General features: G+C 41.0%; 3 protein-coding genes across 4 annotated transcripts in view; 2 read left to right on the top strand and 1 right to left on the bottom strand.

Moving 5' to 3' along the window:
- MGAT4C (MGAT4 family member C) overlaps positions 1-12,228 on the top strand; it is a 19,023-nt gene extending 6,795 nt beyond the window's left edge. The window contains exons 3-4 of the mRNA XM_054027558.1: positions 2,413-2,560; positions 4,785-12,228. Of these exons, the coding sequence (XP_053883533.1) occupies positions 2,413-2,560; positions 4,785-5,941 (1,305 nt within the window). The 3' untranslated portion in view covers positions 5,942-12,228. The remainder of the gene's footprint in view (positions 1-2,412; positions 2,561-4,784) is intronic.
- Positions 12,229-48,113: 35,885 nt separating this feature from the next.
- Positions 48,114-65,798, bottom strand: NTS (neurotensin). The gene is made up of 4 exons (XM_054016204.1): positions 65,579-65,798; positions 61,488-61,549; positions 51,133-51,357; positions 48,114-49,123 (listed from the first exon to the last, which is right to left on the bottom strand). The coding sequence occupies exons 1-4, from the start codon at positions 65,646-65,648 to the stop codon at positions 48,983-48,985; spliced, it is 498 nt and encodes a 165-aa protein (XP_053872179.1). The 5' UTR covers positions 65,649-65,798; the 3' UTR covers positions 48,114-48,982.
- Positions 65,799-77,449: 11,651 nt separating this feature from the next.
- RASSF9 (Ras association domain family member 9) lies at positions 77,450-112,128 on the top strand. 2 transcript variants are annotated; one of them, XM_054027524.1, is made up of 3 exons: positions 77,450-78,036; positions 78,553-78,740; positions 106,726-112,128. In XM_054027524.1, exon 3 carries the CDS (start codon positions 106,742-106,744, stop codon positions 107,999-108,001), a length of 1,260 nt encoding a protein of 419 aa, XP_053883499.1. In that variant the 5' UTR covers positions 77,450-78,036; positions 78,553-78,740; positions 106,726-106,741; the 3' UTR covers positions 108,002-112,128. The 2 variants fall into 2 exon arrangements, with proteins under 2 accessions (XP_053883499.1, XP_053883491.1); XM_054027516.1 differs by lacking the exon at positions 78,553-78,740.
- The last annotated feature ends 32,051 nt before the right edge of the window (positions 112,129-144,179 follow it).

The raw sequence follows: 144,179 nt of genomic DNA, 5'->3' as shown, positions 1-144,179 counted from the left end.
TTAACCCCCTCAGCTCTCAGGAAAGTTAGGGGAATCTCACAAGGTCAGTCAAATGTAGTACAAAGTGTATATGGTGCTGACTGCCTGCTTCTTCCCCTGCACTTACTTCCCTCTCTGGGTGCACACTGTTTTCCTGATTAATGGCTGAAAACTAGGATCACCACAGAAAAATCAGGAGACTGAGTAGCCAGCAGGTCTAGTAGATCAGCTGTATGAACATCTGTTTGGTAACCCTCTGAGGTCAGGGTATGGACTCTAGCTAGTCCATTGACTTACATTCTAATCTGGAAAGTGATAAACATAAAGCTTTGTTTCATAACTTATCAGTAAAAGCAAGGTAGCTTAGCAGCACTAGGAAGAAATTACCCAGGGAGACCTTGCAGAATGAGAGATCATAACAGTTCAGGTAGGTGCATCTGGATGTTAGCCAAGAGAACCTGACTCAACTCATAAATGGATTATTTATTTCTTCTATAAAAGAAAAATACTGAACTTAACATGAACCTAAGATAGGTTACTGGAAGTGTTTTTTACATCGCTGATTGTGAACCTGAATAACATTGAAATAAATATTGTTTATTTTTTTGTCCTTTCTGCTTGTGTTGGCAATATTATTGTTTATTGCATAGTGCTCTCTTTTAATCAAAGCTCAAGTCACTTGTCTTTTATTAATGTATTATAGCACACGTGTGAAACTGCCATATACTTTTCTTACTCTTCTCAGGGCCAAAATCATCCAATGTGAACTATAAAAGCATTCCTAATGCTACGTCAACTCCATGGCACCACAGCTCCAATGGAAAATTTTCTTCTTTGCATAAGCATTAAGAGACAGATGGTGTGGGTGCGACACAGTGTATGCCATAGTGCAGGGCTGGGCACACTTTTTGGCCTGAGGGCCGCACTGGGTTTTGGAAATTGTATGGAGGGCCGGTTAGGGGAGGGGGGCTTGGCCCGGCCCCCACCCCCTATCCCGCTTCTGGCCCCCTGACGGCCCCCCCGGACTCCTGGCCCATCCAACCCACCCTGTTCGCTGATGGCCCCCCTGGGACCTCTTCCTCATCCACCCCCCTGCTCCCTGTCCCCTGACACCCCTCCCCCCTGGAATTCTCACCCCTGACTGCCCTGCAGCGCCCCATCCAACCCCTCCTCTCCTTCCTGACTGCCCCCCCGGACTCCTGCCCCATCCAACCACCCCTTCTCCCTGACCGCCTCTGGAACTCCTGCCCCTGACTGCCCTCAGCTGCCCCATCCAACCCCCCTTCCTTCCTGACTGCCCCCCCCCCGGGACCCCTGCCCCCATTTAACCCTGTTCCCTGCCCTCTGACCACCCCTACCCCTATCCACACACCTGACCACCACCCCGAACTCCCCTGCCCTCTATCCAATACCCCCTGTCCCCCACTCCCTGCCCTTTACAGTGCAGCTTGGAGTACCGGTGGCTCGTGGCGCTGCAGCCGCGCCACCCAGCTGGATCCAGCCATGCACCGTGCAGCACAGAGCACTGGGTCAGGCCAGGCTCTGCAGCTGCGCTGCCCCAAGAGCTCGCCGCCCCACTGCCCAGAGCATTGCGCCAGTGGTGCAGTGAGCTGAGGCTGCGGGGGAGGGGGAAGAGCGGGGGAGGTGCCAGGGGCTAGCCTCCTGGGCCAGGAGTTCAGGGGCCAGGCAGGAGGGTCCTGCAGGCCGGATGTGGCCCGCAGGCTGTCGTTTGTCCACCTCTGCCGTAGTGGTATGGAGAGCCTCAACTCAAAGAGAAATGGGCGAGATGGGAAGGAGGCAGGGCCATAACCCTATCCTTTCTCTGCACCAGCCTATTTTGGTGGTAGGGCACGCAGTGGGTGCAGGCACCAGCATCCTTCAGCATAGTACAGTTTGTGCAGTTCCCCTGCACATCAAGGATCTGGGGAAGGAATGGTCTGTACTCAGGAAAGTGCCAAAGTGGTACAGTCTTGCCTTAGGTCTGAGAATATTATTTCATGTTTCATCTGCAACAGTTTCTAATATCACAAAAAACAAAAGTTAAACACTTCCCCACTGTACTGTCGAGGGAGATTATGTCCTACTTTGAATATAGCAGCACTTTTCTGGCAATACTGTAGTGCTCTTAATTCTTCTAGAAAACTAGATCTTCAATGTTTCTGTGCCAAAGGGCTTTTTTCTCTTTCCCAATTACTCTTAATCTGAAACTATATGATAGATTTATTGTAACCAAAAATATATAATATTCAGATAACAGATTTTTAAAACGAGGTGAGATTTAAATGTTTTCCAGAAAACTAACTTTGAAAAAGTTTATTATTTGAAATTTGTCTGCCCCCCTTGTCTGTTTGGCCGGCATTCACAAATATATTTCTCTTTGTGTATTCCCCCTCCATGGACTCTCTCTCATTCTTTCTCTTTTCATCTTACTAGGAAGGGGACAAGCAATTAATCAGAGAAACAGCCACACACCAGCTTAATTCAGAGCGCTATGTTCACACTTTTAAAGATTTGTCAAATTTCTCAGGATCTATAAATGTTTCCTATCGCTATCTAGCTGGCACACCTTTGCCAAGGAAAAGTAAGTAACCAGAATCTGATTTTCATTAAATGAAGATGTTACCTCAGATGTTTTTTTTACATAAATTAATTATTTCATTTTAGAACTGTGTGAAAACTTTTTGACCTACAGTGACATTCACAATGCTGCCTGTTCCATAGATTTCCCATGGTACTTCTGCACAGGGATGATACAGGGGAACAATGCAGGTGCACTTCTGGGTCTCCATGGATTGAGATGGGTAGAACCACTGAATCTTCACTCATGTGGTTCCTATAGCTGGGAACAACCATATATAGGGCATGAAGGTCATTCCATAAACTGGGACCATAGACGGACTCAGCCACAGCACTATAGCCTGCAGGGCGGGGTAGATTTTAAAAATCTACCCCTGGGGGCGGGGTAGATTTTCCTGCACTCAGGCCCCAGGTAGGACAGTTCCAAATAGTCTGGTTATTCTGACTTTATGCAGTTGGTCTAATAAAAGATATTGTCTCACCCATCTCATTTCTCTAATATTCTCACTTTAGGCAGGAGTCAAGACTTTCATCCGTGCAGTGAAACATGCCAATATTTGGCTTTCGACAGGTCACCTGGGGGCACCAAATCAATAATTTCACACACAAACAAAGGAAATGAGGGTCAGAATGGAGAAGTCCAAGCATATGTCCAATGCATAAGTCCAAGCACCGAGAGAAAAATAAGACATCTGTGAGTTGTTGGTCTTCCTAGGACAGGGTTGCAATGTACATTTTAGTTGAAATAAGGTTTGAGAAGTTTGGGGTTGTGTAGGCAGTGCTGATGACTGATGGCATTTGAGTAGACAATTTAGAGGAAGGCCACAGGACACCTCATTGGAACATGATTGCAATATTTCACTCATGCTCACATTATCTGCAAAATTTTGCAAATCAAAATATTTACATAGAGTTTTGGTCAGCTGCATTGGAAATGAAGCATACTAGTTTTAACATGAACCTATTTTTACAGAAAATTTGGGGATGAACTGATTTTCTTAAAAGTGTAGTTGCTCACAATTCCAACAGAGATTGCATTCCATCCAAACAGCTAGATTCTAATAATAGATTTGGAGCACATGTTAACAAATATCTGAAAGAATTAAGCTAGTGCTGTATGCACATGTGCAAGAAGAGATATTTCAAAATACCGCAGAAGGCAAAATCTCACCCAAAAGATTTTAAATGCACTAAAAACTACTTATAGAACTACTTATAAAATATAGTAGTGTGTGTGTATATATATATATAAATATACTACTATATTTTATAAGTATATATATATATATATATATATATATATATATATATATTTTATAAGTAGTTCTATAAGTAGTTTTTAGTGCATTTAAAATCTTTTGGGTGAGATTTTGCCTTCTGCGGTATTTTGAAATATCTCTTCTTGCACATGTGCATACAGCACTAGCTTAATTCTTTCAGATATTTGTTAACATGTGCTCCAAATCTATTATTAGAATCTAGCTGTTTGGATGGAATGCAATCTCTGTTGGATATATATATAATATTCAGTAGTAAATTGTATTGTACTTTTAAGTAAAATCTGATTTACTTGTCTCAAATTCAATACCCTGGTCTATTTCTTACTGAAAATATAAAGGAAGTTTGTAATAGGAATTCTAACAAGGAAAAATTAGAGAATTGGGAAATATTTTAAAACTGAAAATGCTAGAAGAAATCATCCATGAAAAGTTTAGAAATCCTCAAAACTATGTATAAATGTAATCAAGCTTGTTATGGTACCATAAAATGGTAAAAGCAAGGCCATTATTCTTTAACTCATACTTTTGTGCTATTTTTCATAATGGCTTGACTTAAGAACAATTTGTGAGCCATAACTTTTCAATCCCATTTCTTTATAGCTTTAACATTGTCTATATGTATTTCTTTTTTTCTAATAGGCATATATGCACACATCACTTTGGCTTTAGTCCATTTCACAACACTTCTTGCAGTTAAGAAACTAATGTTTAATTCAATAGTCTCCATATGTCAAATTGCTTACAACATAATTCGTCTTTCATGAAAAAACATAGAACAGTCTTTGTAGCATACCCTTAATACGTTTACATATTAAACATCCCAGACTTCATCATTCAGAAGGTTTATTTAATACACTACAGGCCTGGAGGTTAGCTTTGTTGTTATATGATTTTCAAAGCCTGATTCACGTTCAGTTAATCTTTCTGTCTGAATTTTCTTTTGCACAGGGTATCTTACAATTGGACTATCCTCAGTCAAACGGAAAAAGGGGAATTATTTGCTCGAGACGATCAAGTCCATATTTGAGCAGTCAAGTTATGAGGAACTGAAGGAAATTACGGTGGTGGTTCACCTAGCAGATTTTGACTCATCCTGGTGTGAAGGGATGGTCCAGGACATTTCACAGAAATTTGCCCATCACATCATTGCTGGCAGGTTAATGGTTATCCATGCCCCTGAGGAGTACTATCCAGTACTGGATGGCCTTAAGAGAAATTACAATGACCCAGAAGACCGTGTGAAGTTCCGATCCAAACAAAATGTAGATTATGCTTTCCTGCTTAACTTTTGTGCTAATCTTTCTGATTATTATGTCATGCTAGAAGATGACGTTCGATGCTCTAAAAACTTCTTGACTGCTGTTAAGAAAGTAATTACCTCGCGAGAAGGTTCCTATTGGGTGACTCTGGAGTTTTCCAAACTGGGCTATATTGGAAAGCTATACCACTCCCATGACCTCCCGCGCCTGGCTCATTTTTTGCTGATGTTTTACCAGGAAATGCCTTGTGATTGGCTGCTAATCCATTTCCGTGGGTTGTTAGCTCAAAAGGATGTCATCCGCTTTAAGCCATCTCTGTTCCAGCACATGGGATATTATTCATCCTACAAAGGAGCTGAGAACAAGCTAAAGGATGACGACTTTGAAGAGGATTCATTTGACATCCCTGACAACCCGCCCGCAAATCTTCACACCAACATGAATGTATTTGAAAACTACGAGGCAAGCAAGGCTTACAGCAGCATTGATGAGTACTTCTGGGGAAAAGCTCCTTCTACTGGAGATCTCTATGTGATTGTCTTTGAAAAGCCTATTAAAATCAGTAAAATTAAAGTTATCACTGGAACAGAAGACCGGCAAAATGACATCTTGCATTATGGAGCCCTGGAAGTTGGGGAAAAAATTGTAGGGAGCAAAAAAGGGAGGCAATGTACTACTTACTTGAGACTAGGGGAATTCAAAAATGGAAATTTTGAAATGACAGATGTGGAGCACAAAGTTCTGTTTGATATTAACTGCATGAGAATACTTGTTACCAAAAGTCAAAAGGAATGGCTGATCATTAGGAGCATTAGTATTTGGACTTCTCAGCCACCAAATCAATAAGGCAAAATTACTGAAGCTGGTCCTCCTCCTTTTGTGGTGGAGTGAATGCCATCGGTTGGGTCCCAACTGGTGTAATTCCCCAAGGAGACTGACTGACTTCCAATTATTTACTTCTGACACTGGAAATCTGGGGAAATCATAAAACAAGCAAAAGCAATTTATTTTGTACTAGTCCGCCAGGCAATATACAAACACTAGTTTGTTGGAATGTTTGAATTTTATAGGAAATGCAAACAAGTTCTCATCCATCACTTAAGATTCAGAAATCCTTCTCTTTTATTTTAATTTCTCCTTTGGGAAGAACTGCTGTACTAAACAAAGCCAATGCTTTTCCATTATTCAGAAGTTTTGTAGGCTTTGACCAGTATGTTGTCAGATGAAATTTGACTCCATCATAGCTACATATAAATTAATAATCAGATGGTAGTACATGTTTGTACAATAGTTGGTGGTGTATTTGTTTGAAAGACAGTTGTGATAATGAAAGTCCATTAATGGAGCTTCCAATTTCATTTGAGCACTGTAAGAAAACAGTGTGGTTAAACATTGTAACTTATTTTAAATGAAAATACATGTACAGTTATAGATCAGACATGACAATACTGTAAAAATAGTTAATTGCATTCACTATCCTGTCTCAACAAATACGCTTTGTTCTTCTCCCAGGGTCCTGGCATTGAAATAGGTCACCAGTTGTATTTTCTGTCACATGGGGCCCAACCCTGCAATCCTTATTCAAGCAGTCACACGGTCAATGGGAGTTTGCTTGAATAAGGACTGCAGGGTCATTCCCTGAGCTTTAAGGACAAAATTATCCTTTTGGATTTTCATGGCAGTAGTTTTCATCTTTAATATTCTCTCTTCCAGCACATTCAGAGCTCCCAGTGATGTCAGTGGGAGAACTGCACAAAGCTGAACACTGCCGTATGATCCAAGAGAAGAGTTTTGCACTCAGTGTTTAGATCAGTGGTGGGCAACCTGGGGCCCATCAGGGTAATCTGATTGCGGGCTGCAAGACATTTTGCTGACATTGAACGTCCGCGGGCATGGCCCCCGCAGCTCCCAGTGGCTGCAGTTCACCATTCCCAGCCAATGGGAGCTGCGGGAAGCAATCAGATTATCCTGATGGGCCACATGCGGCCTCCAGGTCTCAGGTTGCCCATCACTGGTTTAGATGTCCATCTCTCATCCAATGCAAATGAAAGATATATAAGGTTCAGCAGTAGAGGCTGAAGGTGATCACTGATCTTCCCTGGTTGATGTCTCTGCAATAGCGCTGTGTGAAACATCTCCCACTATTTGCAAAAGCAAGAATCCTGGTTTTGCTGGATATGTGAGAAGTAAATACTTTGCCAAGTTAGTTTTGAATGTTTTCAGATTTTTCAATGCTGAATAAATTGTCTTAGGAGCTCAGATGATGTCCCCAGATGTCAGATGTCTCCAGATGTCCCCAGATGATGTTTTGGTCTATATATTTATATACTACCTAGACCTGTTCCTTTGAGGTTCTGAGCACCTACTGACTGGGGCTGATTGTCCTCCATTCCTATTGACTTCAGTGGGAGTTGTGAACTTTAATACTTCACAGAATCAGACCCCATATGTATACAGTACATATGATATATAAACACATCTGCATTACCATAGACTCATAGACTTTAAGGTCAGAAAGGACCATTATGATCTTCTAGTCTGACCTGCTGCACAACACAGGCCACAGAATCTCACTCACCCACTCCTGTAACAAACCTCTGACCTATGTCTGAGCTATTGAAGTCCTCAACTTGTGGTTTAAAGACTTCAAGGTGCAGAGAATCCGCCAGCAAGTGACCCGTGCCCCACTCTGCAGAGGAAGGCAAAAAAACCCCAGGACCTCTGCCAATCTGTCCTGGAGGAAAATTCCTTCCCGACCCCAAATATGGCAATCAGCTAAACCCTGAACATGTGGGCAAGACTCACCAGCCAGACACCCAGGAAAGAATTCTCTGTAGTAACTCAGATCCCACCCTATCTAGTGCCCAGCACAGGCCATAGGAGATCTTATTCTTCTTTAAGGCATTCCAAAAACTTTCTTTAAAGATACTGGGAGCTACACAAATATATCAGTAGCAGCACAGATGAACACTATATTACTAGTCTCATGAATATTGTCGTAATCATCAAATTGCATGTGCTGGTTTCAGTTGAATCTAGGAGGTAAGGATTAAATTGCAAGAATTCCTGTACTGACCAAAAACTCCAAGTGGAAGTGAACTAAATATTGTACTCTGCATACTAGCAAGCCTGACATGGCTATTTCATAAGGGCAGATTATTCACAGGTCTACAAGAAGCAGCAATCTAATTGCTTTTCCTGATTCATAAATCCTACTAAATTCAGATGCAGGTTTGGCAAATCCCTACTTACAGCAGCAATGTACTTTAAAATAGATGGTCTAGTAAATACCTTTACAAAGTACACAAAAGTGTCCCCTTCCCAAAGAGAAGAGTCTTTGTTTCTCTTGTTTCTTAATACCTACCCAGAACTCTAATCTCTGTGAAAACACGATATTTTAAATACAGTTTGGCAGTTCAACTTCAGACACCACTGCAGTTTAGCTAAATTAAAAATACCCACTAAGCTTAAACCAATACTTATCTAAATATACATGAAAGACTTGCTATTTATATTTTAAATTATTTTCCATGGTAACCAGCTAATTTTATGGTCGATCCTAATACTCCTTTAAACACACAATAAATTCTTTTTTGCTTCATTTACCATTAGTGACAAAGAAATCTCAATAAGGAGCACTGAATACCTGAAAACTGGTGTAGAAACTAGCTACCTGGTTATATATAAATGTGCTGTTTCCAAAACAAATACATTTTGAATTAGCACAGATAGTAAACACAATCCCAAGGCTTTAGATGCCCATGCAATCAAAGCCATATTCAATATTAATGTTTTAGAATAAATTAAATGTTCTCTGCACAAACCTGAAGTAATTTAATAGCTATTGTAAACCATAAATAGTAAATATTTTTAAAATCATTTATTGAGCTGTGCTTCCCCCTCCGTACCTTCCCCCCTCCCCCCAAAAAATCTTACCTTTAATGAAGCTGGGAAAAAAGCACATGTTGCTGTGTTTACTGAAAAACAAACTATTTTGTAGTTATGACAACAATTTTGGGGGGTGAAATTCACCCCAGTGCGGAGGAATGGCACAAGGTCCCTCCCATCAGTTAAATCCCATTTAAAGCCTATTTTCATAGCTTATGTGGGACTAATGCTGTCCCTATGCATCAGGATAAATTTCACCCTTGTGAACGTGACTGGCAAATTTTATACATGATTTTTTTTTCCTGTGAAAATGATGATTTTCCCCCCTGGAATAAATTTACAAGAAGAAGAGTTTTTCAAAAGTTAGCATTTTGCTATGCATCCTGCAAAAAAGCTATTTCTTAGCAAAAGGGACACTATTTAATCATATTTGTGAATTCTCACCAACATTCCCCAAACTACTGGATTTTCTTTTTTTTTACTAGTGACTACTGATGAAGCAAATAATTGGTAGTTTCACACAGTTCTATTCACTGGTGAGTACAGGTGTTCCTATGTTTTTGTTATTGTGTATTTCTTGTGTTCATTCGTGGATCAAATGTCCAGTTCCCTTGTACTAAAATGGAAATGTAGAACCATTTTTTTAAATATGATACTGTAGCCTGCATACTAATGGATCCATTCTTCATTGGGCATATATGTATCATTCCACTGACATTACTTGGAATTGCATATGTGCATCAAAGGGAAAATAGACTTTTTAAAATGTAATGCCCGTGGGCTTTTTTTTTTCTTTACTAAGTCAGTTTTTTCCATCCTTATTCATAGTGGGTAGTCCCTTTGACTGGGACCAGTTGAGGAGTAAACTACTACTTAATATGGGTAAGGAGGAAGAATCTAGCCTTAATTTGCTGCAGTTTACTCTACAAACCCAAGTGAAAGTAGTTGTCTGGTACACCATATCATTGTTTATTCCCTGTACTGTATATTCTCTAATGAAGAGACTTCACTAAGGTGCTATATGAATGTATTGTTTTTACATCAGTCTGATCTAATATGATCTGTTTTAGCATTCACCCAGTATTCTGTTGTGTTAGGCACAGTTAATGTTTTGTTTTTTTTAAGAAAGCAAATGAAGATCCTTTTCTTTATTGGATTAAAAATAAAATCAAAATTAAAGTGCTTCACCTTGGAAAACTGTAAAAGGGAACATGGTTAGACATCTTATCTGCAAATACAACCGGCCTTCATTTTGAAATGTTATACCAGTCTTGGTGGAATTGATACCACTGAATAATCACATCTGACGTCTGCATTTGTGATCCCTGCATGTTTGAATGAGTTAGAAGTTAACAGCAGTGACACATTATGTATAATGAGATGATGTAAAATAACACATTCTCATATGGCACAGTGCTTTGCAACAAACAGGTGGGATATACAAGTGGATTCCAATGAAAACAACTAATATGATTCCTTTCTCTGTCAGATTCTAAATAAGGTAAATAACTTGAATCACAACTACTGTGTCAGTTTTCTCATATGCTCTCACTGAAGTCAATTGCAAAATTTCATCTGGCTTCAATGGGAGCAGGATTAGTGCTATGTAATATTCACACTTGGAGGTGTGGATTTAAAGGTTCATGAAGTAACTATTTATGCAGAACTAAAACCAAAAATCTATGGTCCTTATGTTTCCATATTTCTTCTCAGCACTAAAGATGGTCTGAAATGGAAGTAGCCTCCTTGCTGGTTGCTCTTTGTATCATAACTCTACTGCAGTGCGACATCATTCTCACTTAGCCTCCAGAGGCTCTTCTAGGAGTTTTGAAACAGTGAATCTATTCCAGTGTTACCTAATCTACAGTATTATTTCTCAAGTGGCAGTTGTGGATAGTACTTCTGAAAACAATATTGTATAGAGACAGGATCGATACCGCCATAAATGATGATCGAGAAGAGAAAGTATCCGCCATATTAGTGTGTCACTACTATAAAACTTAGAGAAATCCAAAACAGAGTGGACCAGCTTTTATTCATTATTGGATATTTGCTAGTTATGAAACTGCCTACTAAGGGCCCAGAGTGAAATTCACCCCTGTATAGAGAGACAACAAATGGCTTATAAGTCATTTATATCCCAATTAAGCCTTGAAAATAATTAAGTGGGATTTAAATGGTTAATCAAGCCTTGTGCTGGCCCTATGCACAAGGGGGTGTGTATGAATTTTGCCTTCAACTAATGAGTCTGAACATAAAAAGCAACTTTTATTTCCTCTGTTCACCTCGTTAGATACAGCTGTGTCTTACTTCTGTCCTTCCAATTGCTCTTTATTCAGTCATATTTTCTTTTTTCTTCCTAGCACTTTAGAAAATCAGGACTCCTGAGACAGCAGTGTTCTTAGGTTAAAAGTCTGAATTCTGGTTGGCTTTGAATTGCTGTATTTCCCCAATCTCTGTATGAAATGATCCAGTTTCTCACTATGCTTGGCAAGTAAGCCTCACAAGCATGAAGTTCAATTTTGTTGGCTGTTTCCCATCACACAGACTGTTATTAGGACAAGTTTGTCTGGATAACTATATTAAGCAAAGCTTTTGATTTTGATTTTGTTTGTTTTTTGTGAAGTTTTTGTTTTAAATTAAGTTTATTTCCCAAGGGTAAACAGATACCTTATAAAAAGTGTTGGTGTTTAATTTTTAAAACAAGGATCCAAACTTTCTTTGTGGTTATACCGTATCTTTTGCGAGCAGTTTGAAAAGATGACATTTACACACAATGCCATGGTAATAAGAAAAAACTGAATACAAGAATTAAATATATTTAGTAGAGGAAGAAACCATGTGTTGCTGGACAACTGGATCAAACGGGTATATTTCTTTTGTGGAATTGCACTTAAGCCGTTAAACTTCTTGTTTAAGGGCAGAGGAATAGCATACTCCTTCCTTTCCGCATATTGCATTAACCCTTTTACAGAGAGACATCCACATGGCCCTAGCTTTGTCCTGCTCTTGCTGCTTCAATGAAAATAATGTGTTCAACTTTAAAAAGGATTGACCTAGGCATGCTCAGAGATGTGGCCCAGAAACGATTGTATTAGCAATCTATTCAGGTCAGTGTGGTTCGGCAATGGAATAATCTTGTCTACGTACATGAATAGAGTTGTGGCAGACATGGGGAAATAGTTATTTATCCTTGCTATAGTACCTGTAATTTATTTTAAAATAAATGAAATGACATGAAAAGACTTTTTGTGCTAACATATTTCAGGTAGTGGTTATAGAGTGTTCTTTTTAACTGTGCATACCACATTTTAGTTTATATAACTACAGCCAAAAATGCATCTTTTCAGCAATGAAAGGCATAATTTTGTAGAAAATTGGACAAATGGGGTATCTTGCAGTTCAAGACTTGTATCTGCATTGTTCTGATAGCCCAATGTTAGATGAATTACCACAGAAGTTGAAGAAGGTGAACAATTGTAAAACCTTGAGGCTACTTTCCTCAGTGCAACCTGCACTGATGACAACTGCGGTTGCTAGGGCTTATTTCAGGGCCTCGCATCTCCTCTTGCTCCTGCTTAGTAGCTACTGTGCGTCACTGGCTTTTTATATGAAGGCAATATTCAATTGCTTTCTGATTAAGGCAACATATATTGCCACTTGTGAGATATCAGATCCTGTGTAACGTCTAAATCTGTACTTCCATAGTACACTTCCCAACGTTATATAAATGTGTGTGTGTGTGTGTCCTCCCTTCCTCTCTATCTCTCTCATTTATTTCAGTACTGAGCAAATCAGAATCATGGAAAAGGTGAGGTAAGGTGACAATTCCCCCTTATCTTGATTTAATAAATCAAGTCTACTGTTACCATTGATTTTTCAGCATTAATCTTTTCATTTGGCCATTGCTCATTATTTTGAAATAGCATATCCACTGGGAAGACAATAAACATGCCAGTAATTCAATTTTAAAATGTGCACAACCCTCCCCCCCCCCCGCATTAATAATGATGAAGCAGTTTTCACTTGTCAAAATATGTGCTACTCTATACCCATGCACATCCAGCAAGGCAAATTGCTTTGTTTACCAGTCCTGCAAAGATTCTTGGTGTCAGTTTGCTTTGGCTTTTGAGAGCTGAGCCAGTTTTCTGTCCTCCATGGAACTGAATAGCCTCTTTCAAAAATAAATAAATAAATAAATCAGTTCATCTCTCTGGTGAATGTCTAGTTGGCTTTCAAAGATGGAGTTTCTTGTTTTTTTTTCCATAAAAAACTGTCTAAGAGCCAGCCTGCAGTCTTGCCTCAGCCTGCTGCCCCCACCCACACACTTATTTTCTTCTGGAATCAGGAAGTTTTTGTTTACCCATGGAGTCTTCAACTTCGTGAGCAGCTGACAAGGTTCAGCATATATCTTCCTTTAAAGATTTTTTTATTTAGGAGGATTTGAAGTAGAACTCAGAATATATTCCCCAAAGGAGATAAAATGTTTGCTTGAACATCCCAAATGTCTAAAATTCCTGAGAGAGTTTGAGGGGGGAAAAGGCAGTAGAAGCGGTAAATAGAATTATATATATAAAAAAAATGCAACAAAAAAACCAAAGTTACAGATTCCTCCTTTTCTAAAGACTCTGAGTTCCAGACACTCTGGTTAAAGAGAGAGACCCTTTTTTAATCAAACCAATGCATCAAAAATAATTTGTGCATTGGTTTTTCCACAGTGAATAGTTCTTTCTTTTGACATTTAGTCACATTTCAAAGAACATAGCCTCCTGGGTAATACCTCTTGCCAAGATGTGGCATGTCTTTTGTAAACAGAGATCCTTTCTTCTGAATATCAGTTTCATCATAATTAGTATATTTAGCTAAACTGTAAATAAGAGTTAACTTATTCCTGACTTGCAATACTTGCAAAACTTTCTAGATATTTTTATTGGGGGATTAAATTAATACCATATAATAGCTTTAGGACAAGCACATGATTTAGAAGACACAACTCTGTTCTAATTTCAAGGTAGATTCTCCTAAAAAATGATATTAAGAGGACAGATTTTAATCCATAACAACTATATTTAAACTTTCCACTCTGCTAAAAAAAGTTATCATCCTTGCTCCAGGGCTATGTGAAAATTTTTGCAAGTAAAGCTAAATTGCTGGAAAAAATGTCTTTCCCCCGGATATTTTCATTAGTTTTTGCCTTCAGCATAACCGCACATCCCTCCAACTTTGCTTAGAGAAACTAAGTTTCCTTGTATCACATATTTCCTTCTACTCAGCTATATTGGACCAAATCCTGAGCAAGTATAAATCATCACAATTCTGTTTAACTCAATAGAGTAACCCCAATTTACACCTTCTGAAGACCTAATCCATTATCTTCCTCAATGAACTAAAGGGTTGTGTTTGTTTACAACTAATTGGCTTGCAGTCAAATCTTTCTGGCAATGCTTTTTTGAATGTTCAGAGAATTGTATAACATTTTGCAAAATTTTGAAAGATTACTTACCAGGATCCTAAAGCTAAAGTTGTAGTAAAATCCCACAGATGTCAGAACATAGTCAGAATTCTCAAAAAAGAAAGTTTGGATGTAGCTCTCACTTCCCTATCTTTCTCCTACTTTATTTTAGGACTATAATAATAATAATTATTAATGGAGATATCCCATCTCCTAGAACTGGAAGGGACCTTGAAAGGTCAGCGAGTCCAGCCCCCTGCCTTCACTAGCAGGACCAAGTACTGATTTTGCCCCAGATCCCCAAGTGGCCCCCTCAAGGGCTGAACTCACAACCCTGGGTTTAGCAGGCCAACGCTCAAACCACTGAGCTATCCCTCCCCCTCTGATACCCATCCTTACTATAAACAATACCTTACACCATGAGAAGTCCCACCATAATGGAGCTATTGGTGGAATAAGGTGCAACTCAATATGAGTAATGTTATCAGAATCTGGCCCTTAGTTATTTCCCTTGTTACTGTAGCAATGAAAAGTGCACCCTATTGATTGTTGCAATACAAAGACAACTAAGCCACATTGCCAGTGATGGCTCCCGTCAATGGAATATTTCTTCCCTTTCCCGCTCCTCACTCTGAGGTCGATCCAAAGCCTGTTGGAGTCAATGGGACTCTTCCTATTAACTGCAGCGTGCTTTGGATCCAGCCCATCTTTATTTGGATGACAAGTTTCTGTCTGAGGTGTTTCACTCACAAAGCTGTATAATGTCACAGAACATTAACCCCAAAGGAAAACACCATTTTGGAGAAGATAAGTCCTGGGTCAAGTTCAGAGGAGAATCTTAGAGAGTCTAGATAGGGGCCAGAGTTTAAAGGTACTTAGGTGCCTAAAGATGTGGATGGGCACCTGATGTGTTTTTTTCAAAAGCGTCTAGGTACCTAACTCCCATTGACTTCAATTGATTTCATATGCCTAAAAAATCTGGCCCTAAGTCCCTGACCTGGCACACACTTATGTGCATGCATAATGTTAAACGGTCCCATTGAAATCAGGAGTTGGGGCTGAAGTTGGTGTAACTTACATCTTCTCCCAGCCTCATTGTGGTGCATGTTACATCAGTTTAAACTCTTCTACACTTTTTTTTAACTTCCTTTTTTTTCTTGGTTTTCCTCTGCACATCCCCACACCTCCCAAAAAGCACCCCTCTTGCCCTTATTTCTGGAATTACCCCCTTCAGAGCAGTGCTTTCTGGAATGACAGAGGGGCATGGCAGGAATATGCTTTGAGGGTTACCTGTAAGAAAAATATGTCTTGGTGTTAAAACACCTGAAAGTAGAATTGCTAATAACTCAGTTCCAGTAGTGAATCATGGCCTATAGCTGAGCCATTTTCTGCTTGTTATGAGTTCAAGTTCTCTCTCTCTCTTTATTATTAATTATTATTATTATTTATTTGATTAGTTTACATATGAAGTACAAAGAAATGAAAAATTCTACTTTTAATCTTCTGGTTTATATAGATTTAGAACTTTTTCAGAATTTGTCCACATGGAAACCTTTACCATCTGGTGAGCATGCTTTGGTTGGTCTCCCAGCCGAAGCTGCCCAGCATGTCTTGGAAAAGTTCCTAGCTCTTATTAACAAAGAACAAAATCCCTCTTTGTTGTTAGTTTATGGGCCAGATTCTACTCTCTGTTACACTGATACAAATCTGCAACTCCAGTAACATTTAAGAGCAAGCCCTGAGCCTGGATCTTTTATGACATGCAATATTTGTTATATAGAAGTATTTTATAAGGAAATAAATTGGTCTGATTACATCTTATAATGGAAATAGCAACACATGCTTAATTCAACACTAGCAAAAAAATGGAGCCACGATTTTACTCCTAGTTCATACCTTTACCATAGCCCTCAAGGGGCCATGCCCCATGCTTTGAGAATTGCTCTTTTACAGTAAGAATACAGAAGCTTCCAAAACATCCTCTCATATGGTTAACTCTTGTTCCCTTTATTCCTGTGATTTTGGCCCTGAAGGTACATCTTCACGGCAGTAAAAGTCCCACTCTACAGCCATGGCTGGCTGGGGTCAGTTGACTTGGGCCTGCTGGGCTCCGTCTGCAAGGCTATAAAATTGTGGTGTAGACATTCAGTTCTGGCTTCACCCTGGGCTCTGAGACTCTGCAAGGAGGGGTTGGTTTCAGATCCCAGTCTCAAGCTCAAACCTAAATGTCTACCCTGCAGTTTTTAGCCCTTCAGCCCAAGCCCAATGAGTCCAAATCAGCTAACCTGGGCTCTGAAACTTGGTGCTGTGGGTTTTTTCTTGCAGTGTAAACATACCTTTAGTGATGTAATGCAAGCAGTGTATAAAACTCAGGACAAAGAAATTATTCTCTACTGTGTGTATGTCTAATGTTTTAGTAAACTGGGTCAAAAGAATTCTCACACACAGACACACAAATAATCAATTAGTAAAAGTGTTTGTAGCCTTCAGGAGACCTGTACACATTTTATCTATTTTGCTGGAAAACAGTTCTGTTCTCTCATACGGCATTTCAGAACAGAGCTCTGGCATAGATTGTTATTTGCAACAGCTTCCTAAGTGCTAATTGACCATGTTTTCTTTTAGTTTTGTTTGTTTGTTTTCCCAATCCTTTTTTTAGTACTTTATTATGTCACAAGCAATCACTGTCTTTTACAGTTCCATTTCTTATTTAGCTGTGCGAGGGCAAATAAGGGGAACACCTGGTACTTCTCATCAGTCTTCTTAGCAGAGCTCGACCTATTTATAACAAGCAGTTCATATGATGAATGTAACTTATTTTTCTATCTGTTTACTATCTCAATTGTTCAAAACCACTTTGGGCCAAATTGTGGCAGTTACTAACTGCCCCATGTAGAAAAGAGGGTGGTGCTGAATTGTCCCAATAAGGCTATCAGGTGGCATTGTTCTTTCAGTTCCTTGGTGAGCTCCTCCTTCCCCCCACCCTTGGTCACCATTTATTCTGGTGCAATATGCATCCCCCTCCACATCCAGCCAGGGTAGAGAGAGGAATTATGATTGTTCCACCTATTCCCTGTATCTTCTCTGTCAAGGGGATGCTGGTAAACAGCAGCCCTTGTGCTCAAGAGAGCACAGCAACAACAGTTGCACTGCTGCTAAGAGAAATCAGCTTTCAGAGGAACAGGGGCAGTGACACAAAGGGTATGTCTACACTTTACACTAAGCCTGGGTCTGTGGAACCTGGGCCTATGGACTCAGTAGTATGTCAACACTGCAATTACACACCCATGTCTGGCCCGTGTTGCTAATTCAGGCTCATGGGCTAAGGAGCTATTTAATTGTGGTGTAGATGCTTGGGCTCAGACTGGAGCCCAAGCCCTGGGACCTTCTGGGCTCCAGCCCAAGCCTGAACGTTGACACCACAGTTAAACAGCCCCTAAGCCAGAGCTTTGTAAGTGCTAGTCAGCTGGCATGGACCAACCATGGGTGTTTAATTGCAGTGTAGACATACTCAGTGTCTCCAACCCATGCTTAAGCATCCACAATGCATTGTAAGCCTAGGTTTACAATTGCTGGACCTGGGGCTCACAGCTGTGCTAACATGTCCATTCTACACTACGTAGACCTTCTGACTCAGGTCTGCAGCATGACCTGCTTCCACATTGCGAAATGACAAGGCTTGGACCAGAATTCCAGCACGATTTGGGCTCTGACCCAGCACCCTACCAGGGTGCTAGGACCCGGGTCCTGAATGCTTGCTGACCTGAGACAAGCTGTTTTGTATGTGGAATTGGATGGAAGAGGGGCTTGGGCTCATACCAGAGTCAGAGCCCAGGTTTAGTGTGCAGTGTAGACATACCCACAGAAGAGGATGACACTGCTGCTCCCAGAGAGTTCTGTAATATCACATATCATGGGCCTGATCCAAAGACCATTGAAGTCAATGGGAGTCTAGTCATTCACTTCAGTAGGCTTTGGATCAGGTCCTAATTTACCAGTTTTGTTTAATCATAAACCTGAGTTCAGCTATCAGGTGAGCTTTCTGAGAGCAGGTATGAGAACAAAACGTTGCTCACTCAAATATGCTTGAACAAGCAAATAATATAAATTAGACTATGAACATGCTCAAGTGAAATTCTATTCAAAACTGTTGAAAGCTCCATAAAAAACTAACCCACTATTTGAACCCTGTTTAGAAAAGAGGTTCTTTTTCTCTGGAATCTCATGTGAGTGACATCTGTTCAAAAATGGGTCTAGGGAACTCTTACTCATAAGGATTATACTATTATAATGTCTGCCCAGGTAAATATCACAAACGCACAGTTCAGTAGTGCTAGAGTCTATGAAACTAACATGTTGCACTGTAATAAGGTTGGCACCTGACTCTCACAAGCACCCAATCTGGCTAGGTGTGTCTGTGGTCTTTAAACCAATCCAGCCCTGATATGGGGATATATCCCCAGGGCTTACTCCCTGTAGACATTATCTTCCTGCAGCCCTCCCCAGGCTCAGTCCCTACACAGTATCTGCAGTCAGCCAGGAGCTCTTTCATTGCTCCCTGGTCCCTGTTAGCAAATTGTCTTTGGCTCAGTCTTAGCAGCCAGCCTCTCATTCCCCTGGTCAGGGAAAGTGTGGGACCCTTACTGAATGGGGGAGGCAACCAAGTGACAGATGATGTGGAAAAAGCTGAAGTACTCAATGCTTTTTTTGCCTCTGTATTCACAGACAAGGTCAGCTCTGACTGCTGCACTGGGCAGCACAGTATGGGGAGGAGGTGAGCAGCACTCAATGGTGAAAGAGCAGGTTAAGAACTATTTAGAAAAGCTGGACATGCACAAGTCCATGGGGCCGGATGCACTGCATCCAAGAATGCTGAAGTAGTTGGCTGGTGTGATTGCAGAGCCAGTGGTCATTATCTTTGAAAACTTGTGGTGACTGCGGGAGGTCCCGGATGATTGGAAAAAGGCAAATATAGTGCCCATCTTTAAAAAGGGGAAGAAGGAGAATCCGGGGAACTACAGACTGGTCAGCCTCACCTCAGTCCCTGGAAAAATCATGGAGCAGGTCCTCAAGGAATCCATTTTGAAGCACTTGGAGGAGAGGAAGGTGATGAGGAACAGTCAACATGGATTCACCAAGGGCAAGTCATGCCTGACTAACCTGATTGCCTTCTATGATGAGATAACTGGCTCTGTGGATATGGGGAAAGCAGTGGGCATGATATACCTTGACTTTAGCAAAGCTTTTGATACGATCTCCCACAGTATTTTTGCCAGCAACCAAAAGAAGTATGGATTGGATGAATGGACTATAAGGTGAATAGAAAGCTGGCTAGATATTTGGGCTCAATGGGTAGTGATCAACAGCTTGATGTCTAGTTGGCAGCCAATATCAAGTGGAGTGCCCCATGGGTCGGTCCTGGGGCTGGTTTTGTTCAACATCTTCATTAATGATCTGGATGATGGGATGGATTGCATCCTCGGCAAGTTCACGGATGACACTAAACTGGTAGATACACTGGAGGGTAAGGGATAGGGTCAGAGTGGCCTAGACAAATTGGAGGGTTGGGCCAAAAGAAATCTGATGAGGTTCAACAAGGCCAAGTGCAGAGTCCTGCACTTAGGACAGAAGAATCCCATGCACCGCTACAGGTTGGGGACCACTGTCTAAGCAGCAATTCTACAGAAAAGGACCTGCAGAAAAGGGGATGACAGTGGACAAGAAGCTGAATATGAGTCAACAGTGTGCCCTTGTTGCCAAGAAGGCTAACGGCATATTGGGCTGCATTAGTAGGCGTATTGCCAGCAGATCAAGGGCAGTGATTATTCTCCTCTATTCGGCACTGGTGAGGCCACATCTGGAGTATTGCATCCAGTTTTGCCTCCCCCCTCCCCACTACAGAAAGGATGTGGAAAAATTGGAGAGAGTACAGTGTAGGGCAATGAAAAGGATTAGGGGGCTGGGGCACATGACTTATGAGGAGAGGCTGAGAGAACTGGGCTTATTTAGTCTGCAGAAGAGAAGAGTGAGGGGGGATTTGATAGCAGCCTTCAGCTGCCTGACTGGGGGTTCCAAAGAGGATGGAGCTTGGCTGTTCTCAGTGGTGGCAGATGACAGAACAAGGAGCAATGGTCTCAAGTTGCAGTGGGGGAGGTCTAGGTTGGATATTAAGAAATACTATTTCACTAGGAGGGTGGTGAAGCGCTGGAATGGATTACCTAGGGAGGTGGTGGAATCTCCTTCCTTAGAGGTTTTTAAGGCCTGGCTACACAAAGCCCTGGCTGGGATGATTTAGTTAGTGTTATTATTCTTTAACCGTGCAATTCATCGCTATTAATTTTTTTTAATTGCTTGACAACCCTAATTTTAATTTACAGTGATATCTCCAAGTTTCTTAACATTGCCATGAGGTGAAATTTACTTACATTCTGTGTGTATTTTGGGGCAGATGCACAATTGGTGTAATTAGTCACAATGAGGCGCTACGACAATTTGCACCAGCTGAGGTTCTACCTCTTTATTTTAGCAACACATATTCCAAAGTAATCCTGCAGAAAACTCCTCTTTGATTCCATTAACAGCACTTCCTGTATTCTTACCAACTACTGCAATAATCTGGAAAACAGCTTTCGCAGCTGAAAATTAATGAGATGCATTCAAGCATCTCGCTTAGAAAGGCATAAATTAAGATTTGCTAGAACCAAACAAGAAATAATATGGAGTTGTTCCACACATCAAAAAAGAGTGTTTTTCTTTAATGGAATGAGTCAAAACCTTCGACAAGTGCAAAAGAAAATGCTATAGTGATCAAGCCTTCAGGCCTATGAGAAAAACAACAACAATTAGGGCTCAAAATAGCTTCCTATGAGGTTTGTTATTAGTGTATTAACAGGTTTTCAAAAGCCTTACATAGGTTCATATTTAAATACACCAAACAGACTTAAGGAGTAAATGGCTGCCCCTGCAGGCATGCAAAGCCTACCGAGATTCAGCGTAACAGGTATGGTTTCGCTGCATGGATGTCGCAGGATAGAGGATGCTAAAAGTAGAGTTTGTTTAAAAGTATATAAAACAAACAAGGACAGAGTATCCTAATCTACACTCATCTGAATGTAAAGATAACATTTTGAGGTCTACTTGGGTTGAAAGTTGGGCCATTTCCTATTTTTTTCAGATCCAATTGGGTTGATTCTTCGGCTATTTCCTATTTTTTTCAGGACTGATTCACCCATCCATTTGATATATTCAAGACTAAAGGGGAAATCTGAACTGTGTACAGTGGTCAATTTTGGAAAGGAGCTTCACTTTACTGTTTGCTATATATGATGAATAAGTCCTTTCAGGCTTTAAAAATATGTGGCTGGAGGCCTCTGTTGCAAGGCTGGAGGGAAGCAGGAAGGTTGGAGAGGATAATGTTGCAGCAATCATTTCAGCTTCAGAAAGGCCTAGACAAAAAACTTATAACCTTTAGTAAAGCAATTTAAAAAAATAAAAAAAGGCATGGGAGGGATGCTTCAAGTGTAGCCTGGCCCACTGGGAGGCAGAGAGAGATTGGGAGATGTCAGAGAGCCATGACATAGATCAGTGTCTGATAGACTTATGAAGACACCAGAGAGAACAGAGAAAATTGGGATGAAGAATAAAGACTAATAGAATTGTTCCCACTTACATGCACACCTGCACTATTTTCTGAGATAAGGGCTTAACTATAACTTGGCCAAGGCAATACTTCAGACAAAAAAGGTGTCAAGGCTGATTCCCCACTCTGGTACTTCAAGTGGAAAAGGTGGGAGCCCGCAAGGATTCTAAAAATTAATACAGGCCACTCCAAGCTTGTATTAAACTCCCAAGAGTACAGTTTTTCCTCTGACCTTGGAAGGGTAGATGCTGCCACCACCCAAATGCAAAAAAACCCCTTGAAACCAGAAAGGCACACTTGGGAATTCCTTCTTGTGGGTATCCTCAAGCCGTTTCACCACCTCCGTCCCCTCTGGGGAAGAGTTGAGAAAGAAAAACAAAGGAAATCAGCTGTTGCTACCAGCTAATTTAACAACATGCACAAACCTCTTCGGACACCAAAAATCCAGTCCTGTTCTTAAAAAGGTAAATTTTATTAAAAACAAAAAGAAAGAAAATACACCTGGAACTTAGGCTTTTGCTAGATTTAAAAAACCCACTTACAAAATTTAAATATCAAGAATAACCTTCTTGAGGTCCATCTTAAAGGTTACAAGCAAAACAAAAAGCATTTGAGGTTAACACAGAGGAGTCTACAAGCCTTACAAAATAAAAGAAATAAACCTAATCACATCTTTTTAGGCATTTCTGATCTGCTTACACATCTGGGTTTCCAAATAAGCAATCTCTAGGTATGATCTGATGATTTTTCATAACTGGCTTAAGTGTCTCACAGCGTAACTGCTCCTGGTTCCCCTCTTTCCCAGAGAACCACAACACACAGACAAAGGGAAGTCTTTTTCCCAATTTTAAAAAGTTCTAGCCTTCCCGTTGGCTCTCTTGGTCAGGTGCCCACTCCCTTTCCTTTACTTGGGAACTTTTTTAACCCTTTACAGATTAAGCAAATAGAGAATAGATACTAAGAGGAATTTTATAGCTAACTGGCTGGCTGGGTGTCCATAAAAGGGAGCTACCCCCTCCCTTTTATTTATCACAATAGGAAGAATAGGAAGTGTTATATGAGGAGCTGCGGGGAAGAGCAGGGGATCCAGCCACATGAATTTCATTGTAGGATTGGGGCCTTCATGATAAATGAACCTGGAAAGGGTGGACGTTGGGTTTTGTTCAAATGCTAATTTTAAAAATAACCAGCTTATCTAAATGTCATGAGTCTACTAAATTTAGTTGGAGACTGGTCTTGTTTAAATGTTCTGTACTTCCTTGCTTCCTGTGAGCCTGGAAATACGAGAAGGGCTGCCCTCATGGTATTTTGACACTTCCAATCCTGCTTTAAAAAAAAGAGGGCAAAAGGTAGCAGAAACTGAAACATGGGGAGGGGGGAGAAGAACCTTCAAAGAAATTTGGTTTGGAATCCATCTGTTCTACAAATGGAAAAAGATTCAGAATAGGATGGGCATTTATTTTTTCTCAGTCACCTCACCTATCCCTGTACAACTACATATCCTCATGAATGTTAATTTTAGATACTCATGTTTATATTTTTTCAAGTAAGAGAGCACTACTTGCTGTAGCATGAAGTTTGTCATTCTACTGATCTCAATGTCTTTTATATGATGTGAAACCTGGTGATCCCTTCAGAAGGTTGCTCTGTTCTGTAGGAACATAGTGGTCTTGTATTTTGTGTAAAAGTCTAGTGAAGTGTAAGGCAATCTTTCTGATGATTTGCTATGAGCATTCATAAATTGTTTATCTTCAAGAACCAGTACATTGACTTGGTACTGTGCAATGTTGTTAAGTCTCAAAGTTTGGGACACAGCTTATCAGAAGCCTTCCTGAAGAAGGAAAGACCTGCCATGCCTATGGGAAAGTTTGTTTGTGTTCATTTCTTTGTCTGTCGCCAGCTCTGGAAAAGGTGGGCTCTCCGGGGTTCAGCCTCTGACCATGGGACTGGTGTGACAGAACACCTGGAGGCACAAACTAACAGCTGGGTGAATGCAAAGGCCCTGCCCTGGCCCTTAGGGGGTGCTCTAGAGAAGAAAGCTGGTGACAGTATCTCTCAAATCTATTGTCTTTGTCATTTTAAATAATAATAAAAAATCTTCTATTAAGTTGAGCACATCTAACAGTAATATAACTTCTGGTCCATATTCTACACCCTTATCTTATAATACTCCCCCTAGGTGAAATCCTGATGCCACTGAAGTCAATGAGAGTATAGCCTTGGAGATGAAGTCCCACTGAAAACACTGAGACAAGTGCTTTCAATATCAATTACAGTATTGGCAACTGACCCACCGACATTTCAGAATTCAAGTAAAATTGGTTTTGTGCACAACCCTTATCACCCTCACACTCTTGTAGTTAGCTTAGTGCTGGAGCCTACAAACTTATGGAGTAAATAATACTAGACAGAAAAAAATAAAAATTAATAGGAAAATGTACATGATTTTAATTTTATTTGCCATCTTTTATTTTTATTCATGCACTTGATATTTGGAATCAGAGCACCACCTAGTGGCCACTAGTGGATTTGCTTATAACATGAATAACCTAGACAATTCTTCTTTTGTCTTTTTTAACCCCTTTTCTCCCGCCTCTATTTATGGAAACTACCTACATTCATACCTTTCTGCAGCCAACAGTTTTGATGTTTGTGTATTGGAATATTTATGAAATGTTACATATAAATATCTATAAAGGCCAAAGAGTTTCAAATTTCTACCCACATGGGACCAAATCTTGATACACCTCTACCCCGATATAACACGAATTTGGATATAACGCGGTAAAGCAGCGCTCCGGGCGGGGGGGGGGGGGGGGAGAGGGCTGTGCACTCCGGTGGATCAAAGCAAGTTCGATATAACACGGTTTCAGCTATAACACAGTAAGATTTTTTGGCTCCCGAGGACAGCGTTATATCGAGGTAGAGGTCTATACTTATTGAAGCAAATAGTCTTATTTAAAGGAATGGAAATACATTTTTGAATGATTGCTGGATTTGTCCTAGGGAACACAAATATAGGAGCCAGTCCTGCACAGATGGGCTGTGGAAACCCCACTAAGCCCTCTTGAAGTCAATGGAGCTCTGCATAGGCCCAGCACTCTGCCTGAATGAGATGCAATGCATGCTTGGCGGTATATGTGTTCACCTACACAGAGGGGAAGGGAAACAGGTATAGGGCCTGATCTAAAGCCTATTGAAATCAATAGAAAGCACAAATGGGCTTTGGAATGGATCTATATAACAAAAACTTTACACATATCTCATCTCTTTTTTTAAATAAGGTATCAAATAATTGCAAACCAGATACAAACACTGATAATCACCTTTCTGCAGGGTAATGAATTATTATAAGGGTAACAATACAAGATGCAGTATTACTGCATTTAAGTATATAATGGGGACTGAGATGAAGAGAGAGGAGGCAAAATATGCCCATAACACAAAAATATTTAGGTTATTCAAGACAAGAGAAGACTGGGGGAACTCCAGAAGGATCTAACAAAACTAAATGAATAGGCAGCAGGATGATGACAGCTGAAATTCAGTGTTGACAAGCGTAAGGTAATGCACATTGGAAAGAATACCCACTGCTGTGTTTTAATGTAACTGGGAGATTACTTTACCTTTGTATCTGGCATTGTTGAGAGTGAACTACTATATCCATTTCTGGAGTCCAGCTTTTAAAAAAGTTGTTGAAAAATTGGAGAGGGTGCAGAAAAGAGCCACAAAAATGACTTCAGAGCTGGAAAAATGCCTTACAATGTGAGACTTCAGGAGCTCAATCTATTTAGCTTATCAAAAAAGACCCAGAGGCATCTTGATCATGGTTTAGAAGAACTTTCATGGGGAGAAAATACCAGGTACTAAAGGGTTCTTTAAGCTAGAAAAGAAAGGCATAGCAAGAACCAGTGGCTGTCAAATTCAGATTACAAGTAAAGCACATTATTTTTTTAACAGTGAGGGTGATTAACAATTGGAACAAACTACCAAGAGAATGGTGGATTGTCCATCTCTTGAAGTCTTCAAATCAAGACTGGGTGCCTTTCTCAGCGGTATGCTTTAGTCATGCTAAAATTCTATGGACTGTGATATACAGGAAGTCAGAACTGATGAGCTAAAGTCCTTCTGCCCTTAAAATCTCTGAATCTCTGAACTGTAACAACTAAATAAATCCGTAGGACTCACTCATTTGAAATACTGTGGGCTGTTCTGGTCACCATATTCAGAGATGGACAATGAAAATAATATGAGGCTTGAAAAGACGTTCGTATAAACAGAGATTGAAGCAACTGGCTGTTTAGTTCAGAGAGGAAATGAATGTGGTGTCACAGTAGCTACTGAAATCAGTGACATTTTGTAACTCTGACCCAAGTTATGTGAATGGGAGCAGAAAATAAAGAGCAGTCTCTTACTAGCCCTCCTGGTAAGATGGAGGGTGGCAAGATGTATCCCACTTTTATTACATGGTGCCAGAAGAAAACTGAATCTATGGTAAAAACAGATGAAATAAAACCACCTTCTTCACAGTCTGGTTAAAAATTTTCCAACTGAACAGCTTCATTAGAAACTGCTGATTTGTCAAACCTGAAAGTTCTTGTGAAAGTGACTTGTGTTCAGTGACCTTGCATTGAATCACAGGCAGGGTTCCATCAAAAACCAGTTCATCTGGCAGGTTAATGGGGCGCCCAGGCTTCTAGGGACCACGGCTCTGGGGCAGCCCTGTCAGGCTAGGCATCTAAGGTTTCCAGGCTTCCTGCCACGGACCTGGGACCTGGCAGTCCTGGAAGCCTTGGGACTCAGATCCTGGTTCTTTAGCAGGTAGCCTGGAAATGCTGAGAATCCCAGCTGCAGCCAGGGTAGGACAGACTCCCAGGTCTGTGGCTGCAGGTCACTCGCTCCATGTGGACTGCCTGTGCTGGGGACCCCAGAGCTTCCACACTTCTGGGCCAGCTGGATCCTCTGGGATGCCCATTCATTGGAATGAAACCAAAGTTCAAAATATCCCACTTTCTCACAAATCAGAAATTCCAATTTTCACCAGCTGTAGAATAATCTGGCAGAGAACAGGAGCAATTGATTGTAGCACTTACAAATTTTCCTTATAGTAATTTGTATTGCAATAGCATCTGAGTGTGTAAAATTGTTCCCAATGCTCCATGTGGCCCAGAAGCTTTGGAGATTTACAATATATTCCAGTGGCATCATGTAGGGGATGGACCAAGACCATTCAAAAGTTTTAAGAATACTGTGAATCATGGAAGAATGTCACTTGGGAAAGAATTATTTTCTTTACAAGAAGCCAGCTGTCAGCTGGGGACAGCTGAGCATTAGTTTACAGAACTATGTAATATTGTGAAGTCATGTTAATTTGAAGCGTTAACAGAGGGACTAATTAGAGAACAAATTATTTGTGATATAACTGGTAAAAGTGTTGCTATTTACCTCTTATAAGAGAAAAAAGGGTGACAATGATATTGAAAAACAACAAATTTCAAACTGAGAAAAGTTAACATTTATTACATAGCACATAATTAACCTGTGGAACTCATTGCCACATGATAGAACTGAGACAAAGAGCTGTCCACGAAGCTAACTCTGGGATTAAAAATAGTACTGAGCCATCCTGCATGTTTATCCTGACAGTTATAAGCATGATAGTTAATGGCAAGAAATCCACCTATTTATAGTCCATGTTCAAATACTACAATGTGCTTAGCAATTTCTGCTGAACTTTCCACATCGTGTAGCCTGTGATGCAATGTCCAACCCAGACAAAACAGAGCAGGTTAAGTGAGGGTTAAGCCGATAGGCTGCACCTGGGGATGAATCAGGGATTGAAAGGTTGATTGAAGATAGAACCCAGCTGAGAAGAAATAGGCTGGGCTGGTGTAAAGCCAGGAAATTAGCAGCTGAAAGGTGCTGCAAGGGAAGTAGTCTGAAGTCACTCCCTGAGAGAATGGAGGTGGATTTGGGGATACAGCATTAGTTAGTCTGCCATCATGCCTTGGGAGGAGGGAGATTGAGACGGTAAACCCAGAGAGGAGGAAGGCCAGAGGATAAGAGCAGAGAAGGAGGAAGGAGCCCAGGGGAAACAGCAACAGGGTCTGAGTGCAAACAGACCATAGTTGCTGGACATAGGGTCCCTGTAGTGGAACTTGGAGCAGTGGGAGGGCCCTGGTTCCCCTACCAGCCACTGGGAAGTGGCACAGACTGGGCAATGGAACAAAAGACTGCTTGAGACAGCTGATTCAGTGGGACTGTGCTACACTGGAAGGGGAGGACCGTACAGTGAGGTGCCAGAGGGCTGAGCCATGAAGAGGGAGCATCCTGAGTCCCAGAGAGAGATATAGGGGCCCCAGTGTGAGGAAGGGGATATGAGACCTGAGTGGAGCTAATCGCCAGATCCGGCCACAAGGAGAAGCCCCAGCGGTGAGTGTACCCTGTGACATGGCCTCACAATTTCAATCCTATGTTCCTTGTGTGCACACAAATGAAAGTTTGAGTTAACAGAGCATGAAGGATTTGGACCAGTATGAGAGCATAGCCTGTTTTATTTATACACTTACAATATCCTAACTCTCTACAGTAAACATTAAATTTAAGTAACAAATTTTAAAAAATATTTCTTTGGGCTTTCCGGATTTAGAGACTGAGACTCTAACACAGAGATGGGTCTGACTTAAAAACCTAGCTTGGTACTGCTAAACTTTGGGGGCCTAGAAGGGGTAGTTCAGGATCTGAATCAGGATCCAGAACCAAATTTCCCAATTTTGTATTTCTATAATGAGCAGAATCCAGATCCAAGCATGCATACATTCTGCGTCCAGGTCTGAATTTTATATCGAAAACACATTCCTAGTTAAAAACAGGAGGAGAAAAAGTGTGTGTGACTAGTATTTACCCTGTATATGAGTGGGAAATTTCTCCCGGAATTCAAGCATGGGCCATAAGTCCCTGTTTCTGTATCAGGACAGCCTAGGGGATGCTCTAACTTGTTCAACTCTGGTAAGCTCCCTAAGGCAGCAACATAGCATAATGGAGCCGTGCCATGCTCTCACCATACTACTCCCACCACTACCAAAGCCCTTCTGTGATGCTAGCAGACCAGGTGCCAGCTGTTGCCAAGGCCCCAGGGTTCACTAAATACTTACAAATGCATAACTGGAAACCAGTCTGGCTTGCCTGTATGTTAGTATTTTAGAGTTGTAAGAATGTGTTTGGTGTTTAGATCTTATGAATTGCCTGTAGGATGCTGCATGTATTAGTCTGTCTTATCTGTACCCCATGTAAAGCAATAGAAAATGTTTGTGATGTAAACCTCATCAAACAGAAGAGAAGTCTTCTCTAATGCAAATGATGGCTTCCTACAGATGATGATAGGTCCTGCCCAACCAGAAGGCCTTTGAAACCATTTGAACCATTGTGAAACATCAAAAGAACAAAGACTTTGCTAATTGTATGCCTCATTCCCTCCAGGAAGTGACAACCTGTGCATGAATTCATCCCATCAGCTTGGACTTTGGGGAGAAGAGGATAAAAATCCTTAACAAGGAGAAGCTAGGGTTCTTTTTTACTGCCTGGATTCTAAAGGGTAAGAATCACCAAGCATAAGCAAAAAAAACCCCTGGCTGTTTTGCCTGAGTTAGCCCTAAAGGATATATGGAGTTTGCTTATTATAGAAGTTACTATTATCTTTTGGAATCTAAAACTGTAACTCAATTGGGCGTGTTTGTTTAGTTGTTTTAAGCTTGTAAATAACTCATTTTCTTTTCCTAGTTAATAAATCTTTAGTTAGTTTATTACAGTGTTGGCTACAAGCATTGTGTTTTGAGAGATCTAGGGCATAAGTGACCAGGGGGTAGAGGATTGGGGGAGAGATAGCTCAGTGGTTTGAGCATTGGTCTCCTAAACCCAGGGTTATGAGTTCAATCCTTGAGAGGGCCACTTAGGGAGCTGGGGCAAAAATCTGTCTGGGGATTGGTCCTGCTTTGAGCAGGGGGTTGGACTAGATGACCTCCTGAGGTCCCTTCCAACCCTGATATTCTATGATGTTTCTTTGGGAGTAACCTGAATATTGTTGGTATGAGGGACTGTCTATCACAGGAGGAGGCTTGCCTGGATGGCAAGATAGACCAAAATTCCCAAGTGGACTGTCTGTGACTCCATGGAAAGGCTGTTATAGTGTTTGTGGCATTCACACTTGCTACTGGGTTGATGAAATCTAATTATAGAACATACAAGCAATTTGGGGTTTATGCCCTATTTCCTGACAGTCTGCCTTGAGTTGGCACCCATGTTTGTAAGCCACTCCAGACAGCGTGACACCTTCCTTCCCCAGTATGCTATCTACACTGGTGGGGAGGGGGAGGGGGAACACAGAAATTTGATCTGCTGGATTTATGTCAGTGGGGAGTTTCCATCTGTCAGAGAAATTCTCCAGGGACCAGCTAAGGCTAGAGCTACCCCTTTGCATTGCCTCGGCAGCACAAAAGGAACCAAATATAATAGAGAATCTAATTCTCTGTTGAATTCTTATAATTATAGAACTGTATCGCTCCATATTTACAATTAGAGCTGGTGAAACATTTTCCAACACAACCATTTATTTGGTTCAATTGAATTGAAACATTCTACAGAAACAAGACCACTCCATTGTAACTTACAGCAGAAACTAGGCAGGCAGGCAGACATGCTGCCTGATGTCTCTGCAGCCCACCTGGTGGACAGTCTGGCTCCCCAGCAGCCCATCAGGAGTGTTCCCCAGCTCCGTGGTATCCCCAGTCAGCCCGCTCCCTGTTCTGTCAGGCTTCCTGTTAGTCATCTCCCCATTGCCAAATTGCTGGGTAGGCTGTTAGGTGGCCTGTCTAGCCAGGGAGCCAAGGCCGCCAAGGCCGCCAAGGCCGCCCCGGCCTAGGAGCTGGGCAGCCCAGCAGGCAAGCAGCTGGGGATCCAGGGATGCTGGGGAGTACATTTTGTTTTGAAAAGAGAATGTCTTAGTGTTTCCAAAATGAAACATTGTGGAATTTCCATTCCATGAAAATTTTTGTTTCTAACTTTTTGCCCCAATTTTTGAGGGGGGAAAAATGTTTATGAAACCTCAATTTTTTCATCCAAAAGAAACTGTTTCTCAGTCAGCTCTACTTATAGTATCTTGGACAAACATTTTTGACCAAAAGATAGAAAATATATACAGATTATATGGTGTTTTTATAGATTAATCCTGTATATCTGCATATTTGGGTACTATAAATGGGTACGTTTTCAGTATGGTACCTACGTGGACTTGTCTCCTCAATCTCTTGGAAAATTATAGCAGAGTTATATGTAATACTTTTTACCAGTTTACTATGATTATGGGAATATCAATCTGGCACTACAGAAACACAGATGCAGTCTTGCAGCCATGCCACTGTAGCAATATAGTATAGACACTACAGCAACATAAAGGTTTTTTTTTATTGTTATATTGCATGCACCCCCTTGAGAGGCAAAAGCTAGGTTGACATACAAATTCTTCCCTTGACCTTGCTGCATCTACAGTGGAGTGAGGTCAGCCTAGCTAGGTCAGGATGTGAAATTTTTCACATCCCGGAGTGATGTAGCTAGGTTAACCTAAGTTTTAGGTGTGGACCAGGCCTAATACTTTCAGAGAGAATGCATAATTTGATTTCTATCACACATAAAAGACTAATATCATGTATAGAGGTGTGTGTGTTTGGTTTATAAGCAAAATCTTCGAAAAAAACCACACTCATCACCAGGTGACAAATTCTCTAACAGCATCAGCACCAGTTATTGCCAGTGCCTAAGCTCCTACTTAACTTTAAACACCTCTTTAAGCCCCATTGAATTTGATTGCTTGAAGTGACTGGATGAATAGCACTGGCATAAGTACATTGTTAAACTTACTGATGTGCTTAAGTGCTTTGCTGAAATGGAGACTTAAAGCCTATATAACATGATCAATGCAAGTAGAGTTGAACCTTCTTACATCAGCAGTACGTTTCTCTTGATTTTTGAGAGGCAGCAAACTGTTTCCTTGGGAACTTCATTTGTTGTTTCCTTTATTTCCACAAGATGATGCTATAACTCAAAAAATCATATAGATGCAGAATGATTACAGTCTTTCCTTTTCCCTGCAAGGGAAGATCTTAGAATATGGTGACTGCAGTTTTAAGTGTGATACAGCTGTTAGTTACAACGTACAGGTCTGTCGCATCTTAGGCGCATTTAACATGCGTGATTTCAGCTTTACGCGGTCGTCAAAACAAAAAAAAGAAGAGAAAAATAACAATTTAAATACTGTTTCCGTAGTGCTGGCAATTCTGCCCACCATTACACTCAATGTAATTTTGACTATACGCGATTTTCGCTTTAGGCGCCGACTGAGGAACGTAACACCAGCGTAAGATGAGACAGACCTGTACTGCATATAAGAAATATACACATCCTTTTGAACTTATACATAGAAACATTCCAAAATCATTAATGTATATTGACCACCGTTTTCAATCCTAGATGCCTAAAGTTAGGCACTTACATCCATATTTAGGTACTGGGGCTTGATCTTGAAAGTTGCTGAGCACTCAGGCTTTAGTCCAGGAAAATGTTTAGTCATGTGCTTAACTTTGAACAAATGCAGAGTCCAACTGACTTCAGTGGGACTACTTGTGCTGAAATGTAAGCATGTGCATAAATGCTTATGTGCTGCATTACACGGAGGCACACCCAAAATAACTAACCATTTTTTATCATTGAAGCCAAGAGCCATTTGCAAGATGTGGATTTGGATCTGAATTCAGAATCTCAGGGTGGGGGAGCATTGTTCATCTCTGGAATTTTGATTCAGGCCTCTCTCGAGCTGCAAATAAAGCAGTTTCATCAGGTTCCAGGAGTGGGTTGAGGGAGTACAGAATGTGGGAGCATGCTGGTGTGATTGCATTCTTATTGTCTGGCCAATACCTCAACCCAGACTGCATGAACCTCATCCTCTCCTTAGATATGTCATTTTGCAACAAGTACAGTCTGCCATGGTATGTGCAATCTAAATAAAACTAAGAAATAGAGCAGAACACATTTGTTAGTAGATTTAGTCGGTAGCATTAAAAAGGCAAGGCTAGAAAGCCTTGAACTGTATTCTATTATTAGTGATTTACAATACATTGTAGCAGAGCTTTGTCACTATATCGATATGCTATGTGTCTCCCATTTTTGTTTGAGCAGTAAAACTCAAGTCAAGTTCCTCCTGGTGAATCTTTGGATCAACTCACTGGCCTACACACAGTTATATCCTCTCCCGCCCTTTCCTTCCAGACAGTAGTATGCTGCAGGCGTTTATGCTGCAAATGAGCACATAACCGGAAAGACTAATGCTTCAAAGCATCACATGTGCCAGTTTTTCCCCCTTTCAGAATATATTAGTAAAACTTACATATGCTGCATTTGAATTTGTCCAAGCCACTTAGTATCTTTCTAGACATGAGTCTTCATTATTTAATTCACATCTGGCAGAAACGCTAAACAACGCAAGAGAAAAAAATTAAAAATGTAGGTCAGATGCTGTGCAAAGATAATTTCCTGTAGTTGCCTCAAAGGCGTCATTCCTCTTATGACTGAGTATTTTCCTCTTCAGGTCAATAAAAAAGACAGGTGCTGCATAATTACTATGGAAAAAATCCACTTAGCTGAAATGAATCTAGCGTAAATAATGGAATGTGTCCACATCAGATCACCTGCAAACGATCTATTTCAGATTTGTGGGAATGTCATCTAGTGGTTAGAGCATGGGACTAAATCAGGATTCCTAGTATTTTTTTGAGGCTTGAGTCTGCCAAAACTGCGTGTATATGATGTTGGGCAACTTACTTAACTTCTCCATTGTCCAATAGGGGATATAGATCTCTCTGCTGGAGGGTGTGAGGATTGATTAAATAATGCCAGTAAAACACTTTCAGATTATTGGATGAAATAAATGATTCAGTAATATATGGCCCTTATATTACAAATAAAAATGATGTTCTGCATAGGGCTGGTTTAATTGTTTTTTGCAGAAAACGTGTTTCTGTAGAAAAATATTGTTAAGATGACAACACAATTTGGGGGGGTAATTCATTTTCACATTTTTTTTTGTTTGGTTCAATGAAATTTCAAAATTATGGGACCTCCTTCCCCACCCCACCCCACCCCAATCCATTGGACAACACTTTGGGATGAGTTAAAGTATGTAAAGTTATGCATGTGCATAAATCTTTGTAGGATTGGGGACTGTATATTGAATTCTGAGGAGTATTCTAATGCATAGTTTTTAGTTTCACTGCTAGAGTATACTTTCAGTCTTTCCTCTTATTTTTTCAGGAACAAAAGTTTCCAGTCCGACACGTATAAATTCACTTGTCCTTAATCTCTCTGTGGCAATGCTATTTTCACAGAACACAGTTCCTTTAGCATAAGCACCGTCTATAATCTTTTCTCCACTCCCTCCAAAATATTTTTTCCATCGTTCTTGTAAATAATCATTGCAGCTTTGTCTAGTTACAAGGTCACAACAGGCATATAGTGTCTGAGATTTAGGATTCTTTTCTTCTGAACTCAAATAACTTTGAATGCACTGTTAATATTACTGCTGAGTTTACTCCATAAATCAGAACTTCCTTTTTGATTTTCAGAAATGTTTTCTATGCCTTCAGTAATTTTCCCAACCAGGTGTTAGGAAAGAATTCCCCCGTGGCAACTAGGAAATGTTCTGTACAGGACCAGCCCTGGACATGAAAGAAAGGCAAATACAACTTTAAACTTCCTCCATTCTTTGGTATTTTGGCTTCACAGAGCAGGTATTCCCTTCTGGTGCACTCTGCCAAGTTGCTGACTGCTAGCAATGCTGGCTCAATGAGCTTCTCTGTAGGTGCCTCTGGTTAACCTGACTTTTTCACCAGTTCTAGCTCAGTACAGAGATTCTCTTCTGTTCAGTGGGGTGTAAAGACCTGTAATCTAGGGTGGGCCAGGTTTCCAGGATACAGCAGCAGCAGGGAGAAGAGGATGCATGGGAAACCCACGCTCATAGGCACTGGAACTAGGGGAGCTGGGGGTGCTGCTCCACCCCCTGGATTGAAGTGGTTTCCATCATATACAGGGTTTACAGTTTGGGTCAATGGTTCTCAGCACCCCTGCCCACGCTCTCAGCAACCCACTGAATGCTTCCAGGCCATTCTCAAAAGGTTGAGATTAGGCCCTGACTGGCTCACTTTCCCTTTCTATTGTGTGAATGGGGACTTCTTCAGTTGGAAGCCTAGGATATGAACCCTGAGCAATGGATGGGGAAACATTCAGCATTATTGGTGGAGGTACAGGTGTCAACCTGACATCTGTACCACCAGGAAGGCAGGAGGGACAAGTAAGAACCTGGCATTTACTGTGCTGGGGTATGTATATGTAAGGGAGAGGGCAGATGACAGCTTGTCACCCTCACTGTCAGAGCGGCTTTCCAGCCATTAGGCCGATAAACTCATTGTAAGGAAGATGGAAAGCTTGCTTTCTGCCAAATCTGAACCTGTTAGGTGGGGACACATACATTCAATATACAACACCATACTCTGCCTTCTGGTCCTTTCTGTCTTTATCAACTATTTGTAACCCAATCCATTAGATTAATTATATCCTCCTCTCACTGTCTCCCACCCATACGCCCCCTCACCCCATTGCTGCCCTCTGTCCTTCACTTCCAACTCCCCATGCCATCCCTCTGTTGTTGCCTGTCCTCTCCTCCTCAACCTCTCTTTGCAATAGCTAGCTCTGCTCTTATGCCTACCACTCAGACTTTGCAGGCAGGACATGACCTGCAAGGCTAAAATGAAAGCTGTCAAATACTTTGCTACCCAGTGCTTTGAATTCAGTTCAGATCCAAGTGTCAATACATTTTAAAATTGAGCTCTCCTCCCCTGAATTTTGGAACGTGACAATTAAACCTGAGTACTATCCAAACCAGGTCAAATTTGCAGCTAAGGTTCCATCAAGCCAAAATTACATGAGGGCTAGACCTGTTTGGTCAGTTCTGCCAATACACCAGTGTACAAAGGGCAGAGGCTCATCGCTAGTGAATTGATCAGCATACTTTGATAATAATCAGTCATAAGCACTGACGTTTTTACCAGTAAATTGAGATCTTCATCGGAGATGATCTTGTGGTAGGATTACCATAGATACAACAAAAACAACGAGGAGTCCAGTGACACCTTAAAGACGAACAGATTTATTTGGGCATAAGCTTTCGTGGGTAAAAAACCCACTTCTTCAGATGCATGCATATATCTTCAGATACATGCATATATCTTCAGATACATGCATCTGAAGAAGTGGGGTTTTACCCACGAAAGCTTATGCCCAAATAAATCTGTTCGTCTTTAAGGTGCCACCGGACTCCTCATTGTTTTTTGTGGATACAGACTAACATGGCTACCCCTCTGATAATAGATACAACAGAGTATTTTACCTGTAGCATTTTTTCTTTTTTTTTAATAGTAGCCAGAATAGCACACCTTATTTGTATGCCTTTTTTCCTATTTCCCAGAACATTTTCCAGTGTGTTGCACAAAACTGTACTGCTTCATCAGGTTTTACTTCTTCACATTAGCAATTCCAGTGAGCAACCTGTAATGCTTTGCTCAAACAGAGTTCTCATCCACTGCAGTTGAAAACAGCTTTTCCTTGATAAAAGTTTAACTAAAGTAGATGAATCAGAGCAGCTTTTTGTATCCAATAAGTGGCAGATGGATATCTACCAGAGAAGCACTGAACTGCTTAAGTGAACAGGAATCAGTTTTACAAGAACTGCGCTGTGGATATTTTAATACTCAATATATCTAAATAAAGCCCTTACCTTCCAAAGTAAATGTCAGATCCCTCTCTTACATTAAGATATGCCTTTGTTAGTGATGCATTATGTTTCTTTGCACACTATTGAAAACTGCTAATAACAAGAGGCATCAGAAATGTTTGGGTGTTTTGCCTTTACCATCTTGAGTGCTCTTAAGAAATCTTGTTTATAATTTACATCCATAGAGGTCACAAAAACAGGTATTCTTTGACTTGTGAGGTTTTAAAGTAGCTTATACTTACACTGAATTTGAATTTTCCAGAGATTCAAACTTTCTCCACAAAGAATTTTTAAAACAAAAGTATGGGCTTGGGAAGTAGAGCTGCATACAGCTTTTCATACACAAGCTAATACCAGCAACTCTGAGGCTATTTTAATTTGGGTGTAAAAATTAATGGTGTTTCAACATACATGTTCAGTTATTTTTTGTAATAATATAAAAATAATCAAGGGCACCATGGTGCAGCATGCCTGGGATGCTGAAATTATCCAGGCTTGTATTGTCATTGGCCTGTTTTTATGCCAGGCTACAGATACTTTTTTCCAACCAGGCAAAAATACAACCCATTTTGCTCCCTCAAAGAAAGTGTGCTCCTGCTGGGAGCAGAGAAGCAAGTTGGATGCCTTATAGCGGCAGGTGGTATCATTTCAGAAAAGTTTGGGCCAGGTAAGGGAGGACAAAATTGTCATCTTATAAAACATCTTACTGTGGTCACTGTTATATCCTGTGAAGTCTGGGGGAGGGCACAAAAAGTGGAAGACAAATTGGAACATATAGACTCAGGGAAAGCCTTCAAGGAGCAAACCAAAGTCTGGTGTGCTATGATGGGAATGGCAACTGCTCCCCTTGCCCATTACACCCTTGCTAGGAGGGGACAGTATTGAATTAGCTGGGATTCAAACTAGGATTTTCTAGTAAGTGTGCTGAGTTTTCCCAAGATGGAAATGTAATGTCACAAATGTATTCATTTTAGATGAAATTTACTCCAATGCAGAGAGCTAGTACAAGGTCTATGAACCATATGGGCCTAATTTTTATTATTTATTATATGTTTTTTGGCAATGCCTACAGGCAAAGGCCTCATTGTGCTTGGTACTGTATGAGCTCTTAACACAGTCCTGAAGAGAGAAAGATGGAAGCGTATGTCTGCACTGCAATCATGGAGTGTGATTGTAACTTGTGTAGACATAGGTGAGCTAAATAGCTCAATCTCTGTGACTGCAGTATAGACTTTAAGGCCAGAATGGACTGTCATGATCATATAGTCTGACCTCCTGCATATTGCAGGCTGCAGAACCTCACCCACCCACTCCTGTAACAGACCCCTAATCTCTGAGTTAATGAAGACTTCAAATAATCATTTAAAGAGTTCAAGTTATAGAAATCCCACCATTTAAACTAGTTTAACCTGCAAGTCTCCCAAAGTCTCTGCCAATCTTTCCCTGGGGAAAAATTTTTCTTGACCCCCAAATATGGAGGTCAGTTAGACCCTGAGCATGTGGGCAAGACCCAGCTGCCAGACATCTGGGAAAGAATGCTCTCTAGTAACTCAGAGCCATCCCCATCTAGTATCCCATCACTGGCCATTGGAGATATTTGCTCCATCCTGTTGTAGGCAGTCTCCTCATACCATCCCCTGCATAAACTTATCAAGCACAGTCTTGAAGCCAGTTAGGTTTTTTGCCCCCCATCACTCCCTTTGAAGGCTGTTCCAGAACTTCACACCTCTGATGTGAAACATTCATCTAATTTCAAGCCTAAACTTATTGATGACCACTTTATATCCATTTATTCTTGTTTCAATATTGGCACTTAACTTATATAACTCCTCCCCCTCCCTGGTATTTATCCCTCTAATGTATTTATAAAGAACAATCATATCTCACCTCAGCCTTCTTTTGGTTAGGGTAAACAAACTGAGCTCTTCGAATCTCCTCTCATAAGGTAGGTTTTCCATTCCTTGGACCATCCTAGTAGCCCTTCTCTGCACCTGTTCCAGTTTTAATTCATCTTTATTAAACATGGGAGACCAGAACTACACCTGGTATTCCAGATGAGGTGTCACCAGTGCCTTCTATAATGGTACTACCACTCCCCTGTCTCTAATCAAAATACCTTGCCTGATGCATCCTAGGACTGCATTAGCCTTTTTTACAGCCACATCACATTGGCCATTAATACTCATCCTGAGATCAACCAATACACCCAGGTTTTTCTCCTCCTCTGTCTCTTCAAACTAATAAGTCACCAGCTTATAGCATCAAATTTTGTTAGGTCCTAAGTGCATGACTTTGCACTATTAAATTTCCTAACATTTCTATTACTCATTTTCAAGGTCATCCAGATCTCTTTGTATAATATTCCAGTCCTCTTCCATATTGGCAATACCTCCCAACTTTGTCATCTGCAAATTTTATTAGCACACTCCCACTTTTTGTACCAAGGTCATGTGGAAGCAGAAAAAGAACTGACATGAAAATGAGATTGCTCCCAAGACCGATTCCTGAGAAATTTCACTAGTGACCTCCCGTCATCCTGACAGTTCATCTTTCAGTATGACATGTTAACTCTTTAACCAGTTCCTTAACCACCTTTCAATTCTCATATTAATCCCCACTTCTCCAATTTAACTAATTTCCCAAGTGGAACTGTATCAAATGCCTTATCGAAATCCAGGTATATTAGATCTACTGCATTTACTTTGTTCCAACAATCAGTTATTTTCTCAAAGAAAGATCAGGTTAGTCTGGCATGATCTACCTTTTATAAAACCATGTTGCAGTTTATCCCAATTACTGTTTACCTTTATGTCCTTAACTACTTTCTCTTCCAAAATTTGTTCAGAAACCTTACATATAACTGAGGTCAAATTAATGGGCCTGGTTTCCTGGGTCACTTTTTCCCATTTCTTAAAAAATAGGTACTCTGTTAGCAATTCTTCAGTTTCAGGGTACAACCCTTGAGTTTGTTTTGGTTTTGTTTATTTAAAGATATGGTCTAGTTAAAAAAAAAAAAAAAAGGTGTGTGTGTGGGGGGGGGGAAGGTCTATGGTCAGACTAGGTCTATGCCTAACTAGGCTAGGAGGTCATACCAAATCATCCCAATGATCTCTTCTGGCCTTGGAATCTATGAATTTTTGTATCTATTAAACCTTAATTTTGGCATTTGCTAACTTTTGAGCTCTTGACTTTGCAACCTTTATAATGTTATTTGCATATAATATACACAAAGAATAAAATATGAATTCTGTCATTGAACCTCTATGGCTATTAACAGTGCTGAACAAATTATGCTGAATTCACGTTCTGCCTATCACTGTGGTTTGTTGCCCAACAATCTGTAACATAGGAAGAAGCAGATAATGCACACATTACAGTTCCCAATAGGTGATAAGGTGAGAGAAAGACATATCTTATTATTTTTTAAAATAAGTTATTTTAAAAGCTTTTGAAGCTGCTCTTAATCTCTCTTCAGAGCTTTTTGAAGGACAAAAGTGGTTTTTGGTGATTCTACTTTTAGATGAGGTACAAGGTTCTTATAATAAAGTGTAGAGTCACTTGTTTTTTTCTCGCTCTCTTTTTTTTTTTTTTTTTTTTGAGGGAAGAAAGATCAGCGCTAATCTGTCAGTTTGCATAATAACTGGTCAGTGACAATTTAAATATGCTTGCTGTGTGAATCATAAAACATAATGTTTCGCAACCTGCCTGGCCATACACAAATCAATTATTCAGATGATTCTATAGCTGTGGGTCTTTTCTTAGTGGTCTGCAGAATGCAACATTTTCAAAACCAGAAGTTGTAAAACTGGGTGGTCGAGTGTGGGTGTGTGAAACTTTTTGATGATGTGGTCTACAGGGTGATAAAGATTAAGAACCACTGAATTAAATAAATTAACAGATCACAGCAAAATAAAATCATTTTATGAATTTGAGTAAGAACTGTGTAGATTTGAAATGTTTTTAACAGTTACCAGGGCTATGATTATTCAGAATGTCATGGTTATGGACAAGCTTTGTTTCAGACCTTTCTTTTGGTGGAACAGCCTGGTCCAACCATTTTTAGTCAGGATATCTGGGCTATAGCCCCTCTGTTCTTACCAACCGTGGTAGCCCAGCAGCCCCAACCGTGTTCAGCATCTGCAAGCCCTTTTCCTCCAGGAGCTGTGATAGTGCATTAAAGAGACTCATAAACAGCTCAATCAACATTAAGCATTATTTATTAACTCCCCCAAAGGTACATAGCAATCAGAGACAAGGCTTAAAACAAAGGCCTTTAGGGCCTCACTTAATCTTTCCTTGCAAGATTTCACTGACGCTCTGTGAGCTGCTCCTCCCAACCCATTCATTGCCCTTCCTTTCTAGGCCTGGGTCCTTTAATGGTTTAGTATCCCCTTTGATCCTAGGCTCAGCCCTGGGAAAAGTAAACCTGGTTGGAGCCAAGCAAGGGCATTTCCCAATTAAAAGCTTCCCCATTGTTCCCTTAAGGAGACTTATATCTGTCATTGTTTCATTTCCTGTTTGCTTCACCGCCTAACAGCTTCCTTTGATTTAATTCTATGCTGTCAGGCAGGATAATAAGAAACAGGTAAACTGAGGGCATGTGATATTTATAAAAATAATACACATAACTCCCTCATTCTCCACAGCTTTTAACTTTTGGGCAATTGTATTCCATCATTTTGAGGTATTTCCTGCAGTGATGAGGAGACTTTTGAGAAGAATGGCAATTCACCAGGGAGTTGAATTTGGTGGAAAAACCTCTCCAAGATTGTTAGGTAAATGCTTTCTTGAATATTAAAGGCAGAATCCCTAGAAACCTGACATCAGTGACAATTTCTGTGACAAGGAAAGAGAAAATAATGGTGTTTTATTCATCGTACTATTCTGTATATTTAGATTGCACACTTCCATAAATAATTGTTGGCTGCAGAATTCTGAAGAATTTCAATACATCTTCCCATTTGTGTGTGGTACACATGCATGTATTTAATCACCCCTCTATCATCTATTACGTCTCTCTGAACAGAAAAGAAGGCATGTCCCGATGAGTTCTCTATGAAAAAAAGAACAAACAAGGATTGTCTTCAAAGGGTGGCACAACAGCAGCAATATACTGGTTATCACACAAGTGTGTTGTCACTGTGACATATAGGTTATACATGTAACTACCATATTTCAGAATGTTTCTTTTAAGTGTTTGATTATAAAAATAATAACATACAGGTGAGAGATGTAGAAACACAAAGTGATATCCACCAAAGTTCCTCCACCCCATAGGCAAACTATTCAAATAAATTAGATTTATCCAGAAATCCTTCTCTTAACCACCTTCATCAAAATGCCTATGATGTTTCATGAACCTGTGTCATCCTGCCAAAAACTTCATATTTCATAGTCCTTATTCTTGCTGTATCATTGATTACCCAGTGACAAGTCAGCCTCTTGCTCCATTACCATGTGCTAACCCGCAATATAAAAATATTTCTTTTGTACATTTTAAAAAATAATAGCGGATATTTTGTGTCAATGATGGGAAAATTGCTAATTTTACCATGGTTTGCGTATAGCACTTTTCATATATAGAGGCCAGTTGGTTTGGGAGGCCCTGGAGTATAACTTGTGAAAAATAACAAATATTCTGTTTAATTCTGTACCAAAAGGATCTGAGAATCATAGACACCTGCCCCAGGGCCATCACAAAAGTTTGAGTATAGATGTATATAATGACTAAAACATCACCTGATAAACATAAAAATATTCAAAAAATGTTTCTTTTTGAGAGAGACCAGGTGGGTGAGGTGGTCTTTTAGAAGGCCAACTTCTGTTGGTGAAACATACGCTTTAAAGCTCCACGGAGCTGTTCTTCAGGACCTGATAAAGAAAAACTTCAGTGGATCATGGAAGCATGTCTCTTTCACTGACATAAACTGGTCCACTTAGAAATATTACCTCACCCACCTTGTCTTTCTCCTCTCCACCCTGGCTACAACATCATTGCAAACAATCTTTTATTTTGACATTTTGAAATGAAACATTTTGATTTTTCACTTCAAAATTGCTTTTGTTTTGAAAATTCCTTTAATTTTATTTTTAAAACTTTTTAAAAGATAAATAGTGCTCAAAATCATAATGCGCGTACAACCTGAAACAAATTTTTAAAAAATGTTTTGAGTGGCAAAACAATTTAAAGAATTTCATTTTCAGCTCAACCTGAAACTGTTTGTTTGTTTTGGTTTTTTTTTTAACTTTTGGAATAACCATCAAACTGAAAAATGTGTTATTCATACAGCTCTAAGCTACAGTGACAGATAGCCAAATCTCTCAGTAATTGCTTTATTAAATACAAATAGCTCGTCATCAAAAAACATTTCTAAAGGGCCAAGTCAACAGTCTGTACTAATGGCCTTCAAAATAATACTTAAGAGTTAAGCTTATTTTATGAGTATGAAAGAGAAAAAAATGTCTGAATTAACAAAACTTTAAAATGCCTTGATTATTATTTTTACGACTTACAAATATCTTAGTTAATTTTAATCATGTTGACTGAAAATTTTACAAACCAATTTTCTTTCCAGACTGAATTTTCATAATGAAATTCTGAACTCTAGAAAGCTTGGCTTATAATATCAATTGAACTTTCATATGGGTGAATAACATGATTGTAATATATTTCTTGAATTTAGTTTCCTTTCCATTCATGTTTGGCATTTAGTTTTAAAGTGCCAACAACATTTGCCTCCATGTCTTTACTGAGAGCAAGAAAATAAGTCTAATTTTCCAAAATTATGGATATTGTTTCTATGGCTAGGCCAGGATTTTTCACACTCTGTCCTCCAAATCCCTGCCAGATCTGTAAGAATTGTTATGTTTTTTTCTCTTTTATTGAAGGTGTGTGAGGGTAATGACTGTCTTGGTCTCAGATGTTTTTTTCCTTGTTCTCTAGTGATTAAGAGAGCAGAATTCTCCAGTCGTGAACTCTCAAGAAAATCTATTCTGCTTTGTTATTTCAGGTCAACAGGGAAACCATTTGGAATTACTAATGCTATATTTTAGATCTACAGAACTTGCACATTTGGATGAGAGTGTGTTCCCTCCCACCTGTTTCCACACCTTAATAAAAAAGAGCATCCTGACTAGGGTTACCATCTGTCCAGGTTTCCCTGGACATGTCCGGCTTTTTCAGTGTTAAATGGCCGTCCGGGGGGGATTTCTAATCAAGTAGAAATGTCCAGGATTTCCCCCTTCCCCTTCTGTGGCGTGGCTGATTGGACGCCTGGCCTGATTGAAAGCCGCTCGCAGTCACTAGGGCCTCTAGCAGCCAGAGTCCCTCCCCCTCCCCCGCTCCCTCCTCCGCCACAGAGCAGCGGGGCTGTGTTTAATTCCACGTGGAGCCTGCATTTCTCCGTCTGCCGGGTGAGCAGGGGGGAGCAGGGCAGGCGGCAGGGTGTGTGTGTGTAGAGGCTGCAGGGGCAGGGGGGTGCAGAGGCTGCAGGGCGAGTGGGGAGCAGGGGGCACAGAGGCTGCAGGGGCGGGGGGATGCAGAGGCTGCAGGGCGAGTGGAGAGCAGGGGGCACAGAGGCTGCAGGGGCGGGGGGTGCAGAGGCTGCAGGGTGAGTGGGGAGCAGGGGGCACAGAGGCTACAGGGGCGGGGGGTGCAGAGGCTGCAGGGCAAGTGGGGAGCAGGGGGCACAGAGGCTGCAGGGGCGGGGGGGTGCAGAGGCTGCAGGGTGAGTGGGGAGCAGGGGGCACAGAGGCTGCAGGGGCGGGGGGGTGCAGAGGCTGCAGGGTGAGTGGGGAGCAGGGGGTACAAAGGCTGCAGGGGCGGGGGGGTGCAGAGGCTGCAGGGTGAGGAGGAGCAGGGCAGGCAAGGGCATAGGGGCTGCGGGGCGAGTGGGGAGCAGGGAAGCACTTAGCAACCCCCAACCAAGATCAGAGCGGGAGGGAGGAGGGGGAATGCAGGGTGTTCAGAGGAGGGGGCAGAGTTGGGGCAGGGACTTTGGGGAAGGGGTTGGAATGGGGGCGGAGAAGGGGTGGGGCTGGGGCGGGGGTGGGGGAGGGGCGGAGTTGGGGTGGAGCTGGGGGCGGGACCGGGGCCCCGTGGAGTGTCCTCTTTTTTAAATGTTTGAATATGGTAACCCTAATCCTGACTCTCCTTTCATATACACTCCCAAACTTACAATAATATGTATTTTCTTTTTTTTAAAATGATATGGATTTTGTCCCAAATATTTATCAGCACTGGCCTAAAAAAAACAGATACTAAAACTGTTTCAAATTCTAAGTGGATGTTCTGTAGTTTATTAGGCCCTTTCACAAAGAGGCTGGCTTCTTAAGGGGATATGGGCTCAATCTCACTGGTGATAGGATCAACTCATCTCCCCAGATAGGAAAACCATTGGGTCATTTGACTAACTCAGGCCAAGCCTTGAGAAATAAGGAAGAGGCCTGGGAATGAAGGGAAAGGAAGCTGTGCCAGAGGCTGCAGTGAGCAGGAGACCATTAACCAGGGGAAAGGTTTGTGCGTGGAGGGCCACTTGGACACTGAGCCTGTGGAAGACTCTAGGCAAGAAGTCTGAAGTGTCACTGCTGGGAGAGAAGGCAGACAGACCAGCATGGGAGTGGTGCAGAAAAGTGCATGAATTGTGTGTGACAACCTGTACCTCATGTTCACCATTTATAAGGTTGTAATATATTTTGTACAAAATACTCCTTGTGAGGAATCATTTGAAAAGTCATAATCTGCTGAACATTATTGTCCTGATAAAATGTGTGGCAACATTTTATTTATAGTTGCAAGACTCTACTGTATGACTTTGGTATAACAGTTAAGAAGAGCAACCCAAACCAGTTTTTCAGAGACAAAAACACACTGGCACTCCAGCCAGGTGCTAAAGGCTATCACCAGTTTAAGCAGCCATTCTCCAGCAGGTAGGAAGGGGTAAACAAGAAATTTGCATTCCATCACAGGGACAGTTCAAACCTCATGTCCACAAGAGAATGTTTTTGTCACCATGAATCAGGAAGGATGTTTCTAGTACAAGAAACATAATTATAAAGAGGGGAGGAAAACACTGGACTTCACTCCTCTTCTTCCTATCTCTGCTCATGCTATCAAGGACACTGAACTCAGGTGGAGTGGATCTGGGCTAAATAGAGACCCCGCCTGTGAAATGTGGTGTGCAGTGAGAGAAATGCTTTTGCTTTGAATTCTGTAAGTTTATTAAGTAAGACTTCAGTTTGTGTTTTATCTTTTTTCTTTTGTAACCAATCCTGACTTTTATGCTTCATTACTTGTAATCACTTAAAATCTATCTTTTCTTTCTGTAGTTAATAATACACTTGTTTTACTGTTTTATCTTAACCAGTGTTTAGTCCTAATGAGGATTAAAGTGTGTGGGGAAATTCCATTTGGACAACAAGGCCGGTGCATGTCATTTTCCCATGACGAAATGACAGACTTTATCTGAGCTTGCGTTATTCAGCAGTATGTTGGGCAGTACAAGACACATTTCTGGGGGAAAGTATGGGACTAGGGAGAGTACTGGTACTGATCTGCAGTTTAATTAATGAGTGGCTAGCTAGTAGCAGTCAATACCATGTGACTGGAACCAAGTTACATTGCTGGAGACTGTGTGTTAACTGGTTAGGAGTGACTGTTCTCACACCAAAGCAATGTAAGAGGCACCCTAGGTTGGAGAACTGGGAGAGAGGGGGGAAACAAGGCTGTTCAACAGTTCAGACTGTACCGTGGATAATGTCACACTGTGGAAGACAAACCCACAGAGAGGAGTGGGTCGACCCAGCCTGAGACTGAGGTGACGACTTGTTTGTTTTTTGTTTTGAGTTCTATTTGATTTATGCCATCTTGTTGGCAGGACTAAATAAATTGGACTCTTGAAGAGGAAACTTGTTTTAAATATGGTTGGACTGGGGTGTGAAGTATGCAAGGTGCCCTTCAGAGAGGGAAACTGAGGCAGGACTGCTGCAATCATCTATTCATGAGAGGGCACTGCGGAGGCTGTGACCCAATGTCAGGCCTCAGCTTAGCAAAGCACATGCTTAACTTTAAGTCACTAGGACTTAATATTAAGCATGTGCTTTATTGCTTTGCTGTATTGGAATTATGATTATTTTTGAAATTAGTGCATAAATCCTTGTAAATTCACACATCACATGCCAAGATGCAAAGTTTATATGGCTATTTAAAAACAAACAGATAAATACAATCTGTGGGTGACAATGGGAAGTGTGATTATCCTCAATATAATCAAAGTAAAATGTACAGTATAATGTCCTCACTGTAAAAATGTTATTTTGGTCATGATTAAGGATATGATTCTGTTGTGAATGTCACGGATTCCATGATTTTTAATGGACTTCTGTGACTTTTTTGGCTTCAGGCCACCACAGTGGCAGGGCTGCAGCAGTTATCAGCCCCCGCCCAGGAGCAGTAGCAGGACTGGAGCAGCAGCCGCAGTCAGCTCTGGGGCTTGAGCAGTAGCCAGGCCCACAGCAGTGCCCGGAGCTGGGTCAGCCTCCACTGTAAGAGCAGGCTGCGGGGCTAGAGCAGCGGCGGTACTGGAGCAGCGGCTGGCAGTCAGCCCCTGATGGGGCTCACATTGTTAAGCCCACCCTCTCACCTCCATTTACTTTTTAGTAAAACTCACAGACAGGTCATGCGCTTCCGTGCATTTTGTTTATTGCCCACAACCTGTCTGACTTTTACTAAAAATACCCATGACAAAAGCTTAATCTTAGGATATGTCTACAGTAACTGCCGGATCAGCAACCAGCGATCAATCCAGCAGGGGTTGATTTATTGTGTCTAGTCTAGACATGATGAATCGATCCCCAAGCACTCTCCCGTCGACTCCTGTACTCCACCGTCATGAGAGGCGCAGGCAGAGTCGACAGGGGAGCGGCAGCAGTCGACTCACCACGGTGAAGACACCACAGTAAGTCGATCTAAGTACATCGACTTCAGCTACATTACACATAGCTGAAGTTTCGTAATTTAGATCAATTTCCCTCTCCCCCCTCCAGTGTAGACCAGGCCTTAGTCATGATACACTGTGCTGGAACTTTTTAATACCAAAGCTAATCCTGCATAATCCACAGCTCTGATGGATATGTTGAGTTGTGGTTCACCTGCAATCAGAACCATGACCATGATTTAGGACATTTTTATTGACTTCATTGGACTTTAGATCATCCCTTAAAGAGTAAAACTAAGTACTTCCATTCAGCATGCATAAAGTATGGAGAGAACATAAGTTGTTTAATTGATTGCATAAATGAAATAAATGTTGCTTTCTTGCCTCAGTCATAATATGAATTTCTCTGAAGTAGATACTACCTTCTGGCTTTGTTCAACTAGCAGACATCAGTGAAAATATTTTCTCTCTAATAGTAGTAATATAATTTATTATTATTATTATTATTATTATTTATTACATCATGGTCCTTCACTGGTCCATGAAGAATCAACAAGTTAAATCCACCAAAATAAGGAAGATCACTTAAAAAATATTTGAATTTGCAACTTAATAACCAATGCACAATGTTTCCTTGCTTATTTAGACTTAAATCCCGATAATTGCCACTGGTCAGAAAACATTGTGGCAATTCTGATCACCATATTACACATCAGTTTGCCAGCATAGATTGGTTTTGAGGTGTTTGAGACATTTTATGATATTTACTGGTGTTTATGGACTATTGATTTACTTTTTGGGGTAGGAAGGTTTGTTTTATAACACAAAAAACCCTCTTATATTGTAGCAAATATGTTGAAATCTCAGATGTGTACAATACATCATGCTTAGAAACTAGATTTATTTGTAAATGTATTGGTCCAATTAATCTCAAGTAGGAAAAATCACGTTCAAGAAACAACAATTGCAAAAAAGACACAGTTATGTTATAATCTTGATGATTTCTCATAGTATATTTTTCACACAAATATGATTTTAGATTTAAATAAGAACCATAAAGCACAGTTACTCAAACTAAATATACATTGCTGTCTTTGCTGCATCAGTAATATGAACTTCTCTTGAGTATGTACGGTCTTCTGGCTTTGTTAACGTGTAGTTGCCGTTTCAGGATATAAGGAGTTTTTCTCTTCATTATATCTTGGTTTGAATCCTCTTGATTGAAAACATCCTGCTGAAGTATCTGTAAGACATGAGAAGAGACACTGTGGAATCTCTGTATTTCTTTGTATTAAAGATAAAGAAAAATATTAATCTCTCAATATTTTTGTAAATCTATATTCTCTTAATATACCCACGAGAAAAAAAAAAGAGAATGGACTTTAGTAGTTTCAAAGAATTAATTATAAAGCAATACCTATCTAATCTCTAATCAGAGATGATGAGTAAATTTCAAAATTTTGTGGGTGAAATCCTGGTTCCATTGAAGTAAAGGACACTGTTGACATTTACTCGAGTGAGGCTAAGATTTCACCCTGGGAGCTTTCATTTAATATGGATGAAGTTTCAGAAGTTAAGGTTCTTATATTAACTTCTTTGGTCTAAAATTTAGGCTGGAAATCTCATGAGATTTCCACTACTTGCTAGTTTTATCCTTCCTAGCAATATTAGTAGACAAAATGAGAAATGTATAAAATTTTAAAAACCAGAAATGTATGAATATCAACAAAATGGCAGTTGTAAATGTCAGAATGTTCAAAAACAATTGTGCTTTGAGTTTTGCATGAAGGGTCAGGTCATTTCTTAGTTATCTGAAATGATTTAATCCATTCTTATTACTCCACCTTTTAATGATCACACACAATCCAACTGGCTGACAGAGGGTTATTCAATTAAAACCTTTGTAGCACTCCAAACTTAATTGTTTGGGGTAGGGCTTCAATTCTCAGAGTATTTCCTGGAGCCCTGGGGCTTGGGACTTCATTCCTGTGGGAGGCATCAGGGTTGGGGCTTCACATGTTGGGACTCCCGTGGGATTGAAAATATTTACTGGAGCTCCACTCCAGATGGCTATGGCTGAATTTAAGCCCTGCTTTGGGGCACTAAAATCTATTGATTATTTAGTAAATGGGTCCTGATCTAAAATCCATTGGAATCAATGGAAAGACTCCAAGTGATTTCAATGGGCTTTGGAACAGAGCTTGGATGAATAGGATCACAGGAAGGTGTGTCATGGTCAGCAGTGGAGCCTTTTCTCAAGTTTCCTCAATCCCTTCTTCCCTCATTTTCCTCCCCTTCTCTCTTAAACTTGTCTGATATTTCTTTGCACTCCTTTACCTCACATCTAAGCTGCACAGAGCCATAATTTCTCTATCTATGGCTTCTTTGAGGCTGGGAAACCCCAGTTTCTGCTACATTTACCTGCATCTCCAGGGTAAGAGACACCTCAGTATCATGGTGAAGCATGCCAGTTCTACTGCAGCTACTCTTCAGTGCTAAACGTACTGCTGTTACAGTTTGGTGTAAGTGCTACTGCAGCTCATGCACAGGCTTGAAAATGCACTGGGCTGAATCCCCTCAGCTGTGCTGAGCATGAACTTGGCGCAGCTGAGAAGAGAGTGCATACTGGAGAGAGAGAGCAAAATGGCTCTAAACTACCTTTTCTGCCTCCTGGACCTCTGGGCAATGCTCATGGGGAAGCACGCTGTTTCATGGTATTCCCCAGGGCAACCATGGTAGCTTTGCATTCACGCTGTACTGACATAGGTAGTGCAAATGGCCAACTACAAAGTGGGCCCAATGATCCTCTGCACATACATAAGACCATCTCCTGCTTTCAATCACACCTCTGTAAATCCAGACTAACTCTACTGCTGTTGAACAGAGTTTAATTTTCTGTTCTGTCAAGAAGCTCATCTTCATATCTCTGCTTAGTTTTTTGGGGAATGGCTACAAAGTGTGGAGAAATGATATAGTTAATATTTCACATTGATATAGTCCAAAGCACCCTGCAACTCTTCAGAAATGATATATGTACTGCTTAAGGAAATCACTTAGAGATGGAGAGCACCATCGAGATGGATAACCAGTGCCCAACAATTCAAGAAGGGGATATTTTGGCCAAATATACTGAGGCTTTGAAGGATCCATATAGAGAAGGCAGGACCTAGGTTTTTAAGTCTCTCTTGAAATATAAATACAACATCAAAGCAAAGTCCTTTGAGTGACATGCATTACTTATGTGTTGCTTACCTCCCAGTGCTGAAAGGCTCTGCTGTGGCAGACTTTTTGGAGCTGGTATATTGTCAGCATCGCTTCCAAGCTGGAGCCATCTAGAGCAGCAGGAAACTGTCCTCTCAGAAGGATGTCATCTTCCTCAGACTCCGCTGTTTCCTCTGCTTGGTTGTTTATGTTGTTTATAAGACTGCACACATTGAGCAGGGTCATCTTCCAGTAAGGAAGTTTCGCTCTGTTAAGCTGAAGGATACAAAACACATGCTATGTGAAATGCTGTCTTCTCTTTAGCAAAAGCTGTGTGATACTGTAAAACATTTCAATGGGGACAGTATATTTTGTTTAGTGTGTTTTGGGATTTTGTTTGTTTTTGTCTAACCAAACATGCAGGGTCTGATCCTCCTCGTGTAGTTGTGCAATGTCAAAGGAAATTGCCATCAGCTCAGAATGGTAGTATTTCACACCACTCTGCGCAGGTATAAATGATTTTACGTGGTTCCAGGGAGTGAAGAATCGGGCTTGTTGGTTGAAGTCCTGGTGCAGGGAGCTCAGCCTAACTAATAAGCCTGTCGATGAGGATGGATTCTGAGTCACAAGAGGATCCTCCTCCCTAAACTGTAGGCCAATAAGGGGTACTTCTCTGCTCCATGGCTACTCTTGCAGGGAATGTGATGCAGCGGACACCTGCAGTTCATGAACCCTAAGGCCTTGCTTGCTGTGGCCCCTTTAAAAATCTTGTGTAGGGAGCTATCATGGAGTACCAATCTGCAGAGCATAGTGGATTACAGAGTACCAAAATGAAATTACAGATTAAGCTGATGTATGAATACAAAAAATATTATTAAGCAAATAAAGATGAGCCACTCAATATCTGGTTCTTTATGGGAAGTGGTGTGAGTTTATAAAAAAAAATGAAGGGAAATAATGAAGAAATGGAGGATTGAAAGTATTCTTGCAATAGGCTGTGTGTTATTTGCCTATACACCTGACACCCATGCAGCTAGCAGGTGTTGATCCTATTCAGAAAGGGTTGAGTGGGTTCTGCTGACTCACTGAGGCAGATGACTTAAGTGATCTTTATATACAGGAAGGTTAGAGTGACTCTCATGTGAGTGAGGATCTAGAGTGTGGGTTGAATAGTCCCAGACAGAATCCTAAAACCTACCAGGCCTAAGGAGCAGATTTGAGCTGACTTTTATATCTTCTTATTGATAAATTCCAACCACAGTAGGGAGGCCATTTCGAACTTTATATAGTGTATGGAATTTATTTGTAGGGACTTTATATAGTGTATGGAATTTATTTGGAAAAGGTGACTGCCCACTTTATTCTGCAGTCCGAACGTATTACCATACAACCCAATTACATTACAAAACTGGGACATAAAAGATTAATGCTATTGGGCCATCTGTACATATCCATGCCTCCTATTACCATTATTAAAAGATAGACATGAATACCAATGGCAGTGTAGATCCCTTATGAAGAGGGAAAATGCTAAATTCTGTGGTACATATATTCAGAGATAATTATCCAAAGTCAGCAGAGAGACAAGTCATGTGGGAGCAGATATCCAACAGGGGCTGGTGGTAGGGGAAAGTACTGGCAGGCAAACAGAGGTGAGTAGCAGTGGGGAGGCAGGTATGTGGGGTAGAAAGGAGGGATCCAGCAGATAGTTCAAGATGACTGGATTTGTGGAGAGTGTTGGAGATCAGGAAATTTAGAAGGAAGTGGAGTCTGTAGAAGTAGAAAGAAGAATCCACACTGGGGGAAAGAATGGGGGCTTATCATGGGAAAGGGAGATATGCGGATCTGAAGGTATCTATGGTATTATATGTTTATCTTCAGTTTCTCAGTGCAATTTGTTGAATAAATTAGGGTTACTAATAGATATTGGAGCATTTTGCTGTAAGACTGGATGAACTGCAACAAGAGTTCAGTGATGTAAGAGCCATCAGGCCCTAAAAGAATTTACTGATATGGGAAGATTTCCTCCTGGTCAAGCTGAATCTGCAGTCAGTAGATAATCTGTTGCACTTAAGTGCCCTGGGTGCTCCATTAACTTAAACTATTTATTTCCAGTCAACACCTTCCCTCTGTTTTCCTATTAGCTAGAGCTGGGTGGAGGAAGGTAAGTCTGGTTTCATGAAGGATTTTGATATCTGATTTAATTCCAATTCAGAACAAACCCCCAACATTTCAAAATTATCTGTGAAAAGGAGCTTTGACTTTTGGAGGCAGTCTTTTTTTTTGGGGGGGGGGGAGAGATGTGCCCCTGAAGCCCTTAGATCCCTTGGCTGCTGAGGAGTGGTGAGCTTGGGAGCCAGGACCTATGAGGTTTCTAGGCTCAGAGCTCTCCATCTGCCTACCAGGTGGGCTGCCAAGGATCATGAGCTTGGAATGCCAGGCTGATGAGGAGCCTCACGCCTAAGGCCAGGGTTTCCATGGCTTCCAAGCTCTCAGCTCCTTGCAAGCCTGCCAGCTGAGACTTCTGTTAGAACTTTACCAACAGCTGCCTGTCCCTATGAAATGTTTCAATTTCAACGAAATGCCGAAGTGTATTGTCGGAATTTTTCTACCAGCTTTTAATTTTGATTTGGAAAAACTCAAGTGAGGATGCCACCTCGCCTTGGCTTCACTCACTACTTCCCTTCTCCATCATATTTTCCACTCTCTGCCTTCCCCGTCTATTTTTCCCTTCTTTAACATTTTGATTTTTCTCCAGCATAGAAAGTAGTTTCCTTTAAACAGAAACTAGGCACATGAAAATTCCAGGCACAAGGAAAGCATAGGCTGAGCAGTACCTTCTTGCTCACTGAGCTCATAGTTCCCAAATGATCCATGTTGTGCATCAAATCATAGAAAGATAGGCTGGAAGGGACCTCTGGAGGTCATCTAGTTAAACCCTCCTGTGCTGAGGAAGGTATAAGGATACCTCGACCATCCTCGACCATCACTGTCTAATCTGTTCTTTAAAACCTCCAATGATGGGGATACCACAACCTTACTTGATAAATTATTTCAGTACTTAACTATCCTTATGGTTAGTTTTTTTTTTCCTAATATCTAACCTAAATCTTCCTTGTTGCAAATTATATCAGGCTTATTTTTTTTAGTGAATTAAAGTGTCTTTGTATGTTTCCAGGAACAAATATTAATGTAGCAAAATAATATAGCTGTTTCAACAATACAGACATTCATTTTATTTAGTGATAGCATGGTTGGGATGGCGGAAGGGTATGTACTCCATGTAATTTTCAGTCCACTAGAGAATCCCATAACCTTGTGGTTCTTTGAGTAATCTTTTTAATAGAGATGAATATTCTATGTTGAATTTGTGTGGTATTCATTGTTAGCCATATTTGTGTGTGTGTGTGTGTGTTTGTGTTGTTTGTTATGGGGAGAGAGGGAGAGAAATGTCCTAAAGACAGGCCAAGGGAGCTTCAGAAATTTGAATCAATGTCAACATTTTTTAAAGAAATTCCCTTTGGACCATAATCTTCCCTCAGATACAGGTGTGTTATTAAGTGGGCATAATTTAGCCATTTGTTAGACAAGCCTTGCTTTCTCAGCAGCGTTGGGTTCACTGTTCAGAAATGTGTATATTGGTTTATGGGCGAAATGGAAACACATCCTAAATCCTGCTCAGCAGCTTGAAATGTTGTGTTTTATTTTGTTTACTTAGTGCTCATCTGGTCTTCCACTCAGGTGATCTAATTAGAGTTTTGAAATATTTTGAAGGATGCGACAGGTTCAAAACAAAATTAACCTCTTCATGGAATTAATTAGCAGGAGGTGGATTTAAAAAGTAAATAAAATGCCCATTTCAATTCCAAATCTCTCTTTGGTTTACTTTAAATTATTTGTGGCATAAAAAAAAATTTCACACAAAAGATGAAGCTTTCCATGTATGCTTTCCCGCATGTTCCATGCCTTTACACAAAGAATGATGTTTTCAGTATGTGGATGAAAATGCTGTGGCTTCCTGCGTAGAGCTTCAGTATCCTTTGGGTCTAACGTTGTTACTCTATCCCAGCTTTAGACATTCCAGAGAACATTTTTTGAAGACATGGATAGCATATCCAAGTAGCAACCCCCAACTGAGTCAAGTTTAGTACAGTTCTTACTAGCTAGCCAGGAGAAAAGTCCCCTTTGGCTCCACAGTTATTAGTTTTTGCAGCTTTGTTTGTGAGACACACCTAAGATAGATTGATACAATGGACCTGATTCCCATTTATGCCACACTGAGGCTAGGTCAACACTGTGTGTGGGGGGGGTCGATTTAAGATATGCAAATTCATCTACACGAATAGCGTAGCTGAATTCGACGTATCCGATACAACTTGCCCCGCTGTGAGGACGGTGGAAAATTGACACCGCGGCTCCCCCATAGACGGCGCTTATTCCTACCTGGGCTGGTGTAGTACGTGCATCGATTCGGGATCAATTGTCGCGTCCCGACGAGACGCGATAATTCGATCCCTGAGAGATCGATTTCTACCTGCCGATCCAGGCGGGTAGTGAAGACAAGCCCTTACATCAATGTAGCTCCTTTAACTTCAGTGTAATTACTTCTGATTTGCACCAGTGTCAGATCAGAATGAGGCCTTATGTCTTTAAGAACGACTGACTACGTTAATTGTCGGGCAAGACTGAATATATGAGGGCTATTTATAGATTGTGGGAGGGAGTATGGTCTCCTGGTTACAGCACCAGACTGGGATTTAGTGGACCTGGGTTCTATTCTTGATTCTGCCACTGGCTTGCTGGGTGATCTTGGGCAACTCACATCACCTCCTCCTGCCACAGTTTCCCATCTGTTAAAAAATGGGGACAATGGTACTGTTTTCTTTTGTTAAGTGCTTTGAGATCTACTGCTGAAAAGCACTAGGTAAGAGCTAGGTATTGTTATTATATAACTTTCTGCTGCATAGAAAGCTCTCCCAATTAAGAAAATAGAACAGGATTGTTACTCCAATGCAAGAGCAGGTACCGAATGACTATATCTTGATTTATACATTGTGTGAACTCTCTAGTAATATGGTAAAGCATAGCCTTACACTCATGGAGCCCAAGAGTCCTGGTTCACTCATGCCTGAGTGGCATGTTTTCCGCACAGTTCTAGACTGTCAGTCACATTGGTGACTACAAATGCTCAAGCTATGGTTTGGAAAACAGCCATGAAGGAGATCAAAGCACCAAAGTCTCAAAGGGTAGAGCGAATATACTGAAGGTTAGTTCAAAAAAGAATCTGGTAGTAATTTGATAAAACAATGGAGGTTGTTTGTAGTATGAATCTGGCTTTGAGATTTATTGATGCTGAAGAATTCATGCAGGGAATTTGATATATGTTTTTGCATTGCTGAAGCTTCTTATGAAATGGAATATTGAAAGTTGTTGGGCTCAGAAATATAATGGGCCTTTTTTCTTTCCTTTGATGTATTTCTGAAAATTTGGGTCCCAGTTGTTAATAGAGCTGGCCCACACTGGCAGTTTGTGGTTCATGATAAATTTTGGATATTTTGAAAAAAAAATTCAGATCCAAAATGAAACCAGATTTTTAGAAACTTCCCACAAACCAGAAAATCAAAAATAAAATCATATTAATATTTAATTTACATGGTGTTTCCGAAATGAAATGTGCTCCCTGGGACCTTGGCAGTGACTAATTGAAATGGACATTCTTGTTAGTTTCACAGCTACTATTCAGGTGGCAGCCATGAAACAGTTAAGGATGTCCATTTTAGTTAGCAACTGCCAGGGCTCCCAGGGTCTGCAGTTCTGAGGCTGACCCACAATACAGACTGCCCCACCACAGGGAACTCAGAGTTTCCAACCTCCTGGGCCAGCTGGCCTCAGGACTGCCCACTCACAAGTCGGATAGCACAGGGATCCTGCTGGTTTGGGGAGTTTGAAAGACCTGAGGTCCTGGACCTAGGGAAGTCTACATAGTAGGGCTGCTGTGGACCCTGGAAGCCTGTCCCAGGACTTCCAGGCACTGCAGCAGTGAACCTGAAAGTCTTGAGAGCCCCCAGGTTTTCCAGGTTCCCTCCAGTGGAGCCAGGAGCCTAGAGCTGGATCTCCTAGGGCTACCAGGTTCCCTGCTGTGGAGCAGGCAGCCAAGACTGGGTTAGAGCCTAGCCTGGGTTAGAACCAGTGTTCCCAGGACATTCAGACTCCCAGCTCCACCTCAGGGAGCCTGACAGCCTTGGCATGGTACGGCTGTCTTTTGACAAAAACCTGCCTGACAGACAGAGTTTCATCAGAACCCTGCCTGGGATGCTACAAATTTGTCAAACTCAAACATCTTTTGCAGCACATTTCAGATTCAACAAATCAGCATTTTTTCCCAACAAAACACTGTTACATCACAAAATTTCCAACCAGTTTGAATTGTTTACTTAAAAGGAACACCTAGGGTAGCCTTTATTGTGTCTGGAACTGCTTTGAGTGTGGAGGACTAAAGCGGAATCTGCATTCCACTGAATGGATTTGTTATGTATCAACTTGTTTATCGCTGATTTTGGTTAAATAGTACCTCCGGAGGCCCTGTTGATGTAGTAATAATTTATATTGCACTGTGTGCATAGTATTAGCTGCTGGAACATGGAGAAATCTTGAATGTTACACATTTTATAAAAATAACTTCATTTCAGCTCTTGCTTCTTATATCCTCTAACTCATCCTCAGCCAAACAGACTTTTTTCTTTAAATAGAACCTCAAAATAATGAATAAATTCAGATGATTTTGTGCCAGAGATAGCTAAAACAGAGGAAACTGGTTATAGTATTCTGGAGGTATACTACAGTGCTTGCAAGTCAATTAATATTTGGAGGTTGCTGCTCTGCAATGAGCTTTGTTTCATGACAGAGTACTCTCTTCCTCCAGGTAGTATGATTTTACTGCTTAGATTTTTCCTCCTTTTTCCATAGTGGAGGATGAAACAATTAAACATATTCTGCAAATGGATATTCACATTAATTTAATGGAATATCAGGGCATACCTGTTATATCAGCAGTGCAAGACGTGTCAGGTCTATAGGAAATATTTATCTATTCAGAGTCTCATATGCCAGCTTCAGTGTAGTATTTGAGTGCCTCCCAGATACTTAAAAATAGAAATAACAATCTTCCTTTGTGTTGCTAAGCAGACAGGCTGAATTTTGTACCAACTGGAGCTTTTCCAAGGTGCATTGCTGTCCTTGCATATATGAGTTGCAGTTACCCAGGTTGGAGGTTATGAATGCATGGATAACTTAGCCAGGGCTGTGTCTGGTAGAAGGGAGCTATGTCTTCTGGCCAGACACAGCTCATTGGCCTGCTAAACCCAGGGTTGTGAGCTCAATCCTTGAGGGGGCTACTTAGGGATCTGAGGCAAAAATCAGTACTTGGTCCTGCTAGTGAAGGCAGGGGGCTGGACTCAATGACCTTTCAAGGTCCCTTCCAGTTCTATGAGATAGGTATATCTCCATATATTATTATTATTATTATTGGTATAGATGGTAGTGAGCAGATTTTACAACAACAAATGCTGGGTATTGCTTATCTATCATACTATAGCAATGAGGTGTTGAAAAGGACCAAGATTGCTGACAAGTTTAATAGTCTGAGAACAGGTTCCTCAATAGTGGGGAATATTATAGAGGAGGCATGTTCTTCAAAGTGACGCCACTTCACCTCAGTCTTGTTTGGGTTCTGCTTTATCAGGTTATTCTTCATCCAGGTGCCAGTTTTAGCAAGGCACTTTTTATTCTATGTAAAGCAGATGAAGACCAAGATTATGTCTGCATACTGATGACACTTCAGGCTATGTTGTCTTCCTAGGTCTCCAACAGGCTGAGTAAATGTTGAGCAAAACTGGAGAGAAACATGAGCCTTGTGGGATTCCACAGTTGAGAATTCTGGAGGTGGAGAAACTGTTGTAGAGAAAAGACCTAAACCATTTCAGGGAACTTCCATTTGCCCCAGGAACTTCTGTATCCCATCAGGGATGTGACACAAGTATTTGGTGATCAATAGAATCAGATGTTGAAGACAGGTCCAGCAGTAGGAGTTATGAGTATGGATGTCCTTCCCTTTTTTATGACCAGGAAGAAGCCATCCACCAGGCTGCCAGGCTCTGGCTTGAAGCTTGACTAAGAGAGACCCAACCCACAGATGGTATCGAAGACTGGCTTTTGCTTGCTTAGAAAAGGGAGGAATAGACCCTGGGCAGTAGTTTGTGAAGTCAGTAGCATCTAGTGCAGACTATTGCATGTTCTATGATGGGTTGTAGATTCCCCTCATCAAAGAAGAGTCCTTTACTCTATTACTATCCAGGAAGGCTAGGGCTTAGAATCACAGATAATTAGAGGTATATTCTTGAACTGTGAATCAGTTTAAAAAATTTGAGCACTAGGACATACTATGCCATCAGAATGCCCTTGCTGAAAATATATTATGGATGTATCAGGAATGCCAGGCAATGTTAATGTGGTTGATAAACTACTTTGCTACACTTGTACATCCAGACTTTTCAAAACAGGTTTGCTTTTTTCTCCAAGATGTGAGGGCCAACAAGATGATTAGAGATTGCTTGGTTAGACTGGCAACTCCATATCACAGATGATTAGTAAGAAATAACAGTAGTTATTCTCAAGTTGGAATAAGATATGAGGTGGCAGATCACCAGACCTTCCTCAATTGAAACCTGTTAACTACTACACCTTCCATCCCAAAATGTGCCTCACATTCTTTTACACACTTAAAATAGTCACTAGACATTAAGTTTTAATCTGATGAATGCTGCAAACCCTCACAAAGTGCATAATAAATGAATTTATTATCCCTCTAATTGGTGGAGTAGTGAAGACTCCCTTGCTGGAGTGGTGTTATCTCACGCAAACTACAAGTGACTTTTCGGGGGCTTCACTATACCTTACTTGGATGTCAAGAGAACATGCACAATATGTCAAGGAGCCTGAGATTCACAATTATGTCACCACAAGTTAAGTTAGGGATGGTCCTATCACAAGTCCACTTGTTAAGACAGGCACAGTAGTTATTAGGTCACTTGAACTGTGTTTATGGATTATGCAGCCTTCTGGACAGAGGGAGGCCTAAACAGCAAGTTGCCTCATCCAATACTACACATACCAAAAATCAGCTATGATTCAATTTGGCACATTCCTAATCAGCCGTTACACAACTGTTTTAGTGTTTGTTGTGTGTCAGAGATGGGGGAGAGTGGCAAGTGGTGAAATCTTGGCTCTATTAACATCAATAGTAAAACTCCCACTGACTTCATTGGAGCTAAGACTTCACCAAGAGTGTATTAGCCCTTTGGGACTCAGAGGAAGAATCCTTCTGACAGAATCCCACTCCTAAACTGGTCCCAGGAAAAGAATCCCCACTAATCTTTTCCCTACTTGACCAGCAGGAGTCAAGAAGCAGGTTTGTGTGACATCTGGGCCTTGTTACCTTGCTAATTGAGACTACAGAAATATAGGAATTACCATACTGGATCAAACTGAATATCCATCTAGTCCATTCTCCTGTTTCCATTGACGCCTGGTAACAGGTGGTATCAGAAAGGGAGGGGGTGAGAAACCCTGAGGTGAGCAAATGTGGAATAACCAGCCCACAGGGGAACTTTCCATTAAAATGCAAAATGTTTTGACCACTCTTGTGAGAAATGATAAAACATCCTATTTTAAAATAAGTAAAGAAATAATTTATCAGGGAAGAATGAAACATGCATATATTTCCCACTTAATTAAAGTTTTTGGCTACTGCCTGTCAAATGTGTATGTTCTATTTTTGATACTTCACCTATGTGAAGCTGAGATCATTGAACCCTGCGTATTTGGAAAATAAATCTATGGCTGATTCTTTGGCCACTCAGGAAGGAAACTATTTACCAGATATTTTTGTGACTATTTTTCTGATGTTCTTTACAATCACTAAAACTACTAGATTATTCCTAAACCAAAACCAACATCTGTTGGTAACAGTTTTTGTCTTCTGAAAATATTAATTTTACACATATGTAGAAAAAGTACAATAGCGTCTCATTTAGGCATTAATTCAAGATCAATTCAGATACAATCCTATTGGAAACAGATTTTCTTCTGATAAATTTACAGGAAACACAACCTGAATAATTTAATGAAAGTACCAGCATTACAAGTGAGAGACACTTTAAAGGTGTTGATGTGACAGAGAAAACTTAAACTTCCTTTGAACTAGAAGAAAATTTTGCACCAAAGTAATGCCTTGCACTGAACTTTTATGTCTAGACTGTTATTACTTTGTGCAAAGACTTCCATGCTTGTAATGAGAATTCATGTGTTCCCTACAAGTCAGCTAAAGGGTAAAAAGAAAAAAGAATTACCTTTGATGTATACATATTGGTCAATAAATCTGCTTCTAACGCTTTCATTTCCTCTTCTGAATCTGGGAATAAATCAGAAACACATGTGTACTATTTCATCACAAATCAGAGTCATTTGATTTCAGAATATAGGCTTTAGGTATATCTCATAAAGAGCTCTTAAACTTAGATAATGGATAAAGGGCTAGTAGAGAATCTTCCTCTCTTAAAATATGATCCAGAAAGACTGACTGCAAGGGTCTTTTAGTACAAGTACAGCCTAGGTTAATGATGCATCTTATAAACAGTCACTCACCATCATTCTAGGCCTGATCCAAAGTCACTGAATTCAATGGAAAGATTCCCATTGACTTCAATGGGCTCTGAATCAGGCTCATAACCTATAGCCATTTCAGTAAAACAAAAATGTTGCCAAATCTCCTCATCCAATGTCAATATGATTTTTTTATCATCTGAATAAGCTTGTCTGTCACCTTTGCAAACTTTTAGACCCTGACTTTGTAGGTCTTTATCTTAAAAGGGACATTTCTTCATAATAGAGACAAAGTTTTAAGTAAAGTTTTTAAAAAATAGGCATTAATAGTAGTTATATTTACTACGCAAGACTCTAATTTTAGTTATACCAATATAAATTCTGCTGACATCAGTGATTTCAGACCGATCAGAATTTGACCTATTGACTTTTAACTATGTGTGTGTGTGTGTATGTGTGTGAGGGAGAGAGAGAGAGAGAGAGATTTAATGTAGTGGAATAATTTCTTTCTACTAATTTAGTTGACCCTACATAGCGCAATATATTAGCAAGTCTTATGACTTATCTGATGGGGAAACGTTATTTTAGAAGGATGAAGCACAATCAGAAAGAATTCTATTCTGCTGTGCACTGAATTTGCAAATATAGCAATCGTAACTCAAAGAGTATGGTAAATGTTTGGAGATCATTAAATACCTCTGTTGAAGGAAATTTCATTTTAATTGTTTTGTAGCTCCCTAAAAGCAACAGTAATTCAAAGCCAATCCCTAAATTTATTTACTTAGACATAAAAAAAAAATAACTAACTTATCTGAGGCTCTAGGTGCCCTAACAAACATAACAATATATTGTAAATATCAGTTGCATTAACATGAGCAGTGTTTTTGTTGTTATTCAAGTGTTCCACTATACAGTGGAATCTGTTGCCCATTTACATCCAGGTATGAGATCTACTGATGAAAAGTGCTATAGACGAGATTTTAAAAAAAAAATTAATTCAATTATTTATTTATTTTGTTGCTACTGCTACCTTGCTAGTCATAGGAATGTAGGAGATAAGGCTAGGGGGGCCTTATGGATCATCCAATCCAGCCCCCAGCTACTGCAGACAAGCCTAGGATATATTCCCATTCATAAAATAATCAAGCTTCATTTTAAAACTAGTTAGGCTGTTTGTCCCGACTACTCCTGCTGGGAGACTGTTCCAGAACCTCACTCCTCTGGTTAGAAACCTTCTTTTACCCATTATTCTTGTGACACCATTGTCCTTTAGCTTAAATAGCTCTTCTCCCTCCCTGGTGTTTTCACCCCAATGTATTTATAGAGGGTAATCATATCTCAGCTTTCGTTTTGCTAAGCTAAACAAGACAAACTTTTTTAGCCTCCTCTTGAAAGATAGGTTCTTCATTCCCACTGATAGCAGTAGTAGCCCTTCTCTGTACCAGTCATCAGCACAGTATCTTAGTGCCTATCAAAAGTCCTGTTACTAGGATTCTGTCCTAGTTTACACTACAAAATACAGACTTAAAATAGAGCATAGAGAATGGCCAAGATAGGTGGAATGCTGCACAGAATGCATAGGTGCTAAGAAATGTTTTGAATGAAGAGAGCAAGGGAGCTTGGTGTACCTTATTTGGGAGGCTATTCCAAGTGAAACAGGTGGCAAGGAGAGAAGCATGGATTCAAGAGCCAGTGAAAAAGACAATGGGAGGAGGCAAAAGAGACATGGGCAGACAGCAGAGGGGGTGGGAAGCGGTGCAGGAGGAGTTGAGGGCAAGGATGCAATGGGGACAGAGTTATGGAGAGCTCTGAATAGAAAGTTTGTTTTTATCATACTATATTGTTTAAAGGGGAAATGTACACACCTTACTCTCCTCTGGCTGGTTCATACCTTAACTGGATTGAAATTCTGCACTTTGCTCATATATTTAAATTTTACAAGCAACATTTTCCCCTCAGAACAAATCATATTTTCAAAAGAAAATTAAAATACATGTTCTGTATCTTAGCTAAAAACAGTGCAATGCTTTCCACATTGAGCTAATCTCTGTCCCAGGTACACGTTTTCATATTTTTAAGCAAAATAAATCTTTTTAATTATGGTATGTCCCGCTTTCTTCATTATAGACCCAATCCAATGTCTATTGAAATCAATGGGAGACTATCCATTAACTTTACTGGGCATTGCATCAGGTGCTACTGCAGGTGCTAGGATCTGATCCTGCATCACTGATGTTAACTGTCACCTTTTTTTTTTTTTTGTAATGCTTTTTTAAGATCTATGGATGAAAAGTGCTACATAAAAACCCAGAATTATCATTATTCTCACTGCTTTGCTATTCTGTGAAACAGAGGAACTGATCCTGCTGCAAACAAGTTTACAGCAAAATTCTTTTCTCTTGAAACAGGTGTAGGATCAGAGCCAAAGATCTAGTGTGTGTCAGGTTTTGCTTACACTTCTCACACTGTCAAATGCTAATACCTAGTTTACTAGTTATTCTCTTCAAAACATTTTTGTTAGTATTCCTTTAAGATCTTGTTAGGGCATAATAGTTTATCATCTAGAACAATGCTAATGTGCTACCGATATAAAAGTTTACAGGTGAAAAATGTTAATCCAACGGACAGCGCCTGGTGCTCCTGAATACACTGTGAAATAGAATTCTGAAAGTTGAAATGTGAGGGTTATAATTTCTTTGTGTATTATTTTTTACTTTACTAGCATTTTATAGAATCATAGGAATGTAGGGCCTCAAGGTCATCTAATCTATTTTCTCGCTTCATGATGAAGCAGGCAAGTAAGTACACCTAGACCCTACCTGACTCTGTGAATATAGTATCATAAATCATGTTAATAAAGTATTAAGCTATTTTGTAATTTAACAAGTCTGTATTTTGAAATCTACTCTGCTGCATATGCATGTGTGAGTGACTGTGTGGCTATAAAAGCCATTATATTTTTGTGTATAAACTTAGCTATGTCATTTTCCCAAAAGAAACTATAAACTAAACAAGTGTTACAGGTCATCTGTTATCCTCTGGCTATTTAAAGCAATTACACTTGGAGTAGAAAGTCACTTGAGTTTATCCTCCTATGGTGTGATTTGATTTTGCATTGATGTAAATCTGCAGCTTTCTTTCCCCTTCAGATGATTTGGTAAAGATTATTTTAACACTGCAGCTTCAGTTTTTGTATCTGCATCATTGATGGATATGAAATATGTATTTTAAGTACATGTATAGCCATTTTGGTTAGGATTTGTCAAGGCTTCATAGGAGCTGTAGAAAAGATATTGCCTAGGATATTTGAGAGAACACCACAACATTCCATAGATCACAACATTCCATAGATCACAAATACTTTCAACATTTGTTACAAAGTGAATGGTCACATCCCGTTATGTTTCTCAAGGGCTATTCTATAACTTTTTAAAAAATCTAATATTGATGCTGCGTGAAAGAGCAGGTGAATGTGAAGGAAGGAACTCATGGCAATGACAGAAAAACTGTCATTCAACACTTATCAGGAATAGCTTGTGTGTGTGTGTGTGAACATATATAAACCTTATCTAGAGTTAACTCACTTTGTTTCTTTTGATCTCATCCGAGGGGCTAGTACACCTGTTAGCTCTTATCACCTGAAAATGACTAGTCAGATGTAAAACCTTTTTTTTAAAAAAAAAAAAAAAAGACTTCTACTCCTCCTGGGTTTAAATGCCCATCAGCCGAGGAACAATCTGATAACTAACCACAGAGACAGGTTTGGGAACAGGAGCAGAGAGTCCCCCACACCAATTCACAGCTTAGGAAGGAATCCCAAAGAAGTTGCAAAGCTTACCTGAGCACAGACTCCAGGAGGTGAAAGCCAGCAGGATCATGCACACCAGTTGAATTCTCATTCTTGCCATATTGAGCCCTCTAGAAAGTAAAGTCCATAAATACTAAGAAGAAGAGATGAGAGAGACAGACACAGATAGAAAGAGAGAGAAAGTATAGCTGCTTCTTTCCCTCGCTGCCTTGAGTGGACTTGTGAGTGTCTGAACCATAAGGGGAGCCCTGGACCATTCCCTAAGTATATAAGCAGTGGGATGATGTCACAAAAGTAGAGTGATTGTCTCTTAATGAATTACCCTCCCTTCTCCTCCTCCTCCACAGCCCCCGCCCCCAGATACTCAGTTCTGAGTGAAACTGACGCGATTCACTAATTGCGCTGCGCTGCTCCACACTCCTTGACGCACACAGAGATCAATTCAGAAACGTTCTACATACGGAGCAACCCGGTGTTCGGCTCACCTGTTCTGCCATACACACAGCAACCCGAAAGATAGGGCAGTTCTTAGTTCTTTATGGGGAATAAGGTGTATGTGCGTGTGCATTAAAAAGGAGTGATCACCTGGCAATGAGATGCACTGTACAAGATGCAAGAAAGATGCTCTGGGAAAGGGAGCTATATTAAAAGGGCGAACATCTTACCCCAGTATCCCTTGAGATCACCCCATAATCATTTTACATACTTCCCCTCTGTAAATGTGTTGCCGAATTTTACTAATTGCTCGACAAATAATGCGAGGGAATAAAATGTATATTGATTTATATGGACCCGTTGTTTTGTGCCATCAAAGGTTGGTGTTGGGGAGGGGGGGGGTTATGTATATTTTCCATAGATTTTTTTAAATTTAGGACACACTAATAGCTAGACTTTAGGCTATTTCGTGTATCCTAAATTATATAGTATACATATATAATGTCTGAAAGTTTGTGTGCTATAGGGTAATGAAAAATATTCCCATGATATAGGAATTATATTTTGGCACCAGTGTTGCACAATATTGATAGGGATTTCCCCGCAGTCCCACTCTCCGGGACATAATGAGAACAGATTCTAGGTGGGTAAAAACTGTGGTATATACATTAAAAAAACGACATACAGACGATACAAATGTATGCGGTTCAAGTGATAGGATATTTTGTGTAGCTGCTTTCTTTAAACTGGAGCTGAGGTGTTTCGTTTTGGCAGGTGTCTTTGCTTCCATTAGGGGGCGCAATGGAAGTATGAGAAAAATCACTCTTCCCGCTATTGGTATTCAAGCTTTAAGATCCTTATAGAAAACTCAGAGCTATATTGACTTGAGTTAATAGAGCCTCCTATTGTATGCAAACTGGATTGGTGAAGTATTTCTCATTTGTGTTTACATTCTTTCCCTATAATTTTATCCTCAGCACCATCTCTATAAATGCAAAGAATATTTGAAGCAGTGGAAGGGTGTATTGAGGTGAAATGCTACAGAATCACATTAGCCTGGAGCACATTATTTCTTTACAATGTAACTTTTCTCAAAGACAAATGTTCCATCTGCTGAAGGCAGAGAATGCATATATTACAGTGCAGCATATTTTGATCTGGGGATTTATTTAAGGACTGGTACACGAAGTCCACATGCCAGCGACACACTCATTGAATGATTGCTTCTCAAACGATGATTGCGCAGCACTGAAGAGGAAATAGTTTCCTTTAAAAGCAAAAGCAATGACAGTGATCAATTATATCCTTCTCTCACGTGCTACACACTTTTACATACTGTTGAAATGTATTCCTTGTAGTTAAAAAATACACCATATTTAAAACATCCTGCCACCCAAGGCAGCCTTAGGTCAGACTTCTTGTGTATGGATTCCCGTTTTGCACCAGTGTAAAGTTTTTTGTACTGTTGTCACACATGGATAAATATGAAGAAACATACCCCAAGTTAGTTCTTGGATTATTGTTGGCACTTTAACCCAAACCTATTATTGAAAGCTTTTTCTTTCCTGTAATTCTGGCTTACTAAGCAAGGATGGTTTTTTGAAATAAAGCTTTCCTATTTTCTCATTCATATTATGGTTACTGAGGATCACAACTACACACAGTATAAAGACCAATCGTTAACTAATTTTACTCCCTGGGTGTGCTGTTTCTTTTCAAAATGTTCTGTGAATAGGAATCATATCTAGTGTCTACTCTCTGCATGGGTTTCTCCAACAGTGTAATTTCCATATTCTTACATAACTGAAATGTACAGTGATGGGGGGGGGGGCGGGGTTCCCCCAGTGAGTCAGTGAGTGTCAGTTTTACTGCCACTAAAAGATGTGATCATCTAGTTTTTATCCTGGTTCTCTCTGGATTATAAATCTGCAGGGAATAATTTAGGGTTCTGTTATGCTATAACCTTTCTGATCCTGCCTCTGTTTTTATCCCACTACTAGCAAATAATCAGGCATGAACACTAAAGTAGTTCAAAATCTCTTTTGCTTCTACATTCCCTCTTCAGTACTCATCTGTACCTTCTAGACATATCATTTTCAAAGGTACTGGGGTCAGGAACCATTGATCCAGCACCCTGGAGTAGTTTTCTTTTGTTCTAAATGAGATTGAACAGTCTGTTCTTTTCCCATTGCTCCTTTGTTTCCTTTCCTCCAGCTTCTTGCTATGTCTGCAGCTTTCCCCTACTGTTGCATTAAAATGTGGTATAGTGGGAATAGTAAGCATTTTAATAACTGAATCTCAAAATCAGTTATTTTCATTCCTAGGTCTTTCTTGTTTGGAAGCGTTTCTTTCATTTGCAGAAGAAATTGCCCTGGGAAGGCTTTCTAGGAGGTAATTGTTTCTCTTTCTGTAAGATTCACTTCATTTGTGGAGGTCCCTTTTAAAAAAAATATCTCTGACCCACATAACCTAGGGAAAATACGTACAGCCCCTCAAACATGTCAGCTAGGGTGGGGATGAGGTCATATCAGACAACATTCAGACTGTGGTCTGCACAGCACTCTCGGGCCCACACACCACCTTCTCTCACAGTGGCAAAAAGCAGCTGCAGGTAATCAAACAGTGGTGCTTCCTATTAGATGTAATCCAATAAAAGAACAAACAAACTAACCTCTATGCACCCTGTGTATCTGCTTTGTCTTTTGTATCTGTAAATACAGCTGCAATCAGTTCTGAGGATGACACCAAATATGATGGAGTTAGTAGCTATAGAGAAGAGAACCAAACTGCTAAATGTGCTGGAGTGAGAGGAGCAGAAGCTACAGGTAAATGAGAGGAGAATAAGTATCAAATAATTGGTAAAGTCTTCCACCCAGGGAGCAGAAATAATTAGACAGATGCAAAATGGAGAGAAATGCACCCAACTGCACTCATCTCATTAAAGCAGGTTTATTTTCATATTATCTGTTTGACAGTGTCCTATGACGTTGTTTGGAACCAAGCTCTGCAGGTGCTACAAGGAAAGTGTGGAATCCTGAATTTCCTGCAGAAGCGGGAGCAAGGCCTCCCCTCAAACTTGGGGGCATTGTGACTTCAATGGAATCACATCTGTGTAACCTTCTCTGGTTATGGTCCATGGGTCTGAACAGAAGATGATGGCTGTTCCCTTCCAACCAGCCCCTTCCATGCCACGGGTCTGCTCAGTGTCCTGCCCCCAGGGCCGGCTCCAGCATTTCTGCCGCCCCAAGCAAAAAAAAAAAAGCTGCGATCGCGATCGGCGGTGGCAATTGGAAAAAAAAAAAAGCCACGATCAGCTACAACATCACCGGCTCATTCACCTGCACATCCACCAATGTTATATATGCCACGATCAGCGGCGGCAGTTCAGCAGCAGGTCCTTCGCTCCTAGAGCGAGTGAGGGACCTGCCACCCCCGAATTGCCGCAGGTGCCAGCCCTCTCCCTTGGCCGCCCCAAGCACCTGCTTGTTAAGTTGGTGCCTGGAGCTGGCCATGCCTGCCCCTCCCCCATTGTGGACCCTGGTCTGCACTGAGAAAGCTCCACCGGGTCTGGAGGAAGAGAGAATGGTCTCACTGAGGCAGCAGAGCCCCTTTCTGGATAGAAGGGGTGAGATCTCCACATGGAGGTGTCCTTCACTCAGAGATCAAATGAACATTGTAAAATTTGAGTTCAGAGTGCCAGTAAAGGACAATTAAATGTTTTCAAGGGTTTTGGGGTGATCTTTTTTTGGAGGGGGGATAGTGAGGGAGGGGAAGGTTGGCATCCTTGATTCACTGGTTGGAAAAATTCACCTATTTTCTTTAGCTTCCATCTCAGAGTTTCCTAGAGAACTGCCCATTCAGGACTGCATTTCTTCCACCCCCATAATTACATATTTTCCAAAATAACCTCAGTGAATTTACGTTTCAATTGACTCCAGTGTCCATGATATAGCCACTAAAACATGCACTGTTTTTTTTATTTAAATGTAATTAGATGATATCAGTACAGAATATATGTATATATGTGTGTGTGGAGGAGTGGATAATATCTTTGCCGTATACCACCGTATATACATACATTCCCCTGTCCTCCCCAACCCCAACCGGTCATGCTTTGATATTGTTTGGTAAACTGAAACAGTTTCAGAGTGAAAAACTGTGACTTTAACAGAACTCTTAAATTGTTGTTGGATTGAACAGATGAGAATGATCATCTACAGTTCTTGAGAAGGAGAAATTAAATCTGCCTGAATTCAGTCATGTGAATTCCACTCTTTCCCAGGGTATTCAGACATGCATGTAGATATGCCTCAGTTTCCCCTCACATATGATAATCGTAGGTAACATGTGCTGTCTCATATGGCATTGGTTAAATTGTATCACTTCAGGAGGAACTGGAGGGCACATTGTGAAAGTTTTGAATACACTATACTTTGTCTCTCCTGCTACCTTCATAAGTATCTCAGATAATTGTGCTGTTATTTTCTTTGTATCTGAGAGACAATTTCACTTCAGCTAGTTATTTAAACATCAGAGAGCTGTGGAAAGATTTTTGAGCTAAAAATACTAAGGAATATTTCATCTGTGCACAATAGAAATGCAGCATGTCTCTATTGCTGGAAAGAAATGTTCTCAGATCAGTAAGATTATGCTGAGATCTTCAGCTTGGACAGACCAATATGTTCTCAACCAGGGATAGCCATCATGTTTCAGGGGCCTCAATCATGCCCCTTTCTTTACGCTAGCTATATAGAGAGTCCCAAAACTTATGGAAGGAGGCTCCCAAATTTTTTTATTGTAACTGTGGGTCACAGTATGGATAAAATTGGGAACCACTGATTTGATTTAGTTAAGCTTTTTCCTTTACTTAATTTAATAGCTCTTTTTTCATGACCATTCTTCTTTCTGCTCCTTTGCCATAGCAGGCAGAAGTACTAACACCCATGGATTCAGCACCTATGCATGAATGAATGTATAGCATTCAAGAAAATCTTTAGGGATTAAAAAGCAAACATTACAGTACAGACAATTTTCTAATAAGAAAATGTCACAACAACAAATATGAGAAAACAATCATTTGCAACATAGATAACTTAAGTAGAAACCCAATGGATACAGAAATGAAAGCATCACTCTTGAAAATAGAATATTGCTTTGCATAATAATAATAATAATAATCATATTTTGCATTTACATAGAACCTTTCAATGAAAGAGTTCAATGCTTTACATACATCCATTAATCAGGGCCACATCTACTTGAGGAGCACTTTACCAGCATAGGAATACCAGTATACTATACTGGCAATGAAGTCCTAGTGTGGACAGAGCTTATATCAACAAACCCTTTTCCTGGATAGTTTATTCCACCCCCATCCACCTGAGTGAAACAAACTACACCGGTAAAATAAATTGATTGACCCTGGTGGGTGCAGGATCAGACCGCAAGTGAATTGCCCAAAGTAATGTGGCAAGTCAGTGGCAGAGTTTGAAATAGAGTGAAGGAGTGCTCCTGACTCCCACATTACCGTGTTCTAATCACTGCACAATATTGCCCCAGTCCTGAAAACATTTGCACACAGTCTTAATTCTAAACACAGGCGTAGTTCTGTGCATTTCAATAGCAGTACTCAAGAGCTTAAAATGAAGAGTAGATATATGTGTTTGTAGAACTAGAGCAAACTTTAAAATAGGAAATGACAGTATTCAAATAAATGACACTTATGAGTGTGATGATGATGATATTGTCCAGATAAGCATTGGCTGAATTATTTATTATGAGCACTTTCTATGAAGAATTCTGGCCTTTCTTCTGTTTGTGAACCATTTGCAAATTGATCTGGATTTCTCTGAATGTGTTATTCATATATACAGTGTTCTAGCCATGTGGTCCCAGGATATTAGAACAACAAGGTGCGTGAGGTAATAGCTTTTATTGGACCAACTTCTGTTGGTGAGTGAGAAGAAAAAGAGCTCTCTGTAAGCTCGAAAGCTTGTCTTTCTCATCAAAAGAAACTGGTCCAATAAAAGATTACATCACTCACCCTGTCTCTTTGTTATTTATAAGTATTCACTAAATAGCTTCTGTGAACAAGTGTTCACACACTATTAACTTTCAGTATTCATGGTAGGTGACTAGTCATCTAATTTATATAGCATTTTCTACTCCTGACTAAGATAAAAGTTTTCTTTTTTGTTAAGTATCAGAGGGGTAGCCGTGTTAGTCTGAATCTGACTCACTGACTCACTGGGGGAACCTCGCCCCCCCCCCCCCATCATATGCCAGCAATGCCCCTCTGCTATGTACATTGGCCAAACTGGACAGTCACTACGCAAGAGAATAAATGGACACAAGTCAGATATTAGGAATGGCAATATACAAAAACCTGTAGGAGAACACTTCAACCTCCCTGACCACACAATAGCAGATGTAAAGGTAGCCATCTTACAGCAAAAAAACTTCAGGACCAGACTCCAAAGAGAAACTGCTGAGCTCCAGTTCATTTGCAAATTTGACACCATCAGATCAGGATTAAACAAAGACTGTGAATGGCTATCCAACTCCAGAAGCAGTTTCTCCTTCCTTGGTGTTCACACCTCAACTGCTAGCAGAGCACCTCACCCTCCCTGATTGAACTAACCTCGTTATCTCCATACTGATTTATACCTGCCTCTGGAGATTTCCATTACTTGCATCTGAAGAAGTGAGGTTCTTACCCACGAAAGCTTATGCTCCCAATACTTCTATTAGTCTTAAAGGTGCCACAGGACCCTCTGTTGCTTTCTTTTTTGTTATATTTTAAATTCACCTTTGGTACCAATTTTTAGACAATACATTATTCTTGCCAAATCTATGAAGATCATGTGATTTGTAAACATTTTCCTAAATAAACTGGTGGCTGTCCACATGCTTTCTAATGATTTGATCAATAATTTCTGCTGCCAGTACATTTTTTTTTAGCTGAAAGAGAAAATAACAACTTTTTAAAATCTTTTCTACCAGTTCTATTGAATGAATAATATGTCCCAATGAATAACAGCAAATTGGATTATATCCAGTCCTATATAGGTTCTTTTACCACACTAATCACTGTAATATCTGAGCTCCTTCTAATCCTGCACTAAGCAGAATGATTGACATTCATCTTACTGTGAAACTATTTACATGGTTTTGTCCTATTAGATCAGCTATAGACCAGATGAAAGTTGCATAAGATTTTCGATACATCTTGAGGAAATGGACAATTACGTCAACAAATTAGAAAAGCTTTATAAAGTGAACTGTTGAATTAAACAATTAGGGCTGAGTTGTAGCTGTTGATTGCATCAAGACACTTTTGTAATAAGATGACGCCTGAACTGACAATGCATTAAAATTCAGTGTAGTGAAGTGCACCTAAAAGTATCTCAGGCAGAGGCTCATATTTCCGTTGTGTTATAATTGTAACTATTCAATTTAAATTCCATATGACTCTACTGATTTCAGGGTTGTGCATAGCCTTCCACTTGATCAGTACCATCTCACAAACAGAATTTCTTTATAAACAGGAAATTAATGCATCATAAAATACATTAAATCCTTAGCCTCTTTATATGCACAAAGCAAGACAATCCTACATTGAAACAGTTACTATATCCTTCTTTCACTTCACTTTACATAAAATTAAAGGAGATTCCTCAACAGGAATCTCCATATGATATAATACCTGGACAGAAATAAATTCATATGCAGAGTGTATTCATGCATCCTTTTCATTGAAGCTAATAGGGGTGTTGCCTGAGCAAGGAGTGAAGGATCAGGGCCTTAAAATACAAGTGAATGACTGTAAATAAGTTAGAAAATCTGACCTCCAATGCAGTGAAACAGACAGAAGTGTTTTGACTCTACTGTTCTAAAAGTTTCGAGGTCAGTTGATAACAGCACAGCCAAGGGCATTTCTGTCTCTCATAATACCCGGCAAGTGGATTTCTCAAATGGAACAGCTGGCCCTAAGAAGAGCATAAAGCAAATTATGTAGCACCACATACAACTCAGACACAGAAATTAGAGATTGACAAGACTGAATAGGTCATATTTAGTTCATCTTCTTGTCAGTGAAGGATTGATCCCTGCAGCATATTTTCTAGTGATTTGTCTAGTCTAGTTAGGCTCTGGTAACTTAGACACTTTTGAAAATATACCCTAAAACTAAGGGCAGGTCTGTACTTAAAACACTGCAGTGGTGCAGCTGTGCTGCTATAGTGCTTCAATGAAGACACCACTAAACCAACAGGGGAGCTTCTTCCATAGGTGTAATTTAATCCACGTCTGCTAGAGTTGGTAGCTATGTCAAAGGGAGAAGCTCTTCCATTGGCATAGCACTGTCTACACTGAGGGTTAGGTTGGTATAACTCCGTTGCACACGGGTGTGGATTTTTCACACTCTGAGCAACATAGTTATACCGATGTATGTTTGTAATGTAGAGCAGGCCTAAGTTCCATTAATGTTCCATGAGAGGCTCCTAAGTGATGTGGGTGCTTTTGAATTTTTTTTTCTTTAATGTCCTAAGCCAGTGATGGCAGGGTAATCCACTGACGGGCTGTGAGACAGTTTGTTTACACTGACCATCTTCAGGCACAGCCGCCCGCAGCTCCCAGTGGCCGCGGTTCGCCATTCCCAGCCAATGGGAGCTCCGGGAAGCGCTGGCCAGCATGTCCCTGGCCCACTGGGAGCAGGGCTTCAGACTCCAGCCCCAGGATCACCTCTCCCCATGCTGCTCCTGGCCCCTGCTGCCTCCTCCAGCCCCCAGCTGTACAGCCGGACCCCAGGCTCCAGCTCCTCACTCCCACATTCCCCCATCATCCGACCACCACTGCCTCCTCCAGTCCCTTTTAAGCCCTGGGTCTCCTGCCTCCTAACCCACCTCCCCATCCAGAGTTTTATTTGTCCCCCAGCTTGCCGGGGATGAGTAACTCTGCTGTGAAAAGTAATATGTACAAATATCACTTTTCATAGCAGCTACCAAGTCTAAAAAAAAAATAATAACAACAAAAAAAGTAAAACATACAAAGTACCTTATTTGTGTTTCTATTCTGTTTAGGTCCAGTAAAGAAAAGAGACACCAGAACATTATTTTTATTACTAAGTCTGCAAAAAACCCTACATAAATAAATTACAATGATTTGGACATGTATATGTGCATATTTATTTGTTTTTCCTAAAGTTAATTAAGTATTTTAAGAAAAACTGTCAGAGTGGCCACCAGCAAGAGTTGGTGGTTGTACTCTGAGGCCACCAAAAAATTCCTTGTGAGAACCCCTGATAGACCTATCAACAAAATAATACCTCTCTCTCTCTCTCTCTATATATATATATAAAATAAAATCCTGCTACGTTTTTTGTCTTCAGTGATATCTTGTGACAATGAGTTCCATGGGTTAATTGTACATTGTGTGAAAAAACTATTTCTTTTTATCACTTTGAAATTTGTTTCCTTTCAGTTTCATTGTATGTTTCCTCTTCTTGCATTTTAGAAAGAGTCTATTGAAACTCCCATCTCATTTGGTACTTTGTATACCTATCATGACCCCTCTTACTTGCCTCCTCTCTAAAGTAAACTATACAGATATTTTCAGTCTCATTTCAGAAAGAGTGCAAAGGGTAAGTATGTTATTTCAAACTTGGATAGAAATGTACAGTTGTTATTGCAGGAGTCTTTCCTAAAATTCATGCCATTAAAATGAAAATGGAAACTTTAGAGGTTTGAACAATGAAGTGTGTGTATATAAAATTTACCCTGAAGATTTATTTTTAAATCTGCTTTGTGTTTCCTGAGGCCCATCCATATGATTAAGTTTATCTGGCAATTGCAGGTGAATAAAGGAACAAGTAGGCCACTACATCACACCGTACTTTAATAGTTACAATCAATTAATACTGTGAGATGATAGCTGATTAATTTGGAAGTGTAAGAACAGCTGTAGATGTTGTCCAATTCCCATTTATCTTTGTAATGAGGAGAAAAGTAAGTGAGCAATATTAGAATGCTTCACATTGTAATATGCAGCAGATAAAGCTATTTAATGTTACCTTTGCCAACAAGGGAGAGGGAAGGAAAAATCCCTTTATTTTAATACCTATTTTACTCTGTGAAATTCTCAGCAGCTAAATAGCAATTCTGTGCCAAGACTGTCTTGCAAACATCTCAGGGGGGTTGGAAAATATTTGTCACCATTTAAAGGTGAGGAAATCCCCACCTACAGCATAAAAACCCTGACCCAAAAGGACTCCCATTGATTTCAGCGGGTTTTGGATCAGGCATATAATACCCAAAGCAGATCCTGCTTCATGAAACCTCCCTTGGCAGCAGCCTCAGGAATCTGAGAGATTTGTGTGTGTGTGTGTGTGTGTGTGTGTGTGTGTTAATTTAACCCACCCAAACAAGCTGTGACTCTAGTTCCTCTCTTTGTAGTCACAGCTCAGGGAGTTTACAGACATGGGATTGAACTGAAAGTATGTGGGGCATTCCCAGGGCTGCCAGTAATAAGTAACCCATGGAATGGGCTCTAGCTTTGTTTATTGCAGGCTGATGTGACCATCTCTGCTTACGGAAAGGGGGTATTTTATTCCAATGTCAAAAACGACAAAGCTCCTTCTAGATAAACCCATCACTCTACCTGATTACTCCTCTTGTTTAATACAAACACCAGCAGAGGTGGGACAAAGCTAAATTCAGGATGCCTGATTAACTATTGCACCTACAGCTTGGTATAGCCATTTGCAGCAGTATAAAGTGAGTGTAAAATGCAATGAACTCAGAATGGAAACATTTTACACCTACTCTGTAAAGGTGCAAATAACTGTACAAGCTACAGGGCAAAGGTTCATTCTCCCCTGCCCCCAGTACCCTCCACCATCAGTTCCCTATTTATACTCCTTTCCGCTTTAATGGGTCTGCCTTTCTGCACTGTAATTCCCAGCCAAAGCCCATTGAAGTTAATGGGATCCATGTTTTCCCTTTCAAAAGCTTTATTACTAATCCTCTTTATGCATTAGTGCCCGGGATTTTGGAGCAAACAACAACTTTAACACATGCTTACTTCTTTAACAAAGCCGGCCAAAAAAATACACCATGTTGGAGTGTGCAATGAGGTATTGCATTGTCCCTTTCTGTTCTTCTAGCCACTCTCCCTTCCTAACAGCCCCATTTTATGGCCCGATTTTCAAAGGTGCTGAGGACCTACAGTTCTCACTGGCTTTAGCTAGAATTGGGGGTTCTCAGCACTTTTGAAAATCAGGCCCTCTTGGGAAGTGTTATGAAGCCACACGTGGCTGCTGAGTGAGGTTTGCAGACTAAAGTCTCTAAAGGTTTATATGCACCTAGCAAAGTATCAAATGTTTACCTAAAAGTACAGAGGGGCCAGAGAGGTAGTAGCTGTGACCTACTTTGTCACTTCATCTCCCGACTGTTGCTACACCCTGTAATGAGAAGCAGCTACAGATTGATCTGTAAGGAAAGTTATTGTTATGCACTATAACTGGTGGAACAACTGTTGTCTGCCCTTCATTAAGGCTTGTGTTTAGCTGCTCGACTTGACTTTAAGTGGCTGGAACTTGGCGGAGAAAGTTTGAATCCTTCTGTTGTGTGTTCTTGCCTAGCTCCCTCCTGGAGTCAAATCCCCTTTTTCCCTTTGTTGATCCGTGCCTTGGCGGCTGGCAAGGCTAAAAGTTTAGCAAGTTCTGCAAATAACTTCACATCACAATAGAAAGTGGGGTTTTTTTTTTTTTTTTCCTTTTTCCTGCTCATAAACGCCTCCTTGAAGATTGCAGCTGGGCAGGACTCCAAAGGTGCAGCAGCAACAACAAACCAGTAGTTCAGAGTTAGCAAATTGCACAACTTCCAGCTCATCGCTACGCTGGGTGACTACTAACAAGCTGAAGGAGGTGAGGGGAAAGAGGGGGAGGAAAGAACACCCCAACCTTGGATTTGGACGCGTTGATGTGGTGGTTCGGCCGCTGGAGTGGCTATGGCTCCCTTTGGAAGGAATCTATTAAAGACCCGGCACAAAAGCAGGTAAAGTGTGCGTGTGCGCGCGGGGGGGCACTTGATGTGTTGTTTTGCAATTAGGTGACTTCGGGGGGGGGGGGGAATGTTGCTGGGAAAAGTTGAACCCCGCTGAAACTGACTTAGAAACTTACCTACCGGCTCGTGAGTCAGTTTAACGTGTTGGAGGGATATTGATCCGCGTGTGCAAGTGATGCGTTTCCTTACTCCAATCTGTGCATATTTCGCCCCTTAAAATCCCGGGCACCACTTTTAGTAGGAAGGGCAAGCTCTAATTTAACAGATTCCCTAGCCTTGGGTGCCCTCCGTGCTCCCAGCCCAGCCAGGTTGTTTAAAGTCTCGGGCACCTCGTTTGTAGCAGGCTGCAGATTAATAGGAGTGTAAAGGAATGATTGAAATCCGGATGTTAATGCTGCCATGCGTGGTGGTAACTAATTGCAGCCAGGGTTATAGCGCCCCTTATCAAGGCTGGAAAAAAAAGTATCCGGACCCTCTCTCACACCAGGGCGTTCTTCTTGCTACTAGAACTTCAGAACCAGTGGGAACTGAGGTGGTTAATTGAAAACGGTGTGTTGCTGCATCGACTTTGAGGGACTCTGGGGAGATCTGTCTCCCTCCCCGCACCAACTTTTTCCGAAGTTTGCTTGGATGTAGGAACTGGGTCCTGAAAACTTCCAAGAATCCCTCCCGTTTCTTACCACATCCCTTTAATTGTAAGTTTGGGGTGAGGACGGGGGTGGGGGTGGCGGCAGAGGGTAGCATGGTGAATCGAATGTGTTATGTATGGAATTGAGAGGCTTTTAGTGTCCCTATCCCGCGCTCGGAATTTGGGACTCTCTTTTTGCTAAGAAAACTGTTGCCGATAAACTGTGATAGCCCAGGTTCGCTGCTGCGAGTTCTAATCCTACAGGTTGATTTTGGCGGCTCCCCCTAATCAGACTTGCTTCTACACGCCAGCTGCATAGACTGGAAAGGGAACTAAATTTGCGCGGTATGAGATTATGTAATTATTTTGAAGTGCTAATATGGCACTAAAGTTTTAAGTGCAAGTTTTCATGGAGAGAACATGCTATTTCAGTCTCGAGTTTCTAATGACTCAACAAGTCTAGCTAATGCTATGCATAACTCGGTCACTAAAAAGCTGGCTGTAAAAGCCTCTGTTGTTATCTTTACTTCATGTTATCCTGCATTTGGAATTTCGTTCAGAGTGATCCCGATCCCCTTCCTAGTGGGCAGGATTGGGCATAAATTTGAGGGTATTTGTAGTTCCATAAATTTACTTCAGAGAAAGTTAGGATTGTTTTTTTTTTTTGTTCATTGTTTCCATGCACAGTTATGCCAAAGATTTATACTGAGATTGTGCATACATTTTAGTGAATTATTAATTCAACAAATTAATGAAAGCAAATCACTCCATCAGTTAGGGCCTTCACGAACAATATTATGTTATTTTAGAATCACTAATAGCATGGGATACTGCCCACAAAAGTGCATGGGAACAGGACTGTAATTAATATTTTTCATAAAGGCATTCCACCTTTAGACCTTCTGGAAAGGTTGATATACTATTTAAGACCAAACCAAATATATATAAAATTTTCCTGTATTTTCCTGATACTTTTAAAAAAAGAATTGTATTATATTGACATCAGTTAGCTGAATAAATACATACATACACCCAGAAATATTCATCCCGTTCATTCAGCTGTGAATCTTTCTGATTTAAAATACACCCCTCACGGTAATTATGCAGAATGAAGGTCAATTTACAAAGCTTTTTTAGTGTGAATTACAGTGAAAAGCTGAGGGGAATCTCCAAAAAGTTGAGACAAACTTCTTCTTCTTCTTCCAGTTTCTCTCTGAAAATGGCATATCTATTCTGACTGGCACAGAAGTGGTGTTTTAATGGGCAATGCCGGGGCAGGGGAGAGGGGATGTAGAAGTCCTGTGCATGTATAATAAGGTTGGTGGGAAGGGGAAAGTGATTCTTTCCAAAAATTTCCTAACTACATTTCCAAACAGTGGAACCTAAGTGTATATGTCTAAACTTCTCTATTAGAACAGATTTGTATTTGAGAATTCAAGGTTTGCTTGCAGGGATGGTAAATGTTTTTTTTGTTTTTTTTTTTTTAAACCCAATATGATGCAATGACCAAGAAAGAGTTACTCTCTTGCTACAGTTGCCATCTTTGCCAGCTTATTTCAAACCTTGCACTGAACGGAAAGTGCCATTCAAGCTTGACATTGGGAGGCAGTGTCATCCGGTGGTTAGAGCAGCAGACGGCATCAAGAATTTTGGGTCGTGATCCAGCTGTGCCCAGTTTGCCTATCTATTAAAAGGCTGTATTGTATTTTCCTTCCTCACAGCAGTGTTTCTGAGGCTTAATGTTTGTATGGCTCTTGGAGAAACTCAGATCAAAGGTGTTATATGTGCAAATAATTAATAAAAATGAGCATTTTCCCCATGTTGTATGCAGTGTGGTTGTAGTTGTGTTGGCCCCAAAGGTATTAGAGAGACAAAGTGGGTGAGATAATATCTTTTATTGGACCAACTTCTGTTGCTAACAGAGTGGCTCAAAAGCTTCTCTTTCTCACCAGTAGAAATTGGTCCAACAAAACATATCACCTCACCCACTTTTCCCGTCCATTTTCCCATTTAGCTTTTTTTATCTTCAAAGTATTTCATGATCATTAACTTAACTTTCATATATTCCCCAGAGATGAGCAATTGTGGAGTATTATCCATATTTTCCAGATGGAGTAAGTGAAGCAGAGATGTAAATGACTTAGCCAAGGCCAGGAAGGCAGTCAGGACAAACACCAGAATTAGAATGAATGAGTTATAGCTGTGTGCTCAGACACAGGACTACATGTCTGTGGTTATTATCGTTGTTACTTTTATTTCGTATTCCTCTTCAGATATTAGCAGCTTCTTCAAAGAGTAGGATGTACAGTGCATATGGGCAGAGCTAGTGTAGGCTACAATTTCCAAAAGGATCTACATGACTTAGAAATCTTAGCCCAATTGACTTTCAATGAGACTAAGGCTCCTAAGTGCCTATGGGCCACATTTTAAAAGATGAAAATAGCTACGTAGGAGGATTTTCAACAGCATCTAGATGTTTGTCACCTTGAATTCATTAGGCACCTAAATACCTTTTAAAATCTGACCTTAAATGACTTTTGAAAATGAGTCTTAGGCTTGTAAGTCACGTAAGTACTTCTCAAAATTGCTGTCTCTGTCACTACCACATTCATCATTCCAAAATTCCTTGCTCACCTTATGCCAAGAAAGATTCAATCACGTTTTCTCATTCATTGAGGCCGGTCCCCTTGATTTTTCAGAACAAACCTCAACTACCACATTGATCTAGCATTGTATCTAATTTCACAAATTGTTTATTTTTAGGCCAGGCATGGAGGTGAAGGGAGATGGTGCTCAGGGGTCCCTCTCCCTCATGCAGATCTCCTGCAAGTGCCAATCTATATTGCCAGGCGCAAACAGCCAGAGCAATATCTTTGGAGTTGTCAGCATAACTCGGCCATAATGACCTTAAGTTTGGTACAACCATCTGTGTGTTCTATTTACATACACACAATGTTGTTTGCTGATTGGGCATTACTATTACAAATCTGTTATTTATATTTATTGCTTTTGCTCTTGCTTCATGAACATTTCCACTTCTATCTCTCATTTCTTAGTCCTGCACCGGTAGCCACTGAGTTCATGCAGGCAAAGGAAGCCCGCTGATTAGACTTAACCTGTTCTCTTTGCCCTGAGTGATGATTGACTGTTCGGCATTGGGCTCTGATGTGGGAATGGAGGGAAGCCAAGCATGTGGACCCTATAGAGTGGCCCTTCTCAATTAATACCCATCTAGCCCCGAGGACTCACTAGGGGGCAGGATAGCCAGTTAGGTCAAAGCCTTGGTTTAAGCAATACCCATTTGGCACTGACTCTAGATCCCCACCACCTCTTGCTCTACTGGCTGCCCACTGAACCTGTTCAGATCCTGATAGCAATTGCTTATATTTTCCCCAGGTCTACAAGTCAGTGTAGTGCAGTACATATTAAGCCTTGGTGAAGGGACACTCGAAATGCTCAGCATTTGGGTTTGGATTGGCTAGGATCTCAGTTCCAATACTTATCTGAATTATCATAACCTCATATAAAGTGGGCTGGAAGTCTCATGAGAACATATACACAATGTCTGACACTTCCCTTCTTGGATGCGGGTTACCATGAGAGCAGACTATCTTGTGCCATTTTGGCACTTCTTGTTCCAATCCCATCTGGAGTGTGTGCTCGGTGGGTTGGGGAAGACTTATTCAGAGCCTAAGATTGAATTCAGGTTCAGTTTTAGAAATGGGAAGATATTCAGGGTGGTGACATTATATATTTTCCAAATTATTGCTGTCCATGCCTACATGCAAGTACTTTGAGGCAGGGGTCTTTTTGTTTTGTGTTTGTACAGTGTCTAGCACAACAGGGTCCTGTTCCATGACACGGGCTCATAGGCATTATGGTAATACAAATTAATATTAATGATGTTTCTTCTCCATCAGAGAAAGGATCTTCTTTTTGGCCCCAAGCTCATATATTATAATTTATTTTCTGGTCCAACTTGTCTGCTTTGTTGCAAGAACCAATCTGCTTGCTTCACTTTCAGGAAGAGCTATATGTCTGGCAAAACATTAGCTTTATTTCTAAAGAGTTAATTATCTAGGAGAGTAGACTGCAATTTCATTGCAGTGGAGTAAATAGAATGACTAATAGACTTGTGTGTAATACTACACCATCTGGAGAAAGAACAATACTTAAGCAAAGTTGAAGTGAATATGAAACACCAATATAATGTTCAGTGGGGCTGAGAAAATACTGCAGATGAAGAAAAATGTTTTCAATGGAACAAAAGACAAATCTTATTGATAAATGACTTCTTATTGCAGTGGTGAGAAATTAATATTTCATGTATATGAATGGGAAAAGGGGATCAACTGTGCTGCTGAACATGGAATGACTTCAGGATAGAGAAGTAGATTTTCAGTGGCGGGATAGATTTTAACTCTGTATCCTCCATAAAAGTCACATTAGTGACAGGGCTAAATCTCATAGGATGGTCTGAAAATGTGTCCTCAGACCCTTTTTCTCTAGCTCAGACATTCTTAGTTTGTTTTCTTTGGATTTATATGTTGAATAATAATAAAATATACAAAACAGATGGAAGTACTTTACAAACATTATTATTTTAAAACAATCTGCAAACATTAAAATAATCCTGTACAAACATTTATTTATACACAGCAAGTTAGTATCAATATTGGAGTGTAGGACTTTCTGGTTCCCAGTCACATGTTCAAATGGCTGGATTGTTGTCACTACTATTGTTGTTGTTAATTCCTAGGAATTAATCAATGAATGAATGATCAGGGCCCCATAGTGCTAGATACTGAATAGACACATAATAAAGAAGACCATCCTTGCCACAGAAATTTTACAGTCTAGGGGCCTTTGTTGAAGTCAGTCACTATCAGAATGCAACAGGTGGACAAAACAGACAAGTCTTTTGTATTGGAGTACATATAGTTTAAAAAAAAACCATGTAAGTCTTAAGTGGGTAAGCAGCCGCAATACAGACAAATGCTGTACAGCATTCTCGTGAATCCATGTCAGCCCACCTTCTTCCTGACCTTGTTTGTCCCTGCTATTCTAGTCCTATGTCTCTGATGAGCAAAGACTATCACAGGTTGGGCAAAATACTTGCCTCAAAAATACTGCTGATGACATCTGCCTTTCATCTTCTGGAAAGCTGCAGAATTCCTGCACTTGTAAAGCACTGGGGAATTTTCACCCAATACTTTCTACTTTTGTGTTCATGAGATGTAGAAGTTAAGGCCAAGAAATATTCAGAAATGGCTAGTGACTTTGGCAGCTCAACTTTTTGGGCACCCAATCTGAGACTGTTTAAAGGGGACTGATTTTCAGAAAATGCTGCACAACTTTTGAAAACTAACCCCCATTAGAGTGTCTCCAGTTGGGTGCCCACAATCACCAGTCACTTTTGAATATCTTTGGCTTGACTTGCCTACTGGGCATTGCTACCTAGACAATGGGACATGGAATCAGGAGACTGGAGTTGTACTCCTGGTAATGTCACTGACTTGCTTTGTGACCTTCAGCAGCTGATAATCTCCCTGAGCTTCACGGTCCCTCCCTGTAAATTGGTGGTGGTGCCATGTGTCTGCCTCAGAGGGACATAACTAAACCATGTGTCGCCTATAGAAGTGCAAAGAGTAAAAGCCACCCAGGAGGAGAGAGGGAATGTAGCATTAAATCGCACCAAATGAGGGTCAATCCATCCTCATCATCATATCCACTCATTATACTCCACACCTGAACACAACCTCTCTATGAACTTCATACCCTCATATCTCAATGTCTGTACTTTGACCCATCAACCTTTTACCCCCAATTGGGGATATTGCAGATTATGTATTCCTCATGCCACCTGATCTTAAACCAGACTTTGCACCCTCGATAATCTGTATGTTATTCCCTGATAACCAGAAACTTCTATGCTCAAACTCTGTTCACTATTTTTTTTAACATCATCTTAATAAAATGTTTAAATCTCAGCGTTCCTTGTACTGAATCATGTGCTCAGTGTACCATGCTGCCCAGAGAACATCCCAAAACACACACGTGAGAATTCGCAGCTGGCTGTTTTGATTTTTCATCTTCTTCACTGAGAAGTTTTCAGCCTTCTGAAGTTCCACAAAGCATTAAAACTGGGGGTGGGGAAAAAGCTGTGAAATCGCTCAAAGGGAAATCATAAAAATTACCACATGGCTCGAATAGATTGGATGGCAGTTGTCTGAGGTGAATGTACAGAGGAAAGATGAGCTCAGGGCCAGCTGTGTTCAAATAAACATGTAAGGCCTTAATTTTCAATCACAAATCTCTGCATTAATGACTTCCTGAGATAAAAAAACTAAAACCCTTATACCCTGGGGGCAGAGAGAAAGCACCCCAGCTGTTGGACTGAAAGGTGCTTTTTCCACTACACTCTTTGATATACCTCTCAAATGCCCCTCATTTCCAGAGATTACTTACATTTTCTTTCTAGTTACTTATGCACTACACAAATTCAGGGTCAACTCATTTTGTTGAAAGCCAGAAGTCAAGAATCATTTAACTGGGATTACAGACAGCATTACTTGCACTCAGGGGATAAACCCTACTGCATTTGAATGTGGCTGCATGGATACATTTTTTATGCCCCTCATTTGGAGTCTTGGGGTAAGTCTACGTGGCAGCTGGAAGTGTAAATCACAGCTCAAGGTGACATACATGTGCTAGCTGTGATTGAGTTAACATGCTAAAAATAGCCCACACCACCACCTGCACTGCTATCTACTAGAGCTACTTACAGAAAGTGTCAGACTGTACTGTACTCAGGGGCTAGCCCAAGGTGCCATCTGTGCCACCATAGCTGCACTGCTGCTGTTAGCAGGCTAGTTCAATCAAAGCTACATCTACCTGAGCTGGAAATTGCACCTCCAGCTGTCGTGTAGACATACTCTTTGTCACACATGTGGGCTTTGGATTGATGGGAGGCATTATCTTTGGAGCTTACTTATCTTGGGTAGGAAGGTGAGACTACCAACATATGTTTGTTCTTGTAACCTTAGGAAGGATTGATATCCATACCATCATGGTCTGTCACACTTGCAGTAGTCAGCTACATTATTAAGAATAGAGAAATGTTAGAAGCAAGATGAATTTTTACAGATATGGGAAATTGCCATGAGTGGGTAGCTATGTAATATACTAATTTGCTTCAGATCTGTTTTGGGGTTCAGAGTCTGGAATGTGCTTTTGCTTGAGGTCCCTATTCTCTACACCCATACACCCTCACTCACTCATGCTTAAAATAATTGAGTTATGGACGTCCCAGTCATAGAAAAATGTAATTGAAAAGGTATATTATAAATGAAAGGTATATTATATTTGTTTTGCTTCTTTTTAAGAAAATAAAATTGGCATTAGGGTTGCATTAAATAAGGAAAAATGTAACATATCTCTTGGTCAGGCATAAAATCAAGGTTTGAAAAATGGAATAATCAGTTAGCTATGAGATAATGTGAAAACTTGGTCTGTCAATATGTCTACTCTCTTTTAATCTTTACGGGTTCAATGACCTCAGTGGAATTGTGCATATGAGTCAGGCTTACTCATGTGAGTGAAGTTTTGCAGGATCTGCTCTTAGGCCCTGAACCTCTGCAGAAAGATCCCTTCATCCATGTGGAACAAGTTGTAGGACTGAGGCCTTAATTTGCTTTTTGCCAGCCTCATCCTCTAACATACAAATATTTTGGTTTAATGGTAGTTTCCACGTATGTAAGCACTTTAAAGTTCAAATGTGTTCAAAACTATGTGTGAGACACTGATTTGACAGTTAATTTCATGCCTCATTTACCAAAGGAAGTGATCAGATACTGTTTACTGATTAGAGAGTGGCTTAGTATAATAATTTGTAAGTAAGGTCATGGCATACTAGTTTTTGGTTGTTCTTGTTTCTGTTGGCTTTATTATTGGTAGGCTGATGTGCTGAAAATTGCTTTGTTGTTTTGAAGATGTAGAATCCACTACTTGGACAATATGTGTCAACAGGCTTTCTGCACACTGACAACTAAGGTACTTGCAGCATAAGGTCCTCTCCTGCAGCTGTCGGGGCAGTTTCACAATTAGAATCTTGTCATACCAAACCGCTCACTAAAATGGTCAACCTCAGACTCCTAACAGAAATTTGAGACTTGCTGACCTTGGTGTGGTCTCCAGGCATTGGTACTGGGAGACTTCAATCTCCTTATACAGCAGAGGTCATCTTCATTTACTTGTGAGTTCACAGATGTTAAAGTTACCATGTATGTTTCTTAAGTTATTACGAGGAACAGGCAAAGAGTAGTTGTATGTTTGACCTTGCTTTGGGACTGAACTAGAATTCTGCCCCTCCCTCCCCCATCACAGTCAGACCATCATCTTACACAGTTGAATATTGAAGCAGCAAAATGCTTTTCAAAGGGGGAAAGTTCGATGGTCCAGTCTCAGTGCTGACTGGTCACAGAAGAAGATTGGCAAAGTTTTTGTACTCACTGTCACAGTCCAGGGCAACTGCACATGTATTTCCCCTCTACAATCCAGCCAAAGGCTCACACTTTCTGGTTCCCAGCTGTTATCACTTGGACAGAGACACATGTCTCTCTCCCTCTGACTGATGTATTTCCAGGTTGCATGGTATTTAAGAACATAAGAATGGCCATACTGGGTCAGACCAAAGGTCTATCCGGCCCAGTATCCTGTCTACCGACAGTGGCCAACGGCAGGTGCCCCAGAGGGAGTGAACCTAACAGCTAATGATCAAGTGATCTCTCTCCTGCCATCCATCTCCACCCTCGGACAAACAGAGTCTAGGGACACCATTCCTTACCTATCCTGGCTAATAGCCATTAATGGACTTAATCTCCATGAATTTATCTAGTTCTCTTTTAAACCCTGTTATAGTCCTAGCCTTCACAACCTCCTCAGGCAAGGAGTTCCACAGGTTGACTGTGCGCTGTGTGAAGAAGAACTTCCTTTTATTTGTTTTAAACCTGCTGCCCATTAATTTCATTTGGTGGCCCCTAGTTCTTATATTATGGGAACAAGTCAATAACTTTTCCTTATTCACTTTCTCCACACCACTCATGATTTTATATACCTCTATCATATCCCCCCTTAGTCTCCTCTTTTCCAAGCTGAAAAGTCCTAGCCTCTTTAATCTCCTCATATGGGACCTGTTCCAAACCCTTAATCATTTTAGTTGCCCTTTTCTGAACTTTTTCTAATGCCAGTATTTCCAGGTTTCCTGCTGCCTACACTGCCAAGGAAGGCAGATTGCCTCAGTGGGCCTGCTTTAGCTTCCTTCCTCAGAGGCTGTAAACAGCACAATTGCCACAGTTAATTTACCACACAGCTCTTTCTAAGCAAGCATACATTCTTAAAGTGAAAGCATACAGAGCGAATATATTGCAAACAATAAGCTTATTAGCATACATATTCTTTTATCTCCACAATGGCTCTTGTTGGTGTCAGTTCTTCTAACCCTTCCTTAAGGATTGGGACCTTCCATGCTGGGTCAGAATGAAGGCCCCCAGTCAGTTTAAACTCAGGCTATTCATCCAAAAGTCCTTTCTATGTCTATTGGTCTCTAAAGAATCCAGATTGAACACAAGCATCATCATGAGGTGGTACCTCTCGGGAGGTGTTACAACCTGAATGAATTTGCCTAATCATCTTCCACTCTTCTTAGTTCCTGGAGGGGCAGTGGATACCCTCTCCAAGGAATTGCATACAATCATTGGCCCAAAATGACACAAACTTAATACAATAAGTTCTCCCAAAGATATTGTAGGATATTGTCATACCTGTCACACTTGCTATGTTGTCAGTCTTTTATGATTTTTATATCTCTATCTCTATCTATATAGAGAGAGATATAGCCTTACAATATATATTTATTTTTGTTCGACCACTATTAATGAGACGGTAGATCAGTGACATTCTTATAGAACTTATTGGTTTACTGGTAATCTTACATGAAGCGTTTAGGCAGGAAACTGCCATTGGTGAAGGAAAATTAGCTTCTAGGCCTGCTGTTTAGAATCCATTTATACCCAGTGTCTTCTCTGGCCTCCTTTATCCTGAGGGGAAAGAGCTAACCAAAGGAAATTGTCTCAAGCTGTCCATGATCTGGTTAATATTGATGAGAATAGTTGCACTCTAACACATTTTAGCAATCTTGGTGTGCATTCTTCGTAGGTGAGCAGATGGTTGACTATACTGTTATAAAATGTCAAAGAATGAGGCAAACTCCCAGCTACTCTTAGGTAAATTTCAAGTTGTTACTCTTTCCGAGTTCCAGGAGATCCTAGCTGAGCTCAGCTCCATTTGGGTTTCACCCATATAATTCCTGATTGGTGGACGCCTGTAGTGAGGTCCCAAGTCAACTCTTGATGGAGATAGCGAATGTCTTACTTTGGGAGGGCAGGACACTCCCAACTTTTATATACACAGAGCCTCTATAACTTGTCGTGATGTGGACATACTGGATAGTTCCTCACCAGTGTCACTTTTAGAGGGAGTTCTTGAACAAGAATTGGATTTATTGTACAACTTTTAGTCAGGCATTAGACATTCTTGTGGCACTGAAACAGGCTGTTTCCCAATGAAGTTGCTGAAGAACCATAATGTGGGTTATCCTCAAAATACTGAAGATAGTCAGTGCTGCTTCCTTTCCCATCAATCCATCATGAACTATTTCTTGGCTGTTTGAGTGTTAAGACAACACTTCTCTTTGGATGACAGTTGGTTAATACTCTGCAAGATTGAAGTGATGTTCATGTTGCTAGAGAAGTGTCTTGAGAGGCTTGTTGGCAGTTTGTGCATGCCCACTATGCAGGGAATATGTCTGTTTGAGGGACTATTGTGGAATTTGGTTGTCATCTCAGAATAGAGGCTTAACTCCAAATAATGCAAAAAATATGCCTAATTTTATCAGAAGCTGATTTCACTACAGTAATTCATGTCTCTGGCTCATCTAGAGTAGACTACTGCCATGCCCTTGTAAATAGACTTTCTTTGAAACTGAACTACTTAGAGAGCACAACTACTTGCGTGTTTCTTAAGGGGTTGATTTTCAGGGCCTTATTCAAAGCCTGTAGAAGTCAATGTAAAATTCTCAGAGACTTCAATGGACTTTGAATCAGGGCTTACTATAGAAGAGAAGGAATTTGTCATAATACCTGCACTAGTTACTAGTACCCCAAAGTATACAATTCAGAGTCACATCTGTACTATAACATTTGGTTCTGGTATGTGCTTCATTAAGCTGGCTGATCTTTACTTTCCTTTATGCTCAATCGGTGCCTTATAAATGTGTTCAATATGAAAAATTAAACACCTGAATTTGGTTAGCAAAGAGAAGATGAAATGTTCAATGATCAGGTATTGAAATGTTTTATCTATGTTGCTATCTTTAATGCAATAGTTATGTGGTCCTGTATCTAAATCTTTTATTATGGATTCTGCTGTTCTACTTGGAGCTGATATTTATGTAAAGGGTTACCATCAATATTTGGAGGCCAAAAGTGTAACTTAATAATAATCACAGCCTAAATATTTTTTTAATCACTAAATCAATGGCAAGAAATTGGGGGGCTACCTCTGGTACAGTGGTCCCTAAATGGTGGAGTGTCCCTCTCTATGAGCAATATTCAGAGGGGTGTGGCGGGGCCTGGGAGGGAGGGAGAGATCTCCACCCAGTCTCCCTCTGCCCCAGCTCTGCTCCTGGCCCCAGCCAGGCTACAGATCTGCTCCCAGTCCCAGCTCCAGCCCTGCCTCCAGCCTCGGCCCATGGCCTGGCCCTGGTTCCACTCCAGGCCCAAGCTGCAGCCCCAGTCTTGGCCCCTGGTTCCTGGCCCAGCCATGGCCCCAGCCCTGACCATGGCCCTGCTCCCGTCTCCTGACCACAGCTTCCGGGGTGGGAGGGGAACAGACAGGGGCAAGGAGGGACACGAGGTAAAAAGTTTGGGGACCGCTAATATGATGCTGCTATAGACACACCAGAACATTATTACTAGAGCTGGTCTGATATCTTCATAATAGTAGTTGTATGAAGATCATGTGCCAGCAATGCCCCTCTGCCATGTACATTGCCCAAACCGGACAGTCTCTACACAAAAGAATAAATGGACACAAATCTGACATCAGGAATCATAACCTTCAAAAACCAGTAGGAGAACACTTCAACCTCTCTGGTCACTCAGTAACAGACTTAAAGGTGGCAATTTTGTAACAGAAAAGCTTCAAAAACAGACTCCAAAGAGAAACTGCTGAACTTGAATTAATATGCAAACTAGATACCATCAATTTAGGTTTGAATAGAGACTGGGAATGGCTGAGACATTACAGACATTGAATCTATTTCCCCATGTTAAGTATCCTCACACCTTCTTGTCAAACTGTCTGAAATGGGCTATCTTGATTATCACTACAAAAGTTTTTTCTCTTAATTAATTAATTAGCCTCTTAGAGTTGGTAGGGCAACTCCCACCTTTTCATGTTCTCTCTCTGTGTGTGTGTGTGTGTGTGTGTGTGTGTGTATAGCTCCTTAGTATATGTTCCACTCTATGCATCCGATGAAGTGGGCTGTAGCCCATGAAAGCTTATGCTCAAATAAATTTGTTAGTCTCTAAGGTGCCACAAGTACTCCTGTTCTGGAAACCTATCTAAATAACAGTTATCAGTAAACCAAAACAGCCATGTTAATTTCAACTCTTCTCAGAACCACTGGGAAAATGGAAAATATCAACATTACTTGGTGCCTGAGGGAGTTTTTAAAAGGGTATTTCATATATTGGTGTGTGTAATACAAACTGCCAACAAAGGTGCTTGTGTATGTATCTTGGGTCAGATTCCTCAGCTACACACACGAGCCATGTCTTCAGCAATGAAGCTCTGATTTACACTTGTGGAGACTATCTCTATATATGAGAACTAAATGTACGTATGTGTGTTCATGTATTCATTGTAGATGGGGCTGGAGCATTTCAGTTGTTTATAACTTTGCCAAGCTTTCATCATTTTGGATTGAAATTTTCCATGTTGAGTACCTGCCTCAGGCAGAAACTTATTTATTTTAAAAAAAAAAAAAAGACAACCCAACGTAGTTCAGCCATTTCTGAGAACAAGACTAGGAAAAAATACATTGTTTTGTCCATGTTAAAATTTTCTGATGACCTTTTTTTTTCTGTATAGCTCTAGTTTCCCCATGTTTGAAGTAGGGACTTAAATTTGGCCCAGGATGGTGTTTGTGTCAGGGATGGGCCTTTTGCCATCCTCTTGACAGTCTACCCAAATCTGGCCAAGTTATAAGACTTTTGAAAAATTGTAGTTTACACATGCTCTGTAGAGACTTCATTGATTTTTAGCAACTAAAATCTCTGAATATTCTGTCCTCATTGAGCATGCTCCATGTCCTTACAGCTCCTAGTGCTGACGAGGTTGTGCATGTTCCATCCTCACAGAATGACAGCATATGCTCCATCCCATCACAGCTCCTACGTTCTACTGGACTACATATGTGTCATCCTCACAAAGCAACTGAGTAGGCTCCCTCCAGCCCATTATTACAAGAGCAAAGCCAGACTTTCCCAGTATGCTTCCAGCTTCTTTGGGCCAGTGTGAGGCCAGGCACTAGAACTGGGACCCTGTCTCTACTGCACGCCAGGCAGTTCAGCGAAGGAAGCTGTTCGATTCAAATGTAGAAGGAATAAAAGCTGGGAAAGGGAAGAGATTGGGACGAGGAGTCACTGAGACTGGGATTGGGAATGGATTGAATCTGGGACTGGCTGGGCAGGAAGAATGAGGCTGGGAGCAAGGAGGATGTGGGGGGGGGCGGGAGACGACACACTGGGATTGTTTGTATGGAGAGTCTGGGACTGAAAGCTGGGGTAGGGGGGAATAGAAGGGAAGGCTGGGACTAGTTGGGCAAATAGACTTGTCAGTGACTGAAAGCCAGGAACACTCAGAGGTCTGCATGGTGGATCTGAAAGGTTCCAACCCTGCTGATGATCCACATATATGTCAATTTCTGTTTTTTGTTTTGTTTTGTTTTTTCCAGTTTGCAACCTTAATCAAATTCTTTTAATGTAGATTGTGTCATTTCCTGTTGTTTTTTTTAAAAAGCAAAGTCAAGCAAACTGTGCAAACTTAATTAATTCCCCCCAGTGCATATGCAGTATAATTTAGGTTTTAATTATATGATCACATTATACTTTTTCCCCAGGACCCCTGCTTCATTCAGTGCAGAGAATGGATCTCTGGAGGCCTTCTGCATTCTCCCTCAGTATTGTATATCAAAGGAGGTTGTTGTCTGTAGGACTCTTGCCTCGTTTATTGCAGAAGGTAGATGAGGCAGAAGATTGCAGGAAGAGAGAGGATGGTCTTATGTTTAAGGCAGTTGGATGAGATTGTGCCATCGGGGATTGGATTCTATCTCTACCTCTATCACCTATATGATGCTGGACAAGTCACTTAAACCAGAATTTTCAGAGGCACCACTAAGAGCATGTTTCTCATTTTCTATGTGCCTGACTTGTAACCCTGGGGTCTGATTTGCAGAAATACTTAGCAATCACAGCTACAATTGACATCAATGGTTGCATCAAACACATTTAAATGCTATATAATGCTAAGTACTCTGAAAAATCAAGTCCTAGATGTCTCAACTTTGGCTCCAGAAATTAGTGGATGCTTTTTACCTTAACTTGTCTGTGCCTCAGTTCCTGATCTGTAAAAGGGATATAATACCACTCCTTCACCTCACACGGGTGTGGTAAAGCTAAATTCATTAATGTGTGTGAAGCACTCAGATTCTATGAGCGCCACAGAAAAGTCCGTGAGGAAATTAATGATTCTGTCTTCAGAGCAGGGTATTAATAACGTCTGGTATATAAGGCGTAAGGCCATACATAGATCAGTAATTATTGAATAGTTTGCTGTGATGGGTTTGGTCATAGAGAGCCCCTTGGGACTGTCACCTGATGTGTTGGAATTACCTCTGAGCCTGTTTTCCATTGCCAGCTTGGTACTCCAGAACCCTGCCTTGTTGACTCAGACACGCTAATCTTCTGCAACACAGACCCAGGGCTGGTCCATGCCCCCAAAGCTGCAGACTTTAACCAAAAACCGCTCAGCAGGTCACCTATCTCCAGCACCCAGACACCCAGCTCCCAATTGGATCCAAACCCCAAATACTCTGTATAAAGCTTATACAGGGTAAACTTATAAATTATTCACCCTCTATAACACTGATAGAGAGATATGCACAGCTGTTGTTCCCCAAGGTACTAATCACTTACTCTGAATGAATTAATAAACAAAACCGATTTTATTAAGTATAAAAAGTAGGATTTAAGCGGTTTCAAATAATAACAGAACAAAGTAAGTTACCAATCAAAATAAAGCAAAAACACGGAAGTCAAAGCCTAATACATTTAAGAAACTGAATACAGGTAAATCTCACCCTCAGAGATGTTCCAATAAGCTTCTTTTACAGACTAGACTCCTTCTTAGTCTGCGTCCAATCCTTTCCCCTGGTACAGTCCTTGTTCCAGCACAGGTGGTAACTAGGGGATTTCTCATGACTGGCAGCCCCCTTTGTTCTGTTCCACCCCCTTTTATAGCTTTGGCACAAGGTGGGACTCTTGTGTCTCTGGGTCCCCACCCCTCCTTCTAAATAGAAAAGCACAAGGTTTAAGATGAATTCCAGTACCAGGTGACATGATCACATGTCACTGGAAGACCTCATTCTCCATTCTTTCAGAGCTGGCCTGCACCTACCCAGGAAGGTTTGTGAGTAAACAGAGCCATTCACAACCAACTGTCCTAGTTAATGGGAGCTATCAAGATTCCAAGCCACCATTAATGTTCCACACTTTGCATAGTTACAATAGGACTTTAGAGTAATATTTCATATTTCTAGCTTCAGATACAAGAATGATACATTCATACAAATAGGATGATCACACTCAGTAGATTATAAGCTTTGTAATGATACCTTACAAGAGACCTTTTGCACAAAGCATATTCCAGTTACATAATATTTACACTCATAAGCATATTTCCATAAACATATGGAGTGCAACATCACAGTTGCTCATTAAGTGAAATGATGTCAAATCTGACATCAGGAATCATAATACTCAAAAACCAGTGGGAGAACACTTTAACCTGTCTGGTCATTCAATGACAGACCTGCGGGTGGCTATATTACAACAGAAAAACTTCAAAAACAGACTCCAACGAGAGACTGCTGAGCTGGAATTGATATGCAAACTAGACACAATCAACAAAGGATTGAATAAGGACTGGGAATGGCTGAGCCATTACAAACATTGAATCTATCTCCCCTTGTAAGTATTCTCACACTTCTTATCAAACTGTCTATACTGGGCTATCTTGATTATCACTTCAAAAGTTTTTTTTCTCTAACTTAATTGGTCTCTCAGAAATGATAAGACAACTCCCACCTGTTTATGCTCTCTGTATGTGTGTGTGTATATATATATCTCCTCAATATTTATTCCACTCTGTATGCATCCGAAGAAGTGGGCTGTAGTCCACGAAAGCTTATGCTCTAATAAATTTGTTAGTCTCTAAGGTGCCACAAGTACTCCTGTTCTTTTTGCGGATACAGACTAACACGGCTGCTACTCTGAAATAAGTGAGCACTGCCTGTCAAGTGCCCGGAATGAAGTAGGGTTCCTGTGGGGGATAAATACCATGTGATCATGTAATTAAAGTCAGTATCATAATGCATATTCAATAAGGGGATGAATTATGGTTGCCTCAAGGCAGCCTTAATTCTGGCACTTACTACCTTTTGAGTGCTGGACTTTGCGGAGTTAATGTTCTTTTAACATTGTTTTTGTGTGTGATAGCATATATGACAATGGAGAGTCTAAAATATGCACATGTGTGTGTATTTTATGCTTTTCATTGTCTATTGTCTATAAAGCTGGGTATAGATAATTGTAATTTTTAAAGTCATAGGTCAGAGCTATGGTAGTGACCACTAGAATGAGAACATATTTCACAAAAGGATTCTAAATATGTGTATTCCTGCAAATATTACAGAGAGAGAGAGAGAGAGAGGAGGGAAATGTGCTCGTTTAGCTGCCGCTACTGTACTCATTCAACTGATAGTGTCTTGCTAAAGTAAACTTTCTTTTTCTTCTCCCTTTGTGCATTTGACACTTGAATTATACAGGCACCTAACTGCCTGAGTTAAAAGGATCCTTAACTGCTCTGGTGCAAAGACATTTGTATATTCCAAAATGTTGAGACATCAAATATGTGTTTTAAATGTTAATTCGACCCGACTTACTGTGAACTAAATATATCACAATAATTAGTTTTCAGTCTGCTTAAGGTGTTGTAAAGAATTAGCTGTAATTTACAAAATACATACCAAGCAAATGCCTTTCAGATCTGACAGATTGGTAGTGTTTCTTGCAACTGTCAGTGATATGTCTCTCTTAATTAACTACTAAACACTTAATTTCTCATTATAATGAAGTGATACGCACTGTTCATATAGTATCAAAGTTAACCCAAATGTGTATTTTTTTTTTTTCACTAGCCATTCTTTCCTAGGATGAATAGGGGAAATAGAAGGGATTAAGGTGGTAGTTAGAACTTGGGAGATATGAGTTCAAATACCTGCTATGCCACAGACTTCCCGTATGACCTGGGGCAATTCATTTAGTCTCCTTGCATCTCAGTTCCCCATCTGTAAAATCCAGATAATAGCACTTCCTTAGCTCATAAGGGTGTTGTGAGAAGAAAGCATTAATGATTGTGAGGTGCTCAGACACTATGCTAATGGATGCCATATAATGACCTAAGGGCACATCTACACTGCAACGGCACAGTGCTGGGTGAGGGCTCTCCCAGAGCTCTAAAAAACACACCTCCACAAGGGGAATAGCTCCCAGCACTGGAGCACTGTCTATACTGGCACATTACAGCGCTGAAACTTGAAGCGCTCAGGGGTGTCTTTTTTTTCTCACACCCCATAGCGAGAAAGTTACAGCGCTGTAAAGTGCCAGTGTAGACAAGCCCGAAGATAAATAGGAAGATTTTCTACTCAAAATTAATGTCAAAGATTTAAAATTTGTGACCTAATTATTTTATTACCATGGCTTTTCATTTCAATACTCAGCCTCTCTGAAGCTACAAAGCAGTTAACCACAAGTTGCTACAGACCCACTATTATTACACAGCTGGAGTAGACATGCTAGCATTACAATGGCTCCATTTTGGTAGTTTTGTATATATACTTGTGCATCCTATTCAAAGTATCTGATATAAATTGGTTCAGATTTCTTTTGTGTATCTAATACTCAGCGTGGGTATTAACTCCATCTTGGGTTTCTTTTTTCCCCTTCTGGCTCGTCAAATACTAGTTGTAAGTAATGGAACCCATTTCATTCAGAAAGGTCCAAAGAGAGATGAAATAGATTTGAAAAGGAAAAAAGAATTTGCTTGCAAATGAGGTCTTGACAAGAATTCCTTTTGGAGATCACATTTTCAATGCACTTTAATGAAAACAAGAGAGACAGAGGAGATTATATGGTGTAATTTCAAAACTGGGTGGTTCACTGGTTGTTAAAATAACGAAATATATAGACAAAGTGAAACTCATAGAAGACTTGCTCTGATGTTCTTACTCCACCAATGCTCTTAAGTACTGCATGATTTAGCTATCTATTACATACAACAGACCTGGGTCAAAAGAACATTAAAGATGCAAAATCAATAATTTGAAGGTTAGGAAACCCCAGCTTTATGGTTACTAATACAATCATAATCCAGTTGTCTTGTGGTAGGGTCCCTATGGAAAAAATAGCATTTAACTAAAGACATATAACACACATTCATTGGGGCAGATTTAGGACTATGAAGGCAACTGTCAGGAAAAGTTTCCCAACTTTTCAGTGCTTGACTTTGCAAACTAAATAATGTTCTGTTAATGTAGTGCATAGGTAATCAGTTGCTGGGGTCATGTGCTTGGAGTAGGGAGTGTTCACTGGGGTGGGAAGAGCCCAGCTCAGCTACTGCCCCATGTGTTATCTGCAGAGGGGGGCCCGTATCGGACATGAGTTTTAAACTCTTCTCCTTCCTCTGTTTATAAGGAAGAGGTCTGGGGAGAAATAATTTTCAGGCTCATCCTGTAAACAAGCCATATCAGCACAAGACTTAAGTTTTTTGCGTAGGTTTTGTGCTGGTCCTTTACATGGGTAAATTTCTGCATTGGTACTTTGGCGGCAGAAAAATTGGGCAGCACAGTTTCATTTGATGATGAGTGGAAACAGCCTACCAAACATACCTGCTGCCATGCTGAAAGGAACAGTCTGCGAAGTTGTGTGTTGTGCACCAACACCGAACAATTTGAAAATGTCTCTCTTCCCACACCTATCATACTGCTGCAAATTACAGTGTCCGTTTCAACTAGGGAGCTCCTGCCTCAGCTGCTGCCAATACTGGTTCTCCAACAGCAGTCACATTATTCACATCAAAGATTTTTTTTTTCCAGTGGATCAAGTTGCTAATGTTACTTTTTGCTCTTTTTGGAAAGCACTTCTACAAACCATGATCTTGGCTCCCTCTTTGTTCTCAAAATCTCCACTCTGCCAGCCCGCCATAGTATAGCACTGATGCAGCTTATCTGCCTTGGCATTGTGCCTTCTCAGCAAAGTTGCTCATGGTTACTCACAGAAGTTTCCTTCCAGACATTTTTGGACTGGTAGCCAGAAGCCCTTAAATATATAATGGAGAATGATGCTTTGTCTGTCAGGATAGTTGTTGCTGTGTAGGTCTGAAGAAGAGCTCTGTGCAGTTTGAATACTTGTTTCTCTCACCAACAGTAGTTGGTGCAATAAAAGATATAATCTCACCCACCTTGTTGTTTTGTCTGACAGGCAGACAGATTTAAGGTGTGGATACAAGTTATAGAGAGTGTGTACCCTGAGGGTGGTGGAAAGCATACTGTAAATCATTTCACAGTCAAGGCAGATAAAGAGGTGAAGAATTAGCAATGGAGATTTGTAAAGTAATAGCCACCATTGAAAGGCTGACAACCATGCAATTGCTGTGTCATCATTATACCTTCATTCTCAATCTTCAGGAGAGTCTTCCAAAAGTATTTATAGGGTGGAGAGTTCCTCTTATCAGAGGCGGATTTACCATGAAGCAAACAGTGCGGTGGCACAGGGCCCCCAAAATGCAGGACAAATCTCATCTGACAATCTGCCCCTGAGTCCCAGCTGGTGGCACAGCAGGACTCAGGCAGGCAGGCTGCCTGCATTCGGTGGCCGGTGGCCCCACGCTGCTCCTAGAAGTGGCTGGCTGCTGGCACATCTCTGCATGCCCCTGGCAGAGGGGAGGTGGCTCTGCGCACTGCCCCCACCCCAGGCAGTGCATAGAGACCCGCTGCCCCCCTCCTTCCAAGAGGCGTGCAGAGATGTGCCAGCAGCAGGGCTAAGGTGGCTCCCTGCCCACGCTGCCTCCCTCCCTCCATGCTGTGCCACTCCCGGAAGCAGCCGGCATGTCCCTGCAGCCCCGGTGTGTGTGTGTGTCCCCGCACGTTGTCCCCGCCCCAAGCGCCAACTCGGTAGATCCCATTGGCTGGGAACTGCGGCCAATGGGAGCTGCGGAAGCGGCGCGCAGAGACCCTCCCCCTCCCGTCCCCTCCCCCAGCCTAGAAGCCGCTGCCCGAGGGGTGTGCCAGTCACTTTGGGATCTGCGCCATCCAAGGTAAGCGCCACCCCCCGAGCCCTACCGCACCCCAACCTCTGCTCCAGCCCAGAGCCCGCAACCAAACTTCCTCCCACTGCCTGCACCCCTTACCCCATCCCATACCCCTACCCCCTGCCACAGCCCGCACCCAAATTTCCTCCCAGAGCCTGCACCCCTCACCTCTTCCCACCTCCAACCCGCAGCCCAGAGCCCGCACCGAGCACCCAAACTTCCTCCCAGAACCCGACCCCTGCACCCTTTCCTGTACCCCAACCCTCTGCCCCAATCAAGATACCTCACTTTATTTTCATTTACTTCCTATTACTTATAATACAGGAGGAGGATGAAGAAAAAAAGAACGAAAAACTTGGGAGAGCGGTGGGGAGATGAGAGAATGTTCTTTTTCTTGGCTGGGTCCCGAGGGTGGGGAGAAATGAAGCTGTGCACAAGGCCCCACTAACTCTAAATTTGCCACTGCTTCTTACAGTAACTATTACCTGTTTGTTCTTATCAGTCTGATGCCTCCAAATATGTATACCTTTTAGCCTTACAATTTCTGTGGTTTGTATTTTCCCTAGTGTAAACTCTGCCACCCATCTACCTAGCAAACATCACCTGCACTTATCAAGGATCCCATTTTTAGTTCCATCTGACTGTGGGTTTTTCTTTTCTTTTTCTTTTCTCATAGTTTGTTTTCGTAAGCAACTTCTGTTTCCTTTTCTTTGTTTCACTGAAAATATGGAACCTGATTCAGCCACCCTTATCCATACTGTGCAGGGGTAGGCGAGAAAAGGAGGATAGAAGAATCAGTCCATGGTTTGCCACTGTTCTCTTTATTAGTGCTGGGCACCCAGTCAGGTACAATTCTGTGCTGGACATGTTTACAATATGCATTTCCCCCCCTCTAGAACACATTTATCGATCAGCCATACTTTTGTGGTCTTAATGTATTTTGTGATGTAATGTTTTATCTGGGGGTAGCCGTGTTAGTCTGTATCTACAAAAACAACAAGGAGTCTGGTGGCACCTTAAAGACTAACAGATTTATATGGGCATAAGCTTTCGTGAGTAAAAACCTCACTTCTTCGGATGCATCCGAAGCTTATGCCCATATAAATCTGTTAGTCTTTAAGGTGCCACCAGACTCCTTAATGTTTTATCTGTCCCTTAACAATATATTTTACTTACAATGGCCTCAGCATGGGAATGTATTTTACAGTTACATTGGTGATAGGGTGACCAGATATTTGGGAAGAATATTAATAGACAAGACTTGTAATGTATCATTGTTGCATTAAAGCTGTTTGCTATCATTTCAGATCATTATTGTATGTTACATAGAGCTAGCTAAAATAGGCTCTCTTGTAATTCATTATTATAATGTTCCTGAAATATTTAAATTTAAAAAGCCTTCTCCTAATAAAAAAAAAATATTACAGAGCTTGCCTGGTTCCTAATGCTTTCTTTTGTTTTCAATAACCTATCTTAAACTTAAGCAAGGGTGGCACTATACTTATATAACAATATCAATTGAAGATAAAACCAAATGGTTAGGGTAAGTCTGTGTTATGTATTTTGAACTAATTTATTAATGTTTCTCATTTGCTTTCAAACTGGCTTGAGGTCTGTCATGTCCAGGAGAGAAAGGATGGTTCCCGTGGTTAGAGCACTAGTCTTGGGTTTGCTGCTCTGCAGACTTTCTGGGTGAACTTTGTCAAGTCACTTAGCTTCTCTGTGCATCAGTTTGCCATCTGTGAAATGAGGATAATGAGGCTGACCTCCTTTGTAAAGCGCCCTGAGAGCTACTTTTGAAAAGTACCTGGGTATTCTTCCTCCTTCTTCGGAGACTTATTGCATTATAAGGATTACTCTGATCAGGATGAGCCTGACAGTCCTTCTGCAGTGGTGTTCGTAAATGATAATGGTAAAATCCTGCTCCACTCCCTCTCTGTGGCCATTAAGTGCCCTGACTGCAGTGTGATGCAGGAGGGAAGAAGGGTCAGGATTCTGGGACCCCATGTGCAGAGTCTACCCGCGTTGCGCCCCACAGAGGTGAAATGTGCCCTGGTGCACATAAGTTGGCTGGAGAAGAGCAGGGGTGAGGCCAGTGGTTCTGGGGTTATGTAGAGTCAGCAACCCTTTTCCTATGGAGTTGGGCAGTGAGGTGAGTAGGGTCTCCTGCAGCCTGAGGAGTAACAGAGTAACTCCAGTTATTGCTTCACAGCCTAGATGTGGGGGACAGAACTTTTCTCTCTTATGCCCTAAAGACATCCCCTAGCACATAATCCAGGCAGGCTGCACCCTGGGCACAAGATTTGGCTCAAAGTGCTTTAGAGCAAATGTCCAAGAGCTGGTTTTAAACTTGAATATATAGCCAGATTGACTGAGGATGATTTGAAAAAAGCAAAAGGGACCGTTAAGAAATTCATTCTGTGTTAGGTTTACTATCTGGACAGTCACTGCAGGAATTTCTGCCATTTGCTCTTTGAGATTCAAATAAGACTTAACCAGGAAGATACAGAAGTTCAAGAAAACCAACCTCAGGACAAAACACATACAAAGGAATTATTCAGTAGTAAAGTTGTAGAAAAACAAGTCTAACAATAATAGTAACCCATACATTGCAGTATCAGGGGCACCGGAACAGGGGGGCTATGCCCTCCCACTTTTTACCAGCAGCAAGTGCGAGCAATGAGGGAGGGAGTGGAGAGGAGCGAGTGGGAGGCGGGGTTTTGAGGGAAGAGGCGGCATGGGGGTGGAGACTTGGGGAGAAGGGGCAGCATGAAGGTGGGGCCTCGGGGGGAATGGGTAGTGAAAGGGCAGGGCCTCAGGTGGGGGGGAAGGGCTGTCACAAAGGAGTGGGGCCACAGTTCAGCTGCCCATCTCCCTCACTTTAAGGACCTTCGGTCACCCCTGTGCCGTGTACAGTGAAAGAAGTTACTAAGCCAAAACCGGAAACTTTTTCTCTTTGAGATAGCATTAAGCTGAAAAATTCAGATTCAGATCAGACCCTTCCAGAGCTTTAGAAATATTCATATTCAGAGATCTGATTCAGAGCTGTGAACTTCAGATGTGAACTTCCCCAAAGAACCAGAAATCCAATTGGTCCCCAACATATGGGAGATTTTGACCTGGGTTTCCATACGAGGACCATCCCTTATAGTCGTATCATTTAATTCTTATGCTGGCAAAAATCCCATTGAGTTCAGTGGGAATTTCACCTGAATGAGGACTTCAGCATAGGGCACCATAAGCTTGGCTCTTTGCAAATTCCTGAAGCTCAAATTAAAGCAGAATCAATGTTAAAATGTTTGTTGATCTGCTTTGCCTAGTGGTCTTGTAGCTCCATACGTATTTTTCTAGTGCTGGCCAACAAATGGAATTTCCATTCTACAAAAATAATTGAGATTTTGAAATTTGTTTTCATTCCAAACTGGAACATTTTCTCCTCTGCACGGGCAATTGCATGGTAGCTGACGTTGGTGCGAGGGCTATCTGCAGTGGGTAGTTTCCCTCCATCAGGGGAATTTTCTGATGACCAGCTATTGCCAGATTCTGGCCCCCTTGAGATTCCTGAGTGGCACAAAGAGGCTGGAAAAATTTTCTACATTGCCTCTTGGAGTTCTATTGGGATTTTCTAACGTCAGCAGTATTTTTCCATCAGTCTGCTTGTTGAACTTCTGGTGAAGCCAGTAAGAGTTCTGTGTAAAAACTGATGGCAGGGTATAGTTTTAAGTGTCTACTGGTACATTGTACCTACAGACATTTTAAGGTTACTTGAAGTTTTGCTAACCTCATGGGTTCATACCTGCCAAGACTTGCTAGGTAGCCTTTAAAGTAGTTGGGGGAAGGGGGGGGGGGGGGAGAGGAGAGGAGAGAAGAAGGAGAAGAAGGAGAACATTTGCATAGTTTATATAATCTGGCACATACTTCCAGTGTACCGGAGAGCACAAAGATAACATTTTACTGTAACAAAAAATTAAGAATGAAAAGAATACCTGTCCCAAAGAGTTTGTATAAAAGTCTAAGGAGAATGGGGAAGGAAGCAAGAACTATTATAACAAACTGGGGAATAACAGGTGAGGCAGTAGTACTGCAGAAAGTATTCCCAGAAGTACTGGGAGTTACAGTGGATCACAAACTGAATATGAGCCAACAACGTGACACAGTTGCAAAAAGGCTAATATTCTGCTGGGATGTATTCACAGGAGCATTGCATATCTCTACTCAGCACTGGGGAGGCCTCAGCTAGAGTATTAAGTCCAGTTTTGGGAGCTACACTTTAAAAGAAAAAATGGGGGAGAGGGGACAACTGGAGAGAGTCCAGAGGAGAACAAGCGAAAGGATAAAATGTTTAGAAAACCTGACCTCTAAGGAAAGGTTGAAAGAAGTGGGCATGTTTTGTCTTGAGAAAAGAAGACTGAGGGGGAACCTGATAAGTCTCCAGGTATATTATTGGATGTTACAAAGATGACTGTGATTAAATGTTCTCCATGTCCACTGGAGGTGGGACAAGGAAATGTAGGTTAGATATTAGGAAAAACTTTCTAGCTCTAAGGATAGTTAAGCTCTGCAATAGGCTTCCAAGGGAGATTGTAAATCACTATCACTGGATGTGTTTAAGAACAGGTTAGACAAACATCTGTAAGACATGGTTTAGGTTTACTTGTCCTGCCTCAGAGCAGTTGGATGAACTACATCACCTCTTGAGGTCCCTTCCAGCCCTACATTTCTATAATTCTATAAGTGCAACTAAATGAAGAGGGGATGATCTACTGTGCATGCCTGATACCCGATGTGTTGTTATAAAGAAACAGAGGGGTAGATCCTATAAAGCAATTACCTCAGCCGAGATACCAGTATATTGTTTCTTACACCTATACGTGTTTGCACCTATTTCATTTTTGTTTGTCTATCAGCTTTTTTCCACTTTGAAAATCATAGACTGATAAATTACATTTGATTTCTCTTTCACTTATTTCTTTATCAGCAGCTGGTGTAATTATTTGAGCAACTATCAGGTACATTTGATAATGATTATATTAATTTGTGTAATCTTTACTTGACACCTAGCTCCTACAGTAACTTGATATTCCATTCTGGATTTTTCTTTGTGCATACTTTAGCTTAAAGCAAACATTGTTTGTTGACCATTGTAGCTGAACTCTGTTGCAATAGTCTATTCCTGTTAGTTTCATTTAACTACTAATCTATCAACAAGTAAAAACATTTTTATGATATCCTGTGCTGTGTAAACTTACTAAAAGGTGACAGATATTGACTTTGTGGCCTGTGACACATTCAACAGTAATGTCAACTGATCTAATGTTTTCTCATTGTGTTGTGTTTTGGGTTTTTAGTACAGACCCATGCCTTAATGATTTCTTGATCTTTGTTATCTGGGATTTTTAATGCCCTCTGTATGCTTCAGTAATCTGTTGGAAACTCTGATTTGCTTAAATTAATTACAGTAAATCACTGATCTTTTAAATGGGACCTGTTGAAATAAGAACTTGTGATTTTTACCACACAGACTTATTTAGCAAAGTATGAATTTTACACAAGAATGCTCCAGTAGAAGAGTAACACTGCGTTTGAACAGAGTTCTCTTGTACTATATAACAGTAATAAGATATTTACTATATGTTACATTTGTACTCCGTTATTAACCCCAGTCTCTTGAGGCATCTTGCCTCCATACAGAGCTGAGTCAATCACAATTCAAGTTTTTGGATTACATTTAATCTCCCAAACAGGGTAATAATTTAAAAAACGAAACTAGCAGAAATGTTTTAATAAGCAGGATGTAACACTAATGAATCCAGATTAGGCTCTAATCCTGCTATGGCACATGAGCCTAGAAAAATACTGTGACTCAGTCTGAAATGCTAACTATTGTAGAATCAAATACTTTCTATGTCGACCACGTTTCCATTATCCCTGCATTTTTCAAGCTTTCTACATGGAAGTGGATTAAAGCTTGTTCATTTGAATCTACAGAGAATACAAGAGAAGATTCACAATAATGTATTGTGCTCAGAGGATGTATCTAGAGCTAAACAATGGGTCAGATCCTTGGGTGTGGCCAGGCTACATGGGGGCTCTTTTCTGACTCTGGGGCCACTGTCAGATATAAACTGAAGCAGTTTAATGGAATTAATCCTGGACATCTGCTCAATGTAGTGGTGTACTGGCCATTCCTCTTCACCACATTGCCTGCACTGGCAGCAGGGAGGAGTGGAGCTATAGATGCCTCTATGACAGCTCTGCATCAATAGGTGTAATTCTTCGGAGATGCCACATCTCTGCTGGTGATGTACAGTATTACCAACCTCAAGCATTTGGAAATCATTAGTCACCCCCTCAAAAATCACAAAATGGGTGTAAAAATGATGAGTGGAGTTTTTGATGGGGTTTTTGGGGGGCGGGGTAGAGTTGGGTTTTTTCGTTTTCAATAAGCTTGGGGTTCTTTTTATTTGCGTTTTGGTTTTGGACCCTTTAACATTCACTCAGGTCACATTTTGATGATTTTCTCCACAACCACAAGAGCTAGATTTTTTTTTTTAATTTATTTTTTTTCACGAAAGCTGAGATTTTCCCATAATCATTTGAATACATGATCTGGGGCTTTAAGAAAAACACTGTATATCACCGAGACTTTCAATAAAATACATGAGAGTTGGCAACGCTACGATGATGTGGAGCAAAGGCACTGCAGATTTGTCTCAGCATCACAATATTTCTTCTTCTTTTATCTCCTATAGGGTTCACATGATTCGTGGTGGTTTAGTGATTCATTCAAAAAAATCTGGATGTTTATCCCAAGCTTCTGAACCTGTATTATCTACAAATTATACTGTTATCTTGTGAGAAAAGACTTTCTTCTGAGATTCCCAGTATTCCTTGATCCAGCTGGGAGCATAATACAATTAGAATAGCACTTTATATTAATCTATACTTCTGCTCTTTAAGTGAATTGCACTCAGGCATTTAGAGAAAAGGGTGGGACAGGGTTTTAAAATTAATATATAAGAATCTGAAAAAGAGGTTTGGATTTGTAGTTGACTAAAATTCAGGTAGGTTGGTATTTCTTTCCCTTTGGTCCAGTGACAGAGAGGCAGGCAGGCCGGTGTTCTCTCCATTTACATTTTAGGATTTTTATTTTTTTTTTTTTTTAAGAGTATGGGACATTTGCCCACCATTTGGCAGTTTATATCAAGGATAAATGGATTGTCATTTTGATTCACACACTGCATGCCACTGACGTAACTCATATTGATGTTTCCTTATTCTAGATCTCCAGACAAGAACATGGCTTCTGATGAAAGGGAGATAGTGGTTTGGGTATGCCAGGAGGAGAAAATTGTGTGCGGACTGACAAAGCGCACAACCTGTGCTGATGTGATCCAAGCTCTACTAGAGGAACATCAAGCTACATTTGGAGAAAAAAGGTTTCTTTTTGGACAACCTAGTGATTATTGTATCATAGAAAAATGGAGAGGCTCTGAGCGGGTCCTTCCCCCGCTGACAAAAATGCTGAGACTTTGGAAGGCCTGGGGAGAGGAGCAGCCCAATTTGCACTTTGTTCTGGTGAAGTCAGATGCTTTCCTCTCATTTCCGTTGTGGAGGACAGCTGAAGCAAAGATAGTACAAAACATAGGAAGACAATGGGAGCTCAGCCCAGCGAATTACATGAAGTTGTTGCCAGTGGATAAGCAAAAGAGGATTGTTAGAAAGACTTTCAGGAAACTGGCCAAACTTAAACAGGACCATACTCTGCAAGAGCGAGACAATATGGAGACATTGATTCATCTGATCATTTCCCAAGATCATACCATTCATCAGCAAGTCAACAGAATGAAGGAATTGGATACGGAAATTGAAAAATGTGAAGCCAAATTCCACCTCGTTCAGGTAGAAAATGATGGAGAAAATTATGTGCAGGATTCTTATTTAATGGCCACTCCAAATGATGCTGAGCAACAAACAAATGTTCCACATGGTCAACATCAGATGCATGAATACTTGAGCAAAAGTGATGGAATTTTACAGATGGAAGAAGGACTGAAACATCACAGACTACTAATTGAAAAGCTCTGTGCTGAAATTGAAAAAGAGGTCAAAGGTGTATGCACTGAAACAAATGGAGATGGTAAATGCATGGCAGAGGCCTTAAATGGCCAACTAGAATCCTCAAATTTAGAAAGTGTCAAACATGAGTTGGAAAAAAGTACGAAAGATGGCTTGAGAATCCACTCTCACTTGAGCTGCATTCAGAAAGAGCTTACCTACAGGGACTTGCTGCTGCAAAAGAAGGAAAAAGAATATGAACTCCTTGCGGAAGAATTTAATTCACTGCATATCAAAGACAAAATTGAATCCAGATGTCCAGCTAATGAAGAGCAGACAAAAGGCAGCGAGGTTTCCAGCAAGTGTGTCGCAGTGCCAGACTTTGTTCGTAAAGTGACTAATGTAGACATAAATGATACGGACTCTGACACTGGAATCAGCTCGACTCATAGTCAGGACTCTGAAACAGCTTTAGGAGACATGATACTGTTGTCAACATAGCTGGAGACCGTTGTGCACATGACAAAGAGTAATATAAAAACAACCATCTTTGGGGGGATATTTATCCTTTTAATACTCTTGCTATCATAGGATATGTCTACACTGCAGCTGTAAGTGAGCCTCCCAGCCTGGGTAGACAGACTTGTACTAGCAGGGCTTGAGCTAGCTCGCCAGAAACAGCAGTATGGATGTTGTGGCTAGGGCTGCAGCCGAGGCTCTGAAGCTGGCCCGATCCCATAGGCTTAGAGCCCGAACTGCAGCCCAAACAACAACATCCACTGTTTTTAGTGGGTTAGCTTGAGCCCCACTAGTGCAAATCTGTCTACTCAGGCTGGGAGGATATGGTATAGACATGCCCATATCATCTCGGACCTGAAGGTGTTGACCACTCTGGCCCCAATCCAACAAAGCACTTTAGCATGTGTGTAACTGTGAACACAAGGGACTACACATGTGCTCAAACTGACCCACATACTTTAGCATGTAAGTAATCCCACGTGTTTACAGTTACACACGTGCTAAAGTACTTTGCTGGATTGGGGCCAGAGTGCTCAGAGTTTTGTAAGACTGAGCTTCATTGAGACAAAAGTATTCTGATGGGAGATGGCCTGAACCAAAATTCCAGAGCTGAAACACCCTAATCTTTGGGTCCATCTCTACATCTGACTAATCTTTTAGGAATGTGGACATAAGGGATAGACCAACTTAGACAGACAACTTGATTCTCTGCTCCGTTACACTAGCTTTCTTCCACTGGAGTAACAGGGTGTAGGATAAGGCACACAATTGGTTAAAATGTAGTTTTCATGATACTGTAGAGCTGATAAAAAGCATATACTTTTTTATGTTGTATATTTAAATGTCATTGTAATCTGTAGTAAAGCGTAACATTTTCAAAAGCACTTAAGTGCCATTTTCATAAGTGACTTAAGCACATAGATTTATGTCTACACTGCAATTAAAACCCAATGGCTGGCCAATATCAGCTAAGGGGCTGTTCAATTGTAATGTAGACATTCAGGTTTGGGCTCGGGCTGGAGCCCGAACATCTACACCACAATTAAACAGCCCTTTAGTCCAAGCCCGTTGAGCCCAAATCAGCTGGCATGGGCCAGCTGTGGGTGTTTAATTGCAGTGTAGACATACTCTAGCAGTCTCAGTCCCATTGACTTTCAGCAAGATTTAGGGTTGAAAGTTAATCTGGAATAGGGTAAATGAGATTTTAAAGTGAATTGTTCCTGATTTAACACCATGTTTGGAATTTCTTATTCCAGAATGAGAGCTTCCATACATGGAGTTAATCAGGAATAATTAATTAGGAATAGCTGTATTGGAATAACTCCCTGTGGTAGACAAGCCCTTAGGCTCCTAAAGACCAGATCTTCAGAGGTATTTAGGACCTAACTACCATTGAAATTGGTGGGAGTTAGATGCCTAATACTTTTTGAGGATCTGGACCCTAAGTCACTTAAGAATGTTTGTTTGAAAATTTACCCTGAAATCTGACTAAATGTATTTAATGGGAACTATGTACTAGCTAAGCAACACAAAGTTCAGTCATATCCTGGACTTAAGTCTTAAACGATGAATGAAAAGATGACATATAGATGGCATAAATCTAAAATAATTTCAACTACATTATTTTCCTTTCCTATATTTTGGCATTCATTAGTCCTCTCACTACCCTCAAGTGTCTGCCAGTCATCTGGTTTTCAAAATAACCAGAACACTGTGGATTTAAGATTGTAAATATGACTTTGGAGAGCAACATTTCCTGAACACCACAAACTGTTTGTTTTTAAAGACTTGTGAACTCTGGACTTTATGAAGAGAGTTTGTGTTTGCAGGTATCTATCTTGGCTGCCTTAATATATTTTATCACTCAACATTATATAAAATGATTGGAATGCTTCAAGTGTAACACATGGAGCTCAGCTACGTGAATTCTTGATGAAAACTCAGATCTATAGCAAACAAGACATCTTAACATTGTAATAATTTATTAACACAACTCAGCATCTTTTGTACTCTGCGTGTCATGTACTGATATTAGGCATTGCATGCACTTCTCAGTTCAGAGCTTTGAATGTTGAGAGCAGGCTAATGTATTTCATGAGTTCTTGTGCAGTTAGAGATTTCGTTTAATGTGTCAGCAGTTTTTATAAATACATTTTCTAGCCTGTCTTTTCCTATTGAAATTCTTTCCTGTGCAGAAGGCCAGCACTATGTCTTTGGGCCACTTCATTCCCACATATGCTCTCCATCAAAACAGGGATTTTTGCAGAGCTGGGTGAGTAATTGATTTTTCAGTTAGGTGGCAATTCCAAAAATAAGAATACAAAGAATTAGGTTTGGATTGAACCAAATCTGAAAATTTCCAGAATTTTCAGTGAATCAGAAGAGTCCATTTCAGCTCTGCTCTGGAGTGGGAATTCAAAACTGGGTTTCCCACATCCCAGGTGAATGCCCTCCTAGAAAATTAAAATGAAGGAAAGGGACAGCAGCACCTTAACTGCCTTTGCTCCCACCAACACCAGTGCTACTGCTGGTTGCTTTGTTGCTCATACCATACATGTCAAATCTGCAGATTGACCAAAACTGCATTTTCCATTGAACAGACAATTAATCTGAAAACAAGTTTGCCTAGTTCTCTTTATGTGATCCACAGACGTTGTGCTGGCCCTCCACAAAGGGGTGAATTTCACCCACACTGCATGCTTGGTTGTGCACCCATCCCTTGTAATGTGTAGATTTGAAGGATATTGCTTTCTATTGAGAGAGGAAAAAAAGCAAGAAAACCAAGGCAGGATACAATATTTCTTTTAAAAAAAAATCCACAATGATTTGAAGCTCAGCCTCACTGTCTGCATCAAACCTGAATTCCTTAGATGGGCTTAAATAAGCAATACAGTACATGCTCAGTGCTGTTTTAGCTCCCTCCTATTGCTAAATCCCTTATTAATTCAAGCTTGGCACACCATCAAGGTAACTTGGGGGAAAAAGCATTTCCCAATATTATCCTTTTGCCTTCTTTTCCTACTGAGTTCACAGAACATAAGAATGGCCATATTGGGTCAGACAAATGGTTCATCTAGTGCAGTATCCTGTCTTCCAACAGTGGCCAATGCCAGATGCTTCAGAGGGAGTCATCAAAACAGGGCAATTATCAAGTGATCCAGCCCCAGTTGTCCAGTCCAAGTTTCTGGCTGCCAGAGACCTAGAGACACTCAGAGCATGGGGTTACATCCATGACCATCTTGACTAAGAGCTATTGATGGACCTATCCTCCATGAACTTATCTAAATCTTTTTTGAATCCAGTTATAGTTTTGGCCTTTACAACATCCCCTGGCCATGAGTTCCACAGGAAATTTTCTTTCTTTCTCCTAGATTAGCTAAGATTTTTGCCTTCCCTTGGGAACTGCAAAATATTAACCCCTTATGTTCATTTCCTGTCTCTCTTAAGTCCTGTTTCTCTGGCACCCTTGAACTCTGATTTTATGACTCATGCAATTCCATTGGGTGAGCAATGCTTACTGATTAAGGGAAGCACAAAGAATTGCTGCATGATGGTGTAACAGCTCAGACTAGGGGGAGGAGGGGGAAGGGAAATCAACTCACCAAAGAATAAAAGGGTATGAATTAGAGTAGAATATAGGGGAAGTCAGGACATTGGATTGAGGTGGAGGAAGGGAGAAGTGTTATTTTGATGGCAAATAGTTATCGGTTGAGGATGGGGAAGAATAGCCAGGTGAGTGGGTCTGCACCACTGCTATTTTGAGTTGGGATAATTTGGATCCAGATATGAATCCAGGACAAGAACCTCAGCTGTTATAAAATGGTGTAGCTGAAGTCAGTAAAGAGGCACTGATTTACACCGGATGAAAATGTGGTCCGTAAACTGGCAAGGACTTTACTGAAGAATTCATTCTTGCACATATAAAATAACCAATATAACCGCTGTTGTTTTCCCAGTGCATACTGGATATAATTTCATGTTTCTGCATGATTAATGTGTAATTTAACAAATTTGATGGAACCAGATAAGTAAAAATGTAATTTCCTGATTCAGGCTCTTGACGACTCTTTCATTTAGAAGACAAATAAAAGAACATAATTATCACTTGATTATGTAGACGTGTACAGTATTTGCTATTCATTTAAATGGTCAATAATTACAGTATAATTGCAGAATTATTGCATGATTGTCTTCTGCAATACCCAAGAAATTTTATCATTTCAAAACTAAGGGCCAAATTTGATCCTCCAATCTTGAGTGCATGAAGTGGACAGATTGGGGAAATGTCTTCTGTCTGAAATATGTGCTTGTATTTATGGGCCCTAATGCAGTGCATTCGAGTCTAGCAAATAGGTGGAAGTTCAGAGTTGAACCTTCATTCTAAGGCTTTAGGCTGACAACACATATAAGCTACCACTTTTCCCAAAGGCATGACTGTTGAATTTTTTACCTTTCCACTCTTGAATGAAGCAGACTACTGGAGCATCCATGGTGGCATTGTTGATGATTGAAATTCAAATAGTATGTTGTATGGCAAAAAGTGTATGTGACTGGTTTGATCACAGAGATCCCCTTGGGACTGTCACCTGATCTGCTGAAATTACCCCTGAACCCGTTTTCCCTGCCATCTTAGGACTTCCAGAACCCTGCCTTGTTGAGCCAGACGTACTAGCCTGCTGCAACACAGACCCGGAGTCTGGCCCATGCCCCCAAAGCTGCAAACTTAGGTCACCTGCTGAGCTGTTTTCAGTTATCTCCAGCACCCAGACACCCAATTCCCAATGGGATCCAAACCCCAAATAAATCTGTTTTACTCTGTATAAATCATATACAGGGTAAACTCATAAATTGTCCGCCCTCTATAACACTGATAGAGAGAGATGCACAGCTGTTTGCTCCCCCAGGTATTAATCACATTCTGGGTTTATTAATAAACAAAAGTGATTTTTATTAAGTATAAAAAGTAGGATTTAAGTGGTTTCAAGTAATAACAGACAGAATAAAGTAAGTTACCAGGCAAAATAAAGCAAAAACACGCAAGTCTAAGCCTAATACATTAAGAAACTGATTACAGCTTATATCTCACCCTCAAAGATGTTCCAATAAGTTGCTTTCACAGACTAAAAGAAGAACAGGAGTACTTGTGGCACCTTAGAGACTAACAAATTTATTAGAGCATAAGCTTTCGTGGACTACAGCCCACTTCTTCGGATGCATATAGAATGGAACATATAATGAGGAGATATATATACACACATACAGAGAGCATAAACAGGTGGGAGTTGTCTTACCAACTCTGAGAGGCCAATTAATTAAGAGAAAAAAAACTTTTGAAGTGATAATCAAGCTAGCTTCAAAAGTTTTTTTGAAAAAAAGTTTTTTTTCTCTTAATTAATTGGCCTCTCAGAGTTGGTAAGACAACTCCCACCTGTTTATGCTCTCTGTATGTGTGTATATATATCTCCTCATTATATGTTCCATTCTATATGCATCCGAAGAAGTGGGCTGTAGTCCACGAAAGCTTATGCTCTAATAAATTTGTTAGTCTCTAAGGTGCCACAAGTACTCCTGTTCTTCTTTTTGCGGATACAGACTAACACGGCTGTTACTCTGAAACTTTTCACAGACTAGACTCCTTCCTAGTCTGGGCCCAATCCTTTCCCCTGGTACAGTCCTTGTTAGTTCCAGCAGACATCTCAGGTGGTAAGTAGTGGTTTTCTCATGACTGGCAGCCACTTTTGTCCTGCTCCATCCCCTTTTATAACTTGGGCACAATGCGGGAATCTTTTGTCTATGCTTGTACCCACCCCCACCTCATCAATGGAAAAGTACAAGGATTAAGATGGATTCCAGTATCATGTGACATGGTCCCATGTCCTGTGAGACCCCAGCCTCCATTCTTCTTGGGCTGGCCTACACATACACAGGAAGGTTTGCAAGTAAACAGAGCTATTTACAGTTCATTGATTCTGAATCACTCTTAATGGCTTCCACTTAATATGTTTACATCAGTAATACCAGTTTATATCTTATTCTGCTAACTCCAGACATATAAATAATACATGCAAACAAATAGGATGAACACACTCAGTAGATTATAAGCATTGTAATGATACCTTAAAAGAGACCTTTTGCATAAAGCATATTCCTGTTACATCATATTTACATTCATAAGTGTATTTTCATAAAGCATATGGAGTGAAATGTCACATCATAGTTAATATTCTTTACTCAGTAATATTTCATTAACTTTACTCAGCATAAACTATCTTATCTCCAATGTATGTCATGTTGTACATATTGGACCATCATCTTAACATAAAAAGTAGAGGTCTGGAAAATGGAAACCCCTGACTCCCCTCCCTCTTTCTCTCCCCCGCCCCCCACCAAAAAAAAAACAACAACAAAAACCACGTTTTGGAAAATAATTTCATCCCGAACCAGGACAAAATGTCAAAAGCATGACATATTTTGCAGGAAGGGTCTTCAAGATAAATGTCAGTTGCAGGCAAACCGAAAGAGATTTTTTTTGGCTTCCTAATTGCCTGCAGGGAAGGTCTTGTCAAATTCACAAGTGACATTGACAAGAGCCTGCAGCCTGGCTGCTCTGACTCCCAGCCTCCTCACCTAAGCTCCAGGGCAAAGAAGCATAGACAGGCAATTCTGAGACTTTGTCTTCCTTCCAACTCTGCCAACTTGCTGCCTCTGCATTCTCACATCTTGTGGGGAGGTCAGGAACAGCCCACTAGGAAAGCTTTTGTCAATTTCATTGACAGAAAGTAAAATTGACAAGAGCCTTCAAGGCAGGCAGCCAGGGACCTTGCTGGGAAGTGGGGGTGAGGGTGTTTGGTTTGTCAAAACTGAGATCTTTTCACTGAAAATTTCAGTTTTGTGAAAAGGGCGTTGTTTGTCAAAAAATTGTTTTGAATTAACAAAATGTTGACCAGCTCCAGTCAAGAGGAAGAAATATTGTTCTAACTAATGCCCTGATTTAGCAAGTAGTCCCAATGATGTCACCTCCTGATTTAGGAAGCTTGTCCTATTTTGCTTAGCAGCTGCGCTAGGATGAAGGCATTCTGTGAGTAAATAGATAATTTTGAGGAATGAGAGAACGCCTCTGAATATTAGAACTCTCCTGAAAACAAAGAGCAAGAATTCTCTTTTCTCTTCCCATATCCCCATCCAATATACTTAATAAAAATACACTTATCAAATGAAAACCTTTTTATTTTTCCATTCATTAAATAAAGCACATGTTTACATATTTTCTTTTTCTAATAAGTTAAATGATGTTTACACATAAAAAGTATTTCCACTGACGTTGCTTAGAAACTGAGCAGAATTCTAATTGGAATTCCAAAGCTTTCCTTTTAAAGTTACATTAGGCCAGCAGTTCTCAAACTATGGGGAGGGCCTCCCAAGGGAAGTATGGGAATGTATCAAGCTGTGTGCCTTTTTTTTTTAATTTCTTTCTTTTTCCCTAAGAGCTCTGGCTATCAGCTCGTGGTGGCTGGAGCTTATGCAGAAGGGCTGTGCATACCCAGGAGGTGGGGGGAATGGGATAAAAGGGACAGCCAGAGCCTCACTGCCCCAAGGCTGACAGCTGGAGTCCTGCTGCCCAGGCTCTCCTTCACCTACCCTCAATCTCTCACGGGGAGGCGGCAGCAGGGCTCCAGATGTCAGACTCAGGGTGGCAGCAGCAGTGCAGAAGTAAGGGTGGCAATGGGGTGCTAAATCTACTGTGACTTTTCACATTGCCACCCGTACTTCTTCGCTGCTGTTGGCACGGTTCTGGCTTCAGAGCTGGGTGCCTGACCAGCAGCCGCTGCTCTCTGCTCCACCTTCAGAGCTGGGCGGTGGTATATGTACTTTGGAGGGGGAGCATAAACGACTACAGACATAAAGAGCATGGTGGGGGGGCCACAATCAATTGAATTTGAGAACCATGGCATTAGGCCGTCCCTTTCTTGCTGACTTGTGGTTGGATTAACCTAAGTAACAATGGCTATGATTTCTTCAAGTTACAGCATTTGCATAATAATTATATGTATATTTCCTTTTTTTTCACCTGTGTTGTTTATCCTTCTGGGTATCTTAGTGGTGGATTTAAAAGCCAATTAGATTATTTGGCATTTTATCAGATTCCAAAATAACAGACTACCCAATAGAGTCCTCAAGGCTCAATATGAAAATATAGGACTAATCAGATTAAATTAGCAGGGTCTTTATTGTACAACCAAATTTTCCCATAGAGTCAATGGAGGAAAAAACAACTTTTCCCTATAATGCATATTTAAATGTTTTAAGAGACTTTTTTCCAATTTAAATGATTGCTTTCATAACAGAGTGAGATTCTGGCCTGTGCAATGTGACCATACCCGAGAGTATTTGTAAGTTTTCCAGTGCTAACAAATTCAAAATTATACACTACAATGGGCTAAATCTTTAAGTCCTTACTCTAGCAAAATTTACCTTGACTTCAGCTACTTTTGCCAGAGTAAGGTACAGCCATAAACAGATCAACATGTTACTAACACTTGACTTTCACATAGGACATGACTAAGCCCCCACATGCTGACTGTCTTCAACTTGAGTTGTTGGGTGCACAATATCTCTGAAAAATCAGCCTCATATGACGCAGTCCTGCCCCATTGAAGTCAGCAGGAGATTGGCTATTAACTTCAATGGGAGCTAGATCAGGTCCATAATGCTATACAGACTTTAAGGTCTGATGCAGGAAACTATTCCAATTAAGGAAATAAAAAGCACATGCTTAAGTTTAAGCAGGTGCTTAAGTATTTTGGTGAGTTGAAAGTTATGTACTTAAATCTTTCATACATATTTGCTAAATAGATGTAGTGTAAGTTAGTATTTTACAGAAGGGAAAGCTAATGTATCAGAATAAAAATAGTCTCTAGAAAACCTAACTAGAATTCAGATTTTTAAACCTTCAAATTTAGTTGGATTTTTTTATATTAACAGAAGCACTTAAAACGGAGTCCAAATCCATTTTCCAAAGGCTTCTGCAGTTGACAAGCTTCACAAAATGCAGAATGTATGTGCTAGATCCGTTGAATCCCACGTATGGGTATGAAAAATCTAGTTGTTGTGCATGTAAATGCAAGCTTCTGCTTGTGTAACCCGTACATATACATTTGGCCTGACTCACCTGTTCCTTGGGCATTTGAAAATTTGGCTTATAATGTTCATCCCCTCCACTGACTTTCATTTCTGGAGACTTATTCTTTAACAATCCCTTAGTAAAAATAATAATAATTATCCTGATGTTCACTTGCTTATATCTAGTAAAATAATTAAATCCTCTAGGACAAAATAGCCTTGCATCACTACCTAGGTAAAAGTCCAGAGTCATTTTGACTCTGATTGTTTTCATTCAGAAGGATCCGATGCAAAGACATCCTGGATCAGAAGTTCACTTTTTGTTTTCTAGCTGCAAAATTTTGTGAAAACAAAATTGAAATGCCCCACAGTGCAGAATATTAGAAGGTGTACATTTAAGCCCACGCAATGTCTGCAGCTCAATTCTAGACTATAGGTGTCAGAAGACAGCTACCTGCCTGAAGAAATGGCTGGCCCTTCCTCCCTATCCAGTAGGACTTCAGAGTTACGAACACCAGCGTTACGAACTGACTAATCAACCACACATCTCATTTTAGTACTGGAAGTACACAATCAGGCAGCAGGAGGGGAAAATATAGTACAGCATGGTTAAACTAAAACTACTACAAAAATAAAGGGAAAGCAGCATTTTCCTTCTGCATAGCAAATCTTCAAAGTCAATGTTCAGTTGTAAACTTTTTGAAAGAATAATAATGTTTTGTTCAGAGTTACGACCATTTCAGACTTACAAACAACCTCCACTCCTGAGGTTCATAACTCTGAGGTTCTACTGTATTTGGAGCTCTAGACAGACATCTTCTTAGTCATTTTTTTCTCATGAAGCCAGCATTATATTGTCATCCAAGCACAGGAGAAGCATGGACTCTTCTGAGCTGGTCTTATATTGTGTTGACAGACCAATTCTTCTGAATAGAATCTACAATGTTCAATCCTTTCAACTGGTTTGAATATGTCTAGATCATGTGAACATGAATTTTATCTGAGTGTTCACCCACCTCTAATTTAATCCCAATTCTCCTTTCTTTACTTCAGATATCTATCTGATATCCCAATTCTCCTTTCTTTACTTCAGATATCTATCTGATATCATGTGTCTGGGGCTCCATGCAACTTCCATTGATTTCAATGTCTTCCCAGCCCTGAAAGGACTAACACCTGACCACACCCAAACATCTTTCAGTCCCTTCCTTCAGGGAATAGTTTATTAATTAAAACAAAAAATTTAGCAAAGTTACACAAACCAAAGCTGTTCCACTGACCAACACAGGACATAGGGCCCAGAGGACTGTGTGTGTGTGTCTGTATCTCTCTTCTACCTGGCCAGTCACAGGAGTCAACCTTCAGTTGAACTCATAAACCTTTATAAGGACTACCTGACCCATCCCAGCTGGGTCTCAAATAGGGCTAGCTAGTCACAGACCTCCTGGCCCTTAAGTGTATGTCTACACAGTTCCTGGAAGTGAGCCTTCCAGCCCTAGCTGACAGACTCAGGCTAGCGGAGCTCACACCAAGGCTCTAAAAATAGCCTTTAAAGTGCCACCGGACTCCTTGTTGTTTTCGTGGATACAGACTAACACGGCTACCCCCCGATACTTAAAAATAGTTGTGTGGACAGTGCTTTGAAGTTGCTGCTTGGGCTAAAGCTCAGGCTCTGCAGCCCATCCACCTCCCTAGACGTCATTCCAGGAAAGGAAGAGAGAGAGTAGGAGCCTAACTGTGGGGTGAGTAAAAGAATGGAATGAATTAAAAGAAGGAAGGATAAAAGGAAAGCAAAACCAAACAAAATCATCAATTATACTCCTAAAACATGGTTAGAAAAGGAAAGCAAAACAAAGGAATACACACACACGGAATGGAGAATTCTTGAAAATTTGACTCATTTCCTGGGCATAAGGGCATTCAGGTTTTTGGGTCACATCCATCAGCACTGTATTTCCAGATTTGTTTTGAATCAAATTGGGAATCAGGTACAACTATTTAACAGTGAAGTTAATTTTCTATTGCATCAGGTTGGTAAGGGAAAGTGATAATATCATCTTCGCTTGGAGTCCTTCAATTGACACTGGTTGTCTTTATGATCCAATTCAATCACAAGCTAGTGTTCTTGACAGCGGTCATTTACACAGTAGGGAAGAATGATGTGCTTCACTGCAGAAATTATTCGTGAAATTCTATAGCTATGTTACACAGGTCAGACCAAATTATATTAAGTTGCATTCTGGCCAACTAGGAATGATTCTGGGGATGATCAGGACTAGTGTATACTAATGAAGGACTCTACACTCATGCTGTAGATTGCATGAAGCGGATGACAGGGAATGGCAGAGCGCTTATGCCAAAAGCCCTCCCGCCTTCATGAGCAAGCACAAGGGTTATTGCAGCCTTAGGCCACAGTAACCCCTAGTGAGCTTCTGAAGGACGTTTGGGAGAAAGATGGATCAGACTAAAATTGTCTGAATGGGAAAACACCTTAAAGTTTGCTGTGGGAGGGCATTCCCTTACCCCTTCTTCAATCATCATGTAGGTCAACCAATCCCACCTTTGCTGGGATGACAGCTTTGTTTCAGAGTGCGCAGCCAAGAGTGGTTTCAGTCAGGTGGAAGAGCAAAGCTCTGTTGTACTAGGTGCTGTAAAAATAAATACATTTCCTGCCCTAAGGAGCTTACCATCTAAATTCGCAAAGAAAATATTATCATCCCTATTTTACAGGTGGGAAGAAAGCTAATGTTGGGCCAATTTTTAAAAAGGGTAAACAGGATGACCCGAGTAATTATAGGCCTGTCAGCCTGTTACCAATCCTGGGTAAGATAATGGAGCAGTTGATACAGGACTTGATTAATAAAGAATTAAAGGAGGGTAATATAATTAATGCAAATCAATGTGGGTCTATGGAAAATAAATCTTGCCAAACTAGCTTGCTAGCTTTTTTTTATGAGATTACAAGTGGGATTGATAAAAGTAATAGTGTTGATGTAATATACTTGGACTGCGGTAAGGTGTTTGACTTGGTACCACATGATATTTTGATTAAATAATTAGAACAATATAATGGTACACATTATGTGGCTAACTGGCTAATAGATAAGTGTCAGAATATAACTGCAAACAGCGAATCTTCATCAACTGGGTGTATTCCGAGGTGGGGGGTGTCCCTCTGCACTTAGCCCTATGCTTTTTAGCATTTTTATCAATGATCTGGAAGAAAACAAAATCATCACTGATTAAGTTTGCAGATGACCTAAAATTTGGGGGAGTGGTAAAATAATGAAGAGGCCAAGTCACCGATTCAGCGCTATCTGGATCAATGGTAAACTTGGTGCAAGCACACAATGTACATTTTAATATGGCACAATGTAAATGTGTACATCTGGGAAAAAAAGAATGTGAGCCATACTTACAGGATGGTGGACTCTGGCCTGGGAAGCTGTGTCTCTGAGAAATATTTGGGGGTCAGAGTAAATAATCAGCTGAATGTGAGCTCCCCATCTGACATGTGGCCAAAAGAACTAGTGAGATCCTGGGATACATAAACAGGGGAATCTCAAGTAGGAGTAGAAGGATTATTTTACCTCTCTATTTGGCACTGATGAGACCTCTGCCAGAATACTGTCGCCAGTGCCCACAACTCAAGAACGATGTTGATAAATTAGTGATGGTTCAGAGAAGATCCTTGAGAATGATTAAAAGATTAGAAAACATGCTTTATAGTGGTAAACTCAAAGAGCTCAATCTATTTAGCTTAATAAAGAGAAGGTTATGGAGTGACTTGATCAGTCTGTAAGTATCCATGTGAGAAACAAATATTTAATAATGGGCTCTTTGGTCAAGCAGAGAAAGGTATATCATGATTCAGTGGCTGGAAATTGAAGCTAGACAAGTTCAGATTGGAAATAGGGCATACATTTTTAACAGTGAGAGTACAGTAATTAACAATTGGAATAATTTACCAAGGTTCGTGGAGGATTCTTAATTAATGACAATTTTTTAAAATCAAGATTGGATGTTTTTTCTAAAAGATATCTCTAGGAAGTATTTTGCAGAAGTTCTATGGCCTGTGTTATACAGGAGGTCAGACTAGATGATCAAAATTGTCCCTTCTGACCTTGAAATCTATGAATAAACAGAGGCATTCGGACATCTCTACCAGAATCAGATCTTCTACAGTGTACGCTACCATCTTAGCTACAAGGGCATCCTTATTTTCTAGATCAGCCTTCTTTTCTCTAGGATGGATTCTGCCACCATACTCAGTCCGAGTCGTACCCCATTCCTTGAATAGAAACAATGTATGTATTCACTGAATAAGGAACTAATGGACTAAATTGACCAGCCCTTATTCAGTCACAGAGACGAAGAAGAGACCATTTATTCCTCTACTCGTTCCTTCTGAGATTGCAACACCAGTCACAGGGCTGAAACAACCAGGGCTTATATGCTTGATACTTTTCCCAAGTGGGTGGGATAGAGGTAGAGAGGAACAAGAAGAGGGAAAATCCTGTGCTCAGCTGCTTACCCCAACGGCCTGGCTTAGATAAGTGAAGTAAGTTCCTGCTTCCCTGCTCACCAGAGCAAAGGGGGAACAGGGGAGGAATTGTGGCTCTCTGAGACGTAATTTATTCTCTGGGGTACTCTTGGGGTTGGGCAGCTACATGCCACCCCTTACTTAGTGCTAACTGTAAAGTTAAAATCCAGCTCAAAGGGTATAATCTTAGCCCCATTGAAGTCAATGACAAAACTCTCAATGAGTTCAGTGGGCCCAGGATTTCACCCAAAGTGAGTAAGGTGGCAGAACCTGGCTTTCGCTCCTTAATATCTAATTTCCTATTCTCTTTGATCTAGTTTACTCTGACATGGGACAGGTCTACTATGTATATGAGTTAAGGAACATTTTTATTTTAAATACTCTCTCTGAATCACAAGGCACATGGGTCAAGGTCACAGTCTGTTTAGGCCATTTGATCTTTCTGCCCATGTAACCAGTGCTCAGCTCTCTTTAATGGTTAATGCCATAAGATTGCAGCAACAATGCGGACTTCTAAAAGCCATTTCCTAAGAATGTCTTCATCTTATATCCTTAAACGCACACACGAACCCCACAATGATGTTAGGAGGAAGCTGCATGTTATATAGTTTAGTGGAGGGTCAGAAAAGTTGTTTATATGATACCAGTGCAAGAAGTCCATTAAATGTACTTAGAACAAATGTCAAAAGCATCAGAAAACAATGCTGTGGGGCTTGATATTGACACGTACCCTTTTAAATTGCAGGCTATTGATTTGCTGTCTGGTGCACACATCAGGGAAGCAGTCATTTCATCCTTTTTAGTTAATGTTCCACAAGGCCACACATAAGGGGGTCTGAAATGCTCCCCACCCCACAAAGCTGCAGGCAATAAAAGTTTACTTCTTCCCCTCTCCCATCCTGTTTTGTTTTTTTTCTCTTTTGATTTAAACTTATGTGCTTCTGGCTGCCTCTCAGTGTCAAGAGCTTGTGTGGTGGTGTAAAAACTGGCCTTAAAAATTACTTTAATTGCAGACTTATCTGTAAAAAATCTGTGAAAGTTCCTACAATGTTACAAAAACCTATCATAGAAAAAGTTGGTAGAAAATAGGTTGTTTTTAATAATGAATGTTATAAGCCGGTGCAAAGAAACCAGAGACTAAATTAGTTCAGGCAACTCAGGCCTGCTGATTTGGTTCAAGGACAATGTTGCAAACGTGCTTGGTAAAAATAGAAGATGTAAAACCAAAAATTAATGACTCAAAATTGGCATGTCAAACAGGCCTAATATGTGGACAAAAATAATGAGGGGGATAAACTATGCCACCCATTTTTTTGCCCTTTTTGGGGTTCTTAAAAAGAGATTTTGAAAATCTTGGCAGCTCTTGCCCCATCCCATCGCATCTCAATTTCCCTGACTCCGAAGACAGAGGGAGAAGCCCAGACCAAAGAATGTTCTTCCTGAGCAGCAAGCCAGCAGGCCTTGTTCTTGGTTACGGAACTCTGTTTTTCCTATGTGGGTCCTGAAAGTCATCATGACATCCATGCCTCAGCCCATCAGTGGGGATAGCTAATTCCCCAAACCACAGAGATACATAAGATCCAGTTCTGTCTCCCTTTCCTTTTGTGTTACTATCTGCCCCTGCCCTATCCTACCCTATCCCTCACTCTCTCCGTTTTTTATTGAATCCTGAAATCAACTGCACTGTATCAGCACAGCAAGATGAGATAGCCAGAACTTTGCCCTGCCTAAGAAGGAAGGACACAACCAGATAATGTCTCTGATTGGAATGTGAACCAGGGACCAGGCAACAGGTGTTGTGTCGACCTGCCAACCAAAGCCATCCAGGATTCCAAAAACATCAACAAAAGCCTTTGCTCCCATCTTCCCCGACCATTTCTATCCTCTCTCTCCCCTCCACCTCTCTGTCTGTCTGTCTATATCTATCTGGCTGTAAAAAACAGGAGAAGTGAATATCCTTCACACATCAGGACTGAGAGTAAAATTAATCCTTTCCTTTTTTATCAAAAAAAAAAATTGTTAGTGAAAATAAGAGACTCTAATATTTTGCCTTTAAAAGAAAAGAGAATTTCATAAGTTTTAATTGTTTGTTTTGTGTCATTACTCAATTTCAGTTTCAGTATAAATACTTGGGTTTGGTTTCTTGTTCTTTCTGTTTCATGAATAAACTTTCACCTATAGAATGAGTGAATGAGTGCTTTTAAGTGTTTGCCAAAAAAACTGAATAAACCCACACCTCTGTTTTTTTGTTTTTTGTTTAAAAGCTTTGAAATACTGTTTCAGTGTTGAAAAGTGAAAGGTTAATAACACCTTTAAGTCATTTAGCCCTTGAAATCAATGCAACAGTGGTTGGAAAGAATCTAAACAAGATGAATCTCTAAAATAATCCCCCACAAAAGGGGCTAAGGTGCAGAGCAGGACACTTTATACAGAGGATCCCAGGTGTGATGGTTACAGCTGGTCAAAAAATTGTGAACAGGGGGAGGGGCAGAGGATTGGGGGCATGTGATGTGTTTTCACTGAAATTTGAATGTTGACAAAAATAATAAAAATTTGAAAAAATTGGATTGGCTTTACTGATGGTGCAGATCAGGCCTTGATGAGAGACTCTGGAAGGGTCCCAGCTCCTGTTAATGTTTTTAATAAAGACATCTATGCCCTTAGATGGTGCCTTTCATCTGTGGGTCACTAAGTATTTTGTTATTTATATATTTATTATTAGTATTACTGTAGTGCCTAGGAGCTAAGCGCTGTACACACACAGGACGAAAAGACAGTCCCACCCCCAAGGGTCTTGCAAGCTAAGTATAAGACAAGAGACAACACATGGATGCAGACAGACTGGAAAAAATGGGATGATATTGGTCAGCATGATAGTCAGTGGTCTCAGCACAACAGCTGCCTGACCAGTGTGAAGATTTTTTTTCCACAGGCATCATGGCAAAGGAGATTTTAAAGAAGGATTTGAAGGTGGATAATGAGGTAGCTTTGTGGATGTTTATGGGGAGCATTTCCCTTGCTGCCCGAGCTACTTGGGAGGAAGTACAAAAGGTGCTTTTTGAAAAATCTAACAGGTGGGCAATGAAAGCCGGCATCACGGGCTGATCGAAGGTGAGCAGCAAGTGTTTGATGCTGTACAAATATTGGTTAGCTAAGCCTCAGTGCCATTATTTCTACTTAACTGAAATCAATTCAAAATAAAATAGTCTCTTTCACTTATCTGCCTGCCTCAATCTACTCCATTGCTACTTCAGAAATCTAGACTTAAATTTGGAGTCTATCAGAAACAAAACAAAAACAAACCGTTCCCCATCCCAATATCATTTCTTTCAATTGAAGTAACAGGCATAGGCACCCATTCACCCTTCCTTAAATTATAGGAAGAATTGCAGTGGGACAACAGTGTCTAAATACACTGTATCTTATGCATGCCTTGTGTTAGGCCTGTGGATCAAATCCTAATATCTACACTGTAGCTGGGAGTAAGCGTCACAGCCAAGGTAAACAGATTCATGCTAGCTCGTCAATAGTGCACTAAAAATATCTGTGTGGATGTTGTGGCACCAATGGAGCCACCTGAGTTCAAACCCACCTTAACCCCTGCATCCAAGGGTATGTCTACACTACAAAATTAGGTCAAATTTATAGAAGTCGGTTGTTTAGAAATCGTTTTTATAAAGTTGATTGTGTGTGTCCCCACAAAAAATGCTCTAAGAGCATTAAGTCGGCGGACTGCGTCCACAGTACCGAGGCTAGCGTCGACTTCCAGAGCGTTGCACTGTGGGAAGCTGTGGGTAGCTATCCCACAGTTCCTGCAGTCTCCACCGCCCATAGGAATTCTGGGTTGAGATCCCAATGCCTGATGGGGCAAAAACAGTGTTGCGGGTGATTCTGGGTACATGTTGTCCGGCCTCCCACTCCCTCCATCCCTCCGGGAAAACAACGGCAGACAATCGTTTCGTGCCTTTTTTCAGCCCAGACGCCATAGCACTGGGATCATGGAGCCCGCTCAGATCATTGCGGCAATTATGAGCACTATAACCAACACGCACATTATCCTGGAGTATATGCAGAACCAGAACCTGCCAAAGCAAAACCAGGCAAGGAGGCGACGGCAGCACGGTGACTAGACTGATGAGGAAATAGACATGGACATAGGCTTCTCACAAAGTATGGGCCCTGGGAATGTGCACATCATGGTGTTAATGGGGCAGGTTCATGACAATTCCGGGCCTGGGAAACAAGCACAGACTGGTGGGACCACATAGTGTTGCAGGTCTGGGATGATTCCCAGTGACTGAGAAACTTTTGCATGCGTAAGGGCACTTTCATGGAACTTTGTGACTTGCTTTCCCCTGCCCTGAAGCGCCAGAATACCAAGATGAGAGCAGCCCTCACAGTTGAGAATCAAGTGGCGATAGCCCCGTGGAAGCTTGCAACGCCAGACAGCTACCGGTCAGTCAGGCATCAATTTGGAGTGGGCAAATCTACTGTGGGGGCTGCTGTGATCCAAGTAGCCAATGCAATCAAAGAGCTGCTGATATCAAGGGTAGTGACTCTGGGAAATGTGCAGGTCATAGTGGAGGGCTTTGCTGCAATGGGATTCCCTAGCTGTGGTGGGGCGATAGACAGAACCCATATCCCTATCTTGGCACCAGAGCACCAAGCCAGCGAGTACATAAACTGTAAGGGGTACTTTTCAATGCTGCTGCAAGCACTGGTGGATCACAAGGGATGTTTCGCCAACATCAATGTGGGATGGCTGGGAAAGGTACATGACGCTCGCATCTTCAGGAACTCTGGTCTGTTTCAAAAGCTGCAGGAAGGGACTTTCTTCCTAGACCAGAAAATAACCGTTGGGGATGTTGAAATGCCTATAAGTTATCCTTGGGGACCCAGCCTACCCCTTAATGCCATGGTTCATGAAGCCATACACAGGCAGCCTGGACAGTAGTCAGGACCTGTTCAACTATAGGCTGAGCAAGTGCAGAATGGTGGTAGAATGTACATTTGGACGTTTAAAAGCACGCTGGCACAGTTTATTGACTCGGCTAGACCTCAGCGAAACCAATATTCCCATTGTTATTGCTGCTTGCTGTGCGCTCCACAATATCTGTGAAAGTAAGGGGGAGACATTTATGGCAGGGTGGGAGGTTGAGGCAAATCACCTGGTCGCTGATTACGTGCAGCCAGACACCAGGGCGGTTAGAAGAGCACAGCAGGGCGCGGGGCGCATCAGAGAAGCTTTGAAAACCAGTTTCATGACTGCCCAGGCTACGGTGTGAAAATTCTGTTTGTTTCTCCTTGATGAACCCCCCTCCACCCCGGTTCACTCTACTTTCCTGTAAGCTAGACACCCTCCCCGCCCCCCTTCGATCACCGCTTGCAGAGGCAATAAAGTCATTGTTACTTCACATTCATGCATTCTTTATTAATTCATCACACAAATAGGATGATAACTGCCAAGGTAGCCCAGGAGGGGTGGGGGAGGAGGGAAGGACACACTGCACTTTAAAACTTTAAAACTTATTGAAGGCCAGCCTTCTGTTGCTTTGGCAATCCTCTGGGATGGAGCGGCTGGGTAGCCGGAGGCCCCCTCACCGCGTTCTTGGGCGTCTGGGTGAGGAGGCTATGGAACTTGGGGAGGAGGGCTGTTGGTTACACAGGGGCCATAGCGGCGGTCTCTGCTCCTGCTGCCTTTCCTGCAGCTCAACCATACGCTGGAGCATATCAGTCCGACTCTAGCAGCCGGAACATCCACCATTCAGCCTGCCACCTCTCCTTGCATTCATATTGTGCTTTCCTGCACTCTGACATTGTCTGCTTCCATCCATTCTGCTGTGCTTTGTCAGCGTGGGAGGACATCCGGAGCTCCGAGAATATCTCATCCCGAGTGCATTTTTTTCGCCTTCTAATCTTTGCTAGCCTCTGCGAAGGAGAAACATTTGCAGCTGGTGGAGGAAAAGGTAGATTGGTAGTTAAAAAGACACATTTTAGAGAACAATAGGATCAGTCTTTCCCGTTAAACCTTGCTGTTCACATTACACAGCACATGTTCTTTCGTTACAGGTTGCATTTTGCCTCTTATTTATATTGAGGGCCTGCCGGTTTGGTGTGAGAGATCACTCACGCAGTGCTAGGCAACAGAATTCGGCTTGCAGGCAGCCATGGTAAACCACAGTCTTTTGGCTTCTTTAACCTTCATAACATGTGGGAATGGTTTCAAACAGCAGCGCCCTCATTTCCCATACCAAGCGGCCGTTGGGTTGGCCATTTAAAATGGGTTGGCAATTTAAAAGGAGGTACTGCGGTTTGCGGGTTAGCGTGCAGCACAAACCCAAATCCCCCTCCCACACACACACACGCGCAATTCTCTGGGATGATCACTTCACCCCTCCCCCCACCGCATGGCTAATAGCGGGGAACATTTCTGTTCAGCCACACAGCCAAACAGCCGAGCAGGAACGGGCATCTCTGAATGTCCCCTTAATAAAAGCACCCCATTTCAACCAGGTGACCATGAATGATATCACTCTCCTGAGGATAACACAGAGAGATAAAGAACGGATGTTGTCTGTATGCCAGCAAACACCGGGACCATACGCTGCCATGCTTTGTTATGTAATGATTCCAGACTACGTGCTACTGGCCTGGGCCTGGGGTGATAAAGTGTCCTACCATGGCGAACGGAATGAGGCAGCCCTCCCTAGAAACCTTTTGCAAAGCCTTTGAGAGTACATCCAGGAGAGCTTTATGGAGATGTCCCTGGAGGATTTCCGCTCCATCCCCATACACGTTAACAGACTTTTCCAGTAGCCGTACTGGCCGCAAATGCCAGGGCAAATTAATCATTAAACATGCTGCTTGTCTAATATTTACAAAGGTACACTCACCAGAGGTCCCTTTTCCACCCTCAGGGACCAGGAGTATGCCTTGGGTGGATTCAGGGGTTACTGGCTCCAGGTCCAGGGTGAAAAACGTATCTTGGCTGTTGGGGAAACCGGTTTCTCCGCTTCCTTGCTGTGAGCTATCTTCAAGATCTTCATCATCATCTTCCTTGTCCCCAAAACCCGCTTCCGTGTTGCGTGATTCTCCATTGATGGAGTCAAAGTACAGGGTTGGGATAGTGGTGGCTGCACCCCCTAGCATGGCATGCAGCTCAGAGTAGAAACAGCATGTCTGCGGCTCTGCCCCCGACCTTCTGTTTGCCTCTCTGGCTTTGTGGTAGGCTTGCCTTAGCTCCTTAATTTTCACGCGGCACTGCTGTGCGTCCCTGTTATGGCCTCTGTCCTTCATGCCCTTTGAGACTTTTTCTAATGTTTTGGCATTTTGTTTACTGCAACCGAGTTCAGCTAGCACTGATTCATCTCCCCATATGGCGAGCAGATCCCGTAACTCCCGTTCGGTCCATGCTGGAGCTCTTTTGCGATTTTGGGACTCCATCTTGGTCACCTCTGCTGATGAGATCTGCACTCACCTGCACCTTGCCACGCTGGACAAACAGGAAATGAGATTCAAAAGTTCACGGGCCTTTTCCTGTCTACCTGGCCAGTGCATCTGAGTTGAGAGTGCTGTCCAGAGCGGTCACAATGGAGCACTCTGGGATAGCTCCCGGAGGCCAAAACCATTGAATTGCGTCCACACTACCCCAAAATCGACCCAGCAAGGCTGATTTCAGCGCTAATCCCCTCATCGGAGGTGGAATAAAGAAATCGATTTAAAGAGCCCTTTAAGTCGAAAAAAAAGGGCTTCGACGTGTGGACGGGTCCAGGCTTAAATCAAGGTAACGCTGCTAAATTCGACCTACAATCGTAGTGTAAACCAGGCCTAAGTTTGGCTGGCAAGCTTGTGCCTCTGCTGGTGCCACAACATCTACACAGATATTTTTAGTGTGCTAGTGTGAGTCCCACTAGTGCTAGTGTGAGTCCCACTAGCACAAGTCTGACTACCCAGGCTGGGAGACTCACTCCCAGCTGTCATGTGGACACCCTAAATCACTCACATTCAGTGGCGCTGGAACAGTTTTTAGAGTGGGGATGCTGAGCTGCTCCCGCTTTTCCCCCCTAGAGCTGGGGCCGGGAGCAGGGTTGTGGCTTTGGGAAGGGGGGATGTGGACAGAGGTAAGGCAGGTGCCTCAGCTGGGGGCAGGTGCAGAGCCCCGGGCTGGGGCTAGGAGCTGAATCCCCAGATGCGGAGCCAGTGTTTGGGACCCCACGCAAAACCTAGGGGTGCCTCGGCAACCCTGCACCCTTAGTTCCCGCGCCTATGCTCACATTCCAGTACAAGAAGAATTAAATACAATCAGAGTTCAGTATAAGAGATTTCCACTTCCATTACATTCAGCCAGAAGTGACAAAAACAAGGTGAAAGATCTCATTTAGGGTATGACCACACTAAATTGAAATGCTCCAGTGTATCCTTCGCTTCACTCTCAGCAAAAGATTCATCTAATCAAATTCAGATGGGCCCACATGACACGTCATTTGATTGTCACACTCCATCTGTTGTGGTGGGAACTGGGTAATTGGCTACATAGCTGAGATGATAGCCTATTGGTGCAAATGTCATGTTTTGACAGCAGCCTGTGGAAAGTAATATTTTCAAATGTCCTGTTATTAAATAAAGTTACTTGGAAAGAGTCCTTTCCCGTGTAGAAGCTGTTGATCTCTAAACACAAACACCGCTCCTGAACAAGAAATTGCTTTTGCATGTGAAGGCATAAGAACATCTGCAATTTTAGGCTCAATTAACTTCTGGAGCTACTTAGAAGAATGGCTCTGCCATGTTGATTTTCAAGCCTTTCCTCCCTAGTAAGCTAAATATGTCTTATTTAACTTGACAAATTATACAGTGTTGTTGAGAAGAAACAGATAATTATCATGCTAGAACTTGGATTTCTATTGTGCTAATCACTCTAAACCTAGATGTACCATGTTGCCCTGCTAACATGGAGGAGTTGTTGGGGATGCAGCTAGTTTCACTTTCTTGATAGCTGATGGAGCCCTCAGCTTTGTCAAATGTTGGCTTACAGTATGTAAGCAATAGCTTGTACTGTTAATGAGTCTGTCTGAATTTAATAAAAATTAAACATGAAATGAAAAAGCAATCAGTTTGTGATGGGGTGTGTACCCTACACAGGCTCTGAAAGAGATAAGGTGGGCCTGAGAGGCTAATTATGCTACCTGGCTCCACCTGGAGGGTGGGCCAAGCTTAACTAAAGATGAGTCCCAGCTGGGAAAGGAACTGGGTGGCTAGTTTAGGCAGGAAGTTTGGAGCAGAAAGAGGCTATAGGTCTGAGAAGATTGGTGAGACTACTGGCAAAGGAGGATAGCATTAAAAAAGCATTACTTTGCTTTTTAAAAAAATACAGGACTTGGTGAGAGGATAAAGATTTTTGCTTATGTGAAAACTGAAGTAGGTGGCCAACATAGCCTATACATAGACAGTGAGGAACTCTGCAGTCATTCTCTGGGATTAGTGAATAGGGAGACAAGAGAGACCATAAGTGAGTAGGGAGATCAAGGAAAAAGCCCAGAGGAAGAATAAGACAAGTCTGACAAGTAACCAGGAGAGATACAGAGCAGCTGTTACGGTGGAGCAGGTTCTGGTGCTGTGCCCTGAAAAAAAGGCAGGGACTAGACATTCTGGGAGAGAGCTCTGGGAGGCATTTGAACAGGGAATAGAGCAAGGGAAACTAGAGAGGGACAAAAGACCAAGCCTAAGGAGGGTGGAAGTGAGTTTGTTTAATTTTGTTGGTTTGGAATTTTGTTGGGGGATTCCAGGGGTGAGGTCTGAGAGTCCCAGCCCTGAAAGAGGGGTGAACCTAGAAGGGTTGCAGGGGAGAAAACCTGACACATGCTGGGTAGAAATAAGTCCAGGGAGGCAGCAACAAGGAGTCTTGTGGAGTAGACCTTGGTTGCTAGTTATAGATTCCTTGGGCTGGAACCTGGTGTAGTGGGAGGACCTGGATTCCCTTACCAGTCACTCATGAGTTGGCATGAAGCCAGAGAAGGGATAAAGGATGACGGAGGACCCTGAGAAAAGGGTGTGAGGAATAAGGGCCCAAAGTTGTGGCCAAAGACCTTTTTGTAAGGACATTTTAATTGTTTATTTGTTGGACTTTCTGTTACCCTGGCAAGGGTGGACTTAAAGACTTGTCCCCTTCAGAATTAGTTTCAAGGACTGTGGGGGGAACTTGGGGAACCCTCTATGATGTGCTGTGTTAAACATTTCTGCAAGGGAACATCTTGGTTTTGGTCTAGGAAAATCTGGGTTGATATTTAAGGGGGAACACCTTTGGGTGGGAGACCAAGAGTAAGGCTGTGTTGTGGAAGGCTTGCCCTAGGGGTAGGAAAGAACATAAGAGGGAAGCAGTGTCATGGTGTGATACTGGCCCTTTAAGAGGGAAGAGGTAGTGCAACTGTGATGTGTCAGCTGATCCCCAGTGGGCTTAAAAGTGGGCACCTGGGCCCTAGAATGGAGACATCTGATGAGTCAAAGCTGCTTGCGTCAGTCAGGAAAAGGGCAGGGGAGTGCTCCCTGGCTGGCTGAAGGTCAGGGAGCAGCCAAGGGAGTTGCCAACTGAACTGATTTCTAAGCCAGATGAAGGCAGGGGAACAGCAGAGGGGCTTATACGCTGACCTCTGCATGCTGGAAAGCTGAACTGGGGGGGGGGGGGGTGAAAGGGCCAAGGGGAGTGAGGGATGGTCCCTTGGTGAGGCTGAACTCCAGCACAGAGGAATGTGGGGGTTCCCGCTGTTAAGAGAAGTGCAATGGGATACTCATGTGAGTAAAGCAAACATAATTTGTCCCTTGCAATACATCAGCTCAGGGAACTGGATATTTGGAGTCATCTTAAAAGTGGAAATCACTTTAAAGCAATGGAAAAAATAATCTTACTCACAGAAATGTAATTAAAATATGATGCAAAAGCTCTTATTTTAGATGTGCAACTAAATTCCAAGAATTTAGTTAAAATGACTTAAAAGTACACTTAGTAAAAACATTAATTTTCAGTACAAAGGGAAAAATGTCATATTTTATGTATTCAAGTTATGGACTCTGTCCGTACAAGTCTGTGCATATGAATGGTTTGCTAAATTTTCCATCTTATGTTAGTCATACACTGGGCTGTTGACTCCACTGGGGTTATGAAACAGAATCTAGCAAAACAGGGGATTAACTTTAAGTACATGAGAATTCCCACAGAAAGGGTAGCATGTGAACAGTCCCATGGACTATGAAATGATAAGTGAAGTCAGCAGGTATGACTTCATTGCATCTGGGAGCAAGCCTCCAAGCCTGGATACACAGACTTAAAATAGCTGGGTAGATGTTGTGTCAGGCTCGCAAGCCACCCCCACTCCCCAGACTTTAAAGCCCAAGCTCTAGCCCAAGATGCAACATTTACACAGCTATTCTTAGTGTGCTAGCACAAGCCATGCTAATACAAATCTGTGGACCTCGGCTAGGAGGCTCACTCAAGATGCAGTGTCGATGTACCCAATGGGACCACTCACATGCTTAGAGTTAAATGCATGCTAAAGTGCTTTGCTTTGGTACAAGTGTTTGCCTGCATGTGGTCTTCAGAATCAGGCTCCATATGTATTTAATACATTACACACAAAAAACTACATTAAAAGAACAGTATTAAGGTCAAGCACTTGAAAGTTAGAAAATACCAGAATTAAGGTTACCTGTGCAACTTTAATGTGACTTCCTTGTACAAATGCATTATATGACAGTCTGCAATTACAAAATCACATACTTTTTTATTCGGAGGACCTTCCTCATTCACTACATAGAATTATGGTGCTTACTTAATAAGCACAATTCCGTATTTTATTTTGTCCTCACTGTATAGCTCTAGGCCTATTCAAACCCTGCTTTGAAGACAGAATTATGAAGTTCCTCATGGGTTTTTCTATGGCACTCATCTCTATACTCTGAGTACTTCAAAAACATTAATTAATTTTGATGACACCCCAGTGATTGAAGGGCTGAGTGGGTATTATCCTGGTTTTACTAATAGTGACCTAAGGGCCAGAAATTAAAGGTCAAAAGTCTCCACTAATGTTGAGTACCCAAATTGAGACAATGTAGCGCTCATGCTTCAAAGTATTTAGTATTAGGTAGCACTGTATGTATTCAAGCACAGCCCCAAGTGACTTCAGTTGAATCTGAGTGCTTAGCACTTGTACAGATCAGACTGCAGCCTATCAAATCAGGCAATTAGAAAATGAGGCTAACACACAGTGACTACCTGTGACTAAATTGGTTTAAATGACTTGCCCAGCATCACAGGAATTCTTTGGCAGAGACAGAAAGAGACTCTAGTTCTGCAGGGCAGCAATCAACTGCCTTAACCATGACCCTTTTTTAATTTCTGCAATTCCCACTTCATTCACTACACACCTTCCATCTTCAGCAACAAATGAAGCAGAGGGCATTTACTACTTAACCCTGATTCATTTCAAGAGCAGGTTCATCCAGTGAACTTAATGACGAAGAGATCCTGTGCAAAAAACGGTATGTGATCACGTAATTAAAGATTGTATCATGATACATATGCACAAGAGGGAATGGATTAAGATTGCATGGGGAACCTGAATTCTGGTCTTTCCTAACTTTTGAGTGATTGATGTGGAAACCTTAATAATCTTTCAGTGTATTTTTTCAAGGTGTAACTTCCTAGGTTTTGAAAAAAGCAAACTGAAAAAACGGAAATGCTATCATGCAGCCTCATATTGACACCAACAAGTACATCACTAGGGTTGAAACCTTTAGCTCTACCACCAGATCTCTGCCACCTGGGATAATGGAGTAACTGATAGCAATAGTAGATTGTCATTCTCTACATCAGGGGTCGGCAACCTTTCAGAAGTGGTGTGCCGAGTCTTCATTTATTCACTCTAATTTAAGGTTTTGCGTGTCAGTAATACATTTTAACATTTTAGAAGGTCTTTCTATAAGTCTATAATATATAACTAAACTGTTGTATGTAAAGTAAATAAGGTCTTTAAAATGTTTAAGAAGCTTCATTTAAAATTAAATTAAAATGTCGAGCCCCCCGGACCGGTGGCCAGGACCCAGGCAGTGTGAGTGCCACTGAAAATCAGCTGCGTGCTGCCTTCAGCACGTGTGCCATAGATTGCCTACCTCTGCTCTACATGAACCAGTGTTAGATGGGGATGAAACATTTTGCCAGTTGGTTTACCGGATACTTGCTGACAGCAGAGGAATAGTGAGACTCAGGAATTTTGGGTTTTATTATAGGTTCTGGAGGAGAATATGTTCTAATCAGCACAGACTCTTCTGTCTGTTCCCCTTCACACATGACCCTTCTTTCCCATTTCCTCCCACCTGTCCCTGTCCTGACCCTTCCCTACCCCTGGCTCCACTTCCCAGTCCATTTCTCTTTGCATATACTCTCCCAGTTTCCACTCCTCTGGATTCTCGTCCCTGTTCCATTCCTCTTGCCAGCCAGTTCTAGTCTCCCACTCTGGAGTCCCTGTCCCAATTTTCCCTTTAGAATTTTCTCTCATCACTCCCAGTCCTAGTCTCCTTGCTCCATCAGTCCCAGTTCCTTTCTGGGGTCCCCACTGGATCCCAGTCCCAATCTTCCCCTCTTGGCTCCTTATCCAATCTCAGTGTCCAGCTTGTCCCAATCTCTTTGTCCAGCCAGTCCCACTTCTCCCTTGAAACTCTGCTCCTCGTCAGATCTGGTTCCCTGCCCCAGTCTAGCCCAATCCAACTCCCAGTCACAGTGTTCCTCTCTATGCCCATCCACCATTCACCAGCCCTAGTCTCTCCTACCCACCATCCTACCAAATTTCAAGAGCCTGCTCCAAAGAATGGGGGCGCTAAAGCTATCTTAAAAAAAAAAAAAGGTTGCCAGAAGTTTTTTTTTAATGGGTAAAAAAATATATATTTCCTAGCCTTTTTCTCAGAAACAGAGTAACAATTTTGGCAGAATTTTTCCAAAATAATTTAGTCTGAGGCAGACACCCGCCATTTAAAATGTCAGCCCATATGGTTACTGTTTGGCAGTTACAAGCAACTGACAGAGTCTTATAATAAGAAGTGTCAGGCAACCTTAATAATAAGTGTTGCTTCCAATGGCTTTGCCTATAATAAATCCTGCTCCTGCTCCCTTTGAAATCAATGGTAAAAATCCCAATGGGGCCCCATGAAGTTAACATCTTTTAATACATAAGAGTGGAATATTGAATTCAAGGGGACTAAAGCATGTGCATTTAAAGTGCTTTCCAGACTCATAGACCTGATTAAAAATCCGTACAGAGCTGAAATTGCTATAAAAATGGAATGTGGGCACTTGCTACTGAGTTCCATCTCAGGAGCACAGAGAATGAAATCCATGGATATTTTCTTTGAAAATTGCCACATCCAATTGGCATCCATTGCATGATTACTACAGGCATGGAAAATGAAGCAAATTGTTCAATTGCTCATTTCTGCACAGAATGCTCTAAATGGCTGGCCACTGTACTTAATCAATGGCAGAGCACAAGGGTTTGTTTTTTTTCCCCCCAGGACAACAGCAGTACACCAGATAACATCGCCCAAAGCAGCTTCAGAGACAGGAACGTGTTTCTCTAACTTGGCTTTCATTTGTGACTCAAAAATACAGAGCGTAGTGTCTGGGTCTGTTTTTTCTCTTTCATGCTTTTCCCCTTTTTCTGTGACATGCGATTCTTCTGAGAGTCTCACACAGAGCTTGGTTAGAGCCTACTAGCCTTTGGCACGTGCTTGAGAGAAAACACTTCACTGAAATAACAAGCAAAAACAAAGTTTGTGAAGCTGGGATAACATAGATTGTTGTGGCAGCTTGTTGGAAGGTCATGACATCAAAGTACTGTTCAGTAGTTCAAACAGGAAGGTAGGATTGAGTTGCCATTGAGGGTTAGGTAAAGGGAGCGTGATCACATGTCCACAGAGGAACCCCCACCTCCAGAATTCTCTTTATATACCCCAATGCCCAAACTGCAACTCACAGGCCAAAAGGAAGAATAGTCAAAATGTCTTGTTCATACTGTAGTGATCAGATATGTGACTGCTATTGGTGGAGTTTGTACTGTTTGCTTATAAAAATTGATGAGCATTATGCTTTAGGATTATTATGGAACTTTCAAACAGCAAAATCAGTAGCAAAAGTATTCATTTTTCATCTGTCATACTTGATCATGTTATCTTTCTTTACTTAATGTTTGTAACTTGATGTGTCATGAAGATTTCATGGAGGTAGAAGCAGTGCAAAAACAACAAAAATCTTTTACAAATAGGAAATAGGCTGGTACATCTTTCTCCCTTTGCTTTCCTTTCCAGTCCTTCCAAAATCTTCATCAACTCCCCTAAGTGTCAGCTCTGCTTTGTCATTTATAAAGGGAATAAACTGTCTTTTCTGTTGCTGTATGCAGTATTGTTATAGCTCCGTCAGTCTCAGGATATTAGTGAGACAAGGTGGGTGAGGTAATATCTTTTATTGGATCAACTTCCCATTGGTGAAAGAGACAAACTTTTGAGCTTGGTCCAATAAAAGATATTGGATATTTGAAGTTGGTCCAAAAAAAGATATTACTTCACCCACCTTGTCTCTTCTGTTGCTTACAGTTGGTGTCTTCCAGGTAGCTCTTGTAGTTGAAAAAACCTGCTTCTGATCTCACCTAAAGCTAGGAACTCCTCTAACTGCAAGACAATGACTCTTTATTAGCACTGGTTTAAATGAGATCAGAATCAGGCCCGAAGCCTTCAGGTCTTGATTGCTTCACTTGTCACATAGAATTCCTCCAGGTTCTCACAACCCCATATGTGGGTATAAATAAATGAAAAGCCAGCAGAGAACAGCTGATACGTCTAAAGGAAAAGACGCCTAGTGAATTCTTATGTTGTAGCCTATAGGATTAACCTGCTTGCTTAAATTCCCATATTATCCAAATTAATATAATTATTACACCCTAAATCAGGCTACAATGTTCAGGGGAGCAACTTTGTTTAATTTGCTGGCATCTGAAAAATAGGGGCAAAGAGATTAATTTACCACTGGTCTCATATGATTAGGCCAGTCACAACTCGAACTAGTCTTACACGAGCAGTAGTCACAGGACAATAAAGATTCCAGCAAGGAGCCAGAATTTCATCCCAGTTATAGATAGCTATAGGGTTCAAAAACATATAGACATGTCTGTAACAAATTCTATGGGACTTTTTCATAATTAGTTCCCTCCATATTAGCTCCACTCATGATGCTCATGCCCTGAAGCTCTTTCCCAGCTCACATATGTCTTCATGCATAGCAGTAGGGCTGCCTTTCTTGTGCCTTCCTGTTGGAGGACTTGCATTGCCTTGTGATTATGATTCATAAGGGATGGAGATACCATCATTCGCTACAGTACAGGGTATAAAATAACCATGAATGCTTATTGTACACTTTATGGAAAGCCTATCAAAAATAACAAGTTAAAGTGAACAGTGCATTTTTATGGACATGAACAGTGGGTCATACTTATTTACATCACACAGGTATCATGTCAGCTAGGAAGAAGATACATTCATATTTAAGAATGTATCTACCATGCTGGTCATCCCAGTTTGCAGCAAATTGTATTGCAGTGCCATGAGGTGGGAAATGCATGGCATATAATAGCTGTTGGAAAGAGACATCTTCTGCATGGACTGAATAAAAATGATGGTGAGCACTACAGCCCTACTCTTGCTCCTACCTGAAGGAGAGTTCTGAAATTGACTTCAATATTAGCAAGATCAGACCCAACATGATTATACAGGCCAACTAATACAATTAATAGAATTTTTAAAAGATGGAAACTAATGATATACTGATGTTCAAATAAATTACTATGGATTGTAAACTCTACTAAACTCAGTTTCTCCTTTATGTCCATGGGAAATAGTCATGTGCTTTTATGAATCTGGATGCTTTCCTGAGGAATGAAGAATACTGCCTCAGTACACCAAGATACTTAAGAAGCGTCTAACCTTCCTCAAGTGGGTCACAGATAGGCTTCTTTCCAATATGCCAGATTCCCATGTACAGAATTATCCAAAGTTCTACTAAGCAGTATGGCTCATCTCTATTGGACAGGAATAAAAGAGAAAGATATTGAAAAAGAAAAAGTAGAGTGAAAACGGACATAGAGAGGTCTGAAGAAATAATATGGACAGGAAAATAAGCAAACTAAAATTGCTACACTAGGGAAGGATGAACAGTTTGCAGCTAACTTCTGGCCCCAGAGACTCAGCTCTCTCCTTCCTGCTGATCTTTTGAACTGCTTTCTATCTCTTTAGTCTTTGTTCAGCTCTCTTACTGCTTTCATGCTCAGGATTTTTTTCTTTTCTGATTCTGGAAGCCAATTTGATATAACATAAAGAAAGATGGAGAAAGGGGTTTGTGTGTGTTTGTGTGTGTGTATGGTGGGGGAAATCTGATCCTGCTGCTCTATTCAACTAAGAAAGGAATCTTGGCTGATAATACAGTAAGTTGCAGAAGGTCATTTATTATATAATAGTCACTTGTTCTGAGGGTCAATGGTGAGGCCACTGGAACATGTGAAAGGAGGATGGAGGGAAAGAACATACTAGAGCAAAAGGACAATGAATTAAAGAGAAAATAACAGAAAATACAAGGTTACACAAAAGGAGAGAACAGCTTAACTAGAAAGAAATCTGTAACAGGGAGCAAATGGAGCTCAAAAAGAAATGACTGATGAACAAAATGTTCAATGTCTCCCTCCTCCCCCAGAGACTGGGAGAATGCATTTAAATCATGCAATAATACTCCTTTAGGCAAAACGATCCACAGTCTGACACTTACTTTTCCTAATATAGAAGTTAAATTTGTCCTCTTTAGCTTGTTACTCCTTGTTTAACACTAATGTTTAGTGTGAATAATTAATTTCTGATTGTTTCTCTTCTGATATTCCCAGAGCCATTGTATTTCCCTAAAAGGATGCACCATCAATTTAAAAATCACACATCTGTTTGGACTACTTTCGTCACAAGTTCTACATATGATAGCTATAGCTGAAAGAGAAGTGAAAAAGAATTTGCTGGGTCAGATCCTCAGCTGGTGTTAATTGGCATAGCTCCCCTGAACTCGATGAAATTAAACAGATTTACACCACCTGAGGATCTAGCCATCTGAGTTTGCATTTGAAAACACTTGGTTTGAAAACACTAATTATTTTCCATTGCTTTTTGTGTGGGTCTTATATGAGGGAATCAGGGGAGAGAGAGAGCCCCTTACTGCAGGCCTGCTACTCATCATCTGCAAATGATAAGAAGAAAAAGGCAAGGGAGTATGTTTTAATTTGCTGTGGGAAGTAGGGAAGAAATCCTATTTCAGACATGTTACTCCTGCTTGGCCCATCTTGCTAAGGGATCTGCCTAAGGGCTCAATCTAGCCCATTGAACTCAATATCAAATCTCCTATTGACTTAAAATGGATTGTGGCAGGGCAAATTATGTGGACTGGCTCTTCTGTCTGTGGACTACCTTATTACAGGAAAAAATAACTTCATGGTAGTGTTCATCTTGAGGAGCTGAATGCATCTGTCTTTCCTCGGGAAAAAACTCCTATTAAAGACAGTGAACTCTGTTAAACTAATTTCCCCATGGATCTTAGGTAATCTTTACTACAGCAATGGGTTGAGTTTGTGGTCCATAACATGACACTAGCTCTTCATGTCGATATGCGCAGGTAGAAGCTCTTGTTGCTACTATCTAAACATCACAATTGGTTTGTTTTCAAGTGTTAGTATCTGAAACCTCTTGACCATACATGCTTAGCAATAAAAGGGAAAACATTACTGCTAGAAATGTATCCTGTGCAAATGAAAGCAATGGGCAAAGCTTTGGTTTGACTTCTACCTTCTTTTAAAATTATTTTTGCCAGTACAAAACCTGGATGATTCTGGATCAAACTCAAAACAGTGATTTAGTTAATGTTCCTTAGAGTGCCAATTTTTGTTTGAGATGGGTATTTGATTACTCAGAGAACTTATTTTTGTTACAGAGTGCGTATCTTCTGTACACAGAAATTCTTAGGACAGGTTTTCAGACTTTGAACATTTCTGAAGCTCGTTGCATTGTTCCTCCTGGCTGTGTTGTTCTACTTCAAAATTATCAAAGTTCAGTGCAGTATTAAGTGCAAAAAACCTTCCTTCTCATTCTCACGTTGCCAGCAAATATGAGTCAAGTGTCTGAGTCTGCTTTTGCAATTCTGATTAATTCCCAGCAATCGTGGAAGTGTATTGGTCGGTGGGGTTTGTTTGTTTGTTTGTTTGTTTTTTGAGGGGAGAAGGGATTTAATTTAATCAAAATTTACTTTTAAGAGATTTTATTAGTAATGTATAATAGAAGAAACAGGACGAGAGGCAGATAACATATAGCCTGATTATGATCTTATCTATGGTAGTGTAAATCAGAAGTATTTAATCAGAAGTCTGTGGAATTACAGTGATGTAACATCTGCGTAAAACTAGATTTAAGCTTGTAGTATGTAGCCTTACTGGATTACGCTCAAACACTCATTTTGCAGACAAGACCATTAAGTAATATCACAGAGGGATTAATAAAAAGGTCCAGAAATAAGTCCTAAGCCTGACAAAATAGGAAGCCAGCCATTCAAACAAATTTTATAATTTTGGTATTTGAAGGGTTAGGAAGAAAATGTCTAGAGTGATTAAACAGAAGAGCACATGTGCCGTGTTTTTATGTTCTCAAGTGACTAGTATTTAAAAGCACAGACCAGCATTTTCAACACTTAACTCACCCAGTGGCTTTTATGCACCCTCTACAATGAGCCCGCTGGACTCAGTTCCTGAAAAAATCAAATAGTTTGGTGCTGTGCTGCTCAGAAATGACTACAATGTAGAATCTAAATGGGATTTTAGATTAAAAGGTACGAAGCACAAACCAGCTGTAGAAGAACCATAATTAAACAGTGTCTCAAATTAGTAAACCGTTCCCTATTTTTATTCCAGTTGTATAACCGTTTTCATGGGGAAAATCCATTACATCAGCTTAATGAAGGCACTTACATGGAAATATTTTAAGATGCCTTTAGGTTGGGATTTATACTTAATATTAATTGTAAAGGGAGTGGCATGACTAGTCCCCCGTCAACATGCAGAAAAGCTATGCTGCAGTTTAAGATTAGGGTGACTCTTCCATCTGTGGTAAAGACAATGGGCCAGATTAACTATGGTATCGAAGCATGGCTAGACTGGTCCTGTACCCTGGCAACACCCTGTTGCTGCAAGCCCCAGGGGACAATGCCCCACTCCAGTCCCTGAATAGCCTTTCCTCTGTCACTAGCCCTTGTGCTAGTGGAAAGTATGAATCCGCAACAATGCCCTTGGGTTATTCCAGACTGACTTCAGTCACTATGCCAGGGCTGAATTTAGCCTGCTATGTCAGCCTCTGTTCATGTCACAAACTGATTTAATAATGTGGTTAAGTAGGGATATTCAGTGAGAACTTACTTTCAATCTTGCATCTTTAAAAAAAATGACTAGTAATATGCTAAATTATATGATGGATCCACTTAGCTATTGGATCAGTGTTGCCTTATACTCAAGTGACATGCAAAATTTTGTCAAGCTTAATGCAAGATGTTCCTAATGATCTACATATGAAACTCACTTTACTCCAGTGAGACTTTGGGTAAATCTTGTGATGTATAGTACATTAACTGCTTTTTACCACTGACTAGTAAAACTGCCTAGACTATCTAAGTCCTATATGTTGTTCTGTAGGTGACATGACATATTGAGTCCACTGTTTTACATAGTGGTAATGGTCAGTTGGTCTGTTCTAGTCAGATTGGAGAGTGCTGCTGCTGTGTTTCCAGATGATGATCTGCTCCTGTGTGTGATAATAGAGTAGCTAGGGAAAAGAATGGAGCAGAAAAAAATCTGGCAGCCGATAGAAATTAATTAGGAGAAAACAGATTTAAATTTTTTTTATCTTTTGTTGACTCTCCCAAGAGAGGTAACACTGCTCAGCATTTGGGATAATGAAATTCCCTTGTGAATCATTCTCTCTAAACTATCCAGGTCATATCTTGATTAGCATCTGTTTCTTTTTTTTATAAACATTTTTTTAATCCCATGGGATTTGCCATTTGTTTGCAAACCCTGTCGACCATTTCCTCATGTAAATACTGCCCCATTTGTAACAATGACTCTAAACTTGACAAAAACTTGACTTTTAACTGAATGGTGCCATGGTTTGGCTCCACTTGCCATAGAAATGAGAAACTACCTCTTCACAACATAACCAGTGAAAGGTTAGAAAGGTCATCAGAGCCCCTTAGAACAAGTTAAAAGATAGGAACTCCTCCACCTCCACCTTCCCACATGAGGGGAAGCAAAAAGTTGAGGAGAATGTCTGGAAGTTTGAGAGAGTTACACTGGGAGCCCCATGAAGAACAGAGGGTTCATCCACACCTCTCAGAATATCTTTTTCAAGCTCCAATCACTGTTTCTGACCTCTCAGACCTGAGATTCTGTATTTGAGAGAATTTAAGGGTAAATGCCAGACCAGAGACCAAGAGGGGTGACCCATATCAGGATAGTGGGACTACCTTGCCTGCTTCAGGCAGAAGGATGGAAACTTGTAGTGGATCTAGGTAACTTGTCATAGTTTAGAGCAGGGATTGCAACCTTTGACATGCGGCCTGCCAGGGTAAGCACGCTGGTGGGCCAGGCTGGTTTGTTTACCTGCCGCGTCCACAGGTTCGGCCGATCGTGGCTCCCACTGGCCGCGGTTTGCCGCTCCAGGCCACTGGGGGCTGCAGGAAGCGGCACAGGCTGAGGGATGTGCTGGCCGCCGCTTCCCATCATCCCCGTTGGCCTGGAGCGGCGAACCACAGCCAGTGGGAGCCGCGATTGGCCAAACCTGCGGATGCGGCAGGTAAACAAACTGGCCTGGCCTGCCAGGAGGCTTACCCTGGCGGGCCGCAGGCCAAAGGTTGCTGATCCCTGGTTTAGAGTAAATGCCACAACCTCACGCTAAAATAGACTCAGATGGCTCATGAACAAGAATTCCACTATAGCATTGTATATCCTCTCAACTGCCGCATCACCAGGTGAGCCACAAATTTTTGTGAAGTGTCAAAATCAGCATTTAAAATGGTGTTAGTTAAGTTAATTACCAAATAATGAACTTGAATTTAAATGGGACCACAGGTTGGCAATCTTAGAAATAGAGAACCTTATTCTCCAATGATTTGCACCATGTGTAGTTCTTTTTATATAGGTGAAAATTGGCTACAAAATGCTACCACAGCTGTGAGTGGAGAATTCTACTCAGGTAGTATAGCGCACCCACTTTGCAAACTGTTAATGGACTACACAAGCCTGTGAACGTTTCCTTGCAGAATCTTTGTTTTCAAGGATAAGTTAAATAGTTTGGATGAGATAATAAACATCTGGAAATGGTGCCCAAAAGTTACTTACC

This window comes from Malaclemys terrapin, chromosome 1 (genome assembly GCF_027887155.1).
Source record: "Malaclemys terrapin pileata isolate rMalTer1 chromosome 1, rMalTer1.hap1, whole genome shotgun sequence".
NCBI classification, from domain to species: Eukaryota; Metazoa; Chordata; order Testudines; family Emydidae; genus Malaclemys; species Malaclemys terrapin.
Note: the sequence above shows the minus strand (reverse complement) of the source record. Positions and strands in the feature narration are given on the sequence as shown.

What these genes read in the sequence shown, in the direction of transcription:
- NTS (XM_054016204.1), bottom strand. Translation starts at nt 65,648, where the DNA reads ATGGCAAGAATGAGAATTCAACTGGTGTGCATGATCCTGCTGGCTTTC. An exon ending in CTCCTGGAGTCTGTGCTCAG is followed by an intron (nt 61,550 to 65,578) that starts GTAAGCTTTGCA and finishes ATTTATTCCCAG; the next exon opens with ATTCAGAAGAGGAAATGAAA. An exon ending in CCAATATGTATACATCAAAG is followed by an intron (nt 51,358 to 61,487) that starts GTAATTCTTTTT and finishes TGTATCCTTCAG; the next exon opens with CTTAACAGAGCGAAACTTCC.
- RASSF9 (XM_054027516.1), top strand. Translation starts at nt 77,990, where the DNA reads ATGGCTCCCTTTGGAAGGAATCTATTAAAGACCCGGCACAAAAGCAG. An exon ending in AAGACCCGGCACAAAAGCAG is followed by an intron (nt 78,037 to 106,725) that starts GTAAAGTGTGCG and finishes TCCTTATTCTAG; the next exon opens with ATCTCCAGACAAGAACATGG.